The 142,606-nt window shown below is 46.2% G+C and overlaps 9 protein-coding genes and 1 non-coding gene across 11 annotated transcripts; 4 read left to right on the top strand and 6 right to left on the bottom strand.

Annotated features, from left to right (window-relative positions):
- Positions 1-54,601: 54,601 nt before the first annotated feature.
- On the bottom strand, positions 54,602-55,339 carry LOC125516820 (uncharacterized). Its single transcript, XM_087530512.1, has 3 exons — positions 55,295-55,339; positions 54,950-55,207; positions 54,602-54,754 (listed from the first exon to the last, which is right to left on the bottom strand). The coding sequence occupies exons 1-3, from the start codon at positions 55,337-55,339 to the stop codon at positions 54,602-54,604; spliced, it is 456 nt and encodes a 151-aa protein (XP_087386638.1).
- A 1,018-nt stretch (positions 55,340-56,357) lies between these two features.
- LOC125513857 (vesicle-associated protein 1-2) lies at positions 56,358-59,695 on the top strand. Its single transcript, XM_048679064.2, has 8 exons — positions 56,358-56,687; positions 56,979-57,049; positions 57,209-57,290; positions 57,398-57,513; positions 57,636-57,764; positions 57,961-58,002; positions 58,875-58,955; positions 59,247-59,695. The coding sequence occupies exons 1-8, from the start codon at positions 56,630-56,632 to the stop codon at positions 59,352-59,354; spliced, it is 687 nt and encodes a 228-aa protein (XP_048535021.1). The 5' UTR covers positions 56,358-56,629; the 3' UTR covers positions 59,355-59,695.
- A 1,649-nt stretch (positions 59,696-61,344) lies between these two features.
- On the bottom strand, positions 61,345-66,407 carry LOC125513856 (uncharacterized). Of its 2 annotated transcripts, none has more exons than XM_087528245.1 (8): positions 65,911-66,407; positions 64,801-65,060; positions 64,640-64,688; positions 63,634-64,363; positions 62,880-63,072; positions 62,599-62,663; positions 62,311-62,521; positions 61,345-62,154 (listed from the first exon to the last, which is right to left on the bottom strand). In XM_087528245.1, the coding sequence occupies exons 2-8, from the start codon at positions 64,954-64,956 to the stop codon at positions 61,525-61,527; spliced, it is 2,034 nt and encodes a 677-aa protein (XP_087384371.1). In that variant the 5' UTR covers positions 64,957-65,060; positions 65,911-66,407; the 3' UTR covers positions 61,345-61,524. The 2 variants fall into 2 exon arrangements, with proteins under 2 accessions (XP_087384371.1, XP_048535020.2); XM_048679063.2 differs by having other exon boundaries at positions 63,634-64,256; positions 64,644-64,688; positions 65,911-66,405.
- Positions 66,408-77,495: 11,088 nt separating this feature from the next.
- On the top strand, positions 77,496-85,423 carry LOC125513853 (protein SHORTAGE IN CHIASMATA 1 homolog). The gene is made up of 9 exons (XM_048679059.2): positions 77,496-77,921; positions 78,084-78,167; positions 78,261-78,350; positions 78,440-78,583; positions 79,048-80,993; positions 81,923-82,130; positions 82,694-83,425; positions 83,543-85,033; positions 85,118-85,423. Exons 1-9 carry the CDS (start codon positions 77,628-77,630, stop codon positions 85,235-85,237), a joined length of 5,109 nt encoding a protein of 1,702 aa, XP_048535016.2. The 5' UTR covers positions 77,496-77,627; the 3' UTR covers positions 85,238-85,423.
- Positions 85,424-91,917: 6,494 nt separating this feature from the next.
- TRNAP-UGG (transfer RNA proline (anticodon UGG)) lies at positions 91,918-91,989 on the bottom strand. The gene has a single exon. It is a non-coding gene; the product is annotated as a tRNA-Pro (tRNA).
- A 1,107-nt stretch (positions 91,990-93,096) lies between these two features.
- Positions 93,097-95,350, top strand: LOC125513854 (putative ascorbate-specific transmembrane electron transporter 1). The gene is made up of 4 exons (XM_048679060.2): positions 93,097-93,387; positions 94,157-94,205; positions 94,281-94,483; positions 94,826-95,350. Exons 1-4 carry the CDS (start codon positions 93,244-93,246, stop codon positions 95,132-95,134), a joined length of 705 nt encoding a protein of 234 aa, XP_048535017.1. The 5' UTR covers positions 93,097-93,243; the 3' UTR covers positions 95,135-95,350.
- A 3,917-nt stretch (positions 95,351-99,267) lies between these two features.
- LOC125513848 (remorin-like) lies at positions 99,268-101,496 on the top strand. The gene is made up of 5 exons (XM_048679055.2): positions 99,268-99,514; positions 99,713-99,769; positions 99,865-99,952; positions 100,258-100,339; positions 101,035-101,496. Exons 1-5 carry the CDS (start codon positions 99,361-99,363, stop codon positions 101,233-101,235), a joined length of 582 nt encoding a protein of 193 aa, XP_048535012.1. The 5' UTR covers positions 99,268-99,360; the 3' UTR covers positions 101,236-101,496.
- A 340-nt stretch (positions 101,497-101,836) lies between these two features.
- LOC125513849 (2-methyl-6-phytyl-1,4-hydroquinone methyltransferase 1, chloroplastic) lies at positions 101,837-104,567 on the bottom strand. The gene is made up of 4 exons (XM_048679056.2): positions 104,437-104,567; positions 103,167-103,697; positions 102,300-102,606; positions 101,837-102,201 (listed from the first exon to the last, which is right to left on the bottom strand). Exons 2-4 carry the CDS (start codon positions 103,685-103,687, stop codon positions 102,046-102,048), a joined length of 984 nt encoding a protein of 327 aa, XP_048535013.2. The 5' UTR covers positions 103,688-103,697; positions 104,437-104,567; the 3' UTR covers positions 101,837-102,045.
- LOC125532107 (phosphopantetheine adenylyltransferase 1) lies at positions 104,545-106,957 on the bottom strand. Its single transcript, XM_048696279.2, has 6 exons — positions 106,721-106,957; positions 106,542-106,613; positions 106,374-106,433; positions 105,421-105,515; positions 105,061-105,130; positions 104,545-104,974 (listed from the first exon to the last, which is right to left on the bottom strand). The coding sequence occupies exons 1-6, from the start codon at positions 106,940-106,942 to the stop codon at positions 104,846-104,848; spliced, it is 648 nt and encodes a 215-aa protein (XP_048552236.1). The 5' UTR covers positions 106,943-106,957; the 3' UTR covers positions 104,545-104,845.
- A 27,858-nt stretch (positions 106,958-134,815) lies between these two features.
- LOC147965575 (uncharacterized) lies at positions 134,816-135,490 on the bottom strand. The gene has a single exon (XM_087530511.1). It carries the CDS (start codon positions 135,488-135,490, stop codon positions 134,816-134,818), a length of 675 nt encoding a protein of 224 aa, XP_087386637.1.
- Between the last annotated feature and the right edge of the window lie 7,116 nt (positions 135,491-142,606).

Genomic DNA, 142,606 nt, shown 5'->3' with positions numbered 1-142,606 from the left:
TCAAGTCTATGATATAAAGAGAGAGGCATAACACTAACACTGGCTCCAAGATCACATAAAGAAGTTTTAACATAGTTTCTTTTAATGGAGCGTGGTATAGTGGGTACTCCGGGATCTCCTAGTTTCTTAGGTATTCCACCTTTAAAAATATAATTAGCAAGCATGGTGGAAATTTCAGCTTCCGTATCTTTATTTTATTAGTAACAATATCTTTCATATAGTTGGCATAAGGATTCATTTTAAGCATATTAGTTAATCGCATACGCAAAAAGATAGGTCTGATCATTTCAGCAAAGCGCTCAAAATCCTCATTATCCTTTTTCTTGGATGGTTTGGGAGGAAAAGGCATGGGTTTCTGAACCCATGGTTCTCTTTCTTTACCATGTTTCCTAGCAACAAAGTCTTTCTTATCATAACGTTGATTCTTTGATTGTGGGTTATCAAGATCAACAGCAAGTTCAATTTCTATATCATTATCATTACTAGGTTGAGCATCATCATGAACATTATCATTAACATTATCACTAATTTTAGGTTCATTACCAGATTGTGTTTCAGCATCAGAAATAGAAATATCATTTGGATTCTCAGGTGTTCAACAATAGGTTCACTAGAAGCATGCAAAGTCCTATCATTTTTCTTTTTCTTCCTTTTAGAAGGACTAGGTGCATCTATATTATTTCTCTGAGAATCTTGCTCAATTATCTTAGGATGGCCTTTAGGATACAAAGGTTCCTGAGTCATTTTACCACCTCTAGTCATAACTCTAACAGCATTATCATTATTCTTACTATTCAATTCATTGAGCAAATCGTTTTGAGCCTTAAGTACTTGTTCTACTTGAGTGGTAACCATAGAAGCATGTTTACTAATAAGTTTAAGTTCACCTTTAACATTAGCCATATAATCACCCAAGTGTTCAAGCATATTTGAATTGTATTTCAATTGTCTACCAAAATAAGCATTGAAGTCTTCTTGCTTAACCATAAATTTATCAAACTCATCTAAGCATGGGCTAGCAAACTTAGTAAATGGGATTTCAGCCTTATCATATCTATAGAGAGAATTTACCTTTACTACCTGTGTCGGGTTATCAAGACCATGAGTTTCTTCAATAGGTGAAGGATTAAGACCATATGTTTCTTCAATAGGCGGTAAATTAAGACCATGTATTTCTTCAATAGGAGGTAAATTCTTAACATCTTCAGCTTTAATACCTTTTTCTTTCATAGATTTTTTGCCTCTTGCGTATCTTCGGAACTGAGAAATAGAATACCCCTCTTCTTCGGAGTTGGTTTAGGAATAGGCTCAGGAACTGGCTCAGGAAGTGTCCAATTATTTTCATTTGTCAACATATTATTCAATAGAATTTCAGCTTCATCTGGTGTTCTTTCCCTGAAAACAGAACCAGCACAACTATCCAGGTAATCTCTGGAAGCATCGGTTAGTCCATTATAAAAGATATCAAGTATTTCATTTTTCTTAAGAGGATGACCAGGCAAAGTATTAAGTAATTGGAGAAGCCTCCTCCAAGCTTGTGGGAGACTCTCTTCTTCAATTTGCACAAAATTATATATATCCCTCAAAGTAGCTTGTTTCTTATGAGCAGGGAAATATTTAGCAGAGAAGTAATAAATCATATCCTGGGGACTACGCACACAACCAGGATCCAGAGAATTAAACCATATCTTAGCATGACCCTTTAATGAGAACGGAAATATTTGAAGGATATAAAAGTAACGAGTTCTCTCATCATTGGTGAACAGTGTAGCTATATCATTTAATTTAGTAAGATGTGCCACAACAGTTTCAGATTCATAGCCATGAAAAGGATCAGATTCAACCAAAGTAATTATATCAGGATCAACAGAGAATTCATAATCCTTATCAGTTACACAGATAGGTGAAGTAGAAAAAGCAGGGTCAGGTTTCATTCTAGCATTAAGAGATTGATGCTTCCATTTAGCTAATAACCTCTTGAGCTCGTATCTATCTTTGCAAGCTAAAATAGCTATAGCAGCTTCTTTTTCAAAAACATAACCCTCAGGAATAACAGGTGATTTATATTCATTAGAGGGAGAGTCTTCATCATCACTTTCATCAATATTATCAGTTTCAATATTTTCATTCTCTCTAACCCTAGCAAGTTGTTCATCAAGAAATTCACCAAGTGGCACAATAGTATCAAGCATAGAAGTAGTTTCATCATAAGTATCATGCATAGCAGAAGTGGCATCATCAGTAACATGCGACATATCAGAACGAATAGCAGAAGCAGGTTTAGGTGTCGCAAGCTTACTCAAAACAGAAGGTGAATCAAGTGCAGAGCTAGATGGCAGTTCCTTGCCTCCCCTCGTAGTTGAGGGATAAATCTTGGTTTTTGGATCTCTCAAGTTCTTCATAATGATAAGCAGATATAAATCCCAAGTGACTCAAAGAATAGAGCTATGCTCCCCGGCAACGGCGCTAGAAAATAGTCTTGATAACCCACAAGTATAGGGGATCGCAACAGTTTTCGAGGGTAGAGTATTCAACCCAAATTTATTGATTCGACACAAGGGGATCCAAAGAATATTCTCAAGTATTAGCAGCTGAGTTGTCAATTCAACCACACCTGGAAACTTAGTATCTGCAGCAAAGTGTTTAGTAGCAAAGTAATATGATAGTAGTGGTAACGATAGCAAAGGTAACTGTAGCAAAAGTAATGTTTTTGGTATTTTGTAGTGACGATAGCAATAGCAACGGAAAAGTAAATAAGCGACGAACAATATATGGCAAGCTTGTAGGCAATGGATCGGTGATAGAGAATTATGCCGGATGCGATTCATCATGTAACAGTCATAACCTAGGGTGACACAGAACTAGCTCCAATTCATCAATGTAATGTAGGCATGTATTCCGAATATAGTCATACGTGCTTATGGAAAAGAACTTGCATGACATCTTTTGTCCTACCCTCCCATGGCAGCGGGGTCCTAGCGGAAACTAAGGGATATTAAGGCCTCCTTTTAATAGAGTACCGGACCAAAGCATTAACACATGGTGAATACATGAACTCCTCAAACTACGGTCATCACCGGTAAGTATCCCGATTATTGTCACTTCGGGGTTAACGGGTCATAACACATAATAGGTGACTATAGACTTTCAAGATAGGATCAAGAACTCACATATATTGATGAAAACATAATCGGTTCAGATCTGAAATGATGGCACTCGGGCCCTAGTGACAAGCATTAAGCATAGCAAAGTCATAGCAACATCAATCTCAGAACATAGTGGATACTAGGGATCAAACCCTAACAAAACTAACTCGATTACATGATAAATCTCATCCAATCGATCACCGTCCAGCAAGCCTACGATGGAATTACTCATGCACGATGGTGAGCATCATGAAATTGGTGATGGAGGAAGGTTGATGATGACGATGGTGACGGATTCCCCTCTCTGGAGCCTCGAACGGACTCCAGATCAGCCCTCCCGAGAGGTTTTAGGGCTTGGCGGCGGCTTCGTATCGTAAAACACGATGAATCCTTCGCCCTGATTTTTTTTCTTCGCGAAAGCAAATATATAGAGTTGGAGTTGAGGTCGGAGGAGCTCCAGGGGGCCCACGAGGTAGGGGGGCGCGCCCTAGGGGGCGCGCCCTAGGGGGGCAGGCACGCCCCCCACCCTCGTTGCTAGGGTGTGGGCCCCCTAGTCTTCATCTTTTGCAAGGATTTTTTTATTATTTCCGAAAAGATGTTCCGTGAAGTTTCAGGTCATTCCGAGAACTTTTGTTTCTGCACATAAATAACACCATGGCAATTTTGCTGAAAACAGCGTCAGTCCGGGTTAGTTCCATTCAAATCATGCAAGTTAGAGTCCAAAACAAGGGAAAAAGTGTTTGGAAAAGTAGATACGACGGAGACGTATCAAAGACCATAATGAAAATGTTGAGTGGCTCTCATATGCATTATTGTTGATCTAACAAAGAGCCCATATTACTTTGTCTTCTCCCTTGAATTGAATGCTTGCAGATTCTAGCTTAGTCCAATGCACGCGCACTATTATTATTATTATCCACACTATTCGGTTGTGCAAGTGAAAGGCAATAATGACGATATATGATGAACTGATTGAGATGAGAGAAGCTGGTATGAACTCGACCTATCTTGTTTTTGTAAATATGATTAGTTCATCATTCCTGATTCATCCTATTATGAATGAAACATGTTTGCAATGAGAATTAGAGATTATAGTTGCTCATGCCATGCTTAATTTGCTAGGAGTTTATAATGGTTTACCTTGCGTGCCAACATGCTATTAAAATGGTTGTGATGTGGTATGATAGGGTGGTATCCTCCTTTGAACGATTCGAGTGGCTTGACTTGGCACATGTTCATGCATGTAGTTGAAACAAAATCAACATAGCCTCCACGATATTTATGTTCATGGTGAATTATATCCTACTCATGCTTGCATTCAGTGTTGATTAATTTTAATGCATGTTCATGACTATTGTCGCTCTCTAGTTGGTCGCTTCCCAGTCTCTTTCTAGCCTTCACTTGTACTAAGCGGTAATACTGCTTGTGCATCCAAATCCATAAACCCCAAAAGTTATTCCATATGAGTCCAACATACCTTCCTATATGCGGTATCTACCTGCCGTTCGTATGTGCCAAACTCTAAACCTTCAAATGAAATTCTATTTTGTATGCTCGAATAGCTCATGTATCAACTAGGGCTATCTATATCTTCCATGCTATGCGTGTTATTCTCAAGAGGAGTGGACTCCGCTCCTCACTCACGAGAAAATGGCCGGTAACCGGGATGCCCAGTCCCATGCTCAAATCAAATCAAAATAATTGCAAACAAAACTCCCCCAGGATTGTTGTTAGTTGGAGGCACCCGTTGTTTCAGACAAGCCATGGATTGATGTTTGTTGGTGGTAGGGGGAGTATAAACTTTACCATTCTACTTGGGAACCGCCTATAATGTGTGTAGCATGGAAGATATAGAGATCTCTCGGTTGTTATGTTGACAATGAAAGTATACCGCTCAAAATATTATTTACCTCTATTTCAAAACTGAGCTTTCGCACCTCTACAAATCCCTGCTTCCCTCTACGAAGGGCTTATCTATTTACTTTTATGTTGAGTCATCATCCTCTTATTAAAAAGCACCAGTTGGAGAGCACCGCTGTCATTTGCATGCATTACTATTAGTTTACATTGAGTATGACTGTGAGTGGATCTCTTTTACCATGAATTACAATTTCCAGTCAGCCCTTGATCTACAGAGGTGCTCTGCATTTATGTTTTGCAGTCTCAGAAAGGGCTAGCGAGATACCATCTTGTTATATCATATTATGATTGTTTTGAGAAAGTGTTGTCATCCGAGATTTACTATTATTGCTCGCTAGTTGATTATGTCATTGATATGAGTAAACATGAGACCTAAATGTTATTGTGAATATGGTTAGTTCATAATCTTTGCCGAAAACTTGAATGATGGCTTTACATATTTACAACAACAAGAGCAAACAGAGTTTGTAAAAGTTTTTCTTTATCACTTCCAGTTTATCAACTAAATTGCTTGAGGACAAGCAAAGGTTTAAGCTTGGGGGACTTGATATGTCTCCATCGTATCTACTTTTCCAAACACTTTTGCCCTTATTTGGGGCTCTAACTTGCATGAATTGAATGGAACTAACCCGGACTGGCGTTGTTTTCAGCAGAATTGCCATGGTGTTATTTTTGTGCAGAAATAAAAGTTCTCGAAATGACCTGAAAATCAACGGAGAATATTTTTGGAATATATAAAAAATATTGGCGAAAGAATCAAGGCCAGGGGGCCCACACCCTGTCCATGAGGGTGGGGGCGCGCCTACCCCCCTAGGTGAACCCCCTGCCTCGTGGGCCCCCAGTGCTCCACCGATCTCAACTCCAACTCTATATATTCACGTTCGGGGAGAAAAAAATCAGAGAGAAGGATTCATCACGTTTTATGATACGGAGCCGCCGCCAAGCCCTAATCTCTCTCGGGAGGGCTGATCTGGAGTCTGTTCAGGGCTCCGGAGAGGGGAATCCGTCGCCATCGTCATCATCAACCTTCCTCCATCACCAATTTCAGGATGCTCACCGTCATGCGTGAGTAATTCCATCGTAGGCTTGCTGGACGGTGATGGTTTGGATGAGATTTATCATGTAATCGAGTTAGTTTTGTTAGGGTTTGATCCCTAGTATCCACTATGTTCTGAGATTGATGTTGCTATGACTTTGCTATGCTTAATGCTTGTCACTAGGGCCCGAGTGCCATGATTTCAGATCTGAACCTATTATGTTTCCATGAATATATGTGAGTTCTTGATCCTATCTTGCAAGTCTATAGTCACCTATTATGTTCTATGATCCATTAACCCTGAAGTGACAATAATCGGGATACTTACCGGTGATGACCGTAGTTTGAGGAGTTCATGTATTCACTAAGTGTTAATGCTTTGGTCTGGTACTCTATTAAAAGGAGGCCTTAATATCCCTTAGTTTCCAATAGGACCCCGCTGCCACGGGAGGGTAGGACAAAACATGTCATGCAAGTTCTTTTCCATAAGCACGTATGACTATATTCGGAATACATGCATACATTACATTGATGAACTGGAGCTAGTTCTGTGCCACCCTACATTGCATGAGTAATCGCATCTGACATAATTATCCATCACTGATCCATTGCCTACGAGCTTTTCACATATTGATCATCGCTTATTTACTTTTCCGTTGTTACTGTTACAATCACTACAAAACCAAAACTATTGATTTTGCTACCATTACCGCTACTATCATACTACTTTGCTACTAAATACTTTGCTGCAGATATTAAGTTTCCAGGTGTGGTTGAATTGACAACTCAGCTGCTAATACTTGAGAATATTCCTTGGCTCCCCTTGTGTCAAATCAATACATTTGGGTTTAATACTCTACCCTCAAAAGCTGTTGCGATCCCCTATACTTGTGGGTTATCAGTTGCCTCCCAATAAGCACTATTGTTTCATGCCCTTAGGTAGGCATAAAGATTTCAACGATGCTCACACGAAAGATAATAATTGAAACACAAAGAGAGAATCATGAAACATGTGACAAACACATTTAAGTCTAACATACTTCCTATGCATGGGAACTTTATAGGAAAACAAATTGTCAAGACAACATATATCTAACATGTGCAAAGGAGAGGAATAAAACATTGAAAATCTCAACATAACGATAGGTAATTTAGTAACATGAAAATTTCCACAACCATATTTTTCTCTCCCATAATAATTTCATGTAGGATCATACTCAAATTCAATAATATAGCTATCACATAACATATTCTCTACATGATCCACATGCATGCAAAGTTGATACTCTTCCAAAATAGTGGGATTATCATAAAATAAAGTCATGACCTCTACAAGCCCACTTTTATCAAAAATTTCATAAGATTGAACACTCTCCAAATATGTGGGATTATTTTTACCTAGATTTGACACTCTTCCGAACCCACTTTTAATATTATTGCAAACATATTCATCATGAGACATAAATAAATTTTCAAGATAATAAGAATCATCACCCCAATCATGATCATTGCAACAAGTAGTGGACATAGCAAAATTAGCATCCCCAAGCTTGGGGTTTTCCATATTATTAGCACAATTGACATTAATAGAATTTATAGTAAAATCATTGCAATCATGCTTTTCATTCAAGGAGCTATCATGAATCACTTCATAAATTTCTTCATCACAATTTTCAGATTCACGAATCTCAAGCAAAACTTCATAAAGATAATCTAGTGCACTCAACTCACTAGCAATTGGTTCATCATGATTGGATCTTTTAAAAAGATTACCAAGTGGATGGGGATCCATATCAACAGATTTTTAGCAAGTGAAGATGCAAACATATATACAGAAAGCACATGGAAACACAAGCAAACAAAAGATCCAACGAGAAAAAAGGAGAATGAAAAAGAGGGGCGAATAAAAACAACAATTTTTGTGAAGTGGGGGAGAGGAAAACGAGAGGCAAATGGAAAATAGTGTAAATTGCGAGGAGATGAGATTTGTGATTGGGAACCTGGTATATGTTGAAGATCCTCCCTAGCAACGGCACCAGAAATTCCTTTTGATTGCTCTCTAACTATAGCGCTAGAAAAGCTCATGTCTGCTAGGACTACGTCGGTATTTCCCCAAAGAGGAAGGGATGATGCAGCACAGCGATGGTAGGTATTTCCCTCAGTGAAGAAACCAAGGTTATCGAACCAGTAGGAGAACCAAGCAACACAATGTAAACATCACCTGCACACAAATAACAACACCTCGCAACCCGACGTGTTAAAGGGGTTGTCAATCCCTTTCGGGTAATGATGCCAGAAAATTGTAGTATATTGAAATAATAGATCGCAAATAAAATAAAGTGCAGCAAAGTATCTTTGTATTTTTGGTTTAATAGATCTGAATAAAAATGCAAAGGAAAAGTAGACCGCGAGCAAATATATGAGGAAGAAGACCCGGGGGCTGTAGGTTTCACTAGTGGCTTTTCTCGAGGAAGATAGCAAACGGTGGGTAAACAAATTACTGTTGGGCAATTGATAGAACCTCAAATAATTATTATGATATCCAGGCAATGATCATTACATAGCATCACGTCCAAGATTAGTAGACCAACTCCTGCCTGCATCTACTACTATTACTCCACACATCGACTGCTATCCAGCATGCATCTAGTGTATTAAGTTCATGGAAAAATGGAGTAATGCAATAAGAACAATGACATGATGTAGACAAGATCCGTTTATCTATTGCATAGATATAGATCCCATATTTTTATCCTTAGTAGCAACGATACATACGTGTCGGTTCCCTTTCTGTCACTAGGATCAAGCACCGTAAGATCGAACCCACTACTGGGCACCTATTCCCATTGCAAGATAAATAGATCAAGTTGGTCAAACAAAACCCAAATATCGGAGAAGAAATACGAGGCTATAAGAGATCATGCATATAAGAGATCAAAGAAACTCAAATAACTTTCATGGATATAAAAAGATATGACTGGTCATAAACTCAAAGTTCATCAGATCCCAACAAACACACCGCAAAAAGAGTTACGTCATATGGATCTCCAAGAGACCATTGTATTGAGAATCAAGAGAGAGAGAGATGAAGCCATCTAGCTACTAACTACGGACTCGAAGGTCTACAAAGAACTACTCATGCATCATCGAAGAGGAACTAATGGAGGTGGTGAACCCCGTCCGAGTTGGTGTCTAGATTTGATCTGGTGGTTTTGGACTCTGCGGCGGCTGGATGAATATTTTGAAGGAAATATGCCCTAGAGGCAATAATAAAGTTATTATTTATTTCCTTATATCATGATAAATGTTTATTATTCATGCTGGAATTTTATTAACCGGAAACATAATACTTGTGTGAATACATAGACAAACAGAGTGTCACTAGTATGCCTCTACTTGACTAGCTCGTTGATCAAAGATGGTTATGTTTCCTAGCCATAGACATGAGTTGTCATTTGATTAACGGGATCACATCATTAGGAGAATGATGTGATTGACTTGACCCATTCCGTTAGCTTAGCACTCGATCGTTTAGTTTGTTGCTGTTGCTTTCTTCATGACTTATACATGTTCCTATAACTATGAGATTATGCAACTCCCGTTTACCGGAGGAACACTTTGTGTGCTACCAACCATCACAATGTAACTAGGTGATTATAAAGGTGCTCTACAGGTGTCTCCAAAGGTACTTGTTGGGTTGGCGTATTTCGAGATTACGATTTGCCACTCCGATTGTCGGAGAGGTATCTCTAGGCCCACTCGGTAATGCACATCACTTAAGCCTTTCAAGCATTGCAACTAATGAGTTAGTTGCGGGATGATGTATTACGGAACGAGTAAAGAGACTTGCCGGTAACGAGATTGAACTAGGTGTTGAGATACCGACGATCGAATCTCGGGCAAGTAACATACCGATGACAAAGGGAACAACGTATGTTGTTATGCGGTCTGACCGATAAATATCTTCGTAGAATATGTGGGAGCCAATATGAGCATCCAGGTTCCGCTATTGGTTATTGACCGGAGACGTGTCTCGGTCATGTCTACATAGTTCTCGAACCCGTAGGGTCCGCACGTTTAAAGTTTCGGTGATGGTTATATTATGTATTTATGAGTTTTGATGTACCGAAGGTTGTTCGGAGTTCCGGATGTGATCACGGACATGACGAGGAGTCTCGAAATGGTCAAGAAATGAAGATTGATATATTGGAAGCCTATATTTGGATATCGGAAGTGTTCCGGGTGAAATCGGGATTTTACCGGAGTACCGAGGGGTTACCGGAACCCCCCGGGGGATTAATGGGACATAGTGGGCCTTAGTGGAGAAGAGGAGAGGCGGCCGGGGCAGGGCCACGCACCCCTCCCCCTAGTCCGAATAGGACAAGGAGAAGGGGGCGGCGCCCCCCCCCTTCCTTCCTCTCTCCCTCCTCTTTCCCCCCTTCTCTTAATCAAACAAGGAAGGGAGGGAGTCCTACTCCCGGTGGGAGTAGGACTCCTCCTGGCACACCTCCTCCTGGCCGGCCGCACCTCCCCCCCTTGCTCCTTTATATACGGGGGCAGGGGCACACCATAGACACAACAATTGATTTGATCTTTTAGCCGTGTGCGGTGCCCCCCTCCACCATAGTCCACCTCGATAATACTGTAGCGGTGCTTAGGCGAAGCCCTGCGTCGGTAGAACATCATCATCGTCACCACGCCGTCATGCTGACGAAACTCTCCCTCAACACTCGGCTGGATCGGAGTTTGAGGGACGTCATCGGGCTGAACGTGTGCTGAACTCGAGGGTGCCGTGCGTTTGGTACTTGATGGGTCGGATCATGAAGACGTACGACTACATCAACCGCGTTGTGCTAACACTTCCGCTTTCGGGCTACGAGGGTACGTGGACACACTCTCCCCTCATGTTGCTATGCATCACCATGATCTTGCGTGTGCGTAGGAATTTTTTTGAAATTACTACGTTCCCCAACAGTGGCATCTGAGCCAGGTTTTATGCGTAGATGTCATATGCACGAGTAGAACACAAGTGAGTTGTGGGCGATGAAAGTCATACTGCTTACCAGCATGCCATACTTTGGTTCGGCGGTATTGTTGGATGAAGCAGCCCGGACCGACATTACGTGTACGCTTACACAAGACTGGTTCTACCGACGTGCTTTGCACACAGGTGGCTAGCGGGTGTCAGTTTCTCCAATTTTAGTTGAACCAAGTATGGCTACGCCCGGTCCTTTAGAAGGTTAAAACAACACTAACTTGACGAACTATCATTGTGGTTTTGATGCGTAGGTAAGAACGGTTCTTGCTCAGCCCGTAGCAGCCACGTAAAACTTGCAACAACAAAGTAGAGGACGTCTAACTTGTTTTTGCAGGGCATGTTGTGATGTGATATGGTCAAGACATGATGCTAAATTTGATTGTATGAGATGATCATGTTTTGTAACCGAGTTATCGGCAACTGGCAGGAGCCATATGGTTGTCGCTTTATTGTATGCAATGCAATCGCCCTGTAATGCTTTACTTTATCACTAAGCGGTACCGATAGTCGTGGAAGCATAAGGTTGGCGAGACGACAACGATGCTACGATGGAGATCAAGGTGTCGCGCCAGTGACAATGGTGATCATAACGGTGCTTCAGAGATGGAGATCACAAGCACAAGATGACGATGGCCATATCATATCACTTATATTGATTGCATGTGATGTTTATCTTTTATGCATCTTATCTTGCTTTGATTGACGGTAGCATTATAAGATGATCTCTCACTAAATTTTAAGATAAAAGTGTTCTCCCTGAGTATGCACTGTTGCCAAAGTTCGTCGTGCCCAGACACCACGTGATGATCGGGTGTGATAAGCTCTACGTCCATCTACAATGGGTGCAAGCTAGTTTTTGCACACGCAGAATACTCAGGTTAAACTTGACGAGCCTAGCATATGCAGATATGGCCTCGGAACACTAAGACCGAAAGGTCGAGCGTGAATCATATAGTAGATATGATCAACATAATGATGTTCACCATTGAAAGCTACTCCATCTCACGTGATGATCGGTTATGGTTTAGTTGATATGGATCACATGATCACTTAGAAGATTAGAGAGATGTCTATATAAGTGGGAGTTCTTAAGTAATATGATTAATTGAACTTAAATTTATCATGAACTTAGTACCTGATAGTATCTTGCTTGTCTATGTTGATTGTAGATAGATGGCCCGTGTTGTTGTTCCGTTGAATTTTAATGCGTTCCTTGAGAAAGCAAAGTTGAAAGATGATGGTAGCAATTACACGGACTAGGTCCGTAACTTGAGGATTATCCTCATTGCTGCACAGAAGAATTACGTCCTGGAAGCACCGCTGGGTGCCAGGCCTGCTGCAGATGCTGCTGACAATGTTAAGAATGTTTGGCAGAGCAAAGCTGATGACTACTCGATAGTTCAGTGTGCCATGCTTTACGGCTTCAAACCGGGACTTCAACGACATTTTGAACGTCATGGAGCATATGAGATGTTCCAGGAGTTGAAGTCAATATTTCAAGCAAATGCCCGGATTGAGAGATATGAAGTCTCCAATAAGTTCTATAGCTGCAAGATGGAGGAGAATAGTTCTGTCAGTGAGCATATACTTAAAATGTCTAGGTATCATAATCACTTAACTCAACTGGGAGTTAATCTTCCTATTGATAGTGTCATTGACAGAGTTCTTCAATCACTGCCACCAAGCTACAAAAGCTTCGTGATGAACTATAATATGCAAGGGATGAAGAAGACTATTCCCGAGCTCTTCGCGATGCTAAAGGCTGCGGAGGTAGAAATCAAGAAGGAGCATCAAGTGTTGATGGTCAATAAGACCACCAGTTTCAAGAAAAAGGGCAAAGGGAAGAAGAAGGGGAACTTCAAGAAGAACAACAAACAAGTTGCTGCTCAAGAGAAGAAACCCAAGTCTGGACCTAAGCCTGAGACTGAGTGCTTCTACTGCAAGCAGACTGGTCACTAGAAGCGGAACTGCCCCAAGTATTTGGCGGATAAGAAGGATGGCAAGGTGAACAAAGGTATATGTGATATACATGTTATTGATGTGTACCTTACCAGAGCTCGCAGTAGCACCTGGGTATTTGATACTGATTCTGTTGCTAATATTTGCAACTCAAAACAGGGACTACGGATTAAGTGAACACTGGCCAAGGATGAGGTGATGATGCGCGTGGGAAACGGTTCCAAAGTCGATGTGATCGCCGTCGGCACGCTACCTCTACATCTACCTTCGGGATTAGTATTAGACCTAAATAATTGTTATTTGGTACCAGCGTTGAGCATGAACATTATATCTGGATCTTGTTTGATGCGAGACAGTTATTCATTTAAATCAGAGAATAATGATTGTTCTATTTATATGAGTAATATATTTTATGGTCTTGCACCCTTGAAGAGTGGTCTATTTTTGATGAATCTCGATAATAGTGATACACATATTCATAATGTTGAAGCCAGAAGATGCAGAGTTGATAATGATAGTGCAACTTATTTGTGGCACTGCCGTTTGGGTCATATTGGTATAAAGCGCATGAAGAAACTCCATACTGATGGACTTTTGGAATCACTTGATTATGAATCACTTGGTACTTGCGAACCGTGCCTTATGGGCAAGATGACTAAAATGCCGTTCTCCGGAACTATGGAGCGAGCAACTGATTTATTAGAGATCATACATAATGATGTATGTGGACCAATGAATATTGAGGCTCGCGGTGGGTATCGTTATTTTCTCACCTTCACAGATGATTTAAGCATATATGGGTATATCTACTTAATGAAACATAAGTCTGAAACATTTGAAAAGTTCAAAGAATTTCAGAGTGAAGTTGAAAATCATCGTAACAAGAAAATAAAGTTTCTACGATCTGATCATGGAGGAGAATATTTGAGTTACGAGTTTGGACTACATTTGAAACAATGCGGAATAGTTTCGCAACTGACGCCACCCGGAACACCACAGCATAATGGTGTGTCCGAACGTCGTAATCGTACTTTACTAGATATGGTGCGATCTATGATGTCTCTTACTGATTTACCGCTATCATTTTGGGGTTATGCTTTAGAGACGGGCACATTCACGTTAAATAGGGCACCATCAAAATCCGTTGAGATGACGCCTTATGAACTATGGTTTGGCAAGAAACCAAAGTTGTCGTTTCTTAAAGTTTGGGGCTGCGATGCTTATGTGAAAAAGCTTCAACCTGATAAGCTCGAACCCAAATCGGAGAAATGTGTATTCATAGGATACCCAAAGGAGATTGTTGGGTACACCTTCTATCACAGATCCAAAGGCAAAACATTCGTTGCTAAGAATGGACCCTTTCTAGAAAGGGAGTTTCTCCCGAAAGAAGTGAGTGGGAGGAAAGTAGAACTTGATGAGGTAACCATACTTGCTCCCTTATTGGAAAGTAGTTCATCACAGAAACCGGTTCCTGTGACGTCTATACCAATTAGTGAGGAAGTTAATGATGATGATCATGGAACTTCAGATCAAGTTGTTACTGAACCTCGTAGGTCAACCAGAGTAAGATCCGCACCAGAGTGGAAAGGTAATCCTGTTCTGGAGGTTATGTTACTAGACCATGATTAACCTACGAACTATGAAGAAGCGATTGTGAGCCTAGATTCTGCAAAATGGCTTGAGGCCATGAAATTTGAGATGGGACCCATGTATGAGAACAAAGTGTGGACTTTGGTTGACTTGCCCGATGATCGACAAGCCATTGAGAATAAATGGATCTTCAAGAAGAAGACTGGCGCTGACGGTAATATTACTGTCTATAAAGCTCGACTTGTTGTGAAAGGTTTTCGACAAGTTTAAGGGATTGACTACGATGAGACCTTCTCACCCATAGCGATGCTTAAGTCTGTCCGAATCATGTTAGCAATTGTCACATTCTATGATTATGAAATTTGGCAAATGGATGTAAAAACTGCATTCCTGAATGGATTTCTGGAAGAAGAGTTGTATATGATTCAACCGGAAGTTTTTGTCGATCCAAAGGGAGCTAACAAAGTGTGCAAGATCCAGCGATCCATTTATGGACTGGTGCAAGCCTCTCGGAGTTGGAATAAATGCTTTGATAGTGTGATCAAAGCATTTGGTTTTGTACAGACTTTTGGAGAAGCATGTATTTACAAGAAAGTTAATGGGAGCTCTGTAGCATTTCTGATATTATATGTGGATGATATATTGCTGATTGGAAATGATATAGAATTTTCGGATAGCATAAAGGGATACTTGAATAAGAGCTTTTCAATGAAAGACCTCGGTGAAGCTGCTTATATATTGGGCATCAATATCTATAGAGATAGATCAAGACGCTTAATTGGACTTTCACAAAGCACATACCTTGACAAAGTTTTGAAGAAGTTCAAAATGGATCAAGCAAAGAAAGGGTTTTTGCCTGTGTTACAAGGTGTGAAGTTGAGTAAGACTCAATGCCCAACCACTGCAGAAGATAGAGAGAAGATGAAAGATGTTCCCTATGGTTCAGCCATAGGCTCTATCATGTATGCAATGTTGTGTACCAGACCTGATGTGTGCCTTGCTATAAGTCTAGCAGGGAGGTACCAAAGTAATCCAGGAGTGGATCACTGGACAGCGGTCAAGAACATCCTGAAATACCTGAAAAGGACTAAGGATATGTTTCTCGTTTATGGAGGTGACAAAGAGCTCATTGTAAATGGTTACGTTGATGCAAGCTTTGACACTGATCCGGACGATTCTAAATCGCAAACCGGATACGTGTTTACATTGAACGGTGGAGCTGTCAGTTGGTGCAGTTCTAAACAAAGCGTCGTGGCGGGATCTACATGTGAAGCGGAGTATATAGCTGCTTCGGAAGCAGCAAATGAAGGATTCTGGATGAAGGAGTTCATATCCGATCTAGGTGTCATACCTAGTGCATCGGGTCCAATGAAAATCTTTTGTGACAATACTGGAGCAATTGCCTTGGCGAAGGAATCCAGATTTCACAAGAGAACCAAGCACATCAAGAGACGATTCAATTCCATCCGGGATCTAGTCTAGGTAGGAGACATAGAAATTTGCAAGATACATATGGATCTGAATGTTGCAGTCCCGTTGACTAAGCCTCTTCCACGAGCAAAACATGATCAACACCAAGACTCCATGGGTGTTAGAATCATTACTATGTAATATAGATTGTTGACTCTAGTGCAAGTGGGAGACTGAAGGAAATATGCCCTAGAGGCAATAATAAAGTTATTATTTATTTCCTTATATCATGATAAATGTTTATTCTTCATGCTGGAATTGTATTAACCGGAAACATAATACTTGTGTGAATACATAGACAAACAGAGTGTCACTAGTATGCCTCTACTTGACTAGCTCGTTGATCAAAGATGGTTATGTTTCCTAGCCATAGACATGAGTTGTCATTTGATTAACGGGATCACATCATTAGGAGAATGATGTGATTTACTTGGCCCATTCCGTTAGCTTAGCACTCGGTCGTTTAGTTTGTTGTTGTTGCTTTCTTCATGACTTATACATGTTCCTATGACTATGAGATTATGCAACTCCCGTTTACCGGAGGAACACTTTGTGTGCTACCAAATGTCACAACGTAACTCGGTGATTATAAAGGTGCTCTGCAGGTGTCTCCAAAGGTACTTGTTGGGTTGGCATGTCTCAAGATTAGGATTTGTCACTCCGATTGTCGGAGAGGTATCTCTGGGCCCACTCGGTAATGCACATCACTTAAGCCTTGCAAGCATTGCAACTAATGAGTTAGTTGCGGGATGATGTATTACGGAACGAGTAAAGAGACTTGCCGGTAACGAGATTGAACTAGGTGTTGAGATACCGACGATCGAATCTCGGGCAAGTAACATACCGATGACAAACAGAACAACGTATGTTGTTATGCGGTCTGACTGATAAAGATCTTCGTAGAATATGTGGGAGCCAATATGAGCATCCAGATTCCGCTATTGGTTATTGACCAGAGACGTGTCTTGGTCATGTATACATAGTTCTCGAACCCGTAGGGTCCGCACGCTTAAAGTTTCGATGACGGTTATATTATGAGTTTTGATGTACCGAAGGTTTTTCAGAGTTCCGGATGTGATCACGGGCATGACGAGGAGTCTCGAAATGGTCGATACATGAAGATTTATATATTGGAAGCCTATATTTGGATATCGGAAGTGTTCCGGGTGAAATCGGGATTTTACCGGAGTACCGAGGGGTTACCGGAACCCCCCGGGGGATTAATGGGCCATAGTGGGCCTTAGTGGAGAAGAGGAGAGGCGGCCAGGGTAGGGCCGCGCGCCCCTCCCCCCCTAGTCCGAATAGGACAAGGAGAAGGGGGTGGCGCCCCCCCCTTTCCTTCCTCTCTCCGTCCTCTTTCCCCCTTCTCCTAATCCAACAAGGAAGGGAGTCCTACTCCCGGTGGGAGTAGGACTCCTCCTGGCGCGCCTCCTCCTGGCCGGCCGCACCTCCCCCCCCCCTTGCTCCTTTATATGTGGGGGCAGGGGGGCACCCCATAGACACAACAATTGATTTGATCTTTTAGCCGTGTGCGGTGCCCCTCTCCACCATAGTCCACCCCGATAATATTGTAGTGGTGCTTAGGCGAAGCCCTGCGTCGGTAGAACATCATCATCGTCACCACGCCGTCGTGCTGACGAAACTCTACCTCAACACTCGGCTGGATCGGAGTTCGAGGGATGTCATCGGGCTGAACGTTTGCTGAACTCGGAGGTGTCGTGCGTTTGGTACTTGATCGGTCAGATCGTGAAGATGTACGACTACATCAACCGCGTTGTGCTAACGCTTCCGCTTTTGGTCTATGAGGGTACGTGGACACAGTCTCCCCTCTTGTTGCTATGCATCACCATGATCTTGCGTGTGCGTAGGAAATTTTTTGAAATTACTACATTCCCCAACATATTTCGTTGACTTCCCTAGGGTTTTGGGAATATTTGCGTATTTATAGAGCAAAGAAGCAGTCCGGGGGGCACCCGAGGTGGGCACAACCCACCAGGGCGCGTCTGGGCCTCCTGGCGTGCCTTGGTGGGTTGTCCCCTCCTCGGGACCCCCCAGGTGCTACCAGGGACCAATATGTTCCTTTTGGTCCATAAAAAATCTCCATAAAGTTTCGTGGCATTTGGACTCCGTCTGATATTGATTTTCTGTGATGTAAAAACACGAAAAAAAAACAGGAACTGGCACTTGGCACTATGTCAATAGGTTAGTACCAAAAATGATATAAAATGACTATAAAATGATTATAAAACATCCAAGGTTGATAATATAACAGCATGGAACAATAAAAAATTATAGATACATTGGAGACGTATCAGGGGGGGCCCACCAAGTGCGCACAACCCACCTGGGCGCGCCAGGGAGCCCAGGCGCGCCCTGGTGGGTTGTGCCCTCCTCGGCCCACCTCTGGTGCTCATCTTTTTCTATACAAGTCATTTTGACCTAGAAAAAATAAGAGGAGGACTTTCAGGATGAAGCGCTGCCGCCTCGAGGCGGAACTTGGGCAGGAGCACTTTTGCCCTTCGATGGAGCGATTCCGCCGGGGGAACTTCCTTCCCGGAGGTGGAAATCATCGTCATCATCATCACCAACAACGCTCCCATCTTGGGGAGGGCAATCTCCATCAACATCTTCAACATCACCATCTCCTCTCAAACCCTAGTTCATCTCTTGTGTTCAATCTTGTAACCGGAACTGTAGATTGGTACTTGTGGGTGACTAGTAGTGTTGATTACATCTTGTACTTGATTACTATATGGTTTATTTGGTGGAAGATTATAAGTTCAGATCCAATATGCTACTTAATACCCCTCTGATCATGAGCATGTTTATCATTTGTGAGTAGATACCTTTGTTCTTGAGGTCACGGGAGAAATCATGTTGCAAGTAATCATATGAACTTGATATGTGTTTGATATTCTGATAGTATGTATGTTGTTATTCCCTTAGTGGTGTCATGTGAACGTCGACTACATGACACTTCGCCATATTTGGTCCTAAGGGAATGCATTGTGGAGTAGCAATTAGATGATGGGTTGCGAGAGTGACAAAAGCTTAAACCCCAGTTTATGCGATATTCCGTAAGGGACCGATTGGATCCAAAAGTTTAATGCTATGGTTAGAATTTATTCTTAATACTTTTCTCGTAAGGGACCGATGCTTTTCAAAAGTTTAGCACTAAATATGGACTTGATTCTGAGATAGTAGCCTCCTTTTGTGAATCATTTTCTACTCATGTTGAACTCCCTAAAGAGAAGTGGTTTAAATATCACCCACCTATTAAAGAAGAAGCTAAAGAGCCGGTACTAGTTAAAGAAGAAACTATACTTTATAATGTTGATCCAGTTGTTCCTTCTATTTTTATAGAGAAACCACCTTTCCATGTTAGGATAAAGGAACATGCTAAAGTTTCAACTGTGGTTAACAAAAGCTATATTATAACACCTAAACCTGATGAACAAATTAAAGTAGAACCTTGTATTGCTATGGTTAAAGATCTCTTGGAAGAAGATATGGATGGGCATGTTATTTACTTCTGTGAAGAAGCTGCTAGAATTGCCAAACCTGATAAAAAGATAAACATAGACATGTTGTTGGCATGCCCGTCATCTCAGTTAAAATAGGAGATCACTGTTATCATGGTTTATGTGACATAGGTGCTAGTGTGAGTGCTATTCCTTACACCTTATACCAAGAAATTATGAATGACATAGCACCCGCAGAGATAGAAGACATAGATATTACTATTAAACTTGCTAATAGAGACACTATATCACCAATTGGGATTGTTAGAGATGTTGAAGTCTTGTGTGGGAAAATAAAATACCCTACTGATTTTCTTGTTCTTGGTTCCCCACAAGATGACTTCTGTCCCATTATCTTTGGTAGACCTTTCTTGAACACCGTTAATGCTAGAATAGATTGTGAGAAACAAACTGTCGGTGTTAGTTTTGGTAATGAGTCTCATGAGTTTAATTTTTCCAAGTTTAGTAGAAACCTTCATGAAAAATAATTGCCTAGTAAGGATGAATTAATTGGTCTTGCTTCTATTGTTGTTCCACCTACTGATCCTTTAGAACAATATTTGCTAGACCATGAAAATGATTTTCATATGCATGAAAGAAATGAAATAGATAAATTTTCCTTTGAACGATGTCCTCTACTTAAACATAATTTGCCTATTGAAACTCCAGGAGGTCCTCCTCCACCTAAAGGTGATCCTGTGTTCGAATTAAAACAATTGCCAGACACTTTGAAATATGCTTATCTTGATGAAAAGAAGATATATCCTGTTATTATTAGTGCTAACCTTTTAGAACATGAAGAAGAAAGATTATTGAAAGTTCTGAGGAAGCACCAAGCTGCTATTGGATATACTCTTGATGATTTAAAGGGCATCAGTCCCACTCTATGTCAGCACAAAATTAATATGGAACCTGATGCTAAACCCGTTGTTGATCACCAACGTCGGTTAAATCCGAAGATGAAAGAAGTGGTAAGAACGGAAATCTTGAAACTTCTGGAAGTAGGTATAATCTATCCCATAGCTGATATTAGATGGGTAAGTCATGTTCATTGTGTTCCTAAGAAAGGAGGTATAACTGTTGTTCCTAATGATAAGAATGAACTTATTCCACAAAGAATTGTTACATGCTATAGAATGGTAATAGATTTCAGAAAATTAAAAAAAAGCAACAAGAGAAGATCATTACCCTTTGCCTTTTATTGATCAAATGCTTGAAAGATTATCTAAGCACACACACTTTTGCTTCCTTGATGGATATTCTGGCTTTTCACAAATACCTGTTTCTCAACTTGATCAAGAAAAGACCACTTTTACTTGTCCCTTTGGAACCTATGCTTATAGACGTATGCCTTTTGGTTTATGTAATGCACCTGCTACCTTTCAAAGATGTATGAATGTTATATTCTCTGACTTTTGTTAAAAGATTGTTGAGGTTTTCATGGATGACTTTTTTGTTTATGGGAAGTCTTTTGATGATTGTTTAAGCAATCTTGATCGAGTTTTGCAGAGATGTGAACAAACAAATCTTGTCTTGAATTGGGAGAAGTGCCACTTTATGGTTAATGAAGGCATTGTATTGGGTCATAAAATTTCTGGAAGAGGTATTAAAGTGGACAAAGCTAAGGTTGATGCAATTGAGAAAATGCCATGTCCTAAAGATATAAAAGGTATTCGTAGTTTCTTAGGTCATGCTGGTTTCTATAGGAGATTTATCAAAGACTTCTCGAAAATTTCTAGGCCTCTTACTAGTCTCTTACAAAAGGATATTCCTTTTGTTTTTGATGATGATTGTTTAGAAGCCTTTGAAACTCTTAAGGAAGCTTTAATTTCTGCACCTATTGTTCAACCACCTGATGGGAACTTGCATTTTGAAATTATGTGTGATGCTAGTGATTATGTTGTTGGTGCTGTTCTAGGACAAAGAGTTGATAAAAAAATTTAATGTAATTCATTATGCTAGTAACACTCTAGACAGTGCTCAAAGAAATTGTGCTACTACTGAAAAAGAATTTTTAGCAGTTGTGTTTGCTTGTGATAAATTTAGACCTTATATTGTTGATTCCAAAGTAACTGTTCACACAGACCATGCTGCTATTAAATATCTTATGGAAAAGAAAGATGCTAAACCTAGACTTATTCAATGGGTTCTCATATTACAAGAATTTGATTTACATATCATTGATAGAAAAGGAGCGGAGGCCCCGGTAGCTGATAATTTATCTAGGCTTGAAAATGTGCTTGATGACCCACTACCTATTGATGGTAGTTTTCCTGATGAGCAGTTAGCTGCAATAAATGTTTCTCATAGTACTCCTTGATATGCTGACTATGCTAATTACATTGTTGCTAAATATTTACCACCTAGCTTTACATACCAACAAAAGAAAAAGTTCTTCTATGATTTAAGACATTACTTTTGGGATGACCCACATCTTTATAAAGAAGGAGTAGATGGTATTATTAGACGTTGTGTACCTGAGCATGAACAGGGACAAATACTACGAAAATATCACTCCGAAGCTTATGGAGGGCATCATGCTGGAGATAGAACTGCTCACAAGGTATTGCAATCTGGATTTTATTGGCCTACTCTCTGCAAGGATGCCCGTAAGTTCGTCTTATCTTGTGATGAATGTCAAAGAATAGGTAATATCGGTAAGCATCAAGAAATGCCTATGAATTATTCACTTGCCATTGAACCATTTGATGTTTGGGGATTTGATTACATGGGACATTTTCCTTCCTCTAATGGGTATATACATAGTTTGGTTGCTATTGACTATGTTACTAAATGGGTAGAAGCTATTCCAACCAGTAGTGCTGATCACAACACCTCTATTAAAATGCTTAAGGAAGTTATTTTCCCAAGGTTTGGAGTCCCTAGATATTTAATGACTAATGGTGGTTCACACTTTATTCATGGTGCTTTCCGTAAAATTCTTGCCAAGTATGATGTTAACCATATAATTGCATCACCTTATCATCCTCAGTCTAGTGATCAAGTTGAACTTAGCAATAGAGAAATAAAATTAATTTTGCAAAAGACTGTCAATAGGTCCAGGAAGAATTGGTCTAATAAATTAGATGATGCACTTTGGGCTTATAGAATAGCATATAAAAATCCTATGGGTATGTCTCCTTATAAAATGGTTTATGGAAAGGCTTGTCATTTGCCTCTTGAGTTAGAACATAAAGCATTATGGGCAATCAAAGAACTCAATTATGACTTCAAACTTGCTGGTGAAAAGAGGTTATTCGATATTAGCTCTCTAGATGAATGGAGAACCCAAGCTTATGAAAATGCAAAATTATTCAAAGAAAAAGTTAAAAGATGGCATGACGAAAGAATCCAAAATTGTTAGTTTAAAGTCGGAGAATATGTTCTTTTGTACAACTCTTGTTTCAGAACCTTTGTAGGAAAGCTCCTCTCAAAATGGGAAGGCCCATATGTCATCGAGGAGGTTTATCGGTCTGGAGCCATCAAAATAAATAATTCCAAAGGTACTAACCTGAAGGTTGTCAATGGGCCACGAATAAAGCATTATATCTCAGGTATGCCTATTAATGTTGAAAGTGATATTATCCAAACTTTGACACCGGAAGAACACATAAAAGAGTCCTTCCGAAACACTCCAGAATCATGAAAATAAGGAGGTACGTGATACGGTAAGTAAACGGACTCCGAAAAATACGCAAAAATATTTATTTATCAATTTTGGAATATTTAAGAGTTTTGGAAATAAAGAAACTTCCAGGAAGCATCTCCTGGTGGGCACAAGACACCAGGGCGCGCCAGGCTTGCCTGGCGCGCCCAGGTGGGTTGTGCCCACCTGGGACACCTTTCGTACTCCGTTTTCTACCATATACTTGTCCTCCAAGATAAGAAATCTATATATACTTCCCGAACCTGTTGATCACCGTATCGCGGAGAAATCCTGTGTTCTCTTTCCTTGCTGTATTCTGTAAAATCCCATCTATCATGGCATCTTCAAGCTCCTCTAAGGACAAGTTCTTCAAGAACGTCATCAACCCATATCTGCGGGAAGTGGTGCAGCACCCTCAGGTCATCCAGATGCATGAGGGGGTGCTTCACCTCTGCGATGTGCCATGTCCCAAGGGGACGGGAACCGTGGAGGCCAGGCTTGAAGCTGTGGAGCAAGACGTCTTCTGGTGCAAGGGGATGGTGGAGCGTGGGCTCAATGCCAATCACCTCATGATCATGGACCTTTCCAGTGATCTCAAGGTGGATGGCAAGCCCATGAAGGACATCATCTTCACCCTCAATGAGCAAATCAACTTTCTTCAAAGCCAGATCTATGATCTTCAAAACCAAGTCTTTGAATATAAGGCGAGGTTCAAAGGTATGAGTTTGGCTGTGATACGTCTTCGTCGTACCTACTTTTCCAAACACTTTTGCCCTTGTTTTCGACTCTAACTTGCATGATTTGAATGAAACTAACCCGGACTGACGTTGTTTTCAGCAGAATTACCATGGTGTTATTTATGTGCAGAAACAAAAGTTCTTGGAATGACCTGAAACTCCACGGAACAACTTTTCGGAAATAATAAAAACTCATTGCAAAAGATGAAGGCCAGGGGGGCACCACCTGTCCACGAGGGTGGGGGGCGCGCCCCCTACCTCGTGGGCCCCCTGGAGCTCCTCCAACCTCAACTCCAACTCTATATATTTGGTTTCGGGGAGAAAAAAAATCAAAGAAAAGGATTCATCGCGTTTTACGATACGGAGCCGCCGCCAAGCCCTAAAACCTCTCAGGAGGGCTGATCTGGAGTCCGTTCGGGGCTCCGGAGAGGGGAATCCGTCACCATCGTCATCATCAACCATCCTCCATCACCAATTTCATGATGCTCACCGTCGTGCATGAGTAATTCCATCGTAGGCTTGCTGGACGGTGATGGGTTGGATGAGATCTATCATGTAATCGAGTTAGTTTTGTTAGGGTTTGATCCCTAGTATCCACTATGTTCTGAGATTGATGTTGCTATGACATTGCTATGCTTAATGCTTGTCACTAGGGCCCGAGTGCCATGATTTCAGATCTGAACCTATTACGTTTTCATCAATATATGAGAGTTCTTGATCCTCTCTTGCAAGTCTATAGTCACCTAATATGTGTTATGATCCGTTAACCCCGAAGTGACAATAATCAGGATACTTACCGGTGATGACCGTAGTTTGAGGAGTTCATGTATTCACTATGTGTTAATGCTTTGTTTCGGTACTCTATTAAAAGGAGGCCTTAATATCCCTTAGTTTCCGTTAGGACCCCGCTGCCACGGGAGGGTAGGACAAAAGATGTCATGCAAGTTCTTTCCATAAGCACGTATGACTATATTCGGAATACATGCCTACATTACATTGATGAACTGGAGCTAGTTCTGTGTCACCCTAGGTTATGATTGTTACATGATGAACCGCATACGGCATAATTCTCCATCACCGATCCATTGCCTACGAGCTTTCCATATATTGTTCTTCGCTTATTTACTTTTCTGTTGCTATTGCTATCATCACTACAAAATACCAAAAACATTACTTTTGCTACCGTTACCTTTTGCTGCCGTTACCACTACTATCATATTACTTTGCTACTAAACACTTTGCTGCAGATACTAAGTTTCCAGGTGTGGTTGAATTGACAACTCAGCTGCTAATACTTGAGAATATTCTTTGGCTCCCCTTGTGTCGAATCAATAAATTTGGGTTGAATACTCTACCCTCGAAAACTGTTGCGATCCCCTATACTTGTGGGTTATCAGGCTGCTAGTTGCAGGACTCGTGAGACTCACTCCTCCTCTTATGATGGTGGACCACTGCCATGGAAATCCGAGGACAAGATCTCTTGTTCTTGACCACCATCATCTTCTTCACCACCAAAAGAGAACTGAGTATCGGGTATGGGCACTCTCCTTGGCTTCCGCCAAGCTTGGGGGAGGTGCCCCGGTATCGTATCATCCCACTATCCTTTTGATTTTACTTATTTTAGTTTGATCTATTGCTTTAGATGAATAAAAGTTTAGTTCGATCCTTTCTTCTTTGAGAGTTGCTTAGTGATCTATCCTTGTAATCGTGTGCAAGTTTTATAATAAAGTTTAGTGTGAGTTTTTTCTTTATTTACTCTCATGTTGCAAATAAAGAAAATAAATAAGAAAGGAAGTAAATAAAAGAAATGAAATAAATCAATAAAATTATATACTAATATTGTGTAGGTGATGCACTACTGCAGGATGCTCCTAACACGACACTACGATCAGAGACCCTTCAACGAAACTGTGTGCGATGCCATAATCGCAAATGGTGGTGTAAAAACCATCAAAAAAGGTGCAAAACCTTTGCGATGGAGGATGCATAAAACATGGTTCAGATTTTAGTTGCGTGTGCGATTCACGGCATACGGTTCAGCTCAATTAACTGTTTGCGATGAGGAGGAACAAAAGAAACGGACAGCCAGATGAAGGTGTGTGCGATATACAGCATACGGTTCACTCGGATGAACTGTTTGTGATTAGGCAACACAAAAGAAACGTACAATCAGATGAAGGTGTGTGCTATATATGGCATGCGGTTCACTCGGATGAACTGTTTGCGTTGAGGCAAGAGAACAGAAACGGTTAAATATAACAAGATGTTTGTGATACGCCGCAAACAGGTCTATAATCAGAAATTTGTGCGAATACCGATAATAACATAAACGGTTCCCTAGTGTGGTCTGTGTTCATCTAATCATCATCTTCTTCTTGTGCTAGCTCGATGTTCCTTCTATGCTAAGTTCCCATTAATTGATGGTGTTTTATGAACACGCCACCGTTTCCCGCCATTTCCTCACCTGTTTCCCGCCACCCAGCAATATTGCGCATAGGCGGCGCGCGACGCACGGAGGCGACAAGCGCAGCCTGTAGCACATCCACCTTTTCCTAGCATGCCAACCCACCAAAGCGCCACCTCTGCCATCAACCTCGTTGACAAGGAAAACGAGCAGGCGCCACGGCCCGTCGAGGCCGAGGCGCTCCCCAGCAATGCGATAGATGACGTCGTGATGCGCGTCATCGCCAGGGTTGAGCAGACCTTTGGCGCATGGTGCTTGAGCGCCGCGGATCAAGATAGGCATGTCAGCGCCGACAGGCTGCAGATCACTGCACAACATGATCGATGGCGCTCTGCAGAGCAAGCTAGGCGCGTTCGCGCCGATAGGCTGCGGCTCGCCACACGGCGAGACCGTTGGAGCGCCGCAGAGCGAGAGGCGCGGCGCGCCGCACAGCAAGAGTGGATCCATCGGCGCTTTTTTGCTGTCGACACGGAGTCGCAGCTGGGTACATGTCCGGTCAGTACCCCCATTCCTCGCCAGGAGTGGGCAGAGGCCCTCAGCGCCATACTTGCACCAGAGGCCGGTCGCGCCATACTTGCATCGGACGCCCGCCGCTCCGTTCGCATGGGTGCCGCCGTTCGCCTTGTCCGCGGCCCACTGGATGCCAACGCGCTGGTCCATAGGCTCAACCGCCTCCTTGGCCCAGGTGTCCACCTGGGCGCAGTAGAGGAACATGGCCGTCGCATCCCCGAGCTGGTGATCTTTGATGAAATAGCCAACTTGAAGCTCGAGATCGCGCTCCAGATGTACCGCGAGCGTGTCGACCGCTTGGACGAACGCCTGCATGAGTTTAGGCAGAGCCAAGAGCTACCGTAGGCAAGGGCTGCTGGTCATGGTCTCATGGACGCATTTTATTTTGAAAAGTCATTTCGACGTGGATAGCTATGTATTCACAACAATCATAGTATTTCTTTGTTTATTGCTCAGTTTCAATGTGTGTACTCTGTTTTCCATTCTTATATGTTTTGTTTCAATGTGTGTGTATACGCTTTCCATTCTGTATATGTGAATGATAACAACTAGATTCAAATTAGTATACAAATACAGATAAAAATATAATTCATATTATATATATTAAATGTTCATTAGTTCATCATATAATATACATATATAATATCATCACATATACGTGATGATACTTAACTACTAGGTACAATGCATAAAATTGAAAACGAACAATACTAAAAATAATAATCCCCCTGGGGCTAGTATTCCGACAGCCCCTCGTCAGCTGCCCCTCGCCAGCAGCTCCCTGGTGCGCGGTGTCTTCCTAGTGCTGAAGCATTACTCCGCCTCCTTCGCCTAGCAGCGCTTGATGAACCGATCTGCCTCTTGCTGGCGGACGCGCGCGGCCGATCTTGCCATTTCGTTGGGCGGCCACCGGAGCTCCTCGTCGGTGGCACGCTGGAGTTTATCGGCCCACCTCCACGCAGTGACGAGGCACCCAGCGCCTATGACCTTCCTCGCGAAGTACCTGTCTTCGTACACCTCCTTGGCACTACGACGCGCCCGGCCCCGAAGCTCCGCTGCCTCCTTTTTCCAGGCAGCATCATGGGCTTCACAGGCCGCCTGGTACCCGGCTTCCTCCTCCGCCATCTCCTTCTTGAATGCCACTTGCTTGGCTTTCTCAGCCGGCGGCAGCGACTTCCACAGACAAAGATTGTACTGCCCCAAAACCAACCCAAAGTTGGGGGGTCCGGCACAACCTCGTCAGGCGGCGCGTAGGGGTCCTCGTCGCTGCTAATCGAGTGAGCGTCCTCGGGAGCGGCGACTCCTCGTCCGAGCATGGGCAGCCGGCGGCGCCATGGCAGAGATTTGTGAGAGAGAGAGAGGGCGAGCGAGGGGAGGATGTAGATGAGAATGCAGGTGGGACGACGTGAGCAAGGTAGTATTTATTGGCGGCCGAAATATAGATCGACGGGGACAGTACACACGCCGATCGCCAGAATTTATGAGTACTGTAGTTTGAATTAGACACGATTCCCACAGCAAAATCCGTGTGTGAACATAATAGCCAAAATCCGTGTGTGAACATAATAGATGACGGTTTCCAATGCAGAACCGTGTCTGTTTAATGATCCCCGCCATTCACCTACCAAACCTCGAGCCGCGAGATAGACTGCCAATCATGTGGGGGCCGGTTGTCTTGCCAGATCTTTACATTTTCTTTTTTGAACACCAGATATTTACATCGTCTGATGATTTTTTAACTCGCACACAAGTACACAAAAATATGATTTTTCAAACCGTTATGATTAGGCGTTGCATGTAGATGTAGTTCAAATTTAAATTACGGTGATTAAATGGTTCGAAAATCACTTAAATGTCTTTAAAAGGTCAAATGACCCCTGAAAGTTTCCAAATTTTCACAAGACAGTTGTATTAGTGCATGTTAAACGTAGAAAAAAAATTGAAGGCCATAAGAGGAAGTTATCTCCCGTTCATTATCAAACATGCATTGTTCCCTCTCAGAATCACGAACCTTCTAGTGAGTTGCTCCGGTTTGTGAGGGATGTGTGTTCAAACTTTCGTCAAACAGGCCAATTTTTTTACCACATCATCTTGGTGGCATGACATTGAATCAAGCAAGGTTTCATGTTTTTTGATCATTTTTTAATTTTTTGGAATTAAAATGCCATGCTACTCCATGCATGTGTGCCCATGCCTTGAGACCAATATGTTTGAAATTTTCTTCTAATTTACTGCACATGCAATTAACTCGCACACAAGTACACAAAAATATGATTTTTCAAACCGTTATGATTAGGCGTTGCATTTAGATGTAGTTCAAATTTGAATTGTGGTCATTAAATGGTTAGAAAATCACTTAAATGTCTTTAAAAGGTCAAATGACCCTGAAATTTTAAAAAAATTCACATGAGAGTTGTATTAGTGCACGTTAGACGTATAAAAAAATCGAAGGCCGTAAGAGGAAGCTATCTCCCGTTCATCATCAAACATGCATTGTTCCCTCTTGGAACCACGAACCTTCTAGTGAGTTTCTCCTGTTTGTGAGGGGTGTGTGTCCAAACTTTCGTCAAACAGGCCAATTTTTTTACCACATCATCCTGGTGGCATGACATTAAATCAACCAAGTTTCTGATCATTTTTTATTTTTTTGGAATTAAAATGCCATGTCACTCCATGCATACGTGTGCATGTGTCCATGTCGTGAGACCAATATGTTTGAAAATTCATTCTAATTTACTGCACATGGAATTAACTTGCACACAAGTACATAGATATGATTTTTCAAATGTTTTGGTTAGGCGTTGCATGTAGTTGTATTTCAAATTTGAATTACGGTCATTAAATGGCTAGAAAGTCACTTAAATTTTTTAGAAGGTCAAATGACCCCTAGAATTTTCAAAAATTTCACATTACAGTTGTAATAGTGCACGTCAGACGTAGAAAAAAATTGAAGGCCGTAAGAGGAAGCTATCTCCCGTTCGTCATCAAACATGCATTGTTCCCTCTCGGAACCACGAGCGTTCTACTGAGTTGCTCCGGTTTGTGAGGGGTGTGTGTCCGAAATTTCGTCAAACATGCCAATTTTTTACCACATCATCTTGGTGGCATGACATTACATCAACCAAGGTTTCATGTGTTTCTGATTTTTTTTGGAATTAAAATGCCATGTCACTCCATGCATACATATGCATGTGTCCATGTCGTGAGACAAATATGTTTGAAAATTCCTTCTAATTTACTGCACATGGAATTAACTCACACACAAGTACATAAATATGATTTGTCAAACCGTTATGGTTAGGCGTTGCATGTAGATGTAGTTCAAATTTGAATTAAATGGCTAGAAAATCACTTAAATGTCTTTAAAATGTCAAATGACCCCTAGAATTTTCCAAAAATTCACATTACAGTTGTAGTAGTGCACGTTAAACATAAAAAAAATTGAAGGCCGTAAGAGGAAGCTATCTCCCGTTCGTCATCAAACATGCATTGTTCCCTCTCGGAACCATGAGCCTTCTAGTGAGTTGCTCCGGTTTGTGAGGGGTGTGTGTCCAAACTTATGTTAAACATGCCCTATTTTTTCCACATCATCTTGGTGGCATGAAATTACATCAACCAAGGTTTCACGTGTTTATAATATTTTTTAATTTTTTGGAATTAAAATGACATGTCACTCCATGCTTAATTGTGTCATAGCCTTGAGACCAACATGTTTAAAAATTCCTTCCAATTTACTGCACATGGAATTAAATCGCACACAAATACACAAAATATGAGTTTTCAAACCGTTATGGTTAGCTGTTGCCTGTACATGTAGTTCAAATTTGACATGACAGTTGTATTAGTACTACAAAGTTTCTCGTACATTTAAAACACCATTCGTTGCCACTGTACTCCAAATTCGTCTTTCACAGCTAATAAAAAATATCACAACATCACACACAGTTGTTTTCGAAAAACATTTGCGATGAAAATATCTGGGTCTATTTAAGTCTCCCTCCTTAAGCTTCGTCGGCTCGTCTACTCCAGTGCCGGCAACCCCCGAATCCACGAATCCCGACCCCCATTCCCGCACCCCCTTCTTGCAAAGATGACGCTGTGGAAACACTTCATGAAGGCCCGTACGATGGTCGCGTCCTCCCCGAGCGCCACCGCCTGCGCCGAGAGCGTGGCCTCCTACGCCGAGAGTGCCGCCGCATCCGCTTTCGCCGAGAGGGTGTCTGCGGCAGCCGACAGGGCAACTTCAGCAGCCGAGATGGCTGCAGCTGCTGCTACGACGACGACTGCAAACACCGAGAGTTCTCAAGCTGTCGTCTGTGCCGCTGATGTCGCCTTGGCCCGGTTTAGTCCATCCACGCCAAGGTCGAGGACGCGCACGCCAAGATATTCCAGGCCACCTCGGACTCCAGCATGACACCCACATGTGAAAAGGCGGCGATGGCCATGGAGCACCTGCTTCCTCATGGGGTCGCCGAGCGGGAGCTAGAGATGCAGGAGGCGGAGGAGATCGAGGAGCGCCAGGAGGAGGAGTTGCGCGTGGCCGAGGTCGAGGTAGAGAAGAGTCTATCCGTCGAGGAATCGGCGGTGGAGTACCAACGCGAGCTCTGGCGCAGCCACTACTACGAGTAGTACAACCTTGAGGGCGGCGTCGAGGAGGAGGACGAGGACCAGGACGCGGTCGACTTCAGCAGGGGGACACAGAGTCCACCAACGGCGGCATGTCGCTAGGACAAGTCATCGACGTCTCATCTCACACCGATGATGCATAGGTCGGCGCAGCGGCGGATTTGTTAAAATTATGCGTACTTAGGCTTTGTTTTTAATGCTGGTCTTTTGTTAGAGCAATGGTTAGGTCAACTGGCTCTGTTTAATTACTAAAATTGCTCGATTCAGTAAGTGTGGTATGTCTGTTGTACGCTATTTTGTGTTCCCAAATTAGCAAGCAATGTTAAATTATGCAATGACGTACCCGGGCAAATTTCCACCAAAATTTATCAAACTCATCCCATGTGCGTAAAGCAGAAGAATCGTTTGCGATGCACACAATCGTTCAAAGTGAATGGTCCGGTGGCACCGCGCGCAAAGTTTCCCTCCACATTTCTAAAATTTTGGCCTACCGCCAAAATATCTACCCCCGCCCCCCTTCCCCCCTTCCTCACCCCCTTTTCTCCCTGACCACAAGTCACATTTCCCATGTTTCTGCCTTCCTTCCTTGCTTTCTAAGCTATAGTGGCTTCCTCGCTCTCGCCGTCTCGCATCCTACCGTCGGGGTCGCCATGGTCTTCTTCAAAGGCCTCTCCAGCGATTCCTCCTCCGGCAACTACTCCTTCACCACCCGGGTATGCCTATCTTCTCTCTCTCGGGCTATGACTTGGAATGAAGGATTTTTACCCGGCAGTCGATTTGAGTCATTTCTTCCTCTTGTAGCTCCCTAAGACCATCAGTGGCAACGGATGGAACGGGGTGGCTGAAGATCTATCTGCTTGTTGTGACCATCAATCTCCATGCGTGAAGCTAGTTGCGTTTGATTCTATGGACAGTGGGAGGAAGTTTCTGGCATGTGCAGAGAAGGTTAGACCCTCTTTCGTTGTTACAAATCATTTGTTAGATGTGATTCAGACACTGTCACGATCTCAACCCATTCATACCACACCTTCAACCAAACACATCCTAAGACAGTGTCAAAATTCTAGTAAATCCAAAACTCGTCTGAAATTTATGAAACTTGGCATGCTATCATGTAGCGGCATCAACATGCCGTCATAAAAATTTTGTCCCTTTTGGGGCAGGTTTGGGTACAAGCTTCTCACAAACCAGATCTTCTCACAACAAGCGTGATGGTTTCGGTAGGGAACGTGCCGCCTTTGGGGACGAAACGATATCCGTTTCCTCTTGCTTTCAAAATATTTCGAGCGTCAACATAGAACAACAAGAGTGTTGTATTCAATTTTGGAATTTTTTGGAGTTTGTTTGGACATTTTTATGCATTAACTGAGTTTTCAATGCATTTATGTGCATAATTCAAATTTGAACTACATGCACATGCTCGAGTGCATATAAATTGGTTGAAAAAATCAAATATGTGTCCTTGGGTGCATGCTTAGGTCTCATGCAAGAAATGGGAATGAAATTCAAACACCAGGGCACCGTTGATTGCCGGCAAAACATTGAGATGCCTGGTTTTTAAATTCTAGTAAATACAAAAATCGTCTGAAATTCATGAAACTTGGAATGCTATCATGGAGCGGCATCAACATGCCGTGGTACAAATTTTGTCCCATTTGGGGCAGGTTTGGGTATATGCTTCTCACAAACCGGAGCTTCTCACAACAAGCATGATGGTATTCGGTAGGGAACGTCCCATCTTTGGGGACAAAACGATATCCATTGCCTCTTATTACTTTCAATTTTTTTCCTCGTGTCAACATAGAATAACAGGAGTGTTGTGTGATTTTTTGTGATTTTTTGGGGTTCGTTTGGACATTTGTATGCATTAACTAAGTTTTCAATGCATTTATGTGCATAATTCAAATTTGAACTACATGCTCATGCTCCAATGCATATAAATTGGTTGAAAAATCAAATATGTGTCCTTGGGTGCATCCTTAGGTCCCATGCAAGAAATGAGAATGAATATAAAACACCAGGGCACCATTGATTGCCGGCAAAACATTGAGATGCCTGGTTTTTAAATTCCAGTAAATCCAAAACTCGTCTGAAATTCATGAAACTTGGCATGCTATCATGGAGTGGCATCAACACATCGTGGTACAAATTTTGTTCCATTTGGGGCAGGTTTGGGTGTATGCTTCTCACAACAAGCATGATGGTTTTTGGTAGGGAACGTCTCACCTTTGGGGACGAAACGATATCCATTACCTCTTATTGCTTTCAGTTTTTTTCTCATGTCAACATAGAACAACAGGAGTGTTGTGTGAATTTTTGTGATTTTTCGGGGTTCGTTTGAACATTTTTATGCATTAACTGAGTTTTCAATGCATTTATGTGCATAATTCAAATTTGAACTACATGCACATGCTCCGGTGCATATAAATTGGCTGAAAAATCAAATCTATGTCCTTGGGTGCATGCTTAGGTCCCATGCAAGAAATGGGAATGGATTTCAAACACCAGGGCACCGTTGATTGCCGGCAAAACATTGAGATGCCCGGTTTTCAAATTCTAGTAAATCCAAAATTCTGTTAACCATTCACATGACGCCACGTGTCTTGGTTTTAATGGCTCTAGGAGGTGCCGCGCGGACAGGTGCTTGACCTTAACTGAACGGGAGGCGTGCGAGCGCCATTCGGTGCGCAGGCTGACAGAGAGGCGTGCAAACTGTCCTCAAGTGCGCAGGCTCACCGGGAAGCGTGCGAGCTGTACGCTGTGCAGGCTCACTGGGAAGGGAGCCCTTTGACTTCCATGACCGCCCGCCTTTCTCGCATCCTCTCCATTAAAGGCGCCGAAGCCATAGTTTAATTCGCTTTTTAAATATAAAACACTCATCACAAACATTTTAGTTAGAACACCCGTATGCAAACCGACAGCTTCCCCAGGAAGCCAAGATAAAATGTGCCGAGTAGGATTTCTGCGGCTCTTGATCGCAAACGATTTAGATAGAACACTCGTATGCAAAGTGAGAGTAGCGCAGGATTTGTTCATCCCTTCAACGCAAACGATTGTTTTGGATGACCCGTGTGCAATCATGTACAAATAATTTGGTAAGATTTGCATCTGTCATATTGAGTATGTTGCCATTTGTCAAATTGGAAAGATTTACATTTGTTGATCTAGTAACGTTGCCATTTGTCAATCCTTATAACACTACGATTTGTCAAAATATGCAGCTAGAAATCATTTGCACTATGTAATTTTTGCAACTAAAATTCAGTAATTAAGCATAAATCTCATTCATAGATTAAGCAGTCGTTCTTAATTTATACAAACAGTTCAACTCGACAGCTGAACTGACCAAACTTCTCCCCAATTGTTGCCAACCACGTACTGAAATAGCTAGTTCAACTATATATACTAGCTAATTTTAAGTACGTTGTACAGTTCGACCACACATCTATAGTCAGATGAACTGAACAAAATAGCCCCTAAATACTACTACTACCATGGAGGGGCTTTGTGCTACTTCCGGCAGCCTCTCCTCTGCCGAGCACGCTCAGTAAGTGGCAGAGGAGGAGGAGGAGCCTACCGACGAGCTGGACAAATGCAATACGGTGACTGCCGCTACTGCACGTTCAGCGACGCTCGCCAGCTCGAACGCCCACTGCCGCTCCAGACAATCACTCTCGAAGCGGCCGGACTGCTCATAGATCTCTTGATTCCTCGCCTTTGCGTCGGCGTGTGCTGCGGCCATGGCTACAGTAAGGCTCTTTGCATGCTCGACGAGGCGCTCCTCCTCCTCCCGTAGGAACTCGATGTAGCGCGCAAGGTCACTAACGCACGTGCGGGCCTCCACCTCCGCCTCCCTCCTTCGGGCGGCGGTGGCGGAGCGGGTGATGATCCCGGCAGTCGACGGTGGGCTGGCGGCCACGGTGGCCGACGATGGGGTGGCGGCCATGACCACCACCTCCCGCCTTCGGGTCGCGGTGGTGGAGCGGGTGATGGCCACGGTGGCCGGCAGTGGGGTGGCGGCCACGATGGCCACCTCCCGCCTTTGGGCCGTGGCGGCGGAGCAGGAGATGGCCCTGACTTTCGACGGTGGTGTGGTGGCAACAGCTGCCGACGGGCAGCGGCGGCGGAGTGTGTGGTGGGTGTTCCGCGCACACCCAACAAGGACACCACGCTCACTACACTACGCCGGGGACTGCGCCGCCGCCGCGGTGTAACCTCCCGGCTGGAGCTGTCCTCTGATGACGGTGGAGTGGCTGAGCGACGACGATAGACCGGTGTCATTGGCGATTGTGGGAGAAGAAGACGAGATAAGCTATAGGGAGGGAGGGGAAAATGCGACGCATGACTCACCGGCTGTGAGGTTTTTTTATAGCAGGCCGGCAAGCATTGGGATTTGGGGGATTTCAACGAGTCGGGCGGGAAGCTTGCGCAGGAACCTGCGAGGTTGCGTGGGAACGAGCTCACCAACGATTCATTGGCGCCACCGTTTGGCCAAAAGAACGTCCCCGCGCGCTGCACAAGCTTGCGTTGTAAGCCGTCTACGGCAGCGGGGTGACAAGACATGCGAGAGGAGGACGAGAGGACATGTACACATATAGTTAATAAAAAACGTTTACGATTTAATTGTCTACTATACCTCCGTCCTGGTTTATAAGTAGGATTTAACTAATAAAATATGAATGCATGTCGCCATAGATTATATCGTTGGAGTCGTATTTGAACATAGTTTCCAGCTATACAATTTTTGTAACATGCATTAACACTTTTTTTGGTTAAATTTAAGGTTATACACCATCAAGCGTTTGCCTGCAACACACATGGCTTATTCCATCACAAATAGCTCTGATGGTTCAATTATCTGCCACGTATCACACACGCAACTCTAATCGGATTCGTGCTTGATGTCTCCGACATCGCTCACACAGTTCATCTTATTGGCCACGTATCACTGTGTCGTCCTCTGCTCGCGTTCCTCGGCAAGCTCTGCTCACTGTTAGGTGCCGCGGTGCGCTCTGTCGCATCGATGGCGCGCTCTGCTCGCATCCGTCGGCGCACTCGGCTTGTGGACAACTTTTCCTTGAGGCGACCGCGGAGCGCTCTACTCGCGTCCCTCCGCGCGTGCTCTGCCAGTGGTTGGGCATGCGCACGATCACGTCGGGGGCCCCATATGCATGCGGTTGCGCTGCGCGCGTTGCCACACGATGCAGTTACATGCGACACGATGGAGTTATGCGCTGCATATTAGAAGTGCCATTAGGGCCTGCCGATTCTTGGTCGTCCGGCTTCCTCTTTAATTCCCGCGGCCATTATAACCTTAGTCTCTTCAACCTTTCGATCGCGCCCCACAACACAACAAGCACACCCACGATGACACATAGAGAGGGGATGCCCGGCGGCGCTCCAATGGAGTTCGGCGAGCATAGAGTGGAGACCCACGCGAGGAAGACGGATCTCTCGGTGGTGTACACCATCGACCCGGCCGTGGTGGACGACTACATCAACATCGCTGAGCAGTTGCTTGCTGGAGACAAGTACAAGGTGGTCGGCATTGACCTCCAGTACACCGCCGGTCGTCCCGGCATAGATCAGAAGGTTGTCGTCGCCCAGTTGTGCGTGCGCCATCATGTACTCATCTACCACTACTGCATGGCCATAGAGCCTTGCGACCGTTTCAATAGGTTTGTCAATAGCACTGACTACAAGTTCGCCACGGTGGATACCACCAATGATGTAAAAGCGCTCAGTGTTATGGGCTTGGCATGCAAGAACCTTGTCGAAATCCGTGACCACTACATGGTCTGGGGCAGCAGGAAGAAGGACTCCCTGGTCGAACTCGCCTCGGCCATCATCGACCCCTACTACGAAAAGACGAAGCAGGATGCCCAGAGAATAAGTCTCGTATCCTGGCACGGGGCCTGGATGCGGCAACTGGATGAACCTCACCTCAGTTTTGCGGCCAAGAGCGTGTACACATGCTACGAGATGCATATTTGGATCGTTGACATGAGGAAGTTCCTTGTTACCCAAATCGACGAGCCCGGATCGAGCCACAAGCAGAGCAAGCGTCACAAGAAGTAGATGATGATCAGATGATCGTTTATGCTAGTTAATCATGCATGTAATATATAGTTTACTTTATTGGTGTGTGTGGAAATGTCATGTGTGTAGTAGCCACCTATGTAATTATGCATGTAATAGTTTACTTTGGTGTGTGCAAATGCCATGGTTGTAGTAGCCACCTATGTAAGTGGATGTTTAATTTAGTTATGCAAGCATGTCCTTATAAGTGTGTGTGTGTGTGTTGTTGTTGTTGTTGTTATTCTGTATGCAATCCCATCGCACAACACACACGTCTTATTAGCAGCAACCATCTGTGTTATTATCGGTCTTCACACACATTTCTGATTACAGACCTGTTTGCCGCATATCACACACATCTTGTTAAGTTGAACCATTTATGTTCTCATGTCTCAACGCAAACAGTTCATCCGAGTGAACCGCATGTCGTATATCGCACACACCTTGATCTGGCTGACCGTTCCTTTTGTGTTGCCTAATCACAAATAGTTCATCCGAGTGAACTGTATGTTGTGTATCGCACACGCCTTCATCTGGCTTCCCGTTTCTTTTGTTCCACCTCATCGCAAACAGTTAATTGAACTGAACCGTATGCCCTTCATCACACACGCAACTAAAACCTGAACCGTGTTTGATGCATCCGTCATCGCAAACGTTTTACACATTTCTGACGGTTTTCATATAGCACCATTTGCGATTATTGCATCGCACACGGTTTCTCAAAGGGTCTCTGATCATAGTGTCGCGTTAGCAGCATCCTGCAATAGTGGTTCATAGTAGGATTCGCCCCCCCCCTTTCCTATTCCAAGAAGGGGAAGGAGGGAAGGAGAGGGAGAGGGAAAGGAAGGGGGCGCGCCCCCTCCCTCTAGTCCAATTCGGACTGCCCTTGGGGGGGTACCACCTTGAGGCCTTCCCTCTCCTACTCCCTTATGGTCCATTAGGGCCCATAACTTCCCCGGGGGGTTCCGGTAACCTCTCGGTTCCCCGATAAATATCCAAAACGCCTCGAAATCTTTCCGGTGTCCGAATACCTTCGTCCAATATATCAATCTTTACATCTCAACCATTTCGAGACTCCTCGTCATGTCCGTGATCTCATCTGGGACTCCGAACAAACTTCAGTCATCAAATCACATAACTCATAATACAAATCGTCATCCAACGTTAAGCGTGCGGACCCTACGGGTTCGAGAACTATGTAGACATGACCGAGACACATCTCTGGTCAATAACCAATAGCGGAACCTGGATGCTCATATTGGCTCCTACATATTCTATGAAGATCTTTATCGGTCAAACCGCATAACAACATACGTTATTCCCTTTGTCATCGGTATGTTACTTGCCCGAGATTCGATCGTCGATATCATCATACCTAGTCCAATCTCGTTACCGGCAAGTCTCTTTACTCATTCCGTAATGCATCATCCTGCAACTAACTCATTAGTTACATTGCTTGCAAGGCTTATAGTGATGTGCATTACCGAGAGGGCCCAGAGATACCTCTCCGATACTTGGAGTGACAAATCCTAATCTCGATCTATGCCAACTCAACAAACACCATCGGAGACACCTATAGAGCATCTTTATAATCACCCAGTTACGTTGTGATGTTTTATAGCACACAAAGTGTTCCTCCGGTATTCGGGAGTTGCATAATCTCATAGTCAGAGGAATATGTATAAGTCATGAATAAAGCAATAGCAATAAAACTAAATGATCATAATGCTAAGCTAACAGATGGGTCTTGTCCATCACATCATTCTATAATGATGTGATACCGTTCATCAAATGACAACACATGTCTATGGTCAGGAAACTTAACCATCTTTGATTAACGAGCTAGTCAAGTAGAGGCATACTAGGCTAGGGACACTCTGTTTGTCTATGTATTCACACATGTACTAAGTTTCCGGTTAATACAATTATAGCATGAATAATAAACATTTATCATGATATAAGGAAATATAAATAATAACTTTATTATTGCCTCTAGGGCATATTTCCTTCAGGTGTGTGATGTTTTCTTGCTAGATGGGGTTGGCCGCCACATTGTGCCATCAATGTGAGAAGCCATTCTATTTTTCCCACTATTTGGTTGGGGTTGGATGCAAAATCCAAGTGAAAACCCCAAATGGAAAACCCTCTTTGAAGACCTCAGGAATCCCACCAAGAAGAAGAATAATGACGGGACAAGCTCCCATCAATCTACTGGACTGAATGACGACGATGACCAAACTAGAGGGTCCGCCGGACATGAGACGAGCAAAAGATGTGTAGGTACTTGAGGGGGGTGGGAGAAGGATAGGGTCGTGTGTGACAAGAAAGATGTCCGCCGCATGGATGGACATATTTTCCAATAAAGGGGTGGACAGGAAGAAAAGTCAGGAGAAGAAGGAAGAGAGGTATGAGGCCTTCTTGGGTGTGCAAAAGGAGATGAAGTAGTTTGACCGGGAGAGGATGCAGGATAGGATGACCATTGAGAGAGAGGATGGAGATGGAGAAGGCGAACATATTGGAGAAAATTAATCTTGCAAAAACAAGGCATATGAGACCATTGAGCTTGAGAGAGAAAAGGTGAGGCTTGCGAGGATTATGGAGGAGTCGGGGATCATGTTGGCCAACACTGGCCTTATGTATGATCATGTCAATGAGTGGTTCATCAACCAAAAAAGGAGCACAAGAAAAATCGATCTATTCATTCGTGTATTGCTCATGTATGGATTATTGAATTTTATTTGTTGTGGATGTGTTGAATTGTATATTTCTTCAATTGGTTGCTCACACAAATCCGAAGAAGTTATCACACATGAGCCACATGCAGGGCAGTTGGTTTTGTGTTGTGTTGATCGAATGATATACGTGCGGGTCTTTGTATGGGTTGTGGTTTTAAATAAAAAAGATGTGGTTGCCTGGGCGGATAAATGGGTCGACCCACTCCTGTCCGGAGGCACATCCAAATGTACCAATGAACATATAAAAGGTCAAACTAGGCAAATATGATTAGAGAGATGTTCTTAGTGAACATGTGAAAGTGCAATCATTCCCTTAATTGTATTTTGAAGTTGATGACAGTATACACATAGGGGACTAACAATGTTTGTCAAGTATATCTCAGGTTTAGTCCCCTCAGGATTGTGTGTGTGGAGCATGACTCAGAACATACATATATTTCTCAAGAACGAAGAAACAAGACTACTGGCTTAGGATTTTATGTTTGGTCTTGAGTATAGGGATCCCACACTATTAAAAGGGGAACGTGGGGTCTCAAGAAAGACTTGCTCAATAATCATCTACCCATTTTTTCATCTGATCTCTCTCTCTCTCTCTCTCTCGGATGTCCGAGACTTGTCGGACGACCGGTATCCACCGGACGTCTGGTACTTCCTACACAGAGCAAAAACGTCGGATTTCTGTGTCCATCGGACGTCCGGCATTTCCTTTACAGAGCCAAAACGTGGGATTTCCAGTGTCCACTGGACGTCCGACACTTCCTTTACAGAACCAAAAACATCAGATGTCCGGTATCCACCGGACATCCGGTACCTTCTATATAGAGCCAAAACGCCGGACTTCCTGTCCTCGTCGGACGTCCGGTGTCTGCTGAGGCCTCGAACGTCCGACAACTTCCGCTCTCAAGTGGCTCCAACGGCTACTTATTGAGGGATGCTATAAATACCTCTCAGCTATTCTGTGGGAGGTTTGACCATTCAATTTGAACATCCTCAACAACACTTTTCACTCTCTCTCTCTCTCTCTCTCTCTCACACACACACACTCATACACCAAATCTTAGATCCCTAGAGCATTTGAGAGAAGTTGTCCACTCAAGTGATAGATCCACTCATTCCCCCTCTTTGCACCAAAGGAATTCGTGATTTGAGCAAGTCTTGATCTTTTCCCCATTTTTCTTGTTACTCTTGGAGGTTGGAGACTCCTAGGTGGTAGGAGTACTCCAGTGAGGAATCGTTCATTGTGATTACCCCCAGAAAGTTTGTGAGGGTTTGGAGACCACCCCAAGGTCTACCACTAGTGGTTGAGAATCGCCTTCGTGGTGATATCTCAAAGAGGGAATAGGGTGAGCCTTCGTGGCGTTGGTGTGCCTTCGTGGTAACACCCACCTCTCTAAATGGTGACGTAGCTTCCCTCAAGGAAGTGAACATCGGCATACATCCTCGTCTTTACTTATCATATATTGTGCTTGCTTACTCTCATACTTGTGATACTTGTTCACCTTGCTTAGCTCTTAGCATCATACTTGTAATTGTTAGGCTCACCTTTATATTCCGCATTATTGCCTAAAATTGCTAAGTAACATTTAAAATTTGCAATTGTACCTATTCACCCCCTTCCTCTAGGTCCATCTTGATCCTTTCAACATTATCACGACCTTCATTTCCACACTTGAACATGCACTATGTTTGTGACTTTTCCCCCTGAGAGTAGGACAATAGTGTTACAAGATGCTTACAGTCGTTGTGAGCAACTACCAAGCGGAAAACACACCTAGCTCGCACCTTATGGTACTCTTTCACAAAACGGCAACGACCTTTCCCTTTTTACTTTGTGTCATTGCATCTATGTTTTCCTGGCATGCCTTTTGCGAGGGTTGGGGGGGGGGGGTGAGGAGCGGTGCCACAGTCATGTGACAGGGCTATATCTTGCTTACTTTAAAACGTAGCATGGCGACACTTCTAGTTTTGGATGCGCTCACGACTTAGTGGACCACCTGATTAAACTAGTTATGAGAAGGCTTTACAAATCGGTACATATTGGTTTTAGAATTTTTCATCCTGGTTTTTTCTATTTTGCTGTGTTTTTACTCATATTCTTTGATTTTTTCCTGCTCTAATACATGTATACTTTTCTTACTATACATTGTACATTTTTCATATACACATGAACAATATTGACACACATTGTACATTTTATAAATACATGATGAACTTCTTTTATACACATATTTTTAATATTTTTAATACATATTAGACATTTTTAGAATACACATTGAACATTTTTTCACCTATGAAGCATCTATTTTAAATTATGCGGATAGTTTCTTACATTGTATGAACTATTTTTCCAAATGTCATGAACATATTTACAGAAAGCGTGATTTTTTAATGATATGAAATATATTTATAGAATTACCCAAACATTTTTTACAATATGTTTTTTAAAATATAACTAGCAATTTTTTAAATGAGTGATTTTTTTAAAAATGCTATAAACATTTCTTTAAATATGTGAACCTTTTTTTAAAATTATGTAATTTGTTTCAAACGTCAGAAATATGATTTTAAAATGCATGAACATTTTTTAAATGGCACTAACATTTTTTAATGCTACTAATTTTTTAAAAAGTTGCACGAACATTTTTTACATTGTATGAACATTTTGTAATGTGCAATGAATACTTCTAAAAATTTAAACTAATTAATTTCTGAAATATATGTATTGGGAATATTTCAAAATACAAACAAAAATAGAAATAAGAAGAGAAAAGTGAATATAAAAACTAATAAACGTACAAAACAAACGAAAGAATGTAAAGAACTAGGGTTTCGCAGTCTTCAAGCGCTCGACGCCGGAATCCTATCTCCGGCGCTGTGCGTGGGCGTGATTGAATCTTCTCGACTCGGGTTGACCAAGGTGGAGCCCTGTGACCTTACCCAGCCTTGGACGGGGGATCTGTCTGCCTTACGAGGAGCGCGAGTGCTTGCCAGATCGGATCGCGGCTATGGCGCAAGGTAGAGGATCTCAGAGGGAGAAGGGGAAGGAGACAACGGAAGATCTACTAGCTCGCCTTACCTTGCAGGAGGAGGAAGAGGATGATTTTGTTTGGGAGGAGGAACTCCCGGACTTGATGGAACCGGCGCAATGGCTGGCGATCGCTAGGGTGCACACATCAAAAACTTTTAGCCCTAATGCACTCTATGGCGATATGAGGGCAGCCTGGAACCTGGCAAAGGCGGTAGTCTGGAGGAAGATCAGGGAGAACCTATTTACAGCGCAGTTTGGGTGCCTTGCAGATTGGAAGAAAGCTATGCTAGATGGTCCATGGCTGTTTAGGGATCAGGCTGTGATTTTGGAGGAATATGATGGGTTCAAAAACCCCGACTCGTTCAAGCTGGATAAGATCGAGGTATGGGCTCAGATCCATCGTCTGTCGGACAATTTTCTTATTGAACAGGCGGTGAGAGGGTTGGCTTCACGGATTTGTGAGGTGATGGAGGTGCAACTAAAGCTGTCGGCTGGTTTTTTCGGCGAGTTCATGAGAGTCAGAGTGAAGATAGATGTGAATGCAAAAATTAAGAGGTTTGACACTGGAAAGAAAGGTGATGAGAGGGTGAAATATCAAGTCAAGTATGAGAAACTACCTATATTCTGCTATAATTGCGGAGAGTTTGGGCATTGGCACGAGGAGTGTGGCAACGGGGTTCACGATGAATCAACCTTTGAGTGGGGTGCTTTCTTATTTGCAGATAATGTGACAGTTCGATCAGCAGGAAGGGGGTATGCTCAATTTCAGAGGGGGAGAGGAGGTTTTGCTATGGGGGGACGCGGCAGAGGAAGAGAACAATATAATCCGAATCAGAGCTGGCGTTTTAACGCAAGACCGCCGCAGGCCCATCCCGCAGCAGATGATTTGGAGGGGAAGGCAAAGGAAGGAGACGGCATGAATATGTCACACCAGCAGCAACACGAACAAAGGCAGCCGCAGGTCCAGGACCATAACGAGAAGGCTGACTCTGCTGCTACTTATGAGAGCCCGAAGGAGATGGATGTGAGCTTGGTACAGAAGACTAGCAGGCAGCCAGTGGCAATGGAAGACGCAGTGTTTCAGTCAAACAAAAGAGGAGCGCGGGAGAATGGAAGCAAGACGGATGATGAAGCAGCGGGTGGCTTGGGGTCCTCGCTAGTGGTTCAGGACAAACTTCCTCCTGTTCTCCCGCTCCTGCCTGTGTATGTGTCACCAAGGAAGGAATATAAGAGGAAGAAGAAAGATGACAAGGAAGGACAACCAGAGGTACATGACAGGGATATGGAAGTGAGTGCAACACCTAATGATGCGACAACGGCGGGCTCCCCCGAGGAGTGCCGCCGAGCACAATGAATCTCTTAAGTTGGAACTGCCGGGGTTTAGGCAACGCCCCGACAGTTCAAGAGCTGCGCGAGCTTGCGCTAAAGTTTGCCCCTAAAGTACTCTGTGTATTGGAAACACAAATAAATAGAGATCGAGCTGAAAATTTATCTAGTACTTTAGGTTTTGATTGCTCTTTTGCTGTTAGTTCCACGGGTAGGAGTGGTGGACTCGTGATGTACTGGAATAATGAAATAAAGGTGGAGAATTTGGGCTACTCGCAATATCACATAGATGTTAAGGTATCTGATTTGGGGGGTGAGCCATGGATACTTTCTTGTTTCTATGGGGAGGCCCAAACTCACCTTCGGCATAGAACATGGGATACAATGAAAAATCTGGCTTCTCTCCACGATATGACGTGGGTCTGCATCGGGGATTTCAACGAAGTCCTCAAATATGATGAGCATGATGGTATCGGTCAGAGGAGTCAAACACAAATTCAAGGTTTTCGTGATGCAGTGGACGTATGTGGTCTCGTGGATCTGGGCTTTCAAGGACGAAAATGGACTTTCGAGAAGAAGGTTACAGGAGGATCCTACACTAGAGTGAGATTGGACCAGGCTCTCGGGTCAGGCCAGTGGTGTTCACAGTTTCCATTGGCTGCTGTTGAGCATGTACCAGCGGCAACATCGGACCATTCGGCTATCCTTCTTAAGCTTGTCCTCCAGCCAACAGGAAAAAAGGAATGAAAATGTTCAGATATGAATGCATGTGGGATACTCATGACCAGCCGATTTCCACAGTTCGGGGTGCATGGGAGCCGAACGGCCCTAATTTGACGGCCGCCCAGGTGCGGTCCAACCTCCTGGATTTGTCCAACAACCTGGGAGTATGGAGCCAAACGACATTTGGCGGCGTGAGGAATGAGATAAAAAAAGCTTAAGAAATCTTTGGAGAACTTGAGAAATGACCCAGGTAGAGTTGGCCCAAGCCACGTTGAAATTAAGACGAATGACCGTCTGATTGAACTGTACCTTCGAGAGGAGCTAATGTGGCGTCAGAGATCTCGAGTGCAGTGGCTGTTCGAGGGGGACCACAATACTCATTTTTTCCATCTCAGGGCTTCGATGCGGCGACGGAAGAACTTAATAAAAGCTTTGATGAAATAAGATGGACAGTTGACTGACGACCTTACGGAGATGCAGTAGCTTGCGATGGAATTTTACAAAAATTTGTACACGTCGGAGAGAGTTCAAGGGGTTGACGATGTGTTGCAACATGTGCCCGCAAAAGTGATGCAAGAGATGAACGAGAAACTACTTTCGCCATATACAGAGAAAAAGGTAAAATGTGCACTTTTTCAGATGTTTCCTACAAAGGCCCCGGGACCGGACGGGTTTCCGGCACATTTTTTTCAGCATCACTGGGATATTTGTGGAGAGGCTGTCACATGGGCAGTTTTGGGCATTGTTCGAGGGGAGGAAAGCCCTTCATGTGTGAATGATACATTGCTCGTACTAATTCCGAAGGTAGCTAACCCAACCCTCTTATCACAATTTCGTCCTATAAGCCTCCGTAACGTGTTCTACAAGATAGCTTCGAAAGTTCTTGCAAACCGATTGAAGGTGGTACTTCCAGATATCATCTCTGAGGAGCAATCAGCTTTTGTGCCAGGGAGGCTAATTACTGATAATATTATATCAGCTTATGAATGTCTGCATTTCATGAAAAGGAATAGGTCAAAAGCAAACAACCATTGCGCCCTGAAATTTGACATGATGAAGGCATATGACAGGGTGGAATGGAGCTATCTGGAAGCAATAATGAGGAAATTGGGCTTTGCAGAACAGTGGATTAAAGTTGTTATGTCTATGGTGAGCACTGTCTCTTTTTCGATTTTATTCAATGGAACTCGGTTGGAGGAATTTAAACCAACCCGAGGGATTCGGCAGGGAGATCCAATATCTCCATACCTCTTCTTATTAGCAACAGAGGGCCTTTCGTGCCTGATGAAGTCTCAGAATGAATCATCCCAGCTTAGCGGCATTAAGGTGGCTTCGACGGCTCCGTCGGTGAATCATCTTTTATTCGCGGATGATAGCCTGCTGTTTTTCAAGGCGGGTGTTGATGGAGCAGAAAAGGTATCAAACCTACTGGAAACCTATTGTATGGCATCAGGCCAAAGGATAAACAGGGACAAATCTTCTATTTTTTTCAGCAAGGGGTGCCCACAAATAGTCAGGGATGCAGTTAAGGGTTGTTTGCATGTTCCTAATGAATCTTTGAGTGACAGATACCTAGGTATGCCTACTGACGTGGGTCACTCAAAAATGGGCACGTTCAAGTATCTAAGCGGTCGAGTCTGGGACAAGGTAAAAGGATGGATGAGTAAATGTTTATCGGCTGGAGGTAAAGATGTACTAATAAAATCTGTGGCACATGCGATACCAGTTTATTCTATGTCCTGCTTTAAGCTCCCGAGAGGACTATGTAACCATTTGAACTCCATCATAAGAAAATTTTGGTGGGGGTGCAAGCAGGGCAAGAGAAAACCAGCTTGGGTGTCTTGGGAGGTGATGACAAGACCGAAATACTTGGGAGGATTGGGATTCAGAGACTTCAAACTCTTCAACCTTGCACTTTTGGCAAGGCAAGCATGGAGGACCTTACAAGAGCCTGAATCCCTTAGTGCCAGAATTTTGAAAGCCTCATATTTTTCGGGCACCAATTTTCTAAATGCAGAACTAGGATCAAAGCCCTCGCAGATTTGGAGAGCTATTCTAGAAGGGAGAGATATTCTAAAACAGGGCTTAATCCGCAGGATTGGCAACGGACAAACGACGAATATTTGGGATGACAACTGGATACCCAAAGAAGCGTCGCTGCATCCAATTATATCAAGGGTGACGAACCCTCCCCAGATGGTCTCTGAATTGCTGTTACCAGCGATGGCATCATGGAACAAACAGCTTGTAAGGACTATCTTCTTGCCCATTGATGCAGAGGCAGTTCTTAAACTGCCCGTCTGTACGAGGAACATTGAAGACTTCTGGGCTTGGCATCCGGATAAGAAGGTAAAGTTTTCTGTAAGCTCGGCATATAAATTCATGATCAAAACAAAAATCGAGAGGGAAGGATGGCTGCACGAAGAAGCGGGAGTATCTAGTAATGAGAGAGATGAGAAGGGCTGGTCGAAGCTTTGGGGCATCAACGTTCCATCGAAGATCAAGGTATTCCTGTGGCGATTGGCACGGCATTCTCTGCCAACTACGGATGTACTGCATAGGAGAAACATGGCGACCGGCGATGCATGCCCTCTCTGCGGGGCGCTCGACTCTTGGCGTCATGCGCTACTGTCTTGCACCTCGGTGAGGTGTACATGGGCACTAGCCGAACCGGAGCTGGGGACGACGATGGCGGAAAACAGAGAGACGGGAGCGAAGAACTGGCTGTTTGCAATGAGGGATACTATTGATCACTCTAGCTTTGTATCAATCGCAGTCTCTCTCTGGGCTATTTGGTATGCGAGGAGAAAGGTAGTTTACGAGGGTATTTTTCAGTCTCCACAGCAAACTTCGTCATTCATCAAAAATTATATTCAAGATCTAGCCCAACTACCCAAAGCTGGGGAGAGGAAAAACAGCGGAGTACCACGGCAAGTCTTGCCAAACACATGGATGGCCTCTCCCGAGGGTGTCATGAAGATGAATGTTGATGCAGCAGTGGCCCGTCATCGACGTGGGGGAGCGGTGTCAGCAGTGTGCAGGGATCATACAGGGCTATACATGGGATCATCAGCTCTAGTGATCGGGGGCATTTCCGATCCAACGATGTTGGAGACGTTTGCGTGTAGGGAAGCACTGGCCTTGGCGGAGGATCTCGGCGTTTCAAACTTATTGGTGGCATCGGACTGTCTTGGAGTGATCAGAGACATCAACCTGGGAACAAGAGGACCACATGCAGCGGTGGTGCATGAAATAATGGAGCGGAGAAGAAGTTTTACCTCATGTTCTTATATTCACGAGCTTAGGAACCACAATTTTGAAGCTCATAATCTTGCCAAATTTGCTTGTAATCTTGGTCTAGGTAGACATGTGTGGTTGGGTTCCCCCCATGACCCGAACCATGTACCTATGAACATTCTTGTTGGTTAATAAAGTTTGGCGAGATCTCAAAAAAAAGCTAATGGATTAACACTACTGGGCCGGCCTACTTCGTGCTCTAACTAAGGGCGAGGGAACATTCGCTCTCTACGCGAGCGAGGTATAACAACGCCCACTGTCATTGCACTTGTTGCAATCTGAGAGTTTTCCCTTTTTTCGTAGATCTGTTTATTCAAAATATATTATCTCTTAAACTGTGCGTCCAAATCTCGAACCATTTTCCCGTCGAATTTCTCATATTGAGATTTTCAAAACTAGACCCCATGTTGATAGGTTTTGACAAAAAAAATTCATGAAAAAAACGAACGAAAATACCGAACCAGGAGCACGGGTTTTTTTCTTTTCGAAAGAGGTACGCCCGTGCCTCTCGCAAAATCACAACCGTGTCTCTCGTGGAAGCAAAACCGTGCCTCTTGCGGAAGGAAAGAAAAACATAAAACGTGATTTTTTTTCATTTCCGAGAGGCACGGCTATGCCTCTCAGGAAAGCACAACCGTGCCTCTCACGGAAGCAAAACCGTGTCTCTCACGAAAGGAAAAAAGAAATGCGTATTTTTCATTTCCGAGAGGCACGACCATGACTCTCGCGGAAGCACAACCGTGCCCTCTAGTGAAAGCAAAACCGTGCCTCTCGCGGAAAAAAAACAGAAAATACGTCTTTTCATTTTCGAAAGGCACGGCCGTGACTCTCGCGAAAGCACAACCGTACCTCTCGCGGAAGAAAAAACACAAAACGCGTTTTTTTTCTTCCGAAAGGCACGACAGCGACTCTTGCGAAAGTACAACCGTGCCTCTCGCGGAAGCAAAACCGTGACTCTCGTGAAAGGGAAGAAAAGAAAACGCGTTTTTTTCGAGCAATTTTTTTTTGAATTTTTTTTTACCCAAAAGCTAAAAAGACCGGTGAAAAACCGAAAAGTCGAAAAAACCCGGGAAAAAACCGTTTAAAAACCCGTTAGTGGGATGGTTCAGTATTTGTACGTTACCTTTATTCGTTATTAGTCATTTCGGTTTTTTCTTCTTTTGTTCATATTTTAAATACATATATTCCAAATTTTAATTTACTTAAAGTTTGAAAAGTTTTCACCTCATATTTAATAAAGGTTCATGCATTATAAAAATAATCTTCACATAACTTTTAAAATATGTTGATAGCATTCCAAAATATGTTTGTACCATTACAAAATGTTCACACATTCCAAAAATATGGTCATCATGTGTCAAAAAAAATTATGCAAGGCAAAAAAGTCGCATAAATTAAAAAAAATATGATTCATGCCACTCAAAAAAATGTTTGTGAAATTTAATAAAAAAATGGTCACATGTTTCAAAAAAAATCTTTGTGACATTTTTCGAAAATGTTCAAACATGTAAAAAGAATGCTCACTTAATTTTAGAAAAGATATTTCATACCTTCAAAATTATTTCCGTGAAAATTGAAAAATATGTACGAACATTTAACAAATGTTTTGTGCGTTTAAAAAAAATGTTCAATGTGTGATATGAAAATGTTCAAAATTTGTTCAAAAAATGTTCAATCTTTATCTTAAGAGTGTTAAAAATATATATGAAAAGATGTATTTTTATAAAAATCAACATGTATTTGAAAAGGAAAAAAGAGAAAAAACCAATGAAATCCAAAAATAAAGCGAGAAGAAACAAACAAATATAACCACTAAAAACCAGTAGGAAAACACACACACAAAATGTGTGGAACATGTAAAACCGGTTCGTAGCGGTCCTTAGAACCTTCCCAAAACCTTGCAATTGGGTCGCTTGAGTTGAGCCTATCTTCCATCTGGCGATAGGTTTTTCCTTAATGAAAAAAGAAGGATCAGACAATAGGTTTTCTTTAGGAGCATCTCGCAGTAGGTTTTTTTTAGTACATCTCCTAGTAGTTTTTTAGTGGAATCTCATAGTAGATGACATGAAGCTTTTGCGGAGAGAGAAGTGAGCATCGAACAAACCTACATGGGCCAGTAAATAAGCCCACAGAAAGTATCCTTTGAAATCTCTAAATCACCAGTTAAGGGTTAGCCCTTGTAAGGTCACTCCCTACTTTCTCAGGTGCTAACAAATGGTGCACTATATGTGCATTGCTTGTCGAAACCTGTGAGTTTTTCCTTTTGTCGTAGATTCGTTTATTCAAAATGTTTTACTATTGAATCGTGCGTCCAAGTACTGGACTGTTTTTGCTATTGGATTTCTCATGTCAAGATCTTTGAAACTAGATCTCATGTTAATAGGTTACGATGTTGAAACTGAAAAAAAAAACTGAAAAAGGAAAAAATAAAATCCAAAAAATGAAAACCATAAAAAATCGACAACTAGAAAAAAGAATAACAAAAGATAAAAACCGGAGCAATGAAACACGATTGCGGTTTTCACTTTTTCTTTGGAAAGCCTAGGCTGTGCTTTTCCCATTTATAGGGAAGCACAATCTGCTTCTCACGAAAGCTAAGGCGAATGTGCTTCTCGCGGAATCAAATATGTGCTTAGAAGTACACTTGTCTTTCTTGTGGAAGAACAAACTTTTTTTAAGAAGCACATATGTGATCCAAAAACAAAAATAAAATCTCAAAAAACTAAGAAAGCCAGGCAAAAGCCAGAAGGTCAAAAAAAGGAAGAAAAACCATCTAAAACAATAAAACACGTACTAAAAAAATAGAAAAACTGAAATCCAGAGGGAACGTCCACGACGCGATACTTGACGGTGGTTGAATGCACCACTTGACACGCTCTCAGACCACAAAAGTGACCCTTGAGGGTTACTGCAACGGATACTCGTTTGTTGGTTGGTTTTTTGAAATCTTTCCACACGAGGGTGAAGTGCCTTTTTATGCACGAAAAAAAGCGTAGCTTGTTTTCGCAAACAGCTTTGCTAATTCTCATCTCATCAACAAAGTCTTATCTAACACCTATTCTACTTGATTAACCAATTAAAAATAAAAATAAAAATAAAAAATCTTTCAAATCTTCATGTAAAATTCAACAATGTAGGAGTTAGATAAAACATAATTATTTCTTATCTATAGAAGAGAGCTAGATACACCCTTTCTCAAAATAATAATACTCCCCTCCGATTCAAAATAAGTGCCGTGGTTTCAGCACAAATTTGTACTAAGACCACAAGACTTATTTTAGATAGAAGGAAATAGTAAACAAGTGCATTTTAGAAAGAAAACAAGTGCAGATTCAGAGTGAGGGAGAGAAAGGAAGTCAGAGAATGCAGATTTGCAGCACCCGAGCTCCAGTGCTCTCCGTATTTGAACATTTTTGGAAGAGAAGATCGATCTCCATCGGTTCAGTGCACGCACGTCCCGCTCTCAACCAACCCAGCTGTCGACGGCGGTCCTACATAGCAGCTGCCGTGACGAAACAAAAGTCCCCAGGCGAGGAAAATAATACCAAGGACCAGGTCTCCATTTTCGACCCGTTGCTCGCGACCATGTCATCTCGCTGGACTGGACCGTGACTTCAGAACTGGTTCCGTCGCAGTAAGCGACTCCTCACCTCTCTTCTCGTTTATTCTTCAGACGTTTTGTATCAGCATGTTCGTCGAACCAAGCACTGCCGGCCATTCCCAAGTTGAGGATGCGAGGTCACAAATTACCCGTCGTTTGGTGTGACCGTTACGCATCGGTTGCGCCGGCGACCGGAGTACCGGACCAGCTGCTATGACCCCACCGTGTACGTGGCCAGCGTTTGCCGCTATCCCGGACCGCTGTTTGTCAGCAAGCTGGACTTCCTGCTGGAGTCCACCGACGGTCGTATATAACTCAAAGTCAGGACTAGGCCATAATAGATCATTTTTTCTTCTTTTTTGTGAATACGTTTCTCGGATATTATTGATTCGGCACTAGTATTTATTGATTCAGCACTAGTATAATCACACTGACCAAAAGAAACAGCTTTCTGCAGGGGCTTCCATTTTTCATTTTCCGTTTTAAGGAGCGGGTCCAGGATTGTGTGAGTTCATTGCAGCCCAAAAATGTCATTTCTTATGTGCCTTTGGATCCGTCAGGTTCCTTTGCGGGGAGTGCCATGTCATAGTGGATATCCTTGTTTCTTTGCATTACTGCAAATATGTCCATCACGTACTATATTCACCCAATAAAACAGGGAGATCGCATGTACGTACTCAATATACCGTTGTTATATACAGTATTTTTAATTTGTTGTGGTGTGTTCAGATGTCAGATGATACAGTATAAGGTTGACGATTTCATTCGGACTTTACAGAGGGTGCGTAGAAAGTACTACACACGCAAAGGGAGCAACCTCATGTTCTTTTCAACGCAGAAGACGCTGAAAATGACAGCGCGTGCTAATTACAAATCTGCCCTTTTCGGAACGGCGCAGATTAATCGACGGCGTCCAACAAGAGAAGGGCGGAGCCAGGAGGTTCAAAGCGCAAGAAAAATTGACAACTACAGAAATCTGTATTTATCTAGAACTAGTACTGCCTTTTCTAGACTGGTCACTAAAAGAACAGAGTACTCACACAAAATGGCCCAAAAGTCTTATTCATCTGGATTAATCCGGTTGAGTGCACAGCTTGGGTTATTGCTCTCAGACGTACGGCGCATGCAAGCTTGCGATCTCTTTGGTTGGGGTCACGAGTTGAAAGGAAACTCAGGGCGTGTTTGATTACATTGTCAATCTAGTCTGGTTCAGTGAGTCTGGCTCTATTGAGCCGGGTTGAGCGGATGCAGGGTAAAAAGACCCCAGATGCACATAGTTTGGTTGCCTGCATGTATCTAGTTGGACGAGACAATCATTTTTGACTTGACGTTTGGTTGCCCGCATTGCATTAGGCGGACATATGACATGGTGTTTGGTTGCAACCTGCATAAGATGTTGTCATCACTTCTAACTAGTGGTGAGCTTACCACACGCAATCTAAACATGTAGTGCCAGCTAGTTAAATAAATGTCAGTTCATCCAAACTACTATCAAATGACAGTTCAAATTATTAAAAGCCATTGGCTAAATAAAGGATAATTCATGGTGTTGCTGGTACCAGATCTTCCTCTTCCTCTTCCTCTTCTTCTGCTTCTGCTTCTGCTTCTTCTTCTTCTTCTTCTTCTTCTTCTTCAAATCCCGCACCGACCTCTGTTAAGCCACATTGCCTCTGCCACTCCAATCTTTTGTTCTTCCAAGCGTCATTGTCAAATGCCTCCACACCATGGCCGGAGCAAACAACATCGTCAGGCTCGACCTCTTCCTCCTCAGGCACGTGTTCATCAAAGCCCAACTAGAGGATCCAGTTATGCAGAATGCAACAAGTAAGAACAAGCTTAACCTGAGTGGAGTATGGGTGGAATGGCTTCTGATCCAGGATCTTAAACCTATTCTTCAGAGCTCCAAATGCCCTCTCAACAGTTACTCTAAGGCTGGAGTGTCTGAGATTAAACAGCTCATGTGCAGTCCTAGGATAGTTCCTATTAGAGAACTCGTTGAGATGGTACCTGGTTTTCCTGAAGGGTGAAAGAATATCCGACCGACATTCATAGCCAGCATCTCCAAGGTAGAACTTGCCATCGGGGATGTTGATCCCATCAGGTCGACTCATGGTGCCACTGAGAATGTTAGCATTATGCGCTGACCCCTCCTAGCCAACCAGCACATATGTGAACTTCAGATCAAAATCAACAACAGCAAACACATTCTGGCTTGTGTAGTGCTTCCTCCCCCTGTATGCTGCAGACTGTGACCTAGGAACTCTGACAGTGATATGAGTACCATCTATTGCCCCAATGCAATCCTGAAAATGGCATCACAAGCCTGTGTTAGTGCTCAACTTGAACAATACAAGCATATCAAGCCATGAAAAGTGTATATTATCAATGCTCACCTTGAAGTATGAATATCATCTTGGGCTTCCATGAATCTTGGGTGGAGTCTGGCCAGATGGTCTCTTGACCATCTCTCCTCTAAGCTCCCAATAGCAAAAAAGCACCTGCTTGAAGTACCTAGAGATGATCTCCATTGATCTCTTGAACGTGTTGTGAATGACCCTGAACCTCTGGCTATGGCCAACAACATGAAGGAACATGGTCACTTGCTCTTTGACACTAGTGTTGATGTTATCTTGTAGCAGCCCCCTGCTCCTGAAGGTCTCGACAAGCCTGGCAAATGGTGCTTTTTTCATTCGAAGCATCCACAGAGCCTCGACGTCATTGCAGTTGTAGATGTAGTTCAAATTTTGGATCCTCTCCTATTCCCAGATAAACAATGGAGCATAGCTGATCAAAGGTCTCCCAGCAAGACGAACAACTCTTTGGTGCATGAACATGACCCATGCCTGAATCACACTAATCAGTGTTGCTGCCTGAATTATCAACCTCATCCGTGCGTCCATAACCTAGTCGACATCGACGATTCGTTCAGTGGGAAATCGATCGTACACCTAGCCTAACGGCCTAATCACCGAGCTAACAAAGGGCGGAGGGGGTGCTGCTTACTGGCATCGGAGACGAGGACGGCGTAGGGGGAGCCATGGCACAGACAAGGTCGACCAGACTGGCCAACAGCAAGGGGAGCACCAGAGCTGCCACACACACGCCGCCGCCTCTAGCGTAGATCTGAAATCGCAGTCGCCGCTGGTGGTGGGGCAGTAGGGAAGAAAGGGGGGTAGTGGCTATGGGTGAGCGAGTGAAAAGAGGTGAGGCTAGATTTGGCGCCTGGGCGGCGCGCCAGATTTTCATCTCCCGCCACCCCTCCCCCCCCCCTCACCCTTACCCGCTCGTGCGACCTCGCGCCACACTCAGCCTGACTCGCGAGAAACTGCCGATCCGAGCGTTTCCAGCGAGTCAGGCTCTAGGCTGCTTTGAGAAACGTGCGATGCAGGCCCAACAGTGAATCCAGGCAACCAAACAGGCCTCTCCTTCCCGTGTGGGTCTAGTTGGGCTGGATGCAGGCAACCAAACACGCCCTTAATAACTGTGTGTGATGTTTGCATGTGAATTTACACACACGAAGCGCTCTCGAGCTTCAGCTATGAGACCGGACAACTCTCTTCTTCTGCTTAATTAATCGATGAGGCAAATCTTTTGCCTCCGTTTTGAAAAAAGCGCTTTCGAGCTTATAGACAAATAGCTGCAGCAGTGCTATTTTAGTAGAGTTACCTATTAGCAGGGTTTAAACGCATCCATATATAGGTTAATTTTCGCAAAGACCTAGTGGTATATACTTGAATGCTGGTGACATTTCAATTGACTGATGGAATGGACCGATGGGAATGCAAATGCCATGATGTAACCACGGAACCACCTCCTGAAAGAAGCCCACGCTTCCCTTTCTTCCCTTCCCACCGCGAGCAGGAAAACGTGAGTGAAAGAGAAAAATTTCGTTCACCCGAAAGCGTACTAGAAAACGACGTCCATTTCTCTCGAATTCTCGATTTGGGTATAATACGCACGATGCCTACCGCGAGCAGGTGGCTGCCAGACTCCTGTTCCCCTCAGAAATTCCATGTTTCCCCATCTTCCCCCGCTTCCTCCTCTGCTGCTCCAGGAATAGAGGCGCCGAATAGCGTGGACAGGGCGTGGCAGAGGGGGGATCGAGAATATCCCAGCTTCCCAAACCCCACTCCAGCTAGTCCCGTGCCGATTGATTTCCGGCTGAAATTCTGCGGAAGATGAGCTCCGAGCCCAGGGAGCTGCTCGGAATCGACCCCAACGAGCTCCGCTTCGCCTGTACGTTCTCTCGCCAGTTTCTCTTGAATTGCTTCAGTTTTGCTTGTTATTTCGGCAGTTTCGATGGGTTTCTGCGTAAAGAAAATTCTGGTTCGATGTTCATGACATGAAAGTATCCTTCGGAAGGTCTTTTTCGTGGGGCTGATTTTGATGTTTCTCCTCTCTTGTTTTTCTTGACTTTGAGGCTCTCTTTTCAGCACTTGTTTTTTTGGGTGTTATTATGATCGTATTTGTTCGCTCGCTTTGCTAACTCTCCCCGTTTCTGTTTCCCGTGTTCATTCGACCATGCAGTCGAGTTACAGAAGCAGATCTCGTGTTCACTGCATCTGACAAACAGAACAGACCAATACATCGCCTTCAAGGTAATCGAATCATTCTTATTGCTGTTTATCTTATTTGTTTCGCTCAAAATATGAGCAAATTTACAGTCCATCTTTTATCTAAGAAAAAACTTACAGTTCTGTTCAAAAATGTACTTTGGTAGTTACTCCTACTAAATTAGTGCAACCTTAGGTCTGTAGGTTAAGACAACGAGCCCAAAGAAGTACTGTGTCCGGCCAAACAACGGCATTGTGGCACCGCGATCCACATTCGACGTTCTCGGTAGGTTGATGGACGGCATCAGTCCATCACTATGCATGTTGTTTTCCTGAAGCATCAGCTTTCTATGCTAAGGTCTTGTCTTGTGCTCTCTGAATTATTGTTTTCAGTAACCATGCAAGCACAGCGGGAGGCGCCGCCGGATATGCAATGCAGGGACAAGTTCCTTGTGCAGAGTGCCGTGGTCAGCCAGGACATCGCACCCAAGGATATCAACGGAGACATGGTACCCCATGTTATACTGGGCTGACTTCTATGTTTTATAGTACCATAGATTGTCAGTTTTCCTTTTTTTTGGCGGGGAATTGTCAGTTTACCATGAATAACCCTGGTGAGGTATTTTTGTAGTTCACCAAAGAATCGGGCAATGTGGTGGACGAGGTGAAGCTGCAGGTTGTTTATGCTCCACCGTCGAAACCGACATCCGTAAATGAGGGCTCTGATCAGGAAAGTCTGGGCAGTTGGAGTTATCAAGAGGTAAAATCTTGATCTTAGGTGGTCGTTACGGCTGTAACAACATCAGCTAAGTTTTCTTATTGCTGTCAAACTGTCAACTGTATTCCAGTAGCAGATAATAACCCACGGTCATTCTCTGTTAGCCCTGTACCGACTAAATTGTGACCTTGTCACTGATCCCGTCATCCTATGGCTGAGTGCTGTTCTTTCTTTGCAGACAACAAGAGAACTTGCAGAACCAGAAACAATACCGTCTGACGTAAGCTCCCTATCAACAAAAATTCAACAAGCTATGTCTGAATCTTACTCTACAGTTCGGTCTTTTGAATCTCACATGAAAGATTAGAAAGACTGAACTAACTCCTACTCGCCATGTCAGTGCCAACTGCTAGAGAGCATCCAACTAATAGATTTTGGTGTTTTTAAGAACACTAAGATTGTTATTTTTTAGAAATCAACCATGGTGTATACAGTGTTGGTCGTCCAATATATCTTAGCATTCTTGAAGAAATCTGTGATGCAATTATATTCTTCAACTGCATTTTCTCATAACTCAAAACTTTTTAATTCAACATCGTCTTAGCCTATTTATGTCTTATTTATGCCATATCATTTTGCACTATCATGCAGGTGTTGTCCATGTTCAGTTATCACTCAATAAATGTGTTGAAAACTCTTCATCTCCGAATTCAACCATGTTCTTTTCACTCCTTCCAAGTTCCAACCCCACCTGATATGCTTAATTTATTGTTGCTATTTGATCATGTTTTGAGAGTCGACATCTGTTACCTTTCTATTTATTGTGGTCTTTCTTTTCTATCTATCTAGTCATATTTTTTCCTTATTAGTTGGAATGCAATTTTCTATGTACTGTGCAATTGCTTGAATTTGGGAGGTGGTAGCTACTATGTTGGAACTCAGTGTGTCATTGTTCTGTACGTACGGTGCATTAAGTTCTCTTTAGCATTTCTGCAAGTGTCATCAGCGAAGCAATCTGGGCCTTATGTAGATGATATTACCACCCCCCCCCCCCCCCCCCACACACACACACACATACACACACACCCCTCTGATGTTGCCCGGTGATGCCAAAGAACAACACATTGATCTCGTTTATTTATATCTGTGCAGCCCTTGGCTTTAATTTTGAAGTTGATGAAGGAGGAGAAGAATTTTGCCGTTCAAGAGAACAATAAGCTTCGAGAGGAACTGGTTAGTGGGTTATACCTGATACTGATAATTCTACCTAGCTTTGTAGTAAAAATATTCACTCGTTGCTTTTACATTGCCTAAACATGGTTTTGGATTTGCGCTTTGTGTCTTCAAGTACTATTGCATTTCATGATCTCAACAAGTGCAGAACTCTGCACCTATTTCCTGATATTTACGTTTTCATTACTTCTCTGCTACATCGTTTTCTGCAGTCCAGTGAGATCTCAATTCCGGCGTACAGTTTAGTTCCATATTGACAAAGTTTATTGTTTCATTTATTGAATTTTACAGCGTCTCCTAAGACGGGAAATCAGCAGGCAGAATGTCGGTTTCTCGCTACTTTTCGTACTCGTGGCCGCTATTCTGGGCGTCCTCCTAGGCTTTTTCATGAAGAGATGAGATTCTGTAACCATGCAGGCTGTTTCAGTTCTCTGTCAAGACCTGAATACCATACGTGCTCTCGGTCTTGTTAGCCATATGTACAACCCATGGCCTCTTATCTTTGTATCTGATGCCTCTTGTAATTTTTTTAATTCATATTAGCTGCTATAGTCAGTCAATAAGTCATCTATCGCCCTAAGCTCTCGGTATTTGTTAGATTGTTAGTGGCCCTACGGTTTAGCCTATTCGATTAGGTAAATATTATGGCTAATTATTTGCATCTTTTGGCACCTGTAAACAGAATAGTTGCTTTGATACTATGGCTTTGCAGTAATATATACATTACTATATATGTAGAAGTTATCTGGTTACTTCATCATATGACAAATGCTGCAGTACGTCTTTCAGGCATTTCTCACTTGAATAGTAGAAACTGAGACTGGTATATGGTTTACCCAGTAGGTTCCTTTTATGCAAGGCTTGTCCTGGTTGAGAACTTGAAAGAGAGCATTTGGACCTAGCCATAATCTCTATGGAGTGTTGACCCTGTAGAATCATAGTTGAGTCCTGGTTGATATACATGATCAGGAGCAAGGTTTTTTATTTCGGAAACAAAATATTTTCGGATCCCACTGAAATATGCGAAATTTCAGAAATTTCGCATATTTAGGAAATTATTTCGGATTTTTGAGATTTCAAATTTCACTTAAGTTTAATGAATTCAAACATAATTTAAATTTATTTGAAATCAGTTTCAATCTACCTTGAAATTTCGGGGTTACAAACACTGAAATATGCGAAATTTCAAAAATTTCACTGAAATTTTAAACCCTGATCAGGAGTTCCTGAATTCTGCTGCTTCGTTGTTGAGACTTCATCTATCGTGTGGCAATCGGTTTGGTTAATGTGTGTCGATCCGCAGTCGCTGTCCTGTTGATATATGCTGACTTCGATACATAAATGCTCCATTTTTTTCTCTTTTATTAAACCATAAAATGAGTGCACGTTTTCTAGAAGAAAAAAGAGTGCACTGTTGCTTACGCTTAAGTACAGTACAAAAAGACGCACAAGTCGGCAGGGGAAACAGAAGTATGAGTATAATGTAAAAGAAAAAACAGAAGTATGAGCAGGGCCTAGCTTTCCATGCTAATGCTAAGCTCTTTTTTTTTGCGAGGACTAATGCTAAAGCTCCTTGAGAATGAAAAAATGCTCTAAATGTTCAAACACATGCAAAATTGTCTGTAAATGCATCGTACTAAAACTTCCGCACTTTTTCTCGAGAGCATGTAAATTGCGTGCCTTATCTTAAAATAGAAGGCAGGGGTAAAATATAAGAACGACGGACAACTCCCATCACAATCCGTAAACTTCTGCACTAGAGGAAGCAAATAACCCCTCCGTACTTGAAAGTTTTACATTTGTCCTAAGTCAAACTAGTTAATGGTGCCAAAAGTGCTCATATATTATGGGATGGAAGGAGTATATGCCAGAACCATGAATCAGTTGCGAGATCTTATGGTTTTCAGCTCTAGCCTACCCAACTTGTTTGGGACTTAAGGCTTTGTTGCTGTTGTTGCTGCTGCCGCAACTAGTTTAAGTTTGACCAAATATATAAAAAAATGTGACTAGGTCAAAATTTTAACAAGTTTGACTTAGGACAAACCTAGAACTTCAATTGTTTTGGAACAGAGGTAATAGCTTCTTTTGGTAAGAGAGACCACAACAAGCAGTCATAATACCCTGCAAATTTAAAGTTGGATATCTGATAACAAGCATATTCATTTTGGTCTTGGAGTTTAAGAAACGTAATTGCAGCAGATATAAAGAACATTGTCGCAGTAGGTTAACCCAAAATAAACGCATTCACCATGGACATAATCGATCAAAGGAATGGCAAAAAAAAGAACATAATCTTAATAAGATTTCTAATACCCTTACAAAATATATTGCTCCAATTAAAATAACAAATGGAAACAGAGGTTAATGTAAAAAAATCTTCAACAAGACGTAAATGGAAGGGGATCAGGGAGATCTAATATAATCTTTAACTTTTCTAGATGTTACACGTATGAACATTCAAATAAGAAGATGTTGATATTACAATACAAAATTAGTACAACCATGAATACTAAAAAATTGAGCAAACTTTATACGCGAGTTCTCGGGGAAGTAAAAAACTAGGGAGTTCTCAACGATTGCTATCCTCAAGTTTTGAAGCATTTCGCTCCTCGGGCTTTGAAGCATTTCGCTCCTCGGGATTGCTATCCTCAGGTTTTGAAGCATTTCGCTCCTCGGGATTGCTATCCTCAGGTTTTAAAGCATTTCGTTCCTCGGGCTTTGAAGCATTTCGCTCCCCAAGATTGCTATCCTCAGGTTTTGAAGCATTTCGCTCCCCGAGATTGCTATCCTCAGGTTTTGAAGCATTTCGCTCCCCGGGATTGCTATCCTCAGGTTTTGAAGCATTTCGCTCCTCGAGCTTTGGAGCATTTTGATCCAACGTTTCAACCTGTTTAATTGACTTTTCTTTCCTCTGTTGTAGCTTTTTGTATTCATCAGGGCTGAAGGGAGGAGGCAGATTGCATGGGCCTGCAATGTTCGCAGACTTCACCATGGAGTCTTGCATAAACTTCTTCTCCCGACCTATGGCTTGGCAGGCCAAAGATTCGGGACAGACCTCAACAGCTTCAGGTGGCTTGGTTGGCTTGAATCTTAGGAGCTTAGCATACTCAGTTAAGAGGTGAAACATGTAATCGTATATATAGTCCATACTAAGTTCTTGTTGAATGAACTTGCTTGCCTTCTTTCCTATTTGTTGTGCCTGTGAACAGTTTTTGAAGGGGAGGTGTGAGAAACATGTTATAAGCGTACAAAATATTGAGTGGCATGATATTTTCTACAAAAGAACAATGTGTTTCAGCTCATAGAAAAACCAGTATGGTCATTTGTAGCTGCTAGATAGTGCTGCATAACATACCTTTTTCTTGTGAGAATTTCCCCAGTCAACAGCATACTTTATGGAGCCACACTTATTGTCATCTCGAACTGGCCAATAATGCTGAGTGGGCATCAGCACCCTTGAGAAGAAATCGTAGTATTTTGGTTTAATCACCAGCGTCATCGAATCACAAGCTAGGATATACTTCTCACTGACTGACCATGCTGATCCTTCAATGTAGATCTTGTACCTATCACCCATCATAACAACTTCAATATTGACGACAGAACAAACAAGTCTTGCCTAACTTTTAATCAGAAAACGAACCTATGAGTGCATTGACTGGCCAAATTTGATTTCTTGTATCCTGCCTTGCTTTCTTTGATCCAATCCTAAATGAGAATGCAAAAGTAAACACTCTATTCAGCCATAGGCATCATCAAAATTATTTTCTTTGGAAAAAGGCTATGCTCTAGATCAGAAGGATTAGAAGATTTGTAAAAAAAAAGATTTGACAAGATATAATAGGTTTTCTACTTGTGAGAATAAAATGGAAAACTCCCTTCAAGTATAACGGAGTGTACTGCAACATAAACACAAACAGGTACCTGTTTGAAAATCCGTGCATTCCATTCTTGTTCACTGGACACATTACACTTAACCAGCTCTTGCCTTATAGCTGCGACATCTGGATTCCCTTTCCAGTAAGCATAAGGTTCTCTATCTATCCATCTCACCTTCTTATTGCCTTCATTCAAATCCTTCTGCAGTGCATCCCACGGCTTTATGTTTATCTCGGCCCTGTGACCACAAAAGTTAATTTGAGCATTTATACTTTGTTTAAAAATCAAAGCATAAAAGAACAGAGCTAATTTTGGTTCACCATTTACTATGAACTTAAAATTTATCCACTTCCCAAGATACTGAACTTCAGGAAAGTGTACTGCTCTTTAATCCATTGTTACCAGTTTGCGTTCATTGAGTTGCTCTCATAGCAACAAAACAGGGGATCCAGTTGATACTAAAGTAAAGATATGCATCCACGTTTCATACATGCACAAAATATAGTCAGTACCAGTACGGCAGAGGTATGCTGATCGGCCATGACTATTGATCGAGTCAAAGAATCAAAACTTATGTGCTCCAAACCATGTGTCACATGAAGAACATTGTCTTTGTACTATTCATTCCTAGTAAAAACATGATTATCATAACAGTAATGGTGCATGAATCGCAGGTGATGATTCAAGACTCCGGACTCATTGCATTATTAGCGAGCAGTAACTCAGATGTTAGGAAATATAGGAATGCCAAAATGCGTAAGAAATATAAGAGCGAAAGAAGGGAGGAGCAGTTACTTACCAGCCCCAGAAGGACCAGTCCGGGAAGACTACGTCGAGCGTCTCGTTGTCGCCGCAGTAGCGGAAAAGCGGCGGCATGGCGGTGGCGTTGTCCCCCTGGTACTCGTCGGCGTGGACAACCGGCCAGTCCACGCAGTCGAACATGAGGTCGAGGTCGGGGACGCGGCCAGGGTAGCGGCGGAGTAGCTGGAGGATGCCCCAGATGGTGAAGAGGTCGCGCGTCTGGAAGGCCGGCGCGATGCGCTCGATGTAGGCGCGGCCGCGGAGCACAACGAGGCGGAAGTTGGCAGTGGCGCGCGCGCGGTCGATCATCGCGCGCGTGATGCCCCCCGCCGCGCGCCATGGGTGGAGGTCCTCGTGGATGAAGCGGAAGTAGGTGGGGCAGGTGGCGTTGGCGTCGGCGTCGGCGTCCGCGGCGGGGGGGATCGGCTGGGGGTCGGGGACGGAGGCGCAGGTGGCGTTGGCGGAGAGCGCGAGGGAGAGGGTCTGGGAGATGTTGCCGGGGATGTCGGGGTCGCGGGTGAGCGGCGGCGCCGAGCAGGAGAGGGAATAGGTGGCCGGCGGCGGCGGCGGGCCGGCCGGGATGGCGGGGATGGAGGTGGTAAGCGTGGCCGTCAGGATTGCCTGCGCGGAGATCGGATCGACGGCTGTGAGTATTCCTGTTTGAAAAGCTGATATTTCGCAGCAAAACTGAAATTCCAGTGTTGTACACAAGCCAACAGCATTGTATCCTACGTGAAAAATGCTGTTAAAATTCCATGCAGCGGTATATGCAGAAAATTATCCTTTGTTCAACTATATTCTAGGAAGAGTGATATGGTGTTGGAAACAAGAACGTACTAGCACGTCCAAAATATATTAAATCAGGAATAGAGATAAGAACACCATAGCATACATGCATGTACCCATGTCACTCTACTAGTCTAGTGGAGAGTAAAATAAATTATTCGGTTCAAATCCGTTCAAACAATAATCAAACAAAATAATTAAGAAGGGAGTGAGCTTACCTACCGGCTGTGTGCGCCACTGATCCAGATTGGTGATTGCCAGATGAGTCTGCATGTACCGAGACAAATCCGTGTAAGCGTGGAGAGCCCAACGGATCGCCGTGACTCACGGGGGCGTAAACATTCTGACGGAAAGAAATTGCGAGCAAGGCGGGACTCACGGTGGTGGTGATCCAGCGGGCGGAGACGAGGACGCCGACCACGACGACGAAGAAGAAGAGGAAGATGGCGGTGGTGACCGGCGACGAAGGGCCGGCCTTGCTCCACCTCCGGGCGTCAGGGACGGCGGCGGCGGCGTCGGCGGCAGCCGTGGCCATCGCCCGCCTGGCCGCCCTCGACCTCCCTTCCACCTCTGCGTCTGCCTTCTTCGCGATCTATCTGCAGGTTTGTTTCCCCCGCGTTTGGCTGGCTGGGCTGCCTCCTGAAAAACAGAAAGAGGAGACGAATGGAGTGAGCCCCTGCGTCATCGCGGAAGAACGTTGCGGTTCGCGCCGATCGCTCAGGGGGAGGCGTCCACGTCGCTGCAGGTCTCTTGGGCCAGACCCTAAGGGCATGTACAATGTATAGCCTCAAGATGATGTCTCGTATGCCATGTAGGATTGAATATGACGTAAAGTAGGTTCGAATAAAAAAGCGGGATCTTTTTCGGGAGGCGGGTGATTAAAGAGAAAAAGTGTGGTCCGATGATAAAAACTGAAAAGGTTGAAATGAAAAATAGAGATGCATGTGTATTAAAGTCTTTGTTTTCTATTTCTTAACGAGGATCATCAATGATACCTTGCATTGGAGAGAAAAATAAATATAGATACCTCAAATTACTTTTTATCATGGAACATATGTATCCATATGCCACCATTGTACATGCCTAAAAAAGGGTCTCTTGCGCCAAGGCGCGGTCAGCACAAGTTTGCTTCGCTCACGTGAGGTGGATGGATGGTGCTTCCCACGGAGAAAAAGAATGCGACGTGGACCATTTGGATTTGTGCTAGCAGCTCCTGTCCTGTCTGGCTGTCTCTCATGTCCTCGTCGATATTCCATTTCGGGGAACGCATCATCTTAGCGTGAGCCTTCATTTCCGCACACGTGAGCTTCATGTACTATGCAGATTATATCGTGGTAATGTCTTGTGTTAAAAACACAACAAACGACGCGATTTTTCAAGACCCAAACCACGAGGCCAAGAGAGACAGCACGGACGGAAACGTGAGCGAAATCTCATGGAGATTCCACGGAGGGGATCGTGAAAATAAGAAGGGAGAAGAAGGCCTAACCTTAGGCGTCCAACATCAATCGGCGGGTCCCCTTGCCGCTGCCGCCGTTCATGGCCGGCTACAAGAGATCGCCTTGGTGCGTCTCTCTCTTCCGGCGCTCCCCTGGCGTGGCACCCGCACGCCGGAATGGCCCGGCAGCGCCTGAGATGATGACCGGGGCCAGTCCCGGGTGCCTTCACTACTGGAAGAACCAAGTGGTGGGGAAGGCTCCGAAGATGCGCGCGCGCGCGCATGTCTAGCTGGATCTCACTGGTTTGGAGGAAGACCGGAGCCGCAGGAGCATGTCCAGCCCTCAATATAAGGAGGCCTTCGCATGGGCTGCACCCTTTCTGCCATAGCGTGACTATGTCAAACCATCTGAGTGCATTTTTTTTCTTTTTTTTATTACGCTAGGGAGGCAGGTCAAAAGGCGAACCAGATTCGCGGGCGTGATGACAGGTCAACGGCTACGGACCTGATTCCTTATATACTACTCCCCCGTTCCGAATTACTTGTCTTGGATTTGTCTAGATACGGATGTATCTAGACTCATTTTAGTGCTAGATACCTTCATATCTAGACAAATCTAAGACAAGTAATTCGAAACAGAGGAAGTACTAAATTCGGAAACCTGGGATCTCCAAGGCTGACCCTAAAACAACCCAAATACTTAATAGTGCAGCTGCACTGTTTCATTGATACGAGCGCACCCTCGTGATGTTGTCCGATGTCATACATGTGACTGTGACACGTGATTGTTGTAGGGACCGCGTGGTACTAGTGATGGTAGTGCATAGGGCGTAAGAATTGGACGGGGCTTGCATGCTCCCTCCGGGTGCTCCCATCCGTGCTTCCGATCCATCAATTCTTCATCGAATGGCTACATTAGTTTCCACCCCATGCTTTCCTTTTGCAACGAAAGAAAAGATAAATAAATCATGTTGATGCGGAGCATCCCAAGGTTATCCCCATGGACCCACCTACGTCTCCCACGACACCACTTGAACCAATGACAAGAGCATGAGCAAAGGCTATCGAAGATAAGGTGAACTCCCTCCTTTCCGAACTACCACTTTCTATGCATGAGACATGGTTGCTACCTCAAACGGAAACACTATGTGTGATCAGGTACTTGGAGGAGAGCCATGGAGCAGCTACATCCATCGGACAAGACGACGAGGACACCAAGCGTCAAGCCCAAGGAAATTAGGCCAAAGAAAGCTACAGCGGCCAGACGTCCGACTAGGTCCGGACATCCGACACCTCCCAGGCTCCGGACGACCGACCATCTCCGGGCGACCCTACAACCGAATGGAACCAACGAAAGTCCGAGGAAGACCAGACGACCGGGCCCCTATGGACGTCCGACGCCACGGCAACCGAGCGTAATCTACGGAAGTCCGAAGATCTACCGACGTCCGGACCGTCCCGAGCCTCCGGATGTCCGACGCCCACTGGACATCTGACCCCTGGCTGTGTCCAGTTACGGGCTGAGGCCCATGTACCCCTTCACTTTGCCCCCCTTTTGTACTACGACTATAAATAGACCTCGCCCTCCTCCTAGCTAGGGTTAGCAGAGGATTAGCTCATATTTATGTGAGAGCTTTGCTCATCCACTTGGTTACCTACTCCTCGAAGATCGCGCCTCCTAGGAGAAGATCCCTCAAGCGGATTCAAGACCCCTTCACGGGAAGAACCTCAAGACCTCCTCACGGAGAAGATCGTGCTACTTGTATCATCCCTAGTTGACTATGGATCTTGTATCTCTTTTGTGTTCGAGGATCTAGCATATGTGTGATCATTCTTGTTGGTTTTAGTGTTTCTTTCGTGTTTTCCCTCGCGTTTCCCCTCGTGTTTCCCCTCGTGTTCTTCGTGTTCCTCGCGGGATCCGCACCTTTCGTGAAAGATCGGCCATCTAGGGTTCCACCCTACATCATCTTGGTATCTAGAGCCACGTTGATCACGATTTCGGAGCCTCCCCGTTGTGTTTTCTAGCCTATTTTTGTTGTGTTCTTCCCCAAATTCGAAAATTCCCCACAAAAATAGCCCCATTTTTTTGTCATTTGTTGGTGTGATGAAATTTTGTTGGATTTGATCCACGGATTTTCTTTGCCTTGAGTGGATCTAGCTTCCCCCTTCGTCTCCACCTTTTTCATCCACAAAATCGCCTGGATTTGACCATTTTTGCTACATCCACCTCGAACCCTAGCAGTTCATCCCGTGCCCGGATTTCGCACAGGCATCGGATGTCCGACAACTTACGGAAGTCCGACGACCGGACGACCGGCCCCCTCCCGGACGTCCGTAAAACCCTGACGAAACTGAATTTTTCACCCCCGAAAATTTCAGCCACCGCCCCACTTCCGCATACGCAGAGCCATAAAACAACCACTTTCCGCAACCACCTTACGCTGATCCGCTACGCAATCCGACACAATTTTTTCCACATTGTGCTTTGAGAATTTGAGTTGCGGTTCTGTGTCCTATTGTGTGTCGGCTATTTAGGTACGGTTCGTCATGAACATCACCGCCGCTCATCTTCGCCACGGATTCGTCATCGACAACAACCACTTCACCATTTTGACACCATACCGTAAGCAAGAACAGTAACCTCATCTTTGGTATCGTGATACATCATTCTTGCCATTGCATTGATAACCCCATAGCTTTACTTTTTGCGTAGCTTACCCATCGAGACTAGCCTTTGAGTATTGCTGGCAACGTGACTTGTGCACATTAGTGATCATACTTCCCATAGCATACATACCATATCATTGGTTCATATCTTGGTATCATCTCTTGTGTCACAAAGTTGTCATCGCATACACAATTGCTATCTTGATTCGTGAAGCATTGCATGAGAAAAGAGCTCAAAGAGAAAGAGCCAAACAAGCTTTTAAGCAAAAGGGAAAGATAAGCAAAAAGCTTTTAAGTAAGAACCATAGCATCATACTACATTAAGATTGTCATACTAGATCATCTTGGATCATATCATCGGAACACCATACATAGAGCATACTTGGGAGAGAAACCATTGCATTTTTTATTAGTAGGTTGTGCACAAGTCTTCGTATCCGCCTTTTGTGCAATCGTTCTAGCGTCTCCCTAGTGTTGTGCAACAAGAGCATTTTCGTGGATTCCACATTTTGGCTCATTCCTTGGTTGCACGACCCCACTTATCTCTTTGCGTGTGTGTTTCCATGTACCATATTTTGCTATTGGTCTACTTGTTGCATTGCAAACTTGCGAATCTTTTCCAACATTATTGAAGTTCACTAACAGTTGCATAAAATTTTGTGCCACCATCCTAACCGAGCTCCACCATAAGCTTTTACTTGTGTAGGTGTGAGAAACCGACAAGAATTGGTACCAATTGTGCTATTTCCTTGTTCCACATTGGAGTGATCATTGATCCATCTTCAACTTCGGTCAAGGTACATTTGGTATTGTTCTTCTCCTTCTACCACTCACAAAATTGTTTGGAATGATGGATAGGCCAAGTACTTCTACCGACCCACTCTTCCTCGAGCAAGACGACGATATGTCTTCATACGTCACAAAGAGCCACCTCTTTGGTGCACAACGTGCTTTGCATCAAGAGCAACAAGCAATGAGTGAACGCATCGACAACCTCGCCACCGACTTGTGACTCTCCGAGCAACGTACAAGAGACTATTTCGACAACAAGCTCGATGACCACAAGCAAGAGAATGACGCAAGAATGGACGAGATTCATGCTTTGTTGCTCAACCGCTCTTCTTCCACTTCGTCCTCATCAAGACGGAGCCGCTCAAGTCGACACCCCGACTACACTATCTCCGGCTCAAGGACACCGACATCGAATACTCTTCGACGTGCCGCGCGCCAAGATCGTCAAGCAAACAACAATCCTCTGCACGACAACAACTCTCAAGAACAACGACATCGTCAAAACCAAGCTACCTTTGCGCAAGCACGAGAACGACAATGCCAATGCCAACACGAAGAGGAAGAGCGAGTGCGCCTACACCAAGATGCATAAGATGCCGAGGGACAACGCCAAGAACAACAATTGCGAGAAGCTAGAGCACTTGAAGCTCAACGTGCACTCTACGACACGAATCACGCCGTTGCCCAACGCAACCGCCATAGGCGCGAACAAGAAGAGGCACTTCGCGAAGAAGTTCAAGAGAGGAACTACCAATCATGTGTGCATCGTCAAGTTCCTCAAGATCTCCCACAACCTCGCCATGAACCTCAAGTTCAACAAGAACAAGAAAATATTGGGAATCCCCCACGACAAGAGCAAGTTGTGAGAGACGATCCTCCTCGTCAAGGACGTCATCATCCCCGACCCCAACACAATGAAGAGCAACTGTAGGATTGAAAGTATGTCTAGAGGGGGGTGATTAGACTACTTGACCAAATAAAAACTTATCCTTTTCCCAATTTTAGTTCTTGGCAGATTTTAGCAACTTTGGACAAGTCAAGCAATCTTAACACAATTCAAGCAAGCATGCAAAGAGTATATGAGCAGCGGAAAGTAAAGCATGCAACTTGCAAGAATGTAAAGGGAAGGGTTTGGAAGATTCAAACGCAATAGGAGACACAAATGTTTTTGTCGTGGTTTCGATAGGTGGTGCTATCGTACATCCACGTTGATGGAGACTTCAACCCACGAAGGGTAATGGCTGCGCGAGTCCACGGAGGGCTCCACCCACGAAGGGTCCACGAAGAAGCAACCTTGTCTATCCCACCATGGCCGTCGCCCACGAAGGACTTGCCTCACTAACGGTAGATCTTCACGAAGTAGGCGATCTCCTTGCCCTTACAAACTCCTTGGTTCAACTCCACAATCTTGTCGGAGGCTCCCAAGTGACACCTAGCCAATCTAGGAGACACCACTCTCCAAGAAGTAACAAATGGTGTGTTGATGATGAACTCCTTGCTCTTGTGCTTCAAATGATAGTCTCCCCAACACTCAACTCTCTCTCACAGGATATGGATTTGGTGGAAAAAAGATTTGAGTGGAAAGCAACTTGGGGAGGTCTAGAGATCAAGATTCATATGGTAAGAATGGGATATCTTGGCCTCAACACAAGTGTAGGTGGTTCTCTCTCAGAAAAAGTAGGTTGGAAGTGTAGGTTTGTTCTGATGGCTCTCTCCACGAATGAAGAGGAGGTGGAGGGGTATATATAGCCTCCACACAAAATCTAACTGTTACACGCAACTTGCCAATCTCGGTGGGACCAAATTGATAAAATCGGTCGGACCGATTCAGCAAAGCTAGTGACCGTTAGGAGTTTCGGTGGGACCGACATGCAACTCGGTAGGACCGATATGGTTAGGGTTAGGGCATAACGTAATCTTGGTGAGACCGATTACACAAACTCGGTGAGACCGATTTTGTAATAAGTTAACCAGAGAGTTGGTCAGGTAAACTCGGTGGGACCGATTCGCTCATTTCGGTGAGACCGAAATGTTACAAAAGGGAAACAGCGAGTTTACATTGCAATCTCGGTGGGACCGATCGCTCATCTCGGTGGGACCGAAACGTTACGAAGGGAAACAGAGAGATTACAATCCCATCTCGGTGAGACCGAGATCCCTATCGGTAATACCGATTTGCTTAGGGTTTGTGGCAGTGGCTATGACATCTGAACTCGGTGGCGCCGGATAGAAAGGATCGGTGGGGCCGAGTTTGACTTTTGGTTTAGGACATATGTGGATGTGAGAAAGTAGTTGAGGGATTTGGAGCATATTACTAAGCACTTTGAGCAAGAGTCTCATTAAGCAACACCTCATCCCTCCTTGATAGTATTAGCTTTTCCTATAGACTCAATGTGATCTTGGATCACTAAAATAGAAAATGTAGAGTCTTGAGCTTTGAGCTTGAGCCAATCCTTTTGTCCTTAGCATTTTGAGGGGTCCACTTTTCTCATCCATGCCATGCCAATCATTGAGCTTTCCTGAGATATTAATCTTGAAATAGCATTAGCTCAATGAGCTATATGTTGTTAGGAATTACCAAAACCACATAGGGATAGTTGCACTTTCAGCAACGCTACGGCAAGCTAAAGTTCACCATGCCCAAGTTCAATGGAAGCAATGATCCCGAAGAGTACCTATCATGGGCATTGAAAGTCGACAAAATCTTCCGCTTGCACAACTATGAGGAAGAGAAGAAGATCGTTATGGCATCCCTTGAGTTCCAAGACTACGTCCTCATTTGGTGGGAACAAGTCATTGAGCGCCGCGAGGCAAGAGGTGAACCACCCATCACTACTTGGGCGCAAATGAAGGATGTCATGAGAGCACGCTTCGTGCCTACATACTACAACCGCGACCTCTTCAAGAAACTCCAACTCCTCAAGCAAGGAACCAAGAGCATTGAAGAATGCTACAAGGAAATGGAGATTGCCATGATATGAGCCAATGTCACGGAAGATGATGAGCAAACTATGGCATGTTTCTTGAATGGACTCAATCATCCTATCAAGAAGACCGTCGACTTCCAACCATACTTGAACCTCATCGAGCTAGTGCATCAAGCTACCAAAGCGGAACGTCAAGTGCAAAATGACTTCAAGTATGCCAAGTTCTCATCCAAGTCCTATGGTTTCTCCAACACGCAAGCTTCAACGACTCCAACACCTTCTACATCAACCAAGCCTTCTACAAGCAATGCTGACAAGTCGAGTTACAAGAAAACTTCGACAACTCCAAGTCATCATCCTACTACAAGCGACTTCAAGCCGAGAGCTTCATCATCTACCCCAACCAATGATACCGCCAAAACAAGTTCCTTCAAATGCTTCACACGCAGAGGCCGAGGCCACAAGTCCTTTGAGTGTACCAACAAGCGAACCATGATCCTCAACGATGATGGTACATACGACTCCATGAGTGAAGGAGAAACGGAAGCACTTGAGCAAGTCGCCATGCACCGGCAAGTGAACAACGATGAAGAAGAACAAGTCTTTTGTGACGAAGATTCAAGCCCCGCTCTCGTTGTCTCCAAGGTCTTGACTTTTCAACATCGCCAGGAAGAAGACCAAAGATGCCACATATTCCATACCAAGGCCGGCATCAATGTAAGGTCCGTCAAGGTCATCATCGATGGAGGGAGTTGCCATAAATTAGCAAGTAAAGACCTTTAATAGTAACATCTATGTCTTATATTTCAGAGGGTGCTATGTCATTCATAATTTCTTGATATAAGGTAAAAGGAATAGCACTCACGCTAGCACCTATGTCACATAAATCATGATAACAGTAATCTCCTATTTTAACTGAGACAACGGGCATGCCAACAACGGGTCTATGTTTATCTTTCCCGTCGGGTTTGGCAGTTCTAGCAGCTTCACCAATGAAGTAAATAACATGCCCATCAATATTATCGACCAAGAGATCCTCAACCATAGCAAAACTAGGTTCTACCTTGATTTGTTCAGCTGGTTTAGGTGCTCTAATATTACTTTTATTGACCATAGTTAAAACTTTAGCATGTTCCTTTATCCTAACATGGAAAGGTGGTTTTTCAATATAAGCAGTAAGAACAACCAGATCAACATTATAGATAATAGTTTCATCTTTAGCTACTACCGGTTCTTTAATTTCTTCTTTAATAGGTGGGTGCTATTTAAACCACTTCTCTTTAGGGAGATCAACATGAGTAGCAAAAGATTCACAAAAGGAGGCTACTATCTCAGAGTCAAGTCCATATTTAGTGCTAAACTTTTGGAAAGAATCAGTATTCATAAAAGATTTAACACAATCATACTTAAGCTTAATACCTGACTCTTTACCTTCGTCGAGTTCCCAATCTTCATAGTTGCGTTTAATTTTTTCTAAAAGATCCCACCGGAAATCAATAGTCTTCTTCATAAAGGAACCAGTACAAGAAGTATCAAGCATGGATCGATCATTATGAGAAAGCCGAGCATAATAATTCTGAATGATAATTTCTCTTGAGAGTGAATATAACATTGACTTAAGCCTCCCCCGGGCTAGAGTGATACTTTCTCCTTGATGAGGCCAAAAATTATATATATAATTCCGATCACGATGAACTAGATGCATAGGATAATTTTTTGATGGAATTCCAATTTCAACCGATTTCAATTCCAAGATTCAATATCATCGCATAGCCTATACCATGGCAATGCTTTCCCCTTAAAAGATAAAGGGAAAACCTTCTTCTTAGCTTCATCTCTAGGTAAACCTGCAAGCTTAAACAATCCACAAAATTTTTCCACATATATCAAGTGCATATCAGGATGTTCGGTTTCATCTCCTACATAAGGATTAGCTAGCAGTTGTTCTATCATACCCGAAGGAATTTCATAACCAATATTTTCAGTAGGTGAAGTAGGTTGAGGGGTGACTAATTGTGGTTCCGGTCGAGGTGAAGATACCCCGAACAAACCCCTCAAAGGATTGTTTTCCATAGTAATAAGTGACAATAAATTTCCGCACGTAGTAACAATTTTTCCTTACCAAGAGCGCTTCACTCCCCGACAACATCGCCAGAAAAGAGCCTTGATGACCCACAAGTATAGGGATCAATCGTAGTCCTTTCGATAAGTAAGAGTGTCAAAACCCAACGAGTAGTAGAAGGAAATGACAAGTGGTTTTCAGCAAGGTAATGTCTGCAAGCACTGAAATTATAAGTAACGAGTAGTTTGATAGCAAGATAATTTGTAACGAACAAGTAATGGTAACGGTAACAAAAGTGCAGCAAGATAGCCCAATCCTTTTGAGGCAAAGGACAGGAAAAAACAGTTTCTTATAATAAGCAAAGTGTTCTTGAGGGCACACGGGAATTTCATCTAGTCACTTTCACCATATTGGTTTGATTTGTGTTTGCTACTGTGATAATTTGATATGTGGGTGGACCGGTGCTTAGGTGTTGTTCTTACTTGAACAAACCTCCTACTTATGATTAACCCCCTCGCAAGCATCCGCAACTACGAGAAAAGTATTAAAAATAAATCTAACCATAGCATTAAACTTTTGGATCCAAATCAATCCCTTACGGAATAGCACATAAACTAGGGTTTAAGCTTCTGTCACTCTCGCAACCCATCATCTAATAACTACTCCACAATGCATTCCCTTAGGCCCAAATATGGTGAAGTGTCATGTAGTCGACGTTCACATGACACCACTAAGGAAATCACAACATACATACCATCAAAATATCGAACACATATCAAGTTCACATGATTACTTGCAACAAGATTTCTCCCGTGACCTCAAGAACAAAAGTAACTACTCACAAATGATAATCATTCTCAAGATCAGAGGGGTATTAAATAGCATAATGAATATGAACATATAATATTCCACCAAATAAACCATATAGTAATCAACTACAAGATGTAATCAACACTACTAGTCACCCACAAGTACCAATCTATAATTCCGGTACAAAGATTGAACACAAGAGATGAACTAGAGTTTGAGAGGAGATGATGTTGATAGAGATTGCCCTCCCCAAGATGGGAGAGTTGTTGGTGATGATGATGACGATGATTTCCCCCTCCAGGAGTGAAGTTCTCCTGGCGGAATCGCTCCGCTGGAGGGAAAAAGTGCTCCTCCCAATTTCTGCCTCGAGACGGCGATACTTCATCCCAAAAGTCCGCTCCATATTTTTTCTAGGTCAAAATGACTTATATACCAGGAGATAGGCACCGGAGGTGGGCTGAGGAGGGCACAACCCACTAGGGCGCACCTAGGCTCCCTGGCGCGCCCAGGTGGGTTGTGCCCACCTGGTGGGGCCCCTCTGGTACTTATTGGCTCTAGTATTTCTTATATATTCCATAAAAATTCCCCGTAAAGTTTCAGCTTATTTGGAGTTGTTCAGAATAGGTAGCTTGACGTAGCTTTTTCAGGTCTAGATTTTCAGCTGTCGGAATTCTCCACTTTGTGTAACCTTGCATATTATGAGAGAAAAGGCAGTAGAATTATTCCAAAAAGCATTATTATGCATAAAAACATTATGAATAACAGTAGGTAAACATGATGTAAAATGGACGTATCAGGGGTCCTTGGGCTGCCGGTTCATCTCTCATGGGCCAGACAGTTGGGCCACTATTGATCCATCATTGGAAGGCCGAGCTATAAGCGATTCCGTGTTCGGGCAGGAAACCTCCGAAGCCTTGGCGTATCCTCCAAGTCAAGACAAGGGAGTTGGCATGTTTATCGCCTGATGGTAACCGACCATGTATAATCCTAGGTACCCCTACTGTCTATATAAACCAAAGGGTTTAGTTCGTAGAGGCTAGAACCATCATCCTATTTGTCTAGGGTTTAGTTCGTCCGATCTCGTGGTAGATCAACTCTGTAACTATCATACAAACACATCAATACAATAAAGCAGGACGTAGGGTTTTACCTCTTCGAGAGGGTCCGAATCTGGGTAAATATTGTCTCCGCGTTCCTTGTTCCCCATCGATCCAGGATCTACAACTCGAGACCCCCTACCCGAGATCTGCCGGTTTTGACACCGACAGCGAGAAGAACTGCTTCACCACCAGACTGTAGTCAGGTTGATCAGAAGGAGCACAACAGCAACATCGTTGCGGCTTGTCCTGGACAAGCTCACGGTGGACATGGCCTTCATGGACGAGCTCGTGGCGAAGGACAAGACAAGATAGAGTATCTTGCGTGCCGGCAGGGTGCAGGGCAAGTCGACAGACAGGGTGACGACGGCTTGGCCAAGACACGAAGCATGATTGGCTCGACGAGAATGACTAGTCTAGAAATTTGGTTCGGATGAGGAATGGAAACTAGGGATTTGAAGGGTGATAATGAACGAGGCAATAGGGACCTAAGTGCAAAGAACGCAACACTCCTTCCACATCAACCATGCCAGCTATGCATACGACCGTTTCGCATAATGCAAGCAGCCAGTGCAATCATAAGAGCATCTCTAACAGATACCGTAAAAATGGTCAGACCTTTAAATTTACAGTATAAGTTGAAAAAAACTCACCAAACAAATCCCGTAAAAAAAGTTTACATGTCCCGTATATTATCCCCTACATACCTCATATTTGGAGGTTTCGAGGTCGTTTTTAAGGAAACCCGTAAACTGGTCAACGCTGGGGTAGGCGGCCTGGCGGCGCTACGCGAGCATGCAGAAGAGCTTGGCAATGGCTATCTGGAGTGCCGCCGGAGCATGCGACCTGCCAGGGCGGCGCCGGATCAGCCGACCGAGCTTGTGGCGGTCTAGCACGGAGCCGGCAGCAGTTACGTGCGTGTGTTACGGCCAGCCAGTAACTGCATACGTGTGTACCGGCCGGTCGGAGTTCGAGTTCATTCGTGCGTGCTTCACGTGGAAGAAGAAACATGAGGAGAAAAAGAAGGAAAAAACTTTTACCTAGTTTACGAGGTCTTTTTCGCTCGATGCCGCACGGTGCCGCAAATTCGTTTTAGGGACCTGTATACTGTTTTACCGGACGCGTTTTTGCAGGATCTAGCAAGTTGCTCTAACGACTTCAATTTGTGATTTTCATAATAATATAGTGATCAAAGTGATTTTGCACAAGAGTACAGGTATCGTGCGTGTTTTTTAGACCATTTCCCTCACGCTGATGAGGCACCGCCGAAAGCAATCAAAACCGAGCTGCCCAAGGCCAGAGCACGGTCGACGACATCGCGACGACACAGCGAGATTCAATTTCAAACGTCTCGACATTTCAAACCAAATCACTCGCCTTCCTCCTTCCTCCCACTTCGTTCCCCGCCTCCCAATGCGGACTCGCTTCCTCGCCGCCGACTACTTCTCTCCGGTGCCGGCGGCCTCCTGCTCGGACCGAGCCCTAGCCCTAGCGGCCCTGCGCTTCCCTCCTCTTCCCGTCCCCTCCCTTCCTCCCGACCCGCGTTTCCCGTTTCCTCTCCCTTTCCCCGCCGCGGCCGACCTCCCTGCAGTCAGCATCTCCGGCGACGGCCTCGACTCTCTCCCCATATCCTCCGCGCTGTCCGAGTTCCTCGCGGCCGTCATTCCGCAGCCCCTGCCTGTGCCGACTACCCCCGCCGCCGACGAGGTGAGTCGGCTTTTCTGCGGTGGTTCGCGTTCTCTACTCGTGTTGGTTTAATCTAAGTAGCTCGGATTGGGGGCGCTTCGTATTGTTTTGGTTAATTTGGTTACTCTGTGAGGCAATTCGTGCGGCATTTCTGAATTGCAACGGCCTGGATGCTTCACGCAGGGATTGGATGATTTCCTCTACGACAGGGGCGTGTATAGCAAGGGTTTTAGCTCGAGGGAGTCTGTTGCATTGAAAATTCCTGATGTAAGTGAAGCTTTAATGCTTGTATACCCTGCATTTGTGGTTTCCCCCCTCTTTTCATGTAACATCTGTGAACAATTTTTGTGTTTATTGAAGGGATTGGACGAGATTAACCGCGAGAAGGAAGGGGAGGGAGACGGATCCATATCCATGTCAGATAGATCGGGGACCTCCACTGATACAAAGGTGATTACAGTTTGTTCCTGTGTTGTTCAATTGTGTTGTGACTGTTTCGTAGGAGATCAGTGTGTGATTTCTGCATTTGGTGATGTTAGAGATGGGAACTGCTGAAGGAGCACATATTTGAGGTTGCAGAGGTCGATCTCCCGCAGGTTTTGGAAGGTGCATCCTTTGGTGGTGACCAGTCGGGTGATGGTGTTACCTTATCCTTTCATGTTCCAGATGTGAAAATTCACTTGGTACTTTACATCATCTCATCAAAATTTCCAGCAGTTAGTTTTTTTTTAGAATCTACGTTGTGCTTAGACCTGCAGTTAGTTATAAGAGGCAGATCAAAATATTGTGTATAGAATATCGAGGTTGTGATACTGCTGTTCCTTTACTGCGTACTGTTACAGTTATATACGGAATGGCGTGAAGCAGGGTTCCCTTGTACCTTATGTATCCAGCATGGTTTCAGATGTAAAAATTTACATTCATCTTGCCACTGTTCTGTACAAGTACTATATATAGCAACCTCTATCATTACCATAAAGTCATATCCAATTATGTAAACCAGTTAAGGTTGCTTTCACCCATCGATTAGTGGTTAGTATTAGTATGTTGTCGGTCTGCTTCCCTTGTGTTCTCTTAACTCAAAGCATCATGATATTTATTAATACAATGTGCTCATAGTCCCATCTTCTATTTGAATTTATTGTAGGATTTCATTGATATTGACACTGAGATGACATTGAGATATCCAACAGAACTTGCGGAATCAATTTATCAAGTAGAGAAAATCCCGGTGAAGCATAATGATGATGAGGACCTTTTGTCTGCAAGAAATAGTAACTTCTCAGCGATTGCAGCATTAGATTGTGGTGTAGCAATACCACAACTGGAGGTTAGTAGGCATTCCTGGGAGCTTAATGAGTGTCCCACTAAGGCAGAGGTATCCAATATTTTTCATAACCTTGTCGAACATTTGGGTGAAGCACAAGTTCAGCATCCAGTGTTGAACTCAACTGAGTTCTTGAGATCAACTGATATGGACATGTTGGCCTTTGTTTCCAAAGATGCCCCATGTGCAGACTATCAAGCAGATAAACCAACGACAGTCAAGGCTGCAGTACAAATGGATCTTGTGAGGATCAATGATAATGTTCTACTTGAGAGAAACTCAGCACTATACCCTCTCAAGCCCGATGGGACCTTTTCAGACTTGCCTTGTTCAGTTCTTTTAGAAGAAGTAGAGATCATTGATTTTCCTTCAGAGGATGTCTTCAGAATGCTTGTTCAGTCAGATGCAGCTGAGCTGAATACATCTGATGAAATATTCAAAGACGACTTTTATCAAGCAAGACGTTTCTATGAATCAGTGGTTAGCTCTGAGTTGGTGCTGGTTGACGATACATTCAGATCACTACCTACACCTATTTTAACTGATGAAGATATGACACTGAGGTCTATGGTCCCCCCCATGGGAGAAATACTTAACTCCCTGAAACCACATTCTCTCTCTGCAGCCGACAGAATTTATTTGGACTGGCATCTTTTATTGGGAGGTCCATGCAACCGGGAGATCTGCTCTACCTATGCCAGCATGGTTGAGGAGGTAAAAAGTTGCCAGTTAAACTCTGAGCTGCAAGTCAGTTGTCAGCAGACATCAGCACTTGGCTTTGATTTTCTCGAGTATTTTTGGAGAAGTGCAAAGCACCAAGATGATGACAAACAGAACAATACTTATGTTCCTATCCCTCTACCTCATGATCCACCTGCTGTAGCGGAAACAGCTCAGAAATACAGACAAGAAAGTGATACTGGAGGCCACAGTCACATGAAAAAGTCGAGTTCAGAAAAGGCAACTTCCTTATTCGAGTCAATGTCACAATCCAGTGAACTAAATTTCTACTTGAATGTCAGAAGCGGCACCAAGAGAGGAACTAGTGCTCAAAGTATTTCTACTTTGGATATCCCTACTTTAAATGAAGAAGCAGTTTCTTTTCCAAGCAGGCCTAAAGTTGACAAGCTCATAGAAATTCATCCTGTCAGCCTCTCAGATTCTATTCGAGTCCTTATCAAACACATCCATACAAGCTATACATCTGCTTTGCAAGAAAGTGCATATTTGAGGCATACTTTCTCGGATGGGGGTTTAAGCATTTCAAAGCAGAAGCTTCTTGGACTGATAACTGAAGGAGGTTCAGATGGCCTTGATAGTCACTGTAAACACGGAGATAAGATGGAACTCATTGTACTCTATGGATTAAAACAGGTTGCATATTATCTATGTTTCTTTGGTTTGCATGCTGCCCATCTGTACATGAACAACCTGATTGGAAGCTTTGAAAATATTCCCGAGAGATTAAAAAATAGTCATTGTTTCATCGGCGAAGCATTGTGGAAAGCTGAGAAGCATCAGATTGACTCTCACCCATCATTGCATGACATTGAGATGATCCTGAGATCTAATACGTGTATCAGCCAAAAGATCCTTGTAGTTGCCGATAGAGCTTTCTGGCTGCCATTGGGTCAAAAATTAATTTCGATGAAGATGACATTTGTTGAGCTCGGTAAACACCCTGCTGCATCTTACTTGGATCCAAATCCTACAACTTGGGTGCTGGGAGGATTACCAAAATCAGACTGCGTTCTGCTAGATAATAAGTAAGTGCATATGATAAACAAATTATGCCAATTATCTGCTCCAGTTCTTGTTTTACTGAGTTCTACAAACCAAGTTACTTCTAGAAACAAATAATCTGGTTAACCTTGATGAAACAATTTCATGCAACAACAACAACAAAGCCTTTAGTCCCAAACAAGTTGGGGTAGGCTAGAGCTGAAACCCATAAGATCTCGCAACCAACTCATGGAACAATTTCATGCAAGCACTACCAAAATGTTCCATTCCATTTAGCATACAGAATGAGTAAACCACTTAAGGGAATTCATATAAGAATAAGATCCAATCAGCTGTGTCATTGCGGTATTGCAAATTGCAATCCACTTGTTTTTCGTGTCGGACCCTTTTAAAAATCAAAATGTTGAAACCAGTTATTCACAAGAAACCATAAAATAGTGGTTATAGTTTTGAACAGGCTGAGTGCTTTGCAACATTTGAACTTCACTGGAACCAAGTCTAAATTTGTTTTCAATCTTGTGAGCAAAGACGCGCATGCGTTGTATGAACAGTTCATGCATGTTTGTCACTTGGCTTTTGTTTCTAACTGATTAGACAGATTAAAATTTACAACTCAATAAGTATATTTGTAAAAGGATTTGGATTTTTCAGAAGGGCCAATGCTTTGGTACTTAATGAGCCATCTTGCATTTTTTGTTCCCATTGATGATTAAACTGCCCTCCCAAAATACTTTTGAGCCTTCACTTTTTTCTATTTATGTGGAGATTTTTTATGGTATATCATAACACATAAATTACAGGACATGCACAAGAGACAAAAAACTTAACTTTTAAGGTGTGAAAATTTGTAATAGAGTTCATTTGTATTTCTAGGTAGATGCCTCTTTTTTTCTGCACACATAATACTTTTAGTGTGACTTGTCAAATATTTATTTTGGTCTCAATTTTGAAGGAACATTCCAGCTTCATTCCCTTTCAGCGAGTTTGGCATCATACTGGAATATGGAGGTCCAAATAAATCATCTACCTTGTTGTGTCTGGCTCCTAAGTTAGAGGGTTTTCCACCACTACATTTCCTCTGTGTCAAAGTGGATGTTGAAGACCCTTCGCTTGCACTTGTTGAGGACAACCCTACAGACCAGGAGTTGAAAACCACATTGGTGATTGTCGATTACTTCTTCACACTTGCATTAGTTTGATCTTCTTATGTTGGTCATGATATTAGGAACTTATTGATGTTTTGGTTTTACCATATGTTGGTCAAGCTGTTTGGAAACTCACTACTGTTTTACCATGCACATGTTAAATATGAAAGGCCACCTGCAAAATGGAAGGTAGATGATTAGAGCAATAATGCAAACTATTACTCCCTCCGTTCCAAAATACCTGTCGTGGTTTTAGTTCAAATTTGAACTCTAACCACGACAAGTATTTTGGAAAGGAGGGAGTATTATTTTTGAACTTCATACACATCTACTAAAATTTGCAGAAATAAGCAACCGGTGATATGCAAATAATTATAGGTTTCTGAACCCAAGTTCATCAATGGCTGCATACTTTTGTTGAGCATTGGTTTTACATGCCGGATCTTGTGGGTGGTGTACATTTCATTTGAATTCTTCAGATTTTGTTTCTGAGACCCTCATTAGGGTGCTACCAATGGTTGATGGGGCAAAACATAAATGCCTACGAAGAAATAAGAATCCGTGCTGATTATTTGCAGGATACGGTTCTGCATGCACTTAAGAAGGATTTGCAAGAGAAGATGAGCAAGATGCGTATTGTTGATTCATTGAACTTTGTGCCAGCAACTACTCAACTGCAAGAACGGCAGGAAAATCTATGCAAACATCTCACTGCTGATTCAACAAAAAAAATACCTGCAGATGATCAACTGCTCAGACTAGAAAATTTGGAAAAAAAGAATATTGTTGATGCACATAATTTTGTGCCTGCAGCTGAAGAGCGGCACATAGAGGAAATGTTGAGCAAAAGAACTGTTCTCCATTCACGACATTTTGTGTCTGCACTTGAGAAGAGCAGCTCGACTTCTGTATCTGCAAATGTGATAAAAGCCCCACAAGACAATCTATCTGCTACTGACTTGCCTTTGAGTGTAAAAGTTGGCAGCATCATTCCTGGAAGATTATCTAACCCGGTGATTGTTGTAAATACTGGAAGTCACGGAAAGAATATGATTTTCTCTCGGAGATCATCTTATCAGCAGATACTATCTTTGGAGAAAGGAGGAATGCAGGTTGTGGAACGAGATGTTGATCTTCCGGTGGACCTAATACTCAGTGCTTCAGTTTGCTTAGTATGGTTTGAGACCAAAATCTTTGAGAGCAATGAATTCACAGCGTCAACAGAAGCATCTAGTATAACAAATTTTATAGAGACCATCGCAACCAACATTCTGATGTCAATTAGTTTCTGTTTCTGTGGTTGCATAATGGTAATTGGTTTTGAACTCCTGAGATTTTTGCTTTTTCCTGATAGAGTCATCATGGTATTCCTGTCTTTGAGTTATATCTGCAGTAACTGAACCGTTTCACTGTTTCTACTTTTGTAGGTCTTTGAAGGTGAAGCTCACTCCCTTTCTTCTGTAATGGAGTCATCTGATTCTCTATATGCTGCAGCTGCTAGTCTGGGCATGAACCTGCAGCTATTCTTCTCACGCACCCCCAAGTCGGCAGATGAGATAATTCTCAGTTGCATTAGGAATGTGAATAGGTTGAATAAAGCTCCTTCTCCAGATATACCTGAATCAGAAAGCTTGGCTGAATCATTTCTCACAAAATTCCCTTCAATCAATCCCTTGTCTGCATACATTATTCTTTCTTGTGGAGGCAGCCTTGTGGAGTTCCTCAATTGGTCACATGAGCGCCGCATTCAGGCTATTGAAAAGTACCTGTTGTCTCCGCAGAGCATTTCTCTGTTCAATGCTTTGTGCAAATTTGGTGAGCTAGGTGAATCTAAGTCTGTAATGACCGATTGCTCTTCTGTAGATTCAGACATCTGTAGTGCATTGTTGCAGTCTCCAAGGAAAAGGAAAAAGTGTGCCTCACAAGCTTTTGCAGTACCAACTAGTGATCGCCTCCATCCCGATCCTCTAAACCGATTGCCTGGTAACTATGTGGAACATAATGTATTCTCACAGCCCAAGTTCAGGAGGTGCTCTGATGTGGAGGATGCAATGCCTCAGTTCCCAGAGGTCTTTATGTTTGATCAAAGTTTGAGTAGGGGAGGTGAAGGGGTCTCTTGTGTACCAAGAGAGCACGATACTGATGCAATAATTGGCAATCAGATCATGAGTGATCATTTCAGCAATGGTTTGACTACAGATATGAGGCATTATGACCGAAGGGCTAGCGGTATGGTCGACACATATGACATCTCTTGGCAACCTGAATCAGTGGGTAAAGAACGAATCAAAAACTCTTTTCCCCCAAGCAAACCATCATTCAATAGAACTTACAGTCATCCAGTATTTCCAGCTGCATTGGAGATCAATGATGATACTGGTGACTGGGACATTCCAGGAGGTACGCATCGCACGTGGAAGGGTGGGGATAATTCAACTGCTTGCAGAAATGAAATGGGCAGCAGATATCGTGAACCAAGAGAGGAAATAATTCAGAGTCCAGGAAGTTCGCTTGCTTTTCTGAAACAGGATTCTGGCTCTCATGCAACTTCACACGGCTCAGGCTGGGAAATGGATTATCTAAGGCAAATGAACGAGAAAAGAAGAGCACGTCAGGAGAGATCAAGATGCAATACACCAGCAATGATGTCAAGCTCGAGGATGAGGGATGGTGCTTCCAAGATTCTAAGTCCTCCACCTATTGATTCCTTCAGATACCGAGGGGATAGAGAAACTCCTTTGAGGGATCGGAGCCCATCTGTTGGGATTCAACGTTATGGGAAAGCCAGAGAAGGACCTAAAGCGCATACCCATAGGGCAAGGAAAGATTTCAAGATGCAACCAAGTGCAAGTCATGAAAACAGGAGGGAGCCGTCCATTGATCCAACATGGACTCCCGTCGACAAGAGAGCGAGACAGGTATATATGCTAACAGACTCTGATGCCATAAAACTGCTGCTAGTGTTTACGCATAATAAAGTTAATCTGGATGATTTTGTGCAGAAGCTTTTATTTGCAACTCACGGGAAGGAAAAACAGAGCAAGCTGATCTGGAGAAATCAAAATAGCCCTGGCATTGGGTGTGGCTTCCGGAAAAGATACCGGGAAGAAGAAGGTATGTAGGTTAGAGGTCCTCGGTCCTTGATGTAAATTAGTGGTGATGTTTTAATAATTGATAAAATATATCCCATGGAAATATGTGTTAACAACACTTTTTAGTATGTATGTATGAACTTTGTTGGAGGTAGAATGTGCACAAAGTAATACTCCCTCCGATTGAATACGGTGTCACTTGTCCATCATTTGATAGAGGGGACAGGGAATGTTTGTCTTGTTCATTGTTAAAACTGCAAGGTTCATCTCTCTGGTGTTTGCTTACGTTTGATCTGATTTTTACACTTGAGCGATTATACTGAAAGATGTCTCCCTTTCTCAAGCTCGCTCACCCTAGCTATTTGTGTCAAGAAAGCAAAGCCACCATGTTCGCATTACGTACTGTTCGCTGACTGGATATGCCGGCCAGCCTCTGCAGATATGTTGCTCTACCTTGTCCAGCTACAGGAACGATTTGAAATTGTTGTGACTCGCGTCCGACTTGCTAGCCGTTGCGTAAGATTCAAGGCCTCGAACCCGCCACCGGCTCGGAGTCGAAATCCGACACCGACTCGTCTTTGTATGCGCCTTTAAAATCAGGAACCGGCCCTCGTGGCAACGCTGACCTCGCGTCGAGTTGGATCGTGTCGAGCTTTATCGTTCTCTGCGCTGCTTCAAACAGCGCGAGCTTTGCACACGGCGACCAAGACCGATGCAGCCCGGAGGAGGCTACGCGCCCCGTCCCAGCACGGCCCCATCCGGCGCGTACTACGTCCACGGCGGCGCCTGCTTCCGCGACGGGAGCAACATGGCCTACCGCCAGCCGCCGCCACAGCAGCAGGAGCAGATGACGCCGCAAAGGAGGGAGGCGGTGCTCATGGAGGCCGGCCGCCTCGCCGCGGAGTACCTGGTGGCCATAGGCGATCTGCCACCACATGCGCTCCAGCACCACCAGCACCGCCCGCCGCCGGCGCCGCTCACCTTCCAACAAGGACCGTTGGCATTGCCCCGGCCGCGGCCGTTCCAGGAGCGCCCGCTCGCGAGGCAACGCTTCGGGTTTCTCCCGCCGGCTTCGCGCGACCTGGGACGCCCGTTCGCTCCCCGCCCGTTCCAAGGCCGGGCCATCGCCAAGCGGCCCCGCCCGTTCCTGGGGCGCCCGCCACCGTTGCATCCAGCACGGTTCCCGACGCAGGCCGCTTTGAATGATGCGCCGGCGGGGGGTGGAAATGGGAGCACCAGTCAGCCGGTGTCGCAGTCGGGTGACACGGATCAGAGCTCCGAGATGAACCAACGCTAAGGCCAGATGGTATTCTAGCGTTTGGTAGTGATATCGGCCCAGCTATATATATGTTCACAAGCCGCACGCAGTGGCACAACTCTGTAGGCCACTATTCATTACTAGTATCCTTCACTTCCTTTTCCTTATTATTCTCATAGAACTCCGAATCTTTTGTGTGCATACACCTTCGGACTGTCTTGGAGGATAGCAAACATATGTAAGATAGCTACAATCACAAAATATTTAGTGGCAAATCAGTGACATGTTATTAGGAATCTATATTGTTTTGGACTTTGGAATGCACGTTTCTGATCACAAGTAACGGATGACCACGTGGTTTTGATCTACTATATGGGGTTCTGCTTAAGATGCAAGGCAGAACAATGGATTGCACCTTCGCATTGTCTTCGAGGATACCACACATGTGTAGTACAGCTACAAATCACAAAATACTTGGTGGCAAATTATTGACATGTTATTAGGAATATATATTTGTTTTGGAAGCACGTTTCTGATCACAACTTTGAACAGATGACCACATGGTTTTGATCTATATATGGGGTTCTTATCAAGGATTTAATATTACTCAGTAGGAGACTCCACTAGTAGAAAACAGGGCTTTCGTTCGGGTCAGATAAGCCCATTAGTCCCGGTTCTAAAGGGTGCGATGCCATTTAGTTCCGGTTCGAGATTAGACCTTTAGTCCTGATTTGAGACATGTTTCTTCGAGATGTAATTATATTACTACATCTACTAGTTAGGAAAATTAAAAAACTTAAATTTGGACATGTTTTGCAAAAAAGTGTCATGAAAAAGTAAAACGGCTATAACTTTTGCATACGATGTCGGAAAAAAACGTATAATATATCAAAATGTTCAGCATGAAAATCCACATCCGATTTTGACAGCCTATGGCCTGTTTGAAATCTTTTAGAATCCTCAAATTCTAAAAGAAAAAAAAAGTTATGTTCAAATTTCAGTTTTTTTAATTTTGGTTAAATCTGGTCAAACTATGGTCAAACTACTTATTCAAGAAGTATTAGTGTTACTAAAATAATTATTCAAGAATATTAGTGTTACTAAATAATTACTACAATTTTTTTGAATTTTGGTCAAATCTGATCAAACTATGGTCAAACTACTTATTCAAGAAATATTAGTGTTACTACATAATTATTCAAGAATATTAGTGTTACTAAATAATTATTTCAATTTTTTGAGTTTTGGTCAAATCTGGTCAAAGTGTGGTCAAACTACTTATTTAAGAAATATTAATGTTACTAAATAATTATTATTTTTTAGAATAATAGTTTCAAACTCAAACAGTGAAACGTGTGACTTTATGCGATAGCTAAACTCATGAGGGTTAATAGGATTGACATCTTACTATTGTCAGGAAAACAACAAGTGCAGACTTGGAAACGAGGGGGAATAGAACCTGAAAGTTTAGCGTGCTCGGGCTGGAGTAGTGAGAGGATGGGTGACCGGCCGAGAAATTAGATGATTTGGAATGATGATGGGTGATTAGAGATTAGAGGTTAAATAGAGCAGTGATGATGGGTGATTAGAAATTAAATTGAAAAATAATTCAGAAATTTGAAAATAAAAAAAAATAAAAAGTTAAAAAATCATTTTTTTTCGTAAAATTACCTTTAGTCCCGGTTGGTGTTACCAACCGAGACTAAAGGTGGAGCTCCAGATAGCGGCCACGTGAACGACCTTTAGTCCCGGTTCGTGTAAGAACCGGGACTAAAGGGGGAGGCTTTAGTAACGATACTTTAGTCACGGTTCCAGAACCGAGACTGGAGCCGCAAGAAATTTGGTAATGTGATGAAAGAAATTAATAAATCTCGTTCTTGCCTTGAGGAGCTCATGTCTATGAATGCAGACCGCAAAGAGATAAGGGAGGTCAATGATCGTTTGAATGAACTACTGTACCATGAAGAAATGTTGTGGATGCAGAGATCTCGCATTGCTTGGCTGCGTGAGGGAGACTGAAACACACAGTTCTTTCACCGGAAAGCGGTCTGGAGGGCACAGAAAAATCGCATCAAGGCCCTTGTGGATGACGCCAGAGTTACCCACAAAGACCATGAGTCCATGACTGCTATGGCGACTTCTTATTTCGCCTCACTGTTCGCCGTAGATATGTCATTATGTGCTGATCCGGTTATTGATTTGATTAATACATGAGTTGCTAATGACATGAATGTCCAGCTATGTGCAGAGTTCTCGGACAAGAAGATTGCAGATGCACTGTTCCAGATAGGGCCGCTTAAAGCCCCCGGGCCAGATGGGTTTCCTGCTCGCTTCTTCCAGAGGAATTGGGCGGTCATGAGAGAGAACGTAATCAGCGGTGTGAAAGAATTCTTTAGGACGGGCGTAATGCCGGATGGGGTGAACAACACCTCCATTGTTCTCATCCCTAAGGTAGATAACCCAGAAAAACTCACCGAGTTCAGACCTATCAGTTTGTGCAATGTCGTTTACAAGGTAGTTGCTAAATGCTTGGTTAATCGGTTGAGGCCTTTTTTGGATGACATTATTTCACCTGCTCAGAGTGCTTTTGTCCCTGGACGACTGATCGCTAATAATGCTCTAGTTGCTTTTGAGTGTATACATCATATTCAGCAAGAGAAAGACCCGGGAAAAAGTTTCTGCGCTTACAAATTGGATCTGTCCAAAGCTTATGCCGGGGTAGATTGGACCTTCTTGAAGCGAACGATGCAAAAGATGGGTTTTGCTCGCCGGTGAGTGGACTGGATTATGACTTGTGTCACCTCGGTGAGATATACAATTAAATTTAATGGGACCCTCTTGGATTCATTTGCACCGACGTGTGGGCTTCGGCAAGGTGACCCTCTCTCCCCGTTTTTGTTCCTTTTTGTGGCTGACGGGCTCTCGGCTTTGTTGAAGGATGGAGAAGATAGGGGCAACTTTACCCCGCTAAAGGTGTGCAGACGGGCTCCTGGTGTCTCCCACTTGTTGTTTGCAGACGACACGCTTTTATTTTTCAAAGCAGAGGAGGAACAAGCAATGAAGGTCCATGAGCTACTCAACACGTATGAGAAAGCAACGGGGCAGTGTATTAATACGGCCAAATGCAGCGTACTATTTGGTAAATCTTGTACCGAGAACAATCAAGAGAAGGTTCGTGCGATGCTCCATGTCAGCCTAACCACTTTTGAGGAAAAGTATTTGGGCCTGCCTACCCCGGACGGGCGTATGTCTCGGGGGAAATTTCAGAATTTGCAGCCGAGACTTCTCAAGCGGATCATTGCATGGGGAGATACGTTGTCACTGGCTGGTAAGGAGATTATGATCAAGGCTGTTGCACAGGCGATCCCAACATATATTATGGAGGTTTTTAAACTCCCAATGTCAGTGTGCGTTGACCTCAATAGGATGGTGCGGAACTTCTGGTAGGGTTCGTCTCAGGGAAAAAGGAAAACACATTGGACAGCTTGGCCGAATATTCTTGCACATAAAATGAAGGGCGGCTTGGGGTTTAAAGACTTCCGTCTCTTTAACCAAGCCTTATTGGCGCGACAGGCGTGGCGACTTCTTTCTAACCCTAACAGTTTATGTGCGCAGGTCCTTAAAACCAGATATTATCCAGATGGTCGACTTGAGGACACTGTCTTCTCGGGAAACGCCTCTCCCACGTGGCAGACCATTCAGTACGGCCTCGAGCTCCTCAAGAAGGGGATTGTATGGCGCGTCGGCGATGGCCGGAATATACGCATATGGCGTGACCGTTGGCTCCCAATGGAACCGACGGGGCAGCCGATCACGCGGCAAGGGACTTGCCGTCTTCGGCGGGTCTCAGAGCTCCTGGACGAGTCCGGCGCCTGGCGTACGAATGTGTTGCAACAGTATTTTCTCCCGGCGGATGTCGCGACCATCACCAGCATTCGCACGCCACCCCACATCACCGACGACGTTATCGCATGGGCCTCGGAGAAGAACGGCATCTTCACCGTTCGCTCCGCATATCGCCTTGCCATGGACGAGCGCGGGCGTCCATTGGCGACCGCAACGAGCAGGGCACCGGATGGTCATCGCGCCATCTAGAAGATCATATGGGGGTGGCCTGCTCCCCCAATGGTACGAGTCTTTGCATGGAGGCTGGTTTCCAACTCGCTCGCTACTTGGGCAAATAAATTCTCTCGACACCTCGAACTCTTTGATGTGTGTCCCCTTTGTGGTGTGGAACGAGAGGATGGTTTCCACGCTATGTGCAGGTGCCCCCTAGCGAAAGAGTTGTGGCGTGCTATGGCACATGACTGGCCCATACCCAAGGTGGAGGACGTCATGCACACCGGCCCAGAATGGTTGTTCTCACTTTTGGAACCGCTATCTGATACTACACGTATGATTGTCCTCATAACAATGTGGCGTGTGTGGTATGTGCGGAATGAAATAACTCATGGCAAGTCCCCACCCACAACGGAAGCATCACGTAGATTTTTACAAGGCTACATCAATTCCTTGTTATGCATCCACCACTGGCCCCAAAGTAACATGGAGAAAGGGAAGATGGTGGTTCAGGTTGATGCTTTGGCGCCACCACAACATGTACAACAGAAGGCCGAAGTGTGGTGGGTGTTACCTCCAGCCAGCTGGACAAAATTGAATGTTGATGGTAGCTATGTACCAGCAACAGGAGCAGCTGGAGGAGGCATGGTCCTGCGGTCAGACTGGGGAGGCATAATTTTCACTGCTTGTAGGGAAATTCGCATATGTGATAATGCCCTGGAAGCCGAGTTGGCTGCATGTAGGGAGGGGCTCGAATTGGCCCTACACCGGTCTGACTTGCCCATTATCATTAAGATGGATAGTGTGAAAGCTGTGAATATGCTGAACGCTTCGAGAAGGGACCGCTCGAGGCACCACGTGCCAGTTGAGGAGATCAAGAGGATGAAGGATGCTGAAGCTAGTGAGATCTCTATTACTTTTATTAGTCGCTCGCAAAATAAAATTAGCCACACTCTTGCAGAGTATGGCAGGAGTACCCCCCGTATTGCGGTATGGCTGGGCTCGAGTATGCGTGACATTGTAAACTTGGTTATGGCTGATTTACCTTCTTGAATATGCTGAACGCTTCGAGAAGGGACCGCTTGGGGCACCGCATGCCAGTTGAGGAGATCAAGAGGATGAAGGATGCTGAAGCTAGGGAGATCTCTTACTTTTATTAGTCGCTCGCAAAATAAAGTTAGCCACACTCTTGCAGAGTATGGCAGGAATACCCCCCGTACTGCGGTATGGTTGGGCTCGAGTATGCGTGACATTGTAAACTTGGTTATGACTGATTTGCCTTCTTGAGTAATAAAAATCTCCCTTTTCCCCGCAAAAAAAAAGACCTATCCAGAACTCCCGCAAAAAGAAGACCTATGCAAGCAAAATAAAATTGACAAAAGGAAGAAAAAAAGGGGCATTCCGAGAATCGAACTCGGGACCTCTCGCACCCAAAGCGAGAATCATACCACTAGACCAAATGCCCTGTTATGTTAATTAATAAGCTGGACCTTAATTAACGTGTCCTCAGACTAAGCTGACTTCAAGTGACCTAAACGGCAGGCCACACATCCCTTGTAGTCAGAACAGTGCAGCATAGAGCACGACTGTCCATCTCCGACCACTGCGCGCGCACACACACATACGCCACCTTCTATGCTTTTAATAGACAAAAATTATAATTTTAATTCACATATAGCTACTTGTAACATCCAGCTTTTGCAAACTTAATTTAATATCTACTCCCTCTATAAAGAAATATAAAAGAAATTATTTTATTACGTACGCTTGTGGCGCAGCTAGCAAAAATTACCCCAAATAACAAAACCCTCCAAGCAAGACCTCCCCCCTCCCCGACTTCGACATAACTCCGCCATCGTCATTTTTAGGCTTCATTCGGTTCTCATACCCCCTTTTGCCATCCAGTCCCGATAATTTTTTTCCCTTCTAATCCTCTCGAATCCTTGTGCATGGTACTTTTTAGTTAGCCCTAGGGAATCACACATGCACTATTAATGAGCATTCATTGTTTGTATTGCGCATGTAAAAAGTGGTAGGTCCTATGTGTATGTTTGTACTTTTGCCATTCCGTGCATGTTTGTATTGCGCATGTAAAAAGTGGTAGGTCCTACATGTTTTAACTACCATGTTTACTACTAGATGAAAACAACGTGGCCTTGTCGGAAATCAAGCGTTCCAACGCGGGCATTGAAGGAGTCAATTTATGTTTAACTATAATATAGGTCCCATGTGTCACCGCCAAAGCAGCTACGAAATGTATTTAGTACCTTATTTGTAAATTAATATAAGAGCGTTTAGATCATTAAAGTAATGATCTAAACGTTTCTATATTAGTTTACGAAGGGAGTACTTGTTATTGATGAAGGCTACAGTTTGTCCAGAACAATACAGAAATTTGTGAAGTTATCAATGTCTTTGGTAATTTTGCACGTGTAGCCATTGAATGTCTGACGTTGATGTGCAACGTGGGCCTCTTCTTCATCATATAGCGAGAGCAATCGACAACTACCAGGCGTGTCGCCCTTATCGCGATTTTTATGGAGAGAAATCAACAGATAATACACGAGAAAAAATATCATTTATAAATTATAAAGAGGCGCGGGGACGCCACGCTCCCGCATTGTCTCCACTCGCTCCGTCCGCCGGGGAAAGAAACCAGCAGCAGCGCCGGCGAGAGAGGAGCAGGGGAGAGGGGCAGAGGAGCAGAGGGCCGGAGGCGATGGGGCTGGGCGTGAGGGCGGCGCCGTTCACGTACGTGGCGCACGCGCTGGCCGTGGTGGCCGCCGCCATGGTGCTGTACTGGTGCATCCACTTCCGCGGCGGCCTCGCCTTCGAAGCCGACAACAAGAACCTCATCTTCAACGTGAGAACCACCTGTTCCTTCTTCTCTGGCGGCAGACAATTTTAGATTCCGCCTTTTTGTTTTGCTCCCTAGAGGAAAAGAAAAGGCGAAATCGCATCGAGTGGGACTGTGGGGGATGGGTAGGTACGCTAGCATCGTGGAAGAGGAAGTGAGCGCCAAGATTTGATTTGACCGTCGTGTCCGTGCGATTTAGAAAAGCGTCTGCTTGAATTTCTGCTGCGAGCGTTGGCTTGGTGATTTTCTGTTATTGGCTCCATGGTCCATGGAGATTAGATTAGATGATGCTTGGCTCTAGCCATATGAACTTGTGATAAGAACAACTTCTGTTTGCGTTATATATGCACCGATAGTTAAGCAATTTTTTAAGTCAATCTGAACAAAATGGATACACACGTCATTGCGTCCGTGTGCTGATGCACATCAATTGTACTCCAAATCTCAACTGCACATTTCTGTTAGGGTCATTAGCTAACTGCTCTCTAACGCATCTGAAAATGTCTAGTAAGTGTTAGTGTCTGCCGTACTATATGTCCGTTTCAGTTAAAAAACATCCAGGTCTCTGAGTTAATTGCAGATGGAGATGTCTAATAAACCAATAATCGTTGTCCTTTGTTTCCCCCAATTCCTGACATGGATTTCCAAAGACTCCCTCGGTGAGAGCTGGAGCTTCAGAATTACTTGTGCTCCCTGCTGTTTGTAACAGTTTTTAGGATAATAACTTGTTTACATTTAGCAATTTCGAGAATGTTACTAATGTTAAACATTACAGGTTCATCCTGTTCTTATGTTGATTGGCTTTATTATTCTTGGCAGTGAAGGTAATGCTGAAAATTCCTCAACTTTTCTGGCTTGTGATTTTTCTTTTGTTTGTAAGACTTTGTCCATTTTGGCAGCTATAATGATATACAAGGTACTACCTACGGTGAACCATGATACAACTAAGTTGATCCATCTAGTGCTCCATGCTATTGCGCTTGTGCTCGGTGCGGTCGGGATATACTGTGCTTTTAAGAATCACAATGAAACTGGAATTGCGAACCTTTACAGTCTGCATTCTTGGCTTGGAATAGGAACAATTTCTCTATATGGTATTCAGGTATGACTTTTCGACTTCCGATATCGTGGCAATTCTCTGTTCCATTTATCAACCTGGTTCATTTGATCACATTGGTTTTACGTATTTGTAGATGACTCTAGTTTTTTAACCTTTTATGAGTCCGCTGACACAGTTCACTTACAGTAGAACAGGCAGACAATATTTAAAGCATTTACTAAAGTATGAGTACTGGATTACTCTAAAAAGAAAAATGGATTGGTTTAGAGCTGATGCATGCCACAATTGTTGAACTAGGAAGTTGCATTATAGTTGAAGTCAAAAGAATTGTAGATTTTTTTAATTGAGTTTTGACCAGTGCTCTTTAATTTGCGTTTGTGACAGTGGATATTTGGATTCTTGGCCTTCTTCTTCCCCAAGGCTGCGCCAAATGTGAGGAAGGGTGCTCTTCCTTGGCACGTACTACTTGGGATCTTCGTTTACATTTTAGCCCTGGCAACGGCAGAACTTGGGTTTCTGGAGAAGCTCACCTTCCTCCAAAGCTCGGGCATCGACAAATATGGACCAGAGTCATTTCTGGTGAACTTCACGGCATTGGTTGTTGTGCTATTTGGTGCTTCAGTTGTTGTAGCTGCTGTTGCCCCAGCTCGCCTTGAAGAGCCACAGGATTATGCTCCAATCCCAGAAAACTAGTATGTGTGAAGTGTACTACGTAAACAGAAATTCACTAAGTTTGTTGTCACCATAGTGCTGTGATACCAGTATCTCTCCGATTTGAAAAATGAATGATCTGATAAGAAATGTTGTGCATCCTCCTTGTGTATATGTAAATACATACAAGTACATATTGTTCTTCCATGTATCAATGTATAATTGAAACATCTATGTAAGCAGCTATTTTACAAATTACATATCTGTCTTGATCTGATGAGTTCTATTGTGTTCTACTATTATTTGTTTGTTGCTGCTGTTCTATAAATATAGCTGAGTTTAGTGCTTCAGAAGCAAGTACATAAACTGCTGAACAGAAAGGGCTACTTAGTTTCCTGGACAGATTGAAGTACTTGTTTTTTTCCAACCGGGCTTGCATCCCTTTCCATTAATTTTGCAATCAACGGAAATACAATGTTCCAGTAGTTTTCCAAGACAACAACCCAAAATAAGACTGAAAGGGGAGGAGCGAGCTGGAGCATCGACAGGAAACCCACCGCAAAAGGACCCTAAAACGGATCAACCGCCATGGGACGAAAATCTGATGACACTGACTAGCCACTACCCTAACCACAAAGACATAGTGCGAAACCTGAGAGGTTACATAGCCTACTCAGGGCATAAAGAGATAATCCTCCAAAAACACAGATCACTCCAGGCCGGGCATCAAACCCCAGTGGACTGGAAAACGAGCAGGTTAGCCGATCTGGATCCCATCTCCATCCTTCAAAAGCATCACACCTCGCGAGTGAGACCTGTCCGCCAGAGCTGCTGCCGCATACGCCAACCTCTTCACGCCCGCCTGAAACTTCGACCTATCTTCTTCTTTCAGCAGTCCTGTCCAATACAACATAAAAGAGCATGCACTGAAAACAGCCTCCAGTGGAGAACGAAAATTATATTTATCGAAAGTGACTTTATTTCGAAGACACCAGATCCCCCAACACAAAGCAACAATAATCATCATGTAGAACTTTTTTCCACCTGGGAAGAATTTATATAACCACACCCAGCTTTGCCATAGAGACCGTGGGCAACAGGATGCTCCAGCCGTGATACCCGGGGTTCCCCAGACCATTCGAGCAACAGAACATGTAAAGAATAGATGGTTTGCAGTTTCTATGTTAGTGCAGAAAGAGCAAACAGGATTCCCGGGCCAATTCCTCTTCCGCAAATTATCCCGAGTAAGCACAGCATTTTGAAATAGCTGCCACAGAAATATTTTGATTTTCAATGGGATACTAGCTTTCCAGATCCACTTGTAGTTAGGACCAGCTAAATCCCTCTCCAACCATTCATACACAGATTTAGTGGTAAATCTTTTGTTCTTACTGAGACTCCAAAACACAGTATCAGGGATAGTGTTTAAAGCATATTTTTTTGCCTCAGATACCACCCACTCCCACTGATCATTAACCTCCCCAAACAGCTTGCGCCTGAAGCCCATCTTGTAATTTTTTGCCACAAAATCAGCAATAGTCCCATCCTAATCCTGACATATGCTGAACAAGATAGGGAATTTTTCACACAAGGGGGCAACATCTAACCATGGGTCATGCCAAACCCTAGCCAAGTTACCACTATTAATCTTGACAGCCCTTCCTGCCATATAAGTCTCCTTAACTTTCATAATCGCTTTCCAGCAAGAGGAATCCGAAAAACGACTACGAATATTAGCCACAGTTTTGTTTTGAAATATCTGGCACGAATAATTTGCTGCCACAACCCATCGTTAGTTTCAAGCTTCCACCACCATTTAGTTAGCAGACTAATGTTCTGCTTGTGGAGGTCCTTGATCCCCAGCCCACCTATTCTTTTGGACCGGCAAACCCTAGCCCATTTTACCATATGATATGCACGTTTTTTTGTAACAAATGGTAATGTTGTTCACCACATAGCTACAGATTAGGAAACAGTCCAATCAAGAAAACAGCTAGACCGAGTGGTACGGGGCAAATTTCACAAAGCAAAGTCAGCAAAGGGGATCAACAACATCTCAGAAATCTCAGCATTTACAGTGAAAACAAACCACAAGTCGCCGCAAGCACCAATTGACGGCCCTTAGTCGATGGTCACTGTTGAACCCACCGAGCCCATTGCAGATCACCGCTTTTTCTAGTGCTTCAGTCTCACCCAATCAATTGAACACAAAAAACTGCAACAAATATTACTATTTTGAACTTCTGCAACAACCTATGGGCCAAAAGAATCGCAAGAAAAGCCAACAAGACAAATAAAACAACACAACCTATGGGCCAAAAGAATCGCAAGTAAAGCCCAACAAGACAAATAAAACAACAACCCACGAAGACACGAACAATCTGGCCACTCAAACGAACAACGAATATTTCTCAGGAAAAAAACATCCACAAATGATGCAGCCGGAGCTAATATTAGCAGAAAAAACAACGCTTAACTCCCTGGCTGAGATTTAACTACTTCTCAGTCGACTAAGGTTAACTAAACTATTTCTCAGTTGACTCGGAACTAGAAAATGTAGAAAATGTTTCAAAGTTTTCAAGCAACAATGAAACCTGCAGTCTTTTCGGCTTCTATTCATGGTCCCTTGTTCTTCTTTGTGACTCCCTTCGCATCCCGCCTCCAGCGGTCTGTTTGCGAACTTTCTCCCACGTACAAGCTAGCTTGGTTTTGGAGTAACTTTGTCGTAGTGAGATGATTGGTGTCTGATGGTTGTTGTTGTAGTATTCCACAAAGCAAAAGTTACAGTAGTTGTTTTGTTCGCTTTGGTTTTTTTCTCTTTGTCTAGCCATATTTTGGTCCTGTGTTAGTTTTTTTTTTCCTCTCTCTCTCTGTCTAGCGGGGTTCGTCCAAGTTGGCAGGCCACCAAATCTTACTTGCTTTCCAGACCTACTGGCGATCCTTTTTTTTTTTTGCGAATAGACCTACTGGCGATCCAACAAAGCAGGCAGGAAGCAATAATCAAAGCGCCGGCGACAGCTCATGTCACTACATGAGCGAGCAGCCAGATGGTTTCCACATCACAACTGATGTGAAGACTGCGTCTTTATCAAAAAATGAGATATAGTAATCGAGTAGGTACGCCAAAATGCCTTGAAACGCACTCCACTAGCGCCATTGTTTCCTTGTATTTTTGCATGGCGACGGTATTTGCGTTTGCATTCTGAATATCACGGTGCTGGAAAGGTTTCTTCTTGGAAAAAGAAGAGACCAGCGGCTGCCTGAACTGAAAGTCTGAAAGTGTCGATACAGGCTGGTCCGGCACGACGCGGGACGGGAAAGAGACGAGCTGGTGAGACCGGAGACACGAAAACAGGTGGGCTCGTGGTGGGCTTTAATGCGCAAAATACAGCCCAGAGATTGGAGGATCGCGCTGTAGTAGCAGTTTAGTGTGGCTTACAACCGTCTGTTTACGTAGGGACGAAGATAATTAAAGTGGAGACATGATGCACGACCCAATTAGTGGGATGAGAAAAAGAAGGCGGCTTAGGAATGATCATTAGCATCGACGTCGATTGTATTGTACCAACACAAGGCAAAGGCAACAGCCCTTGCTTGTGTTGTTTTCCAGCTGTGGATCGATCGTTTTTAAGCCGCGTCCGCAGCTTGACGGCGAATATATCCCTAGGATTCGATAGTCCGGTTTGTACCGTACTGTGCTCCCACCTACTTGGACCTGTGAGAATTATACTCCCCGAACGTGCCAATTCAACGCTGCGCTGTCCCTGCCCGCCCGGGTCCTTCCGCCTTCGGGCACAACGGCCGCGCGATGTCCGATGCGTCGGAGGAGGCGGACGCCCGGAGGCCGGACGGCACGGCCCGCGCGTGTGCGCCATGAAAACCACCGATGGACGGCCTCCGTTCCGTTGGCAGACCAAGGCCGAGGCGCGCGTCATTTCATTGAATTTTCCCGTGGGTGTGTCAACACCCACGCACGCACCTGCTAAAAGCAGCCCCACTAAATAAGCTCCCGGATATATAGCCTACTAATTATTTATTTCCTCCTCCTTCCACCTCCCCGCTGGCCAACCTTTCCTCCAGGCTCCTGTCAAAAAAATATAGAAAAAAAAACTTTTCCTCTAGGCCAGGCTAACGGCAGCGGAGCCACTTAAACCCGTTCTATATATTGCTCCGCGTCAAGCCGCGGTTGAGTATCGCTAGCGTGACAGACAGTGAAGCAGCTGCGGAAGTTTCTCACCGCAACAAGCACCTGTGCGCGTGCGTGCGTGATGGCCGGGGAGGAAGCCAAGAAGGCGGTGCCGGCTGCTGCGGCGCCGGAGGCGGCCGCAGAGAAGGACGTGCCGGTGGTCATCCCGCCTCCCCCGGGGGCCAAGCCACCGGCCGTGGCCGATGACTCCAAGGCCCTCGTCGTCGTCGACAGCAGTGAGTATACTACTCTACTTGTTGTCCAAGGATCTATTCTGAGACATGCTAACCATTCTCAACTGTGAAGAGGGTTCATATGTGGAAGCATCAACTATTTCCTGTCCTGTTCGCCATGTTTTCTATCTGTTCCACAAGGTTCAGTCAGTCAAGTCACCGCACCTGATTTCTGACACTTTGCTCCGGTTTCTTGTGCAGAAGCTGCCGAAAAACCTCACCCTGAGAAGAACATCCACAGGGGCGCACATGAAAGAGGTGACTGAATGATGATTCAACTCCGTTCCTTCTTCTCGTCTCTGCTGAATACAGCCGACTAAGCTGACAGCATACATAATATAACCTGCTTTCAGACGTCGCTCTTGCAAAGGTGGAGACGGAGAAGATGAGCTCTTTGATCAAAGCATGGGTGGAGAACGAGAAGGCCAAGGCTGAGAACAAGTAAGTTCTGAACAATAGATCCATTGTCACCCCTTCATTCTGCACTGGGACTGTCAGTTAGCTGGATCAAGCATCCATCCTTTTTTAGCACCCCTCCCTGTTCAGTAATCTGAATGTTTCACTGGCCAGCCCTGGAAAACTCTGTCACAGACTTAAAACCGGAAAGTTGTCACTGGAAGCTTTGCTATTCACTGCCCCCATTGCGTCACAACACCCTATATATATCGAGGAAATAAGTTGCAAATCATAACTCCAAATAAATTGAAAACAATAAATTTAATCCCTTGCTGTCTATGTCACAACAGGGCTGCTAAGAAGCTATCGTCCATTCTTTCATGGGAGAACACAAAGAAGGCAACCATAGATGCTCAACTCAAAAGGAAGGAAGTAAGTCCTCCATTCCAATTTCATGTTTCTCAAGTTATGATTCTGGTATATTTTATTCTTACCAAGTTCGTTATTCCCTTTCTTTATTGCTGGGGATTTTGAATGACCTGCCTTTTTTTTTCAAACCATGAGTGGTCTGCATATTTACCGGTACATTTACAATACTTCCATTGAACTTCATATTTTCACACTTTAGTGATATGTTCGAGTAGGATGCAAACAAGGAAGTTCTTCTTTTCTTCGAGAAAAAGAATCTATCGACTCTTGCCACATCAAGGCAATACAACCATAAGAGTTTACTCCCAGCCTATGCATAAGTAGAATCCCACAGACACAACATTACAGGCCAACAATAAAGTTCAGCCATAACATGTAACGACATAGTTTAAACACAAAAGGAAACAGCTTAAGGTCTTGGAAGACCGATCCGAAAGACTAAAACATTGTCCATGCTGGGTAAACATCTCCTTGGCCACCTGCTCCACCTTGGCACATAATATGAACAGTGCATATATAAAAATTCACTATTTCTTTCTCTAGAAAAAAAAAGAGAACTCGTTTATGTCTTCTGGTGACCTTGACTAGCTGAGAAGTTATTGTCTATCTATTCAATATGCTATGTAGCCACTTCTCCTAGAGGAATTTTATGTGCGTCCACTGATCGGCTAATGTTCTGGAATTTTACGAGCGTTCAGGAAGAGTTGGAAAAGAAGAAGGCCGAATACGCTGAGAAGATGAAGAACAGAAAGGCAATCGCCCACAGGGAAGCTGAAGAGAAGAGAGCAATGGTAGTGGCCCGGCGTGGTGAAGAAGTTCTCAAGGCCGAGGAGATGGCAGCAAAGTACCGTGCAACCGGGCTGGCTCCCAAGAAACTTCTCGGATGTTTCGGGGCATAAGAAGCACCTCAATCTTATGGCGTTGGAGGTGATCTGTTCTGTGTAGTTGTTTTTTTTCATTATGTTCTGAAAATGTGTCCTGTTTTCTGTGAGTTAAGTTTGCGACTCTTCATGTTATCTTTTTTTGCTGGGAGCTACTCTTCATGTTGCATACATGTAACTGCAAAGACAGATTTTTGGTGGTACATATATAGCATGCATTGTTCACGTTGTCTGATATCAAACAATTACTTGCAGTAATATTCTCTCCATGATATCATACATGTTGAATCATATAGCTGCTCTACTTTTCTTTTGTAATGTCTGTTGGGTCTGATGTAGCGACTTCATGGCTTTCTGCATGACATGTTCAGAGCATATGATCTCTTCTTGACTCGTGGTCTGATGTAACGACTTCATGCCTGTTTCCTCTTCCAGTGTGTGGTCTTGGTAATGTGGGCATATGTAGGTATGGAATACAGGAATACAGGATATATGAAAGACAACAAGGAGACTTACCGAATTTGAACCTAACAAGTTCGCCACCGAATTTTCAGTTCAAAATTTGGTCTCAGAGCTCTTATTTATTTCGATGGCAATTTTCACCATGTTAGAGGATGCATTTTGACGCTTCATCAAGCTCCTTTGCATTTCATCCGATAAATGGGAATATTACATCCCTAGCCTCTACAATTCTGCTAGTGAACAAAGTCCCTTTGCATAAACAAGATTTTGACGGAAAGAAAAGCACAAACATACATGAGTAGGGAACTGCAAGCACTACAGGTCGCTAACATACAGAAGCCAAAATTGGATCTTCACTACCATTGCTTAAATCGGCTGGCCTTTGGGAACAACCTGATCCTTGATCCACATGTAGATAGGCACTAGCACGTAGTACGACGCGCATATCGTCCCGATGGCGAAGCGGAAGAGGAAGGCGAGAAGATTCACCTGTTCCTCAACATCCTCAGCCTTGGGACCAAGCTGCAGCAACAACATACCAATGATAAGTGATATCAACACACTTGGAACATTGAGATGGAGAAAACAAAGTCTGGCAGCTAAGGATGCATGGAATGTACCTGCAAAGGGGAGTCGCCAGAAGCTCTCTTCACGCCTGTCACGGAGCATCCCATGATCAAGCCATGCCGACGAACACCACGGTACCACTTGGGCCCGATCCTTTTGAGCTTGACATCCTCGAACCCTGCCTTGGTGAACCACTCTATGTACTCTTCTTCTGTGGGGAAGAGCATCCACATGTCGGCGAAGAAGCGAGATAGCCAGAATGTTGGGTGAACTGGACCAATCAAACAGGCAAGCCCGCCAGGCTTCACGACCCTGTAAGCTTCCTTGATTCCTCGCTGCGGGTCAGGCCAATACTCAATGCTGGAGAATAACACCATCTATAAGCATGGCTGATGAAACGGAGGCATAAGAGATATGGCATTCGACTCACAATAATAAAATCTAAGCCAGGTCGCAAATATACACTCCTTTCAATGTTCAAGCAGCAGCTTAACATATAGGAAAGGATTAACCAAAGGTATCTGTACATGTCTACAGATCTGAAGATAGTTAGATCATTTCTTCCAGCAGAGTATCAGGACTTCAATAACAATTCTCGAATCATGGACAGCTGGAAACAAGAGCATTATCATTTGCTTCAAATTGCACCAGTACCAATATATCCTGGCAGGCAACTGAACCATTGTGTTTATAATGTTTATACTGCGGTCAGATGGATTTTGTCAACTAAAACCGGATTGGTATACAAATCTAGATATATTAAGACAGGAAATAACAAGGTATTGACATTAATAGTAGTAAGTAGCAGCAGGAAAGGATGAAGGTCAAGAAAATACTAGCCTACTCAAGCTGGCATAAGATCAGTATATACAAAGAGGTACTATAAGATAAGATATCCATACAATTGATAAGAGCATCACCTTCCAGCAGAGACATAGCGGTCAAATGTGTCAGTCGGAAAGGGGAGGTCCTCAGCATCACCCTCCATGATGGTCACCCCCTTCAGTGCCTCCTTCTGCCGAGCTTTCTCAATCTGGTGTGGTGACTGGTCCAGCAGAGTCACATTGTCGTTGTCCACATGCTTGACAATCCCCAATGTAGTGAACCCAGTTCCACCGCCAACATCAACAACCTTAAACTCATTGTCGTATAGTTCAGCAGGTTCCAATGCATCATCCCTCATGTCCTCAGTCCAATGCCCTGGGTTTATAACATGATCATATACTACGGAAAGAAACCTGTAGAACCAGAAGGCCTCCTTCTTGTGCTGTATGAACCTAGGCTGTGACGCTGGCCTAGCAGAGGAGACTGCACACGTTGGTACCACATACTTTGCTCCTGACCGGACACCACCTTTGTTTTTCAAAGGATTCCGACCAATCTTGGAAGGCCCCAAGAATCCTAACCCACTGGGAACTCTATATGTGGATGAACAAGCCATTTCTTGATCTCTGTATGCAATGTTAGATCAAATTGTGAATGGGTTAGTTCCTAGGGGCAAGAAAATGCTGTGGATATAATAAACAAAAACCCAGCAAAAGGGGAAATAACTATGTAACTCCTACACAAATCTTTGCGAGTTCTTCCATATACTTGTAAGGAAAATAAATAGAGGTCAAGTACCAGTGCTCCTGTGAGTTGTGAGGTGGCCATGGAGACAAGTTCTTGGCCTTTGTCAACTCATTTCTAAGTCCGGGATAACTTCAGGCCATAGAAACATGAGAACTACCAGCAGACATGTGTGCAAGATTTGTGTGTGTTGTGTGTGAGAACTTGTGTGCTGCAGCAAAAGGCTTTGACGTTTCTATTCCTTCAGAATTTTGATGGTTTTTGTCTGTTCTGCTTCTACTGATGTGGACATGGGGGTTGTAAATTTATGGTTGTGGATTTGCCACTTCATATCTTGAACTTGCTATTCAAATATTACACCTTATTTGCTGGATATATTCTATATAAGCAATTAATCTTCTGTTTTGCAAGTCTTACCAGCATTTTTTATTGCATAAATTTATACTACAACAAAAACAGCATACAAAGGCATTGTTACAATTTGCATCAGATAATTACTGGTCCTTTCCCTAGAAATAATTTAATGGCCCTAAATTATAAGTGGGTACCTCTTAACTGCAATGACTCATGAGGACAATTACTCTTGTTAACTCGTAATCAACCAAAGTAAATCGTGCGTACCTGGTTTCTGCCAAGAGACCCAAGAACAACAGTTGATCGGAATGGAGCAAATGCTACAGTTATATTGCATGACTTATATGATGTACACATCACAGAAGAGGCACCGGATTCATTTAGTTGGTTACCATTATTCCAAACGACCTCAAGGTGACTTTACAACTAGATGGCAATGCCAGGACAAAATATGTGTACATTTGGTTAGCCTAGCTTACCAACATTGACTTTGTAAGTTTATACCCTTCAGAGTAGAGCAATATAGTGTTACAGGGCCATAGGTCGACGTTTGAAGACCATTCTCATTCAAATAGGAAGGCAAAATGCCATTTCTAATTACTTTTTGTTGATAACAAGCTTCAGCGGACCACTTCAAATTTATGTATGCAGCTCAAGATTCCAGTATGTTTCCTCTCTAAACACCTTTCTGATTAGCTATGGTTGCTTTCTGTTGTTGAGCTTGTGCAGCCTCAAGCTTCCTTAAAGCAGATGAACTCATTTTTTCTCCCTCGGTATCTCCAGATAAAAGATCAACAACCTCAACCTGCAATGAAGCTCATCAGTTCGGCTATGTGCTCCATACACTTGCAAGTTGCAACTTCATAGGAAATATAGAATACATGAGCACACCTTCAATAATGGCAGTTCTTTCCCTTCTCTTTTCTGATTTACAGCAAGTCCACCACTTAGTGTCTCCTTGCTAAATATAAATAACATTTTCACATCAATGAGGCACAGCAAGCAAAGCTTAAAGTAAACAAGGACATGCATGATTAGGATGGCCCATATTGGAACATCATACTTTCAAGTCCAAAATGGAACTGTAATATGCAAGTTCAACATCAATATATTTCAGATGCTTATAGTACAGAGTTGAAATTAGTGGAAGGATGACTTTTAGCTTTTGGTAAGATCGCATGCATGAAAGAACAAAATGGCATATTTATCAATAGCTAAATGCCAGAAAAGCCATAATGCAAATGTACATACCTGACAATAATGGCATCCAGCTTATCATCAATAATGGATGGGCCATATGGATCCTCAATAGGCTCCACTTGTACTATCAGTTCTGGTTTAATAGACTGCGATTTACAACAGACCAGTCATGAGCTTTTGCAATATGTTGTAATGGTCACTAGACAAACAACAAACACATGGGCATTTTTTTCTTTTTGGTAGCTCCTTCTGGTACCCCACACATAGCTAACGATTCAATACAGAACTGACAAGCACTTAAAAGTTCAGAGTCCATAAGCACTTGTTCCCAACGATAAAAAGTAGCCTGTACCTGAAATCGGAGTACAGGCTAATTTCATCTCCAGAAACTCTTTACAAATGTAGCATTGCAATGCTAAAGAAACAAAAAAAGTCAACAAGGAAGAGCTCTTTGGTACAAGGAGATTCTCTATCAAGCGTAAAAACAAAAGAACATTCACAAGTACTCCCTCCGTTCCATATTACTTGTCGCTGAAACAGATGTATCTATCTAGACGTATTTCAGTGCTAGATACATCCGTTTGAGCGACAACTAATATGGAACGGAGGGAGTAGAACAGCATGCACAGATAGTAATAAGTCAGTCCTCAAATGCCACAAACTTCATTTCAAAGTCACTCACTACTGAAATTCTAAATTCTCACTGAAAGCATCAAGATGCACAAAAGCAAATACTTGTCTGCCAGAAACTAAATTCTCAACATGACTGCAGAATTTCCACCCCTCAGACCAAAACAACCAATAATTACTGGTACCTTGCACCAGTTCAGCAACCTAATCACATCCACAGCTTCGTTGCATACAGGACCACACAAACGTCAAACAAAAGCAACACGCCGATCTAGTTACCAACCAAATCGACCTCATCACTAGCTATCCGCCCAATCATTATTAAGTCTCTGCTACCAGAAATCGCAGAAAACAAGGAGGCAAGACAGACAAACCTTGATGTAATCCTCCACGGCCTTGATGCGCTTCTCCACGGGTTCGATAAGCTCAGCGTACTAGGTATGGGAACAAGAACACGACCAAGAAGCATCATGACTCCAGGAACTGATGAACATGGGTGGAAATAAAAAGCACCTTTTGGGGGAAAAGGCGAGATTTCTCACCTCCTTCTTGGCGAGCATGGGGCCCGTGCAGACGCCCACCACGATCCGATCCCTCGCCAAATCTGCCGAGGCCTACCACCCAACACCCAAACAACACAACGAAGCAAGATTTAATCGGAAGGAAGGCAAAAAAGAAAAGAGAAACAATCCTGCTCATTTCTATGTTCTGGAGCAGCCACCTTGAGGAGGCGACGGTGGCCGTCGTGGAGGCGGTCGAAGGTGCCTCCTAGGACCACGGAGCCGTACGGCGGAGAGTCCTCCGCCGCCGGAGCTGGCGACGGCGGCGCTCCGGTCGGGATGTCGCCAGAGACGGGGGCAGCGATCATTTCTTTTCCTGTTGTTTTCCCCCTTTCCTCCTCCTCTTGTGGTTGTAGATTGAGGGCCCAGATTGACTCATACATGTGCTTAGATCTTTCTGTCTTTGTTAAAAAAAAAATTTTCAATCTATTCATTATCAATCATCACAACAGTAAAACGAATAGCAGCTATAATGATAATTATATCCAGATTGGTCAACCATCTAGCGATGACTACAAGCACGGAGCGAGCCGAAGGCGCACCACCGTCATCGCCCCTTCTTCATTGGAGCCCGGGGAAACTTGTTATAGTAGACAGTCGGGAAGTCCTCGTGCTAATGCACTATAGGACCGGCGCACCAGAATAGCAACCACCGCCGTTGAAGAGAAGCGTAGATCGAAAGGATCCAACCCGGCAAAACACGAACAAAGACCGGATCCATCAAAAACAAACGTCGACCGAATCCCGCAAGATCCGTCGAAGACAAACCTCCGTGCGCCCTCCAACGCGCTAGAAGCACCATCGAAAACGGGGGCTAGACGGGGAGAATTTTATTCCATCTTTAGAGAGTCGGTGCTGCCTCGTCTCTTCAAGCAAGACACAAACCCTAAGAGAAGTCGGAAAATCATCCAAAAACGAAATCCCTCTTCTGCATCTTGTCCTTTTCTCGACTTTTGGTGGGACCCAAACTGATTCTTCTTTAAAAAATTCATGTAGCAACATTAACTGCAATAAGAGCATCTCCAATAGCGACCGGATCCCACCGGCCTCACCGATGCACATGCCTGCACTGTTGGTTGTTGCAACGATAATAAGGTTCTACTTTGCAGAAGAAAGATTGAACCACTTTATGGTTTTGGTAAGTACCCTTTGATGTTTTTCATTCAGTTATTGGTGGTGATTTTAGTCCACGCTATTATAGTTAATTGCATATATGGCTGTTATCACAAAGGATTTAAAGTGTTTTGCCGTATGAATAAAAACCGCTATGAAGGCTTTCCCTAAAATGCATATATGTACTAAGTTCTCACGGGCAACAACTTTTGAACTATGTACAACAGATGCAGATTTATAGAATATTCAACCAAAACACTTTTCCAGCACTATTCAGAATATGAAGCTATATTATTATAATATAATATACTTTATTACATTGTTTTTATTGTCTTCATCATGTTAGGAAGAGCCCTTTTTGTTTTCAGAAGATACCTAGCTGATAGGTTTGCGATGCTAAAAAAAAGCTGATAGGGTTGCAGTTCTCTTTTGTTTTAATTAAAGCACCATGCATGTTTTTCAAGTTTTTCCTTTCAAAATAAATACTTACTCGTGTGCGTCATAAAAAATCACCGCAAACCTAACAACATACATTTTTTTGGCATTTGCAAAGATGATTTGGCTGAAAGCGCGTTTTTTTTAATTTTCGGAATAATCAATGTGGGTCATAAATCAAATAAAGAGTAATGTTTTTTGCCACGGTTACTGGGCTAAGGGAGTGCATTGAATTTTTTGATATAAATATATATTTGGGTTATAAATGTGTTTTTTGTTGATAATCTCCAGTGTAAGCACTTTTCTTTTTTCTTGATGGCCATATTATGCACTTTTATCATTGTAATAGGAAATGAAATCCTTTTTGTTATCTTTTGATTATGATTTGGAGTATTTGCATCACTATCAGGGATCTCAAGGAGTTGGGATGTTAACTTACTTTAATTGCGTTGCTAGATATGTGCACTCGGAGAATTTTGATTTGAGCCCTGCTATACACACGACGATTTCCAGACGATTTGAAGACGATGCAGAAGATCATACCATGCAGTGCCCAGCGGCAGGACAGGTCCACCGTTCGATACAGTGTCGGCTGGATGTCGTGTATGAAGTGTCGTCTACAGAGCAGTTTCGTTTTGATTTCTCATGTCAGAAAATTGGGATGATCCCGATTGGTGATATGCGTTGTTTTCTTTCGGTAGGTGTATGAATTCCTTCTCCCGTTGCAACGCACGGGCAATTTTCCTAGTCACTCCTATATTCTTAAATACAATGATCGCCTGAGCTATCTTACATGATTATGATCCATATGATGTAATTTTGGTGGTGTGTTTGTTGCGATGTCATCAATTATCACTTTTACATGTTTTATTCATGGATTCATAAGAGTTCTTTGCTCCATAATTTATAAACATATATGCTCTCGGATCTACAAGTTTTGCATTGGGCATGTTTATATGAATGATCTCCACCAAGAGGGAGTTGTATATGTTAGATGGGTTCAATCTTGCAAGTGATCTACTGTACAGATAGAATGTGGAAAGGCTTTGTATTATATTGCTACCAGTAAGGATAAAATATAGTTGAACAGTTGTCCTGCTGATGAATGATAGGTAAATAATATCTACAACATGTCATCATGCTTAATGTAATGCTTTGTTTTACTTAATACCTTTAATTTCATGATGGATAGAGGTCTTCGGGTGGAGTATTAGCTATAGATGTAGTTGGATTATGGTCTATAGATGCACAAACATGATGCATATATGCAATTATACCATGTATGATCATAGTTATACAAACTGTAATTTAATCGACACACAATTGTAACTTCTTCATCATGCCATGTTATGTTTTATGGAGACATGTCACTAGTAAAATTATGGATCCTAGCCCATTCATTCTTATTGTTGTCCACCTCGATCTCGCTACTTATTTCTTGTTTACAACCTGATCCATTTAATTTTTCCGTTCCAATTATCACTTCCAACCACAAGTTACATTAATCCTTATAACTAGTAAGGCTAGTAGGACTGACAATCTCACTGGTTTCATTGGAACCAAACAAGTAATGTAGTTGTGTGCAGGCGCTGATCATTGACTGTCGTTCAAGCGCTCATACTCCATTTGAGGAAAATTCTTACTTACTTATAAACTTTGCACTTGGGGGTCCAACAACTCCCTATATTAGAGGAAGGACCCACCTTCTTTGAGTAACATTGTAGCCTACTTATAGGTACTAGAGGGGGTTTGTGTGTAGGTCTACTTGTGTGTGAGTATAGTAATATAATTGGATGGGAATACCCTACGGACGTGCACGTATCAAGTCTATCTACGAGTATTTAGGGACCTCTCAGACTTGCACCCAGGCGTGCCTGAGTAGGCACTTGAAACGGATAATAATGTGCGCGCTAAGTCCCGAACACGTTACAAGAGATATCGTTTCTGTAACCGTGGGATCACATAATTATATCACATCTCCACGAAGATCGCTACCTAACTACCAACACTGGTCAATGTATATGTAGGGTTGACCGCCCTCCATCAAAGATGTCAAATGTCATGTTGTTCCATGAGGCATACACATGTAAATTAGCTCTCTCGTAAATTGGATCTACACCACTGCAATCCTCCCTTTGTTTAATACACACTAGAGGCAATAACTAGGGCTAGTACCCATCCGCTGGCTAGAACTTGGGTGAAACTATTGTGTCGCCATCATTGCCGATGGGATCCCTTCAGGGACCACCTTTCTCTATGCTATCTTCCATGAACCCTAGTAGATCATGAGATCAACAGTGCATTGATCATCCATTATATTCGAGCATTTCTACAAAGTCTTAATTTAGAGGGGTTTTAATCATGCTAAGATGACATCAAATGATATGCATTATATCACACCATGGCCACAAAATCCTAATAACAAGATTTTACAACTTAGGGTACTACAACCATTTCCCAATGTGATGCCTTTTATAGGCTTTTGGTTCAAAGCGTAGTAGTATATTGTTGGGGAACACAGTATTTCAAAAAAATTCCTATGATCACGCAAGATTTATCTAGGGATCCATAGCAACGAGAGGGGAGAGTGTCGTGGTGGGCGCACGACAGATGCCATGGGATGGCTAAAGAGAGGAGGAGGCTCGAGGGCACTGGTGGGCTCCAGAGGCGAGGTCGGCATGAGCGAGCACGGGACACAAGACATACCCAGGTTCGGGGCTCTCCGGAGAGATAACGCCCCTAGTCCCCTCGAGTGTGGTTTATGTGTTACAGTACAGAGTTGCTCCTTGAGCTGTATCGGGGAGGAAGAAAGGCAGGCCGAGGCTTGGGCTGCTCTCTCCCTGTATGTGGGTGTTCTACTACTGCGTTCTTCACCCCCGTGCATGGAGGCCTCCTGGGGGGTTTTATAGGTCAACCCCCAGGGGTACAATGGTAATGTTACAGGGCCGCGGGGCCGGGTTGTCAGCGTCTGGGGACCCGATGCTGGGACCCGCCGGGTACCAGGTCTCGCCGGGTTCCCCGGGCGCGGGGCCCGCCGGGTACGGTGGCACTGTTGGCCGTCTTGTCGATCGTCAGGGCGTGGCCGAGTCGAGTCGGCTACAGTGGCGCTCCGTCAGGTCGCCGCTTGCTGGCGTCATGGGTGACGACGGGTGCACTGTCGCCATGCCGAGCCTGGACAGCGGGTAGGTGGGGGCACTGTTGCCTCGTCCGGCTGACCAAAGGCATGGGCAGGACACTGTGGCTTCGGTCATCAGTTGGTGGCGACTCGTCCCATCGTACGGCTGGGATGGGACGGCCACTGACCCTTGGCCGGGTTGGAGTACACACCAAGGGGTGTTGGCTTGTTGGGTAAGTCTTGGTGCACCGGGCTCGGCCGCCCTGGGCTAGCTTGTTGGAGAAGTCTCACAGATTAGGCCGGGTTGAGAGGGCTTGGCCTGGTTGAGCGACGTGGCCGAGCGTGAGCCGTCTTGAGGGGCGATGTCGGCCTCATTGTTTTTTCAAAGGATCCGGGTTCCGTTTCCTGCCCGGGGTCCATCCCCCCGACAGTATTCCCCGAAGATGTGAAGGTCCGCTGTCTCCGGGTGGAAGGGCCTTCACAATTTCCCCCTTGATGGAGGTGAATCTTGAGGCCGCCGGGTCCGACAACACCCACTGTGTGCCGGCTTCCGGAAGCCGGATCGCATCATCTTGATAATGGCGGGAAACCGAAGAGTCCGCCGAATCTTGGAGGCAATCTTTCGGGCCTCGCGCGGGTGCCACGTGGCATCCGGGAGCCGGAGGGGCCTGACAAGCCACGCGCGCGATAGGACAGGGCGACGCACAGTGGACCGGGGCCGCGCGCCCACGGCCCACGCGCACGGATTTATTGTGGCACCTGCGAGTTGGTTGCCATTATCGAGGCAGTTATTGCATGTGTACGTGCGCAGTTATTGCGGGGAAGTGGGGGAGGCGAGCGCAAACGATCCCACTTCCCCACGTTTTGAACCGTGGCTTATAAATTGGGGCGAGGAGGGGGCGGTGGAAACCATTCGCACCCGTGACCTCCTGCCTTCACCTTCCTTCTTCTGCTGCTTGCGAACGTCACGCGCTGCGACACCCGCTGCCTCGAGCAGGGCCTTGCGGTCGCCTTCTTCTTCTTCTCTTGCTTCTTCGTCGATGGCGCTGCCGTCGGGCTCGTGGATGGGTTCGACCGTCACCCTTGAGGACATCGCAGAGCTCCGCGCCACCAGGCGCCTGCCATCGGAGACGGAGGTCGCCGCGCGCCTGCCATCGGAGACGGAGGTCGCCGCGCGCCTGCCGCGGGGCGAGTGGGAGCCGCGGCCCGAGGGCATGGAGCGGGTCGTCTTCTTCCCGCACTTCGAGCGCGGGTTCGGGCTTCCTGCGAGCGGCTTCTTCCGCGACTTCCTGGAGTTCTTCGGGCTCCAGCCTCATCATCTGGGCGCCGACGCCATTGTGCAGATGTCCGGCTTCGTAACCCTCTGCGAGGGGTACCTGGGGGTCGAACCTTCGATCGACCGCTGGGTACGCTTCTTCTCCTTGAAGCAACAGGGGCCGAGGGCCGGGGAGATGTCGGAGTGTGGGGCTGCCGTCATCTCAAAATGGTCGGGCCCTGACTTCCCGAAGATGCCACTGGAGGATTCTACCAAGAAATGGCAGAACTCTTTCTTCTACGTCCGCAACCTTGGCGAGGACCACATCAACCTGCCTCCCTTCGTCAACTTGTCGCCGAAGGAGAAGTAGAACTGGGGGTACTACCCCAAACGCCCGTCGCAGGAGGTGCTCAACCTGTGCGACGGGTATCGGTGATGAAGGAGCGAGAGGGGCTCACCGGCACCGACCTCATCACTGCCTTCATCGTTCGCCGGGTGTCACCGCTGCAGCAGCGCAGCCATCTCATCGGGGAGATGACCAGCCTCCAGGATCCCAACCGCATGGCGAACACGCGGCTGGGCGCGGACCTGGTCGCGCGCCGGGTCAACGACATCTCCAAGGCCAATCTCTAAGGCGACTGTGTTACGCCCTCGATGCGGCTATATCTCCCACGTGTCGAAGCACGACTTAGAGGCATAACCGCATTGAAAGCAATGTCGCAAGTGAGGTAATCTTCACACAACCCATGTAATACATAAGGCAAAGAGATACATAGTTGGCTTACAATCGCCACTTCACACAATACATGAATATAACATTTCAGCATCCATATACAATCAAGGTCCGACTACGGAACCAAAATAAAAGAAGACTACCCCAAATGCTACACAGATCCCCGATCGTCCCAACTGGGCTCCACTACACCAACTGGAAACGGAACAACATAACGAACACGATCTTCATCGAGCTCCTCCTTGAGCTCGGTTGCGTCACCTGCACGGTTTCATCGGCACCTGCAAACTGGTTTTGGAAGGAATCTGTGAGTCACGGGGACTCAGCAATCTCACACCCTCGCGATCAAGACTATTTAAGCTTATAGGTACGGTAAAAGGTATGAGGTGGAGCTGCAGCAAGCGACTAGCATATATGGTGGCTAACATACGCAAAAGAGAGCGAGAAGAGAAGGCAAAGCGCGGTCGAAAAACTATGATCAAGAAGTGATCCTAGAACAACCTACGTCAAACATAACTCCAACACCGTGTTCACTTCCTGGACTCCGCCGAGAAGAGACCATCACGGTTACACACGCGGTTGATGCATTTTAATTAAGATAAGTTTCAGGTTCTCTACAACCGGACATTAACAAATTCAAATCTTCCCATAACCGCGGGCACGGCTTTCAAAAGTTCAAAACCCTGCAGGGGAGTCCCAACTTAGCCCATCACAAGCTCTCACGGTCAACAAAGGATATTCCTTCTCCCAAGACAATCCGATCAGACTCGGCATCCCGGTTACAAGACATCCTCGACAATGGTAAAACAAGTCCAGCAAAGCCGCCCGAATGTGCTGACAAATCCCGATAGGAGCTGCACATATCTCGTTCTCAGGGCACACTCAGATGAGACATCCTACGAGTAAAACCAACCCTCAAGTTGCCCCGAGGTGGCCCCGCAGTCTACTCGGTTCGGACCAACACTTAGAGAAGCACTGGCCCCGGGGGGGGGGGGGGGTTAAAATAAAGATGACCCTTGAGTCCGCGAAACCCAAGGGAAAAGGCTAGGTTGTTAGTGCAAATGGTAAAACCAAGGTTGGGCCTTGCTGGAGGAGTTTTATTCAAAGCGAACTGTCAAGGGGTTCCCATTATAACCCAACCGTGTAAGGAACGCAAAATCCGGGAACATAACACTGATATGACGGAAACTAGGGCGGCAAGAGTGGAACAAAGCACTAGGCATAAGGCCGAGCCTTCCACCCTTTACCAAGTATATAGATGCATTAATTAAATAAGAGATATTGTGATATCCCAACAAAATATCCATGTTCCAACAAGGAACAAACTCCAATCTTCACCTGCAACTAACACGCTATAAGAAGGGCTGAGCAAAGCGGTAACATAGCCAAGCAACGGTTTGCTAGGACAAGGTGGGTTAGAGGCTTGGCTCAACAATATGGGAGACATGATAAGCAAGTGGTAGGTATCGCGGCATAGGCATAGCAAAAGAGCGAGCAACTAGCAAGCAAAGATAGAAGTGATTTCGAGGGTATGGTCATCTTGCCTGAAATCCCGCAAGGAAGAAGAACGAGTCCATGAAGAAGGCAAACGGACGTAGTCCAACGGATCCTCACAAACGCAACATTATCGGAACCAACCCGAAGAAGCAACACCGAAAAGAATCACACAACATAGTAAACAACCAACACATAACCAAGGCATGATGCACAATCAAGTATGATCCATGTACGGTTTAATGAAGCATGGCATGGCAAAGTGCACAAGCAATCCTACAAATTAAGTGGAGCTCAATATGCAACGAGTTGCATATTGACGAAACACCACATGACTTATTTAGTTCTCTCTCGGTTATGTACCCAACAATATTAAATATTGTTAAACATGGCAAGAGGTGAGGCATAACAAAACTACACCATCTAAAACAATTTAAATGGGGCCGGATATAACAAATAACGATTCCGGTAAATCCCCATATGCCTTAGTAATTTAATGCAACAACAATTTTAAACATTTTAATTGTTGTTATCATGATGTGGATGACATGAGCAAGTTTTATGCAATATTTATGAAAAAGTTGGCATGATAAGATATGAGGCATTTTTCATCGTGGCGGAAACGAAAGGGGTGCGACGGCAACGACAACGGAAATGGTGCCACGACAACATTCCGGTTCCGGTAACTCGATTGAGATACCGATGCAAAGGAGAAGTGTGCGGATGCGTGCAAAAGATGGTGGGGCACTCCCGGATACCGGGTGTCCCATGAGTCAATGATGGTGACAAGGCAAAAGAGGGGCAACGTGCACCGACAATTCGAGCACGGAGCAAGCACGAGCATCTCATACAAGATGCATTCATTCGTTCACGGGCGTCGTTCTCGGCGGTTATACCTTTGAAGCATGCGTTCGGGACGGTTCGGGTTCGACGAGGGAAGTAGAGGAAGTAGTCGTTCTGCGACGGTAGTCGAAGTAGTGGTTCTATCGGTCTTCGACGGTAGTGGTAACCATTCATTTTTAAAGAGGTACTTGACGCATCCGAGGTTTCCGGAGGCGGCGGTAGTCGAACTTGCTGATCCGAGGGGGGGGGGTATTTGGCTGTCTTGTTCTTGCGACAGTAGTCGTTCACGTTTGTTCGGAGAGGTACTTGATGACTCCAACGTCTTCGGGGCGACGGTAGTTGTACACGGTCCACGAGACTTCAATCATTCGGGGTCCGACTTGCGGGTCTTGCCGACATGAGGCGTTTTTATGTAGACGAACTTGGCGCATCCGAAGGGTCACACTTGTCGTCGTGGGAACTTGGTGAATCCAAGGTCTTCGAGGTCGACGGTAGTTGTTCTCGTATCATCGTGGTACTTGGCGATTTCGGAGACGGGGGAGGACGAACTTGGCGGTCCTCGTAGAACTAGTACTTGGCGTATCCTTGGTCCTTCGGGTTCGGTCTTGACGATTTCGTAGATGGTAGAAGGGGTACTGGATAGTTCAGGCACTTGGCAAAATCCTGTGATGGTGTAACATGATCTAGGTTTGGGATTTGGCGTCGTTCAACAGGGTACTTCTCGGGACAACCGACAAAAACAGAGAAGCACGAGGGGCACCGGTCAGGATGGAGCTCAGATCCTTAGCAAAGAAGAGACGCAGGGGTTCGAACGGAGCCGAGGCTAGGCCTGTCGAAGCAGGGAATGATGAGTGAGAAACCGACAGAGGAGCTGCAAGAGTGGCGCTCATGGGAGAAGGCAAGGCGGTGCGGCGCTGGACGAACAGGAGCGTCGAGGAGGGCAGGGTGGCACAGGTGCAAAGGAGGGAGGCAGCCATGGCGCACAGGGCCCGCCTTCCTGGTGATACCCCAGCGAAAACGACCGGAGCGGGGGTGGACGACGTGCGCGACGGCGCTGGAGGGCGCCACGGAGCACGCGGGAACAGGGTAGCCGAGGACGCAGGCGAGGCGGAGGAAGGTGGGCGCTGGTGCTCCGGCTCTGCTGTTGCGGGCATGGGGACGAGGAGGTGGAGCTCGGGCGGTGAGGTCGCTAGGTGGAAGGAGGGGAAGGGAGACGAGCGAGAGGAGGAGGATCAAGCGCTTCCCTTGTGAGCGATGTGGGAGAAGGGATCGAGCGAGGCAGGCGCTCTGCCTCCTGGCGGCGCGAGGGGAAGACGAGAGAGAGCATGGCGTGGCGTACGAGAGAGATAGGATCGAGGGAAGGGAGTGGCTGCGAGGGAGAGATGGGATCGAGGCCCCTGGCGGCGCGAGGGGAGAGGAACGAAGGAAGAGGGATCGGGCCAGGAGTGCTAGGGTTAGGTTAGGTGGGCCTAGAGGCCGGCCCAGTGGGGAGGGCACCGGCTGGGCCTTAGAAGGTTGTGGGTTTGCTGGGCTGCGCGCTGCTGGGCCTGCTCTCTGCCGCACTGAGCTGCTGCTCTCTTTTTCTGAATTCCTTCAGACAGGAAAAAGATACAGAAAAGCACAGAGAGCATGGAGAAGGTAGAAGCAAGGATGAGAATTAAAATGAGCTCCTGGAGATATGCACTATTTGAATAAATTGCTTTGGCCATTTTTAGAGGTAGAAAAATAAACCAAGTTTGAATTAACTTCAAACTTGAGTCATTTTTGAACCGAACAAAATCATCTTCAAAAGAGCTGAAACTTGACAGAAAGGTTAAATGAAACGTGTTGGATTTACAGGGAAAGAGTGAACATTATTTGAGGCAGGAAAAATGTCACTCGAGTAAATGGCTAGAATTTAGAAGAAAGGAAGAAGGAGATGGGGTTTTCTTGGAGATGGACTAACTTGAAGGGGTGAAGATGCCAAAAGCAATGGAGAAGAAGAGAAAGAGATCACACCAAGACATACACAAATAAAATGCACATTCAACAACAAGCAAGAAGATCATGATACAATGCAAAATATGACAAAGTCATTCGACATGATCATGGCAAGACATACATGAATGAAATATGCAAAAATAAATATGATAATGCAACAAACATAAAAAAACACACATCATCAACTAAAATAAAAGGAAGGGCAACTGAGTGTCGGTCTTGGGGTGTCACAGACTGGGAGTTCGGGAAGGCCCCGTATAGTTGCGTGAACCCGGCACCCGCGGTGAGTCCTTGGTCTCCATTCTTTGCTGGCGCTTATCTTCTTGTTCGTCCCGACGCAACGCGAGAAGTGCTTCTGAATGCCATCCGGCATCCTTATGACTGGGCCCGGGCGCAGGTGGTGCGCGCTGCCTTGGAGGAGCCCGAGGCCCACGGCGGAGAGGAGGAGGCGGCATCCGACGCGGGCGCGGGGCGCCAAGCTGGTAAGCCTTGAGCGTTCTTGTGTTTTCTTTTTGAATCACCGGGTTGCCGGGTCGAGGTGCCGACATGAGCCGTTGATGCAGCAGCGCCGAGTGGAGGAGGTGGCGGCGTGGTTGGGGCCGGGTTGCCTCGGGGAGCGTCGGCGGCGAGGCGGCCGCATGGGAAGGACAACGTTGTGCCGTGAGCCCCTGTCGGGGTGGCGAAGCCGGCCACCAAGAGGAGGCGCGCCGCACCGCAGGAGAGGGCGGCGAGACCCGCCGTCCTGGTGGTGCCGGGGTAAGCTTTTCTTCTAGCTCAGACCGAGTCATTGAGCAGCTTTGCTTGTCTTGTATTTACTTCATCTTGCGTTTTAGGTCGCCGATCTCGCTGGCGGTGGCGGCGGCGGACGCGGCGTCTGCCGAGGGCGCCGCGTTCCGGAGGAGCCGGTCTGGCACCGTCGACCGGGACGAGGAGGAGGAGGTGCGGGCGGATCCGGACCTTGGTATGGACCCGTCCGACGCCGAAGGCGTGGCCTGGCGGGACCGGTAACGGGCCGAGGCGGAGCTAGAGGCGGCGGCGACCCAGGCCTGGGTTAGCACGGCGATGGCGTGGGCGGGAGCCGGCGAGGAACCGGCGTGGACGGAGATGTCGGCGGGAACGGTGGCGGTTGACACGGCCTTTGTGTCGTCGTCGGAGGGGAAGCGCGGCTACGGTGGCCGCGTTGACGTAATGGACCTTGACTGGGAGGTCCTGGTCGTTGGGGACGGCGTCCTGCCACGGACCGACATGGTCGAGCTGGCGGGAGCCGACGGAGGCGGTGGAGGCACCGTCTTGGGGGAGGCGTCGCAGATGGCGCCGGCGAGCGAGACACCGCTGGTGGTGGAGCTGCGGGCCAGTTGGCCCACGGAGCCGACATCGGAACATGCCCTGGTGCTCAAGCCCGGGGGCCGCCGGGCTACCGAGTCACAGCCGACGCGGAGCGGGACCGGCGAGGTCGTCTTCGGGGCCCCGACCCAGGAGGAGGAGGCGATGAACACCGTGACTCGGCGCCTGCGAGGGCGGGCGGACCGGATCCAGGCCTTCGCCCAGGCCGAGGTCGAGGCGACGCAGGAGCTGGAGCGCGTCGTGCTTGTAAGTTCCTTTTGCGTTCTTCTTTTCCTTTTATTGCCTTTACTTCGTGGGGGCGCGCCAGCGCACCCATTGGGTGTAGCCCCCAAGATTCGGGCCAACTGTGCAACAGTTGGGTCGAATCGTATCTTGATGTCTTGTATTTATCACTTCTTTTTGCAGCAATTGGACGCCTACCGGGTTAGCGTCTTCAACCAGCTCCATGAGACGCACCGTCGTCTCAAGGAGCGGCTTGCCGCCAAGGAGGAGGAGCTCCGCGCCGCGACAGGTACTTGTTTTGCACGCTCTTTTCTAGTAGGGGCGCGCTAGCGCACCCATTGGTTGTAGCCCCCGATATTCGGGACAACTGCATAGCAGTTGGGTCAAATCTTAAGTAGTACTTCGTTTCTGAGATTCTTTTCTGTAGCCGAGGTGCTGTCTTGGAGGATGCGGCTAGTCTGGGTCGGCTTCCACTATGACCGGCTCGTTGCTGACGCTGGTCGGCTTGGAGCCGAGGTGGAGTGGACGAGGGCGGAGGCGACAGGAGCCCGGCGGGCGCTTGACGGAGCCAGCCGGTTGTAGGAGCGGTTGGAGGGCAACAAGGGCCGCCTCGAGGCCGATGTGGAGCGCCTCAAAGTGGAGGCCGCCAAGGTCATGGAGGCACAGCAGGCCCTTGCGGAGGCGGACCAGCAACGTTGGCCAGCTGGCCGATGACAAGGGGCAGCTCCAGGCCGAGGTGGAGCGCCTGAAGGCGCTGGTGGCCGCGGTAGAGGAGACTCGGCAGGCGGAGGCCCGGCGTCGCGAGGAGGCCGGGAAGGCGGCCGAGGACAAGGACGCCGAGCTTAAGGCGGTCCTTGCCAAGGTCGCTGAGCTGGAGAAGGCGCTCCAGGAGCGTGACCGCACCATCGCCCGAGAGCGGCGCGGTACGTTGCTCAAAGAGCAGCACCTGGAAGAGTCCTTCTCCAGTAAGTGCTTTCCTTCGATTTTGTCATTACCGGGTTGGTACTGCGGCTTTTCTTCCTTAGTGGCTTTCTTTTGACTTGCTTTTCTCTTCGACAGGGGCCTTCCCGGAGATGCGTCAGCTGGCGGAGGAGGCGGTCCGCTTTCAGCGCGACCCGGAAGGAGTCGTCGGCTCCAGGACTGACCCGTAGGTGGTCTGGACCTTCTCGGAGATCGTGGCCGCCGCCGAGGCCCGTCCGCCAGTCCTGGGTGAGCAGATGGGGCGGCTTTCTAAGGCCGGTGCGGCAATGACGGCGACCCTCTGGCCGGGCGCCGTCACGCCGAGCAGCTTCACGCGGCTGGCGAGGTGGTTGGTGGCGGGCCCGGACCGTCTTCATGAGTGGCGGGTTTCTACCACCCGAGCTGGTGTTGAGATGGCACTTCGGTTCGCGCTGTCCTGGCACTCGGACCTAGCGTGGACGTGTTGATGGGCCAGTTGGCCGGCTCGGAGAGCCAGCTGCAGGCAGAGGCTAGACGGATCGCCGCCTGGGCCAGCTACATCGCCGGGTTCACCTTCCACGACGAGTTCCAGCCGGAGCGGGCGGAGGATGGCGGAGGCGTGCCCGCTGAGGACTACGGCCTTCTTCTGGATGACCCGGAGGGCAACTCTGAGGAGACGGGCATCTATCGCGACGCGGACGCCGGAGAGGACGATGCCGGCACCTCGGCGGATTCGAGGGCTGTGCGATCCGGCGGCGGAGATGCCTGATTTTAACTTTGTAAAAATTTCTGTTAGGTAGCAGGTCCACCCACCCACTGGGGGTTGACTTGGGAGTAATGAACTTTGGCCTTGGGCCTGTTTCTTAATTTATGATGTATGAGCCTTGTGAATGTTTGTGCCTTTGCTTTTTCATTTTTTCGAGCCGTTTTCCTGCATTTTTCCCTCTTAGGCTTCTCCCCCACGAGTCTGACGGCCGAGGCTCCGGTCCGTGACAAAGGGTTCGGCCTTTTGAGGGGAGCGTGTAGTACTTAGGCTTTCGTAACGTTGAGCGCGAGCGAAAACACCTACTAGGCCGGCCGGCGGCAACCCGGCAAGGGCGGCCGGTCGCTTGGCGGCTTGGAGTGGTGGGGGCCGGGTCAAGCGACCCGGTAGTATGCGAAAAAACTCATGGATGGCAGCGCTCTTGCTCTTTGTCTGTGAAACTTTTTTCTCGCGACTTCTCCTCCTTTGGGTTCCCCTCCCCCCCCCCCCCGTGAGTCTGACGGCCGAGGCTCCGGTTCGTGACAAGGGGTTCGGCCTTTGGGAGGAACACGCGATATTTAGCCTTTCAGAACATTGAGCGTAAGCGAAACACCCACTGGGCCGACTGGCGGCAATTCGGCGGGGCCGGGTTGGCGAGCAGCCGGTCGTGCGTCGACTTTTAAAGTGGCGGGGCCGGGTTGGATGACCCGGCGGTTCTTGACTTAGTGCTCGAGGCGCGCCGGTGCTCTGGTCTCATGTGCTTGTCAGCCAACAGCCGAAGCCGGTTCTGCGGCTTAGGGCGAAGTGAGAGTCCGCGGCGGTCCGACGCGTCAGGAGTTGCTAAGGGAAGCGGCGGGTGGCCAAGTCGGCCAGCCCCCGAGCCCCCGGGTCAAGCGAGTCGATCCGGCGGCCGGGTTGGCTTACAAGGAAAGTAATGCATGAAATGTAGGGGACACAATAGCTTGGTCACGAAAAAGGGCAGCCCCGAGCGTTGTTCGGGGGTCCCATAGTTTCCAGATGGTTACAAAAGGCAGTGATACATACATGCATATGGCTAACTGTAAAACAGGCGGAGGAGGTCCGCATTTCATGGCCGGGTTGTTTCTTCACCGGAGGTGTCCCTCTTGCGCTTGTTTGACTTGGGGTGTCGATGAGGTAGTACGCGTCGCGATCACACACGGCCTTGCTGATGATGAAGGGACCCTCCCATGGGGAGGACAGCTTGTGCTGGCCGACCTGCTGCTGGACGAGGCGAAGGACGAGGTCTCCCTCATGAAAGGCGAGGGGCTTGATTTTCTTGCTGTGGTAGTGCCTCAGGCCTTGCTGGTAGATGGCCGAGCGACTGAGCGCTAGGAGGCATGCTTCTTCGAGCAGGTCGACGCTGTCTTCGCAAGCTTCTTTGGCTTCGGCTTCCGTGTACATCGTGACACACGATGAGTCGAACTCGACGTCGGTCGGAATAACGGCTTCTGCTCGGTAGACGAGGAAGAACGGGGTGAACCCGATCGACCGGTTTGGCATGGTGCGGAGACTCCAGAGGACGGCCGGCAACTCGTCGAGCCAGCTGCCGGGGGAACGGACGAGTGGCTCGGCGAGCCGTGGCTTGATGCCGGATAGGATGAGGCCGTTGGCCCGCTCGACTTAGCCGTTGGACTGCGGATGTGCAACGGAAGCCAGGTCGAGGCGGATGCCGGAGAAGGAGCAGTACTGCGCGAGCGCGCCCTTGGCGAAGTTGGTGCTGTTGTCCGTGATGATGTTCTTCGGCATTCCATAGTGCACCGCGATGTCCTTGATGAACCGAACGGCCATCGGGCCCTCCAGCTTCTTGATTGGCCTTGCTTCGATCCATTTGGTGAACTTGTCCACCGCCAAAAGCAAATGCATCATGCTGCCTCGGGCGGTCTTGAAGGGCCCCACCATGTCGAGTCCCCAGACCGCGAAGGTCCAGGCGATTAGGATGGTCCGGAGTGCTGATGTCGGCTGGTGGCTATGCTTGCTGAAGCGCTGGCATCCCTCGCACTTGTTGATGAGTGACTCTGCATCTTCGAGGGCCGTGGGCTAGTCGAAACCATGGCGGAAGGCCTTGGCCACTAGGGACCGCGAGGCGGTGTGGTGCCCACACTCGCCCTGGTGTATGTCGAGGAGGATCTCAATACCCTTGTCCTGCTCGATGCAGCGTTGGAACACGCCGGTGGAGCTGCGCTAGACGAGCTCGTTGTTGATGATGTTGTAGGCGGACGCTCGACGCTGCACTTGCCGAGCTTCTTTCTCGTCCATGGGGAGGACCCCGTTCTCCAGGAACTCCGAGATGGGTAGGGTCCAGGATGGCACCGTCACCACGGCGAAGACGGCCACTATTTCTGGCTCTGGGTCGGCGACCCCTGAGCCGGGTTCGGCAGCCCCCAGGCCGGGTTGAGGCGCGGCCGGGTTGGATGGAGCAGTCCCCGGGCCGGGTTGAGGCGCGGCCGGGTCGGTTGGAGCAGTCCCCGGGCCGGGTTGAGGCGCGGCTGGGTCGGTTGGAGCAGTCACCGGGCCGGGTTGAGGCGCGGCCGGGTCGGTTGGCACTTGGATGGACTCGGAGTCCGGAGATGTCTTGACGGACGGCTTGTGCAGATGCTTGAGGGAGACGCCGGATGGGATGGACTGCCGAGACAAGGCGATCTTGGCGAGCATGTCGGCCGCTTCATTCTCCGCGTGCGGGACGTGGAGGAACTCGCAGCCCTCGAAGAATCCGGACAGCTTCTGGACGAGGAAGCGGTAGCTCGCCATGTTGGAGTCATGCGCATCCCACTCGCCTGAGCACTGCTACACCACCAGGTCCGAGTCGCCGAAGCGCAGGATGCGCCGGATGCCGAGTTCCTTGGCAAGCCGGAGGCCGTGCACAAGGGCTTCGTACTCGGCGATGTTGTTGGAGGCGGCGAAGTGGATCTGTAGTGCGTGCTTGAGCCGGTCTCCCCTGGGGGAGGACAACACTATGCCGGCTCCCAGGCCGAGTCGCATCTTCGAGCCATCGAAGTGCATGCGCCAGTGCATCGAGTCTGGAGGCGGCGTCAGGTACTGGGCCTCGGTCCAGTCGACGAGGAAGTCAGCCAAAGCTTGGGACTTGATTGTGGTGTGGGGCTCGTAGAGGATGGTATGGCCGGCTAGCTCGAGCGCCCACTTGGCGACCCAGCCAGAGGCATCCCGACACCTAATGATGTCATCGAGAGGGGCCGTGCTAACCACGGTGATGACATGCTCTTGGAAGTACTTGTTCAGTTTCTTGGCGGTGAAGTACACGCCATAACACATCTTCTGATAGTGCGGGTAGTTCTGCTTCGAGGCGGAGAGCACCTCGCTCAAGTAGTAGACGGGACACTGGACGGCTTGGACCCTGTCCCTCTCTGGTCTCTCGACCACCATCACCGTGCTGACCGACCGCGAGGTCGCGGCGAGATAGAGCAACAACGGCTCCATCTCGGCCGCTGCGGCCAGGACTGGTGCGGTGGAGAGCATGCGCTTGAGGTCCCAGAAGGCTTCGTCCGCCTGGTCGTTCCACTCGAATGGCGTCGTCTTCTTCATCAGCAGATACAGGGGCAGGGCCCTCTCGCCCAGCCGGCTGAGAAACCGGCTGACCGAGGCCAAGCAGCCGGTGAACTTCTGGACATCGCGCAGCCGAGCCGGCTTCCGCATGAACTCAATGGCCTTGATTTTCTCCGGGTTCGCCTCAATGCCGCGCTTCGAGACGAGGAAACCGAGTAGCTTTCCGGCCGGGACGCTGAAAACGCATTTCTCCGGGTTGAGCTTGACCTTGTACTCGCGCAGGTTGGCGAAGGTCTCCTTTAGATCGTCGAGGAGCGTGAGGTGCTTCTCGGTCTTCACCATGATATTGCGGCCGAGTTGCAACTGCAGGCACTTCTGCATGCAACGCTGGTGTCGGCGTTCTGGGAACGGGGGTCCCCAGACTTGCCTGCCTGCGGCCCACGGCATGGCCCTGCGAGCGGGCCCATATGGCCCATCTTCACCAGCGAGGACTCAAGACCCTCATGAGGCAGATGACACAAGACCTCCTCAGGAGCGGCCTCACCAGGCTGGCTCGCGAGGGTTGGAGAGATCAAGGCCAGGCAAACCTCGCGAGGTTCCGATGACGTGAGCCATGCCGATCGAGATCAGGCGGGCGCCAGCGCGCACAGTGTCCTTATTTCCTCTTTGGTGCTAAGGAAGCAAGCGCAGGCGTGGAGTACCGAGGCGTCAAGCAAAGGTTTCCATATCGGTGCAACGAGACCAAGACCAGCAGGACGGCAAGACGGAGGTCACCGTGGAGCCCAAGACGGCGTCACCACCAGAGCCTTTTGCAGGCGAAGACTGCTTTTGTCAGGATAAGCTGTACTAGCTGTCCCCTTTCGAATTGGCCGTAGTTGGCTCCCTTCCCGCTCAATATTTGGGGAGAGGACCAGGGCCTCTACAAATAGGACTAGACACCACCGTAGCTAAGGGAAAAAGGGGAGAGGTCAGATCGAGAGAGACCAGGACAACCGCAAGTTCACCAAGCACAAGAACACCTCTCCTCAGGATGCTGTTCTTCCCCTTGTACTATTCATCCTCAGCCCGAGAGGCAATCCACCGCACCACACTGGAGTAGGGTATTACACCACAACGGTGGCCCGAACCAGTATAAATCTTGTGTCAGTTTGTGTTGTGAGTTCGTCGAGTTAGCCCGTAAGATCTTAGCAAAGCTAGGGCGTGGATCGGTTGGGGGAGATCTTCACGCGCACCCCAGTGTTCGAACCTTGAGGGTTTTGCCGGAACCCGTGATCCGACATTTGGCGTGCCAGGTAGGGGTGCATCGGAGTTTTTCTTCCGTTGATTCGTGCTCCACCATCTTCGCGCCCATTCTCCATGGCTGGCGCCGCTTCGTCGGCTGGATCTACGGATGCCCACAGTGGCGCTCGGGGGCTCCGAGCCCTTGCTCCCGCCCTGCGGCAGGTGAAGTGGCCACCCAAATTCAAGCCGGAGATGCCGCCGCGCTACGACGGCGCGGCGGACCCATCAGCTTTCCTGTTGGCGTATGAGGAAGCCGTCCTTAAGGTCGGGGCGACGACAAGGTCATGGCCAACTGGCTTCCCATGGCCCTCACTGGCGCACCGCGCACCGGGCTGCTCAACCTCCCCGGATCCACAGTGGCATCCTGGGAGGAGTTGTGCGGCCTCTTCGTTGCGCGCTACGGGGCACCGGTGCACCACGCGGTTGCGGCCCTCCTCGGCGGCTCGCAAGCACCACCCTCAAATCGTCACGTCAAGCCGTTCTTTCGCCAGATCGGAGCCGTTTCCAAGCGTCCGGGGGCTCCGCCGGGCTGGGCCGCGCCCGAGGCCGACCTCACCTTCGACTCAGGGGATCATCCGCCTCCACCGTCAGCTCGGGTGCGCTCCCAATGCTTTGCACGCCCACCATCTGCCACATATCCATCACCAAGACGCTCATTGACGGCAGTGCCGGCCTCAACGTGCTCTCTGTCGAGGCCTTCAGCCTTCTTCACGTACCGATCAAGCGGTTCCGCCATAGCAAGCCTTTCTCGAGGGTCGGTGGAGGCTCCGCCCGCTCCTTGGGGCAGATCCGCCTCCCCGTGACCTTCGGCACGCGTGACAACTACCGCACCGAGCTCATCGACTTTGACATCGCCCACATCGGCCTCCCGTACAACGCCATCCTCGGGTACCCAGCTCTAGCCCAGTTCATGGCAGCAACCCATCCGGCTTACAACCTCATGAAGATGCCGGGGAGCGAGGGTGTCCTCACCATCAAGGGGTATGCCAAGGAAGCCTTGATGACGCTCAAGCTCACCCTCAAGACCGCCGCAGCAGTGCAGCCCCCCGACTCAGACACCTCCAAGGCCAAGGGAGCCGCACCAACCAAGAAGAAGCAGTTTTTCACTCAGGACAAAGCAAAAACCAAGCGAGTGCGAGTCGAGGAGGACGGGTCCTCAGGGGCGACCTTTACCATAGGCGCCAACCTCGAACCTGATCAGGAGGAGGCGTTGGTGAAGTTCTTGTGCGCAAACAAGGAAGTGTTCGCTTGGGAGCCCGATCAGCTGGCGGGGGTCCCAAGAGAGGTGATAGAGCACCACCTTAAGGTGTGCCCCAATGTATGCCCCATGAAGGAGAAGGTGAGGCAGCAGTCCACGGAGAAGCAAGCTTTCATCGTCCAAGAAACCCGCAAGCTAGAGGCTGCGGGTGTCATTTGCGAGGTTTGGTACCCAGAGTGGCTGGCGAACCCCGTCGTCATTCCCAAGAAAGGCGGGAAGGAGCGGATGTTCGTCGGCTTCACCAACCTCAACAAGGCCTGCCCCCAAGATCCGTTCCCGCTTTCGCGCATCGACCAGATCGTCGACTCCATTGCCGAGTGCAACTTGCTGTGCTTCCTGGATGCGTTCTCAGGATATCACCAGATCAAGATGGCGGTAGAAGATGCGGAGATGACGGCCTTCCTAACCCCGTGTGGGGTGTACTGCTACACTTGCATGCCTTTCGGACTGTGCAACGCAGGCGCAACCTTCCAGCGGCTCATGCACGTCGCCTTGGGTCGGCAGCTCGGGAGGAACGCTGAAGCCTACATCAACGACATCATGGTGAAGTCTCGGGAGGCGAGGACCTTGATCCGAGACCTGGAGGAGACCTTTGAAAGCCTCCGCCAGGTGGACTTGTGGCTCAACCCGGAGAAGTGCGTGTTTGGCGTCCGTTCTGACAAGCTGCTGGGCTTCCTTGTGTCCCACATGGGGATCGGGGCCAACCCAGAGAAGGTCAAGGCCATTGAAGACATGAGTCCACCGCAAACCCTCAAGGAAATGCAGAAGCTTGCTGGACGGGTGACTGCGTTGGGACGCTTTATTTCCAAGCTGGGAGAGCGAGCCCTACCCTTCTTCAAGCTGATGAAGAAGAAGGGCCCGTTTGAGTGGACCCCGGAGGCGGACCGAGCATTTCAAGACCTCAAGAGATACCTGACTAGCCCCCAGTGATGGTGGCGCCACAGCCTCTCGAGCCCCTAGTGCTCTATCTTGCCGCCACTCCCTACTCCGCCAGCGCGGCCCTAGTAGCGGTTCGGGAAGAACACCAAGCCAAGGGCGCGTAGCACCGAGCTACACCCCCAGCAGAGACAACATGAGACTAGGAGGGCGCCACAAGGGCCGCCGCAACAACAGCAGAAGAGCAAGCTCAGCAGGACGACGCTCTCGAACCCCCAAAGGCCTCGACAAGCGATCAAGCGTCGGGGGCTCCACCACCTCAGGAGGCACCCAAACTTCCGGAAGATGCAAGCCTCATCAGCATGCCTACCCTCGTCGAGCACCTGGTATACTTCGTCAGCACGGTGTTACGGGACACAAGAGCATGATACCCCATGCCTCAGAAGCTCCTTCTCGCACTCCTGGTGGCCTCACGAAAGCTGCGGCACTACTTTCAAGGCCACCCCATCAAGGTCGTCTCAACCTACCCATTGGAGAGAGTGCTCAGGAGCCCCAACTCTGCTAGAAGGGTCGCTGAGTGGAACATCGAGTTGCAAGCATTCCAGTTGGAGTTCAGCACTACCAGGGTCATCAAGGGAGCCGCGCTCTCTGATTTCGTGGCAGAATGGACAGACGCCCCGGCCCTTGAAGTAGGCGAAGACCGGTCCCTCTCGTCGGGAAGCGAGGCCCCCGACGGCTGGGTCATGTATTTCGATGGTGCTTTCGCGCGCCAGGGCGCGGGGGCTCGAGTGATGACCCATAAGTGTAGGGGATCTATCGTAGCTTTTCGATAAGTAAGAGTGTCGAACCCAACGAGGAGCAGAAGGAAATGATAAGCAGTTTTCAGTAAGGTATTCTCTGCAAGCACTGAAATTATCGGTAACACATAGTTTTGTGATAAGGTAATTTGTAACGAGTAGCAAGTAATAAAAGTAAATAAGGTGCAGCAGGATGGCCCAATCCTTTTTGTAGCAAAGGACAAGCCTGGTTAAACTCTTATATGAAGGAAAGCGCTCCCGAGGACACATGGGAATTATCGTCAAGCTAGTTTTCATCATGTTCATACGATTCACGTTCGGTACTTTGATAATTTGATATGTGGGTGGACCGGTGCTTGGGTACTGTCCTTACTTGGACAAGCATCCCACTTATGATTAACCCCCATTGCAAGCATCCACAACTACAACAGAAGTATTAAGGTAAACCTAACCATAGCATGAAACATATGGATCCAAATCAGCCCCTTATGAAGCAACGCATAACCTAGGGTTTAAGCTTCTGTCACTCTAGCAACCCATCATCTACTTATTACTTCCCAATGCCTCCCTCTAGGCCCAAACAATGGTGAAGTGTCATGTAGTCTACGTTCACATGACACCACTAGAGGGATGACAACATACATCTCATCAAAATATCGAACGAATACCAAATTCACATGACTACTTATAGCAAAACTTCTCCCATGTCCTCAGGAACAAATGTAACTACTCACAAGCATATTCATGTTCATAATTAGAGGGGTATTAATATGCATAATGGATCTGAACATATGATCTTCCACCAAGTAAACCAACTAGCATCAACTACAAGGAGTAATCAACACTACTAGCAACCCATAGGTACCAATCTGAGGTTTGGATACAAAGATTGGATACAAGAGATGAACTAGGGTTTGAGATGAGATGGTGCTGGTGAAGATGTTGATGGAGATTGACCCCCTCCCGGTGAGAGGATCATTGATGATGACGATGGCGATGATTTCTCCTCCCGGAGGGAAGTTTCCCTGGCAGAACAGCTCCGCCGGAGCCCTAGATTGGTTCCGCCAAGGTTCCGCCTCGTGGCGGCGGAGTTTCTTCCCGAAAGATTGCTTACGATTTTTTCTCGGACGAAAGACCTCATATAGCAGAAGATGGGCATCGGAAGGCCACCAGGGGGCCGACGAGGCAGGGGGCGCGCCCAGGGGGTAGGGCGCGCCCCCCACCCTCGTGGCCAGGGTGTGGGGCCCCTCTAAAACTTCTTTCACCCAATATTTTTTATATATTATGAAACGTGCTCCCGTGAAGTTTCAGGACTTTTGGAGATGTGCATAATAGGTCTCTAATATTAGCTCCTTTTCCAGCCCAGAATTCCAGCTGCCGGCATTCCCCGTCTTCATGCAAACCTTGTAAAATAAGAGAGAATAGGCATAAGTATTGTGACATAATATGTAATAACAACCCATAATGCAATAAATATCGATATAAAAGCATGATGCAAAATGGACGTATCATGGAGCAGTGCTCATCTCGCCCACTCAGGACAAGCTCTACTACGCTGTGCAACTCTGCTTCCAGCAGGGCGAGAAGGTCTCCAACAACATTGCAGAATACGAAGGCCTCATAGCCGGCCTAAAGGCTGCAGCGGCTCTGGGGGTAAAGCTCCTCACCGTCAGGGGCGACTCGCAGCTCCTTGTCAACTTCTCCAACAAGGTATACGAGCCAAGGGACGAACACATGGAAGCATACCTCGCGGAGGTGCGTAAGATGGAGAAACAATTCCTAGGCCTGGAGTTGCAGCACGTGCCCCATGGCACCAAGAAGGAAGCTGATGACATCGCCAGAAGAGCATCCAAGCAACAGCCCTAGGAGCCCGACATCTTTGAGGAGCGGCTCTTCAAGCCATCAGCAATGCCACCGCTTTCAAGAATAGCTCAGCCTTGGGAGGAACTCCTGCAGCCGCCTACCACAGGAGCCTCGACCTGTGGCCCAACCTCGGGAGCGCGCCTACTCTTGGCGCTCGAGCCCCAGGAGGGATGCTAGACCAAGGAGTTCAAGGAATACCTGATGCAAGGGACGTTGCCGGAGAAGGAGGAGGACGCGGAGCGCGTGGCCCGGCAGGCCACAACATACTGCATCCGGGACGGTGAGTTATACAGGAAGCGGCCAAATGATGTTTCACTGCGTTGTATCTCCAGGGAGCGGGGGAAAGAGCTGATAGCCGACATACACGGTGGGGAATGCAGGCACCATTCGTCATCGCGAACCCTCGTCGGCAAGGCATTCCGCAGCGGATTCTACTGGCCTACGACACTCAATGACGCAACTGAGCTGGTGAAGTCCTGTGAGGCCTGCCAATTCCACGCCAAGCAGATCCATCAGCCAGCTCGGGGCCTCCAGACCATTCCACTCTCATGGCCGTTTGTAGTGTGGGGGCTAGATATCCTGGGCCCGTTCCCTCGGGCGCCTGGGGGCTATCGATACCTCTATGTCGCCGTCGACAAGTTCACTAAGTGGGCGGAGGTTGAAGCCGTCCGCACCATCCCAGCTGGCTCTGCGGTCAAGTTCATCAAGGGCCTCGTGAGCCGTTTTGGGGTCCCCAACCGCATCATCACCGATAATGGCTCGCAATTCACTAGTAATCTCTTCAAGTCATATTGTGCTAACCTTGGAACGCAGATCTGCTACGCTTCGGTAGCGCACCCCAGGAGCAATGGCCAGGCCGAACGCGCCAATGCGGAGGTCCTGAGGGGCCTCAAGACCAGGACCTTCAAGAAGAAGCTCGAGGCATGCGGCAGGGGCTGGCACGATGAGCTCCAGTCCGTGATGTGGTCCATCTGCACCACCGCCACCAAGCCGACGGGCGAGACCCCGTTCTTCCTCGTCTACGGAGCGGAACCAGTCCTCCCTCACAAGGTCAGGCATCGCTCCGCACGGGTCCTGGCGTTTGATAAAACGCAGCAGGACACTAGGCGGGAGATGGACCTCGTGCTGGGGGAGGAACGTCGCCGCGAAGCAGCACTACGGGCGGCAAGATACCAGCAGGCGCTGCGGCGGTACCACTGTCGCAGCGTCCTCTCCAGGACGCTCGAGGTGGGTGACCTCGTTCTGAGGCGGGTCCTCTCCATGGAAGGGCTGCATAAGCTCTAACCCATGTGGGAGGGCCCGTTCAAGGTCGTCCATGTCTCCAGGCCTAGCGCCGCGCGCTTGGAGACACAGGACGGGGTACCCATCCAGCACCTCCAGAAGTTCTACCCCTGAAGAAAGGCCCAACGCCTGTGAAGAAGGACCAGCGCCTGTGAAGATCGACGCCTGTGACACTCACGTAATAACGAGTGGGGCTGTACACACCCTGGAGTCTCAGGAGTGCCGCCCTTGGGCCTCGGGGGCTCCCTCCCACGTCTTAGTGGCAACACTTAGCTCCGCGCTGGTGAGAAGACGTCGAAGACTAGACTAGGTGCCAGACGTGGCTTTTCATTTGCTTTCCGAAGTTGGCTTGCCCCTCTTTAATTGAAATTTTCTTTCTGGTGTCTCTTGCCGGTCTTGCCCTTTCGTTTTTCTGCCTTCATTTCTTTGGTCGGCTTGTACTCTCTCTCGCATTCCTCGCGAGGGGGATGAACAGGTACCCTCGTGAGCTTCCTTCTTCTGTTTTTCGCGAGGTACCCTCGTTCGAGCCCACAAGTTGGCGCACCTCTCTCTCTCAATCCGTGCCCCTCGGGTACCGCGATATGAAGCGCTGGGTCAAGGCCAGCGGCGCCCGTGACCAAGCCTCGGGAGAATGATAAACCTCTTGAATTTTTTTGCAGTTCCTAAGCGCCTATCAGGTCAAGGAAGCCTCGACAGGCACCGGGAAGCAAGCAAGTGCCTCGTGAGGAGGAGGCTACTCCGAACAAGTCAAGCTAAATTATCCCTACGCGAAACGACGAAGTTGCGACACAGCACAGGAGCAACAAACATAGCATAGTGATTGACATCATAGTTCGATACACGCCCCTCTGGGGCCCATTCTGGTTTCTTTTTGATGTAGGAAGGAAAGGAAGAACAAAATAAAAGCGCGTCTGCCCCTACAGCGGTTCACGGGGGCAGGCTCCCGACGTCGTCTTGAGCTCAGCCGGACCCCTCCTCGCGCTTCACGGAGGCGCGGCGATGAGGCGACCCACTACCGCACTCAAAGCGGGTGCGGCGGCATGGCGGCTGGTCGTAACCGCCACTGCTGGGGCTGTCGCTGGAGGAAGAGCCGCCCTAACTGGACGAGACATGGTCGGCCCCAAGGGCGGGTTCACCCTCGTCCTCATCACGACCATCGCCAAGGTCGAGAACCTCCTTGCCATCGTTGACCTTGGGGCAGCACCCGACGCGACGACCATCTTCCCCAAACACCCTCACTTAGAGGGGCGCGTCACCGTCATACTTGAAGTGGAGGGTGCACCGCCTGCTCAGGCTGCGCGCACGGACAAATGTCTGCCAGCCACGGGCAAGGGCTATGTTGCCCGCAACCGAGACCTCGACCATGACCCAGGAAGCCCTGCTGCAGCAGCGTCCACCTGCAGCCAGAGCCCGCCTGGACCAGAGGCTGGCAGCTCATCGGCGAAGAAACGCAGGAGCTAAAGCCAGTTGCCGGCCGGGTTCTCCGACTAGATGACGAACTCTGGCAGCACCTCCGCTGAGTGGAAGCGCGACCGGGGAGGCCGCGCGACCACGGCACGTCTCCCTTCATCGACAGGACCGCCACGACCGGAGCGGCACCGCCATGGCTACGCGGGGCCGCGGCGAGGGTCGCAGAGTGCTTGCGGGGACGGCCGCGTCCACGCTTGGGCGCCGGAGAGCCGGGCCCCTCGCGAGGGGCCTTCCCTTTCTCTGTGGCCGAGAACCTCTTCGACAACACCATTGGTGTTGCAACTGGCGATGGAGCAAAGCACAAGAAGCAAGCGGAATGGGAAGAGATGGGCGACAGGGGATCCGCCCCCCATTTATAGCCAAGGGGAGGCCAACCGCCGGCCTCCACAATCTAAGGTAATAATGATGGTTTTTCCTTGCATGCAGCAGGGACTTGTCAAGTCGGGCAGTTGCCGAGGCAGCGAGGGGAAGCGGAGACGCCCACGTCCAATCAAACGCCATGCGTCGACCAAGGACGCAGGCTATTGGGGCCCGCGGTGCTCTGCATTTGTCCTTTCGCTTCGCCTCGAAGCCAAGCCCGAGAGCGCCTTGGGCCCGGGGGCTACTGTCGGCGTTCTGGGAACGGGGGTCCCCAGACTTGCCTACCTGCGGCCCACGACGTGGCCCTACGAGCGGGCCCGTATGACCCATCTTCACCAGTGAGGACTCAAGACCCTCGCAAGGGGCCAAGCCTCGTGAGGCGTACGACACAAGACCTCCTCAGGAGCGGCCTCACCAGACTGGCTCGCGAGGGGTGGAGAGGTCAAGGCCAGGCAAACCTCGTGAGGTTCCGATGACGTGAGCCATGACGATCGAGATCAGGCGGACGCCAGGCAGGTGCCAGCACGCACAGTGTCCTTATTTCCTCTTTGGTGCTAAGGAAGCAAGCGCAGGCGCGGAGTACCGATGCATCAAGCAAAGGTTTCCATATCGGTGCAACAAGACCAAGACCAGCAGGACGGCAAGACGGAGGTCACCGTGGAGCCCAAGACGATGTCACCACCAGAGCCTTTTGCAGGCGAAGACTGCTTTTGTCAGGATAAGCTGTACTAGCTGTCCCCTTTCGAATTGGCCGTTGTTGGCTCCCTTCCCGCTCAATATTTGGGGAGAGGACCATGGTCTCTACAAATAGGACTAGCCACCACCGTAGCTAAGGGAAAAAAGGGGAGAGGTCAGATCGAGAAAGACCAGGACAACCACAAGTTCACCAAGCACAAGAACACCTCTCCTCAGGAGGTTGTTCTTCCCCTTGTACTATTCATCCTCAGCCTGAGAGGCAATCCACCGTACCACACTGGAGTAGGGTATTACACCACAACGGTAGCCCGAACTAGTATAAATCTTGTGTCATTTGTGTTGTGAGTTCGTCGAGTTAGCCCGTAAGATCTGGTGATAGCCCGAGTAAGCGTATTGCTATCTTGGAGCGGCCAGCTTACTCCATGATGAAGCTGGCTGCCAAAAGCTTGGCGACCTCTTTACCAATGGTCCTTCTCTTCTCTTCGGAAAAACGTCGCAGGGGTTGACGGACGGGCTTGGCGTCCTTGCGGACGTGAAGTTTGTGCTCGGCATACTTCCTCGAGATACCCGACATGTCCTTTGGGGTCCATGCAAAGATATCCCGATTCTCACGGAGGAAGTCAACGAGCTCGCCTTCCTATTTGTTGTCAAGGTGGGTGCCTACGACAACGTACTTGCTGCAGCCGGGGTCTTTTGGGTTCAACTTCACCTTCTTTGTCTCCTTGGAGGGCTTGAACGAGGCCTCGTCGGCCGGGTCCTCGGCCGGGGTGGGTGCGGCCGATGTCTCTTGGGCCAGGGGGACGATCCGGTCAAGCTGGCGCCGCTCCTCGGCTATGACCAGTGACTCGGCCAGCTTGGCACCGTCTGGGGCGCACTCCACGAACTTGCGGTAGTCGCCAGTGATGGTGATGAGTCCCTTCGGACCTGGCATCTTTATCTTCAGATAGGCGTAGTGGGGAACCGCCATGAACTTGGCGAGTGCGGGCCGGCCCAGCAGCGCATGATACGCGCTGGACAGGTCCACCACTTTGAACCAGATCGGCTCGCGTCGAAAGTGGCTGTTGTCGCCGAATAGGACGTCAAGTCGGACCCGGCCGATCAGGGAGCAGGAGAGGCCGGGAACGATGCTATGGAAAACCATCTGGGTCGGCTCCAAGTCCTTGGCCTCGAGGCCGAGCTTGGTCATGGTGTCGCGGTAGAGGATGTTGATGCTGCTGCCGCCGTCGATGAGCACCCGGGAGAACTTGCACATGCACCGAGGTGCGATGATCATGGGGTCGAGGACGAGGGCGTAACCACCCGGGTTCGGCATGACGGCTGGGTGGTCCTGCCGAGTCCAGGTGACCGGGCGCTCTGACCAATGCATGTACTCCGTTTTGGCTGGGATGACGTGTTGGAAATATGCCCTAGAGGCAATAATAAAAGCATTATTATTATATTTCCTTGTTCATGATAATTGTCTTTATTCATGCTATAATTGTGTTATCCGGAAATCGTAATACATGTGTGAATAACAGACACCAACATGTCCCTAGTAAGCCTCTAGTTGACTAGCTCGTTGATCAACAGATAGTCATGGTTTCCTGACTATGGACATTGGATGTCATTGATAACGAGATCACATCATTAGGAGAATGATGTGATGGACAAGACCCAATCCTAAACATAGCACAAGATCGTATAGTTCGTTTGCTAGAGTTTTTTCAATGTCAAGTATCTTTTCCTTAGACCATGAGATCGTGTAACTCCCGGATACCGTAGGAGTGCTTTGGGTATACCAAACGTCACAACGTAACTGGGTGACTATAAAGGTAGACTACGGGTATCTCCGAAAGTGTCTGTTGGGTTGACATGGATCAAGACTGGGATTTGTCACTCCGTATGACGGAGAGGTATCACTGGGCCCACTCGGTAATGCATCATCATAATGAGCTCAAAGTGACCAAGTGTCTGGTCACGGGATCATGCATTACGGTACGAGTAAAGTTACTTGCCGGTAACGAGATTGAACGAGGTATTGGGATACCGACGATCGAATCTCGGGCAAGTAACATATCGATTGACAAAGGGAATTGTATACGGGGTTGCTTGAATCCTCGACATCGTGGTTCATCCGATGAGATCATCGTGGAGCATGTGGGAGCCAACATGGGTATCCAGATCCCGCTGTTGGTTATTGACCGGAGAGTCGTCTCGGTCATGTCTGCTTGTCTCCCGAACCCGTAGGGTCTACACACTTAAGGTTCGGTGACGCTAGGGTTGTGAAGATATGTATATGCAGTAACCCGAATGTTGTTCGGAGTCCCGGATGAGATCCCGGATGTCACGAGGAGTTCCGGAATGGTCCGGAGGTAAAGAATTATATATAGGAAGTGTTGTTTCGGCCATCGGGACAAGTTTCGGGGTCATCGGTATTGTACCGGGACCACCGGAAGGGTCTCGGGGGTCCACCGGGTGGGGCCACCTATCCCGGGGGGCCCCATGGGCTGAAGTGGGAGGGAACCCAGCCCAAAGTGGGCTGGGGCGCCACTCCCCTAGGGCCCATGCGGCTAGGGTTGAGGGGAAACCCTAAAGGGGGCGCCCCCTTGCTTGGGGGGCAAGCCCCCCACCCTTGGCCGCCGCCCCCCTAGGAGATTCCATCTCCTAGGGCCGCCCCCCCTAGCACTCCTATATATAGTGGGGGAGAGGAGGGACTTCATATACCAGCCCCTGGCGCCTCCCTCTCTCTGCGTTACGTCTCTCTCTCGTAGTATAGGCGAAGCCCTGCTACTGTGACGCCCTGCATCCACCACCACGCCGTCGTGCTGCTGGATCTTCATCAACCTCTCCTTCCCCCTTGCTGGATCAAGAAGGAGGAGACGTCTCCCGTCCCGTACGTGTGTTGAACGCGGAGGTGCCGTCCGTTCGGCGCTTGGTCATCGGTGATTTGGATCACGTCGTGTTCGACTACATCATCACCGTTCTTTGAACGCTTCCGCACGCGATCTACAAAGGTATGTAGATGCATCCGATGACTCGTTGCTAGATGAACTCCTAGATGGATCTTGGTGAAACGAGTAGGAAAATTTTTGTTTTCTGCAACGTTCCCCAACAGTGGCATCATGAGCTAGGTCTATGCGTAGTTCTTCTTGCGCGAGTAGAACACAATTTGTTGTGGGCGTAGATTTGTCAACTTTCTTGCCGCTACTAGTCTTTTCTTGCTTCAGCGGCATTGTGGGATGAAGCGGCCCGGACCAACCTTACACGTACGCTTACGTGAGACCGGTTCCACCGACTAACATGCACTAGTTGCATAAGGTGGCTGGCGGGTGTCTGTCTCTCCCACTTTAGTTGGAGCGGATTCGATGAACAGGGTCCTTATGAAGGGTAAATAGAAGTTGACAAATCACGTTGTGGCTTTAACGTAGGTAAGAAGTCGTTCTTGCTAGAACCCTAAATTCAGCCACGTAAAACTTGCAACATCAATTAGAGGACGTCTAACTTGTTTTTTGCAGCAAGTGGTTTGTGATATGATATGGCCAAAGTTGTGATGAATGATGAATGATCTATATGTGATGTATGAGATGTTCATGCTATTGTAATAGAAATCACGACTTGCATGTCGATGAGTATGACAACCGGCAGGAGCCATAGGAGTTGTCTTTATTCTTTTATATGACCTGCGTGTCATTGAGAAACGCCATGTAAATTACTTTACTTTATTGCTAAACGCGTTAGCCATAGTAGTAGAAGTAATAGTTGGCGAGCAACTTCATGGAGACACGATGATGGAGATCATGATGATGGAGATCATGGTGTCAAGCCGGTGACAAGATGATCATGGAGCCCCAAGATGGAGATCAAAGGAGCTATGTGATATTGGCCATATCATGTCACGTTTATTATTTGATTGCATGTGATGTTTATCATGTTTTGCATCTTGTTTACTTAGAACGACGGTAGTAAATAAGATGATCCCTCATAATAATTTCAAGAAGTGTTCCCCCTAACTGTGCACCGTTGCGACAGTTCGCTGTTTCAAAACACCACGTGATGATCGGGTGTTTTATTCAGACGTTCACATACAACGGGTGTAAGACAGATTTACACATGCAAACACTTAGGTTGACTTGACGAGCCTAGCGTGTACAGACATGGCCTCGGAACACAGAAGACCGAAAGGTCGAGCATGAGTCGTATAGAAGATACGATCAACATGAAGATGTTCACTGATGTTGACTAGTCCGTCTCACGTGATGATCGGACATGGCCTAGTTAACTCGGATCATGTTATACTTAGATGACTAGAGGGATGTCTAATCTAAGTGGGAGTTCATTAATAATTTGATTAGATGAACTTAATTATCATGAACTTAGTCTAAAATATTTTACAATATGTCTTGTAGATCAAATGGCCCACGTAGTCCTCAACTTCAACGCGTTCCTAGAGAAAACCAAGCTGAAAGACGATGGCAACAATTATACGGACTGGGTCCGGAACCTGAGGATCATCCTCATAGCTGCCAAGAAAGATTATGTCCTACAAGCACCGCTAGGTGAAGCTCCCGTCCCACAGAACCAAGACGTTATGAACGCTTGGCAGACACGTGTTGACGACTACTCCCTCGTTCAGTGCGGCATGCTTTACAGCTTAGAGCCGGGGCTCCAAAAGCGTTTTGAGAGACATGGAGCATATGAGATGTTCGAAGAGCTGAAAATGGTTTTTCAAGCTCATGCCCGGATCGAGAGATATGAAGTCTCCGATAAGTTCTTCAGCTGTAAGATGGAGGAAAATAGTTCTGTCAGTGAGCACATACTCACTATGTCTGGGTTACATAACCGCTTGTCTCAGCTGGGAGTTAATCTCCCGGATGATGCGGTCATTGACAGAATCCTCCAATCGCTTCCACCAAGCTACAAGAGCTTTGTGATGAACTTCAACATGCAGGGGATGCAAAAGACCATTCCTGAGTTGTTCTCAATGCTGAAATCAGCGGAGGTAGAAGTCAAGAACATCAAGTGTTGATGGTCAATAAAGCCACTAAGTTCAAGAAAGGCAAGGGTAAAAAGAACTTCAAGAAGGACGGCAAGGAGGTTGCCGCACCCGGCAAGCAAGCTGCCGGGAAGAAGCCAAAGAATGGACCCAAGCCCGAGACTGAGTGCTTTTATTGCAAGGGAAGCGGTCACTGGAAGCGGAACTGCCCTAAATACTTAGCAGACAAGAAGGCCGGCAAAATAAAAGGTATATGTGATATACATGTAATTGATGTGTACCTTACTAGTGTCCGTAGTAGCTCCTGGGTATTTGATACCGGTGCAGTTGCTCACATTTGTAACTCAAAGCAGGGGCTGCGGAATAAGCGGAAACTGGCAAAGGACGAGGTGACGATGCGCGTCGGGAATGGTTCCAAGGTCAATGTGATCGCCGTCGGCACGCTACCTCTATATCTACCTTCGGGATTAGTTTTAAACCTTAATAATTGTTATTTAGTGCCAGCTTTGAGCATGAACATTGTATCGGGATCTCGTTTAATTCGAGATGGCTACTCATTTAAATCCGAGAATAATGGTTGTTCTATTTATATGAGAGATATGTTTTATGGTCATGCTCCTATGGTGAATGGTTTATTCTTTATGAATCTCGAACGTAATACTACACATGTTCATAATGTGAGTACCAAAAGATGTAAGGTTGATAATGATAGTCCCACATACTTGTGGCACTGCCGCCTTGGTCACATAGGTGTCAAACGCATGAAGAAGCTCCATGCAGATGGACTTTTAGAGTCTCTTGATTGTGAATCATTTGACACGTGCGAACCATGCCTCATGGGTAAGATGACCAAGACTCCGTTCTCAGGAACAATGGAGCGAGCAACCAACTTATTGGAAATCATACATACTGATGTGTGCGGTCCAATGAGTGTTGAGGCTCGCGGTGGCTATCGTTATGTTCTCAAGCTCACTGATGATTTAAGTAGATATGGGTATATCTACTTAATGAAACACAAGTCTGAAACCTTTGAAAAGTTCAAGGAATTTCAGAGTGAGGTTGAAAATCAACGTGACAGGAAAATCAAGTTTCTACGATCAGATCGTGGAGGAGAATACTTGAGTCACGAATTTGGCACACACTTAAGAAAATGTGGAATAGTTTCACAACTCACGCCGCCTGGAACACCTCAGCGTAACGGTGTGTCCGAACGTCGTAATCGCACTCTATTAGATATGGTGCGATCTATGATGTCTCTTACCGATTTACCGCTATCTTTTTGGGGCTATGCTTTAGAGACTGCTGCATTCACTTTAAATAGGGCTCCGTCGAAATCCGTTGAGACGACACCGTATGAATTATGGTTTGGGAAGAAACCTAAGCTGTCGTTTCTAAAAGTTTGGGGATGCGATGCTTATGTCAAGAAACTTCAACCTGAAAAGCTCGAACCCAAGTCGGAAAAATGCGTCTTCATAGGATACCCTAAAGAAACTGTTGGGTATACCTTCTACCTCAGATCCGAAGGCAAGATCTTTGTTGCCAAGAATGGATTCTTTCTAGAGAAAGAGTTTCTCTCGAAAGAAGTAAGTGGGAGGAAAGTAGAACTTGATGAAGTATTACCTCTTGAACCGGAAAATGGCGCAACTCAAGAAAATGTTCCTGAGGTGCCTGCACCGACTAGAGAGGAAGTTAATGATAATGATCAAGATACTTCTGATCAAGCTCCTACTGAAATTCAAAGGTCCACAAGGACACGTTCCGCACCAGAGTGGTACGGCAACCCTGTCTTGGAAATCATGTTGTTAGACAATGGTGAACCTTCGAACTATGAAGAAGCGATGGCGGGCCCGGATTCCGACAAATGGCTAGAAGCCATGAAATCCGAGATAGGATCCATGTATGAAAACGAAGTATGGACTTTGACTGACTTGCCCGTTGAACGGCGAGCCATAGAAAATAAATGGATCTTTAAGAAGAAGACAAACGCGGATGGTAATGTGACCATCTATAAAGCTCGGCTTGTCGCTAAGGGTTATCGACAAGTTCAAGGGGTTGACTACGATGAGACTTCCTCACCGGTAGTGAAGCTAAAGTCCGTCCGAATCATGTTAGCAATTGCCGCATTTTACGATTATGAGATATGGCAAATGGACGTCAAAACGGCATTCCTTAATGGTTTCCTTAAGGAAGAATTGTATATGATGCAGCCGGAAGGTTTTGTCGATCCTAAGAATGCTGACAAAGTGTGCAAGCTCCAACACTCGATTTATGGGTTGGTGCAAGCATCTCGGAGTTGGAACATTCGCTTTGATGAGATGATCAAAGCGTTTGGGTTTACGCAGACTTATGGAGAAGCCTGCGTTTACAAGAAAGTGAGTGGGAGCTCTGTAGCATTTCTCATATTATATGTAGATGACATACTTTTGATGGGAAATGATATAGAACTCTTGGACAGCATCAAGGCCTACTTGAATAAGAGTTTTTCAATGAAGGACCTTGGAGAAGCTGCTTATATGTTAGGCATCAAAATCTATAGAGATAGATCGAGACGCCTCATAGGTCTTTCACAAAGCACATACCTTGATAAGATATTGAAGAAGTTCAATATGGATCAATCTAAGAAGGGGTTCTTGCCTGTGTTACAAGGTATGAAATTGAGCTCAGCTCAATGTCCAACCACGGCAGAAGATATAGAAGAGATGAGTGTCATTCCCTATGCCTCAGCCATAGGTTCTATTATGTATGCCATGCTGTGTACCAGACCTGATGTAAACCTTGCCGTAAGTTTGGTAGGAAGGTACCAAAGTAATCCCGGCAAGGAACACTAGACAGCGGTCAAGAATATCCTGAAGTACTTGAAAAGGACTAAGGAAATGTTTCTCGTTTATGGAGGTAACGAAGAGCTCATCGTAAAGGGTTACGTCGACGCTAGCTTCGACACAGATCTGGATGACTCTAAGTCACAAACCGGATACGTGTATATTTTGAATGGTGGGGCAGTAAGCTGGTGCAGTTGCAAGCGGAGCGTCGTGGCGGGATCTACATGTGAAGTGGAGTACATGGCAGCCTCGGAGGCAGCACATGAAGCAATATGGGTGAAGGAGTTCATCACCGACATAGGAGTCATACCCAATGCGTCGGGGCCAATCAAACTCTTTTGTGACAACACTGGAGCTATTGCACTTGCCAAGGAGCCCAGGTTTCACAAGAAGACATGGCACATCAAGCGTCGCTTCAACTCCATTCGTGAAAATGTTCAAGATGGAGACATAGAGATTTGTAAAGTACATACGGACCTGAATGTAGCAGATCCGTTGACTAAACCTCTCCCTAGGGCAAAACATGATCAACACCAGAATTCCATGGGTGTTCGATTCATCACAACCTAACTGGATTATTGACTCTAGTGCAAGTGGGAGACTGTTGGAAATATGCCCTAGAGGCAATAATAAAAGC

Source organism: Triticum urartu, chromosome 6A, assembly GCF_056163025.1.
Source record: "Triticum urartu cultivar PI428250 chromosome 6A, HENAU_Tu73, whole genome shotgun sequence".
Classification (NCBI taxonomy): domain Eukaryota; kingdom Viridiplantae; phylum Streptophyta; class Magnoliopsida; order Poales; family Poaceae; genus Triticum; species Triticum urartu.
This window is presented reverse-complemented; position numbering and strand designations above follow the sequence as displayed.

Coding starts and splice junctions, on each gene's coding strand:
- LOC125532107 (XM_048696279.2), bottom strand. CDS start 106,942: ATGTATGAGTCAATCTGGGCCCTCAATCTACAACCACAAGAGGAGGAG. Junction 106,434..106,541: donor CCATGCTCGCCAAGAAGGAG/GTGAGAAATCTC, acceptor TCCCATACCTAG/TACGCTGAGCTTATCGAACC. Junction 105,131..105,420: donor CTGGATGCCATTATTGTCAG/GTATGTACATTT, acceptor ATTTATATTTAG/CAAGGAGACACTAAGTGGTG.
- LOC125513853 (XM_048679059.2), top strand. CDS start 77,628: ATGCGGACTCGCTTCCTCGCCGCCGACTACTTCTCTCCGGTGCCGGCG. Junction 80,994..81,922: donor TGCGTTCTGCTAGATAATAA/GTAAGTGCATAT, acceptor TCAATTTTGAAG/GAACATTCCAGCTTCATTCC. Junction 82,131..82,693: donor AGGAGTTGAAAACCACATTG/GTGATTGTCGAT, acceptor GATTATTTGCAG/GATACGGTTCTGCATGCACT.
- LOC125516820 (XM_087530512.1), bottom strand. CDS start 55,339: ATGAGGTTGATAATTCAGGCAGCAACACTGATTAGTGTGATTCAG. Junction 55,208..55,294: donor CACTGATTAGTGTGATTCAG/GCATGGGTCATG, acceptor ATCTGGGAATAG/GAGAGGATCCAAAATTTGAA. Junction 54,755..54,949: donor TCTCTAGGTACTTCAAGCAG/GTGCTTTTTTGC, acceptor TGCCATTTTCAG/GATTGCATTGGGGCAATAGA.
- LOC125513856 (XM_087528245.1), bottom strand. CDS start 64,956: ATGGCCACGGCTGCCGCCGACGCCGCCGCCGCCGTCCCTGACGCCCGG. Junction 64,364..64,639: donor GTGGCGCACACAGCCGGTAG/GTAAGCTCACTC, acceptor TTTTTCACGTAG/GATACAATGCTGTTGGCTTG. Junction 62,155..62,310: donor GAAATTCTCACAAGAAAAAG/GTATGTTATGCA, acceptor AACTGTTCACAG/GCACAACAAATAGGAAAGAA.
- LOC125513848 (XM_048679055.2), top strand. CDS start 99,361: ATGGCCGGGGAGGAAGCCAAGAAGGCGGTGCCGGCTGCTGCGGCGCCG. Junction 99,515..99,712: donor CCTCGTCGTCGTCGACAGCA/GTGAGTATACTA, acceptor TTTCTTGTGCAG/AAGCTGCCGAAAAACCTCAC. Junction 99,770..99,864: donor CAGGGGCGCACATGAAAGAG/GTGACTGAATGA, acceptor ACCTGCTTTCAG/ACGTCGCTCTTGCAAAGGTG.
- LOC147965575 (XM_087530511.1), bottom strand. CDS start 135,490: ATGCCGAACCCGGGTGGTTACGCCCTCGTCCTCGACCCCATGATCATC.
- LOC125513854 (XM_048679060.2), top strand. CDS start 93,244: ATGGGGCTGGGCGTGAGGGCGGCGCCGTTCACGTACGTGGCGCACGCG. Junction 93,388..94,156: donor ACAAGAACCTCATCTTCAAC/GTGAGAACCACC, acceptor TAAACATTACAG/GTTCATCCTGTTCTTATGTT. Junction 94,484..94,825: donor TTTCTCTATATGGTATTCAG/GTATGACTTTTC, acceptor CGTTTGTGACAG/TGGATATTTGGATTCTTGGC.
- LOC125513857 (XM_048679064.2), top strand. CDS start 56,630: ATGAGCTCCGAGCCCAGGGAGCTGCTCGGAATCGACCCCAACGAGCTC. Junction 57,291..57,397: donor ATCCACATTCGACGTTCTCG/GTAGGTTGATGG, acceptor TATTGTTTTCAG/TAACCATGCAAGCACAGCGG. Junction 58,003..58,874: donor CAGAAACAATACCGTCTGAC/GTAAGCTCCCTA, acceptor ATATCTGTGCAG/CCCTTGGCTTTAATTTTGAA.
- LOC125513849 (XM_048679056.2), bottom strand. CDS start 103,687: ATGGCTTGTTCATCCACATATAGAGTTCCCAGTGGGTTAGGATTCTTG. Junction 102,607..103,166: donor CGCTATGTCTCTGCTGGAAG/GTGATGCTCTTA, acceptor GTTATTCTCCAG/CATTGAGTATTGGCCTGACC. Junction 102,202..102,299: donor CTGGCGACTCCCCTTTGCAG/GTACATTCCATG, acceptor TTGTTGCTGCAG/CTTGGTCCCAAGGCTGAGGA.